Below are 121,896 nucleotides of genomic sequence, written 5' to 3' on the forward strand. Positions count from 1 at the left end.
GGAGAGAGGAGCCGCCCCTTTTATCTTGAAGGTTTCCTGTCCTCGTGGGGCGGATCCCCTCTCTCGTGGTGCCGTCATGTCTCATGAAAAAACACATTACCAGGTATGTAATACCCGTGTTTTTGGTCCGTGGGCAGAAAGCTTCCCAGATCCTAATCCCGTTGAGAACCTATGGTTGATCCTCAAAAAGTGGGAGGACAAACAAAAACACAGAAATTTGTGATAAAATCCGAGCACAGATGAGACAAGTATGGGCGGTCATCACTCAGGATTTGGCCCAGAAGCTGATATCCAGCTGCCAGAGTGAAAGGCAGAAGAAAAATAAGGGTCAACTTTGTAAATATTGAGTCTGTGTACAAACATGATGTATTTGTCAATAAAAGTTTAACAAATTGTGAAATTTTTAGAATTATACTTCAGTAATCATGGAAACTAAAAGATCTAAGAACACTGAAACAGAAAACTTTGTGAAAATCAAAATTTGCGTCACTCTCAAAACTTTTGCTCACAACGGTACACAAAGTACCTATGTCTTTGTACAAGAACCATGGGCACTTTTTGTGCCACCATAAAGTTCCTGTACATGGCAATGTATCATGGTGATATTGTCTTCTCTAGAAACAATGCTAATACAGGAGAAAACCTCTGTAAAATTATATGCGCACAGAGTCTTTTTGCTGAGCTTTTGTAGCTGAACCGGAGCAGAAACTTAGAGTTTTTGAGTAGTTTTGAGATTTGGAGGAGGATTTTACATTCAGTTTTCACCTCGAAAACTTCTCAAAAAAATCTGTGTGCAGAAGCCTTAGGGAATGTGCAAACTGCAAATTTTTAAGGCAGACTCTGCCTGGAACCACATGAAAAAGGGCTCAATAAATGTAAAAAATAATGAACATTTACGCAATAATGTCAAAACCATTTGTGCACATTTTCCGTATTTTTTTTAACATTTTTTCATGTCTTCAGGCTTTGAAAGCTATCAAGCAGCTAAAAGAAGTGACCTGACCATTCTTCAGACGGCTTTCGCCACCATCTAAAAGACACCAGCTGCAAAGCTGGCACAAAACAAGAAGAAAAATGATTTAGGTATTTTTTATAAGATGCCATGTGCACATACTCGTATCCTAATCCGAAAAATGCTATAGGTTTTTTTTTTCCCCTCTCAGATGAATCTTGCAGAAAAACCTCTGGGTGAAGTCATATACATGCGGTCAATCAGTTAGACTAATGACTTTTATGGTTGTCATTTCACAACTCCATACAAGTAAGAGTTAATGAAAATAGTAATACCCCTGGACTGGAGCCATAAGTCTGAGTAGGTAATATCGATCTGGCAAATTTTGCCATTTTTAGTCCTACTTGAATAGGGCTATGCAAAAAAAAAAAGTAGTTAAAATAATTTGTATACCGGGAATATTCTATCCTGGCATTGGCCCACTTGTATTTTCCTAGACACTTGTGGTGACTGTAGAAAAACTTGCTGACAGTTGAACCGATAGTTTTAGGCTGGTGTCCCCCGTAGTGCTCAGCACTCGGCTGCTAAGAAGTTTTGCAGAAACCTCATGGCCAATAATAATAAGCAAGTAATTTGCAATTAGTTTCTCACAATACTGCAGAAAGTGACTTCTTAGAAGCTGTACTTTGGAGACGTGATATATGGGCCCCAAGTGTTACACTGGCCCCAGTCCTAGACACATAAAAATAGGTGACTACATTTGCTTAAAATACTAATCCCTTGCCTTTGATTAGGGAGAAGGTATACAGCTTTTCCATCCCACATGGACTCATCCTCAAAGTCTATTTATACATTATAGGCAAGTCACTTTTTTACTGCAAATTCTTTGTAATTCTTACAAAAACGGAAGGGTTGTAACATGGAAGAGGGGTGAGTACCTCTGGCGCAAATACAGAACTGATGAGGAATCCAACATTCACCTATTTTGTCTATTGACATAAGCCACTTGGGTAAGAGTCAGTCATTGCCCGTAACCAAAATGTTGAACGATCTTGATAAATATAGAAGGATCTTCAATCAATATCTGACATTCTAAAGAAAAAATGAAGTAGTTGCTCATAGCAATCAATTAAGTTTTGTCCTGTTTAAAACACCCTTCTGAAAGTGGTGTTATCAGTCTATATTTCTTTTGAACCAGGAGTGCACACCATTTGCGATAAAGCACGTTATGAGTTGCTGCATGCGTACAAGATCAGAACGGCACGAGTGTGGCGCCAGAACTATCATCACTATTCACTACATGAATGCAGCACCAGAACCACCGTTAGTACATGAATGTAGTGTCATAAATACAGTCATTACAAAAATGCAGTGCTAGAAACACGGTCCGTACATGAACACCGCATCAGAACCACCATCAGTACATAAATGCAGTGCCAGAACCACCATCAGTACATGTATACAGCACCAAGCTTAGTACAGTGATCAATTGCATTGTCAGGTTATTGTATTGCATGAACCTAAAAATGTGCCCTTAAAAATGATGAGATGCTGGGAGTTGCTGTTACCAGTCATCATCAGACTGCAGATCATACAGGAACGACAGTACTGATGAAATGTAATCGGTATCACAAAAATAATTTACATCCAGGTACCTTATAGATGACATCTTCTCTGTTTGAAGTCGCTCCCATCCCTTTGTCTCCATGTAGTACAGATGCAATAATGAGATTTCATGCCCAAAGCTCATCTCTGCAGATTTCTCTCTTCTGCAGCACATCCCGACTTGGTGCCATTAAAAATAAAAGTATCATTATACTACCCCATAAATATAAATAAACGATAAGGTTTTCAATATTGGTGTTAAGACTGTCCCAACTATGGTCGCCGTGACGAGGCGGGTTGACTTTCACATATTATTTTCATGCACTATGCTGTTTATTTATTTACTGCAGGGTATTTAATCATTATTTTTCTGTCTGTTTTTTTTCTGTTTAGTGGCTAGTGTGAACATGCGCTTACATGCTGCATGCACACCAGTTTATGTCCCAGTTCATACTTTTTAGTTTTTTTTTCTTGCCTCTTTTTCGAGCCCGTACTGTTAACTATGGGCTTCTTATAAGAGACTCTGTCTTTTTGTAGATGCAATGGAGGACTTAAGAAGAAAACAATATTTCTTATTTAACATGTTAAGTAGTAATAACAAAAGTTTGTTTTGCTTTAAATTATTTCCAATGCCAGTTGCTAGGGTGGGAAAATCTTGTAAATTTTCTTACCCGGGGCGGTGACAAGTTCAAATACAGTTTAAATTGCAAAGAGGGGTAATTGCCAGTACATCAAGGTGTGTATAATATCCGTACATACCGTCCGGGTGGTATCAATGCCTGTACAGGCCCATCCTATTGTGCGCGCAGCTGTCAATTGTTGGTATTGTGTTCCATCCCGGAGCAGATAAACGTGATACCATTACGGATCTGCCTCTGTCATTAAACTGAACTCATCCCATAAATATGTTGGCCAGGTTGAGTAGAGTTATAGGAGACTTACTAAAAAAAAAATTAAATTAACATCTTAATTTATCAGTTTTTAAAGGTTTATTAAATTTTGATACAGAATAGCTAGGTGTCCAACCTCTGGAACCCAACCGGTGCTCTGAAAGGCTCCATCTGAATGTGTATGCGTTCAACCGCTCCTTTCCTTTGAAGCTTGAAGGTGTAATTCCCACCACAGATATTTATGGCAGATACATATGATAGCATAGCAAAATGTGACAGACATGTGTGAATATGAAGGACATAAATAGATAACATGAGTTAGAATACTAACTCAATATGAACTAAAAATTGTTCACATTTACCAAGATGGACATATAATCAGAACCAATTGTTACAATACAATACCTCCATTACCTGTTTTTGTACCGCTATGACTCAGTTTCTGTCATTATGAGTGTGACTTACACACTACATTCATTTTTATGGGCAATTATGCTTACTCCTTTACTATCTTCATGAGGTTTTGTGTGCATATGTTCACAGGCCATTGTTTGCCTATGTCTGATCTCCATGTGGACCTAGTCAGCCCTTGTTTGTGAGGGTTCATTAGACTCATGTGTCTTGCGACCATTTTTATCTGTCTTCCATATTTAAATAAAGTTTTGCATTTTTTCTTATTTGTGTCAATTGTTTTTTGTTGGAGTTTCCCCCCCCCCCCCCCTTCAGATACATATGATGTCTGATGGGGTTTCCAGACCATAATAGGGTTGCACTGAATGCCGTTTTGACTGGCTGATTTCCATAGAAGTGAATGGAAAGGACCACAGATCTTTCAGATATTTACAAGATATTCTGTGGCTATCCTATAAATGTCTAAGGTGGACATACCCCTTTAGTGAAAACTTTATATATCAAACTCCTAGTTGAGTTTCCTGGAACCTATTGGTCAAGAAGAGGGCGAGGTTTCTAGAAACCCCATCCAAAAAGGGGCTGTTCTGGGAGGAGTTGGGACGTTCCCAGGGGAGCTGGTTTTGACAGAACGTAAACAACCCTAAATATGTTGGTAACTAGGCAATTGTTTGTTTATGCAGAGTATTAAAATATTTATGTCCAATATGCAAAAATTTAGCAAAATTACGGTTTTAAAAGAAGGGGCATGACGAACCATGACTCGGCTGCCTTACAATATTTTAGCCTAGAAGTTGCTTGAAATAAGCTGACTATTTTTGTTTTTGGCCAACGGAAAGCCCCAAAAATGCACCAAATTTATCAGGAAGCCTGCGCCTCTTCATAAATGTATCTTATGAAATTTTTTGGCAGACAACTTTCCCCCCATAATGTTAGGCTGATCGATGTTACACATCTTCCTTCTCTGTCCTTTCTGCTACCCCCTCCAGGTATTACTTTCAGCCTTTTTGGTTCCAGTAATTAGTTCTTTGTCACCGCGGTGCAATATGTGCTGGAATGCAACAAAGAACCACAAATCATCATCCATCTGATGGAAATATTTCGTTAGAAGCTACGTTCCCCTGGTAACCTCAGTAATATTTATATTTGCTTATTTAAGATGAACCTCATTGTTGATTGATGATCAAAACTAGCACAAATCCGGTGTACTTTGCACCTTTTTTTTTCCTAACACACAAGTCACATGTTCTTGATCATGTACAGTGGCTGTGAGCAAAAACCAGGGGGTCCTTCATGTAACGACTGAATATTTTCCGCACTCCCATGGGTCCTGCATGTAACGACTGGATATTCTCCACACTCTAATATTCAAGACTGAATTTTTATAAATTGTTTTGCCAAAAGTAAAAGTTTTCCCCTACCCATAAAAGTGAGGAAAATGTATTGGTCAACCAAGACACGACCTCTGGGATCATCATCGATCCTAAGAACGATCTCTGAATGGAGTGGAAGTCAAACATGCCCAACTCCACTCCATTCATCGACTACGGGACTGCCAGAAATACCATTGTAGTCCGCATTTCTTCCGTAGTTCTATAGACAATCAATGGAGAGGTGGTACACATGATCTGCTCCAGTCAGATGGACCTGTTTTCAGGATGGCCAGATTTTCCAGTCATTGATCCTCCAGAGATGAGATCTGCTCCGATCACTGTGGGAACGGGGCTTGGTAGGTATTTTTTACAATTTACCAATCTAATGGAGTGGAGGGACTCCATACTGGAGATGGAAGGGGGCAATGTGGGGCATCATACTGTGTGTGGGGAGTACTGTAGGGGCATCAGATGTGGACATTATACTTTTGTGGGTGGCATTGTGGAAGTGTCATACTGTGTGGGGGCATCATTGTTGTGTCGAGGCATCATAACGTGCCGGGGGCACTATGGGGGCTTCATTATGTGTGTGGGAGCGTGTTTGGGGCATAATACTATGTGGAAGGACATTTATGGGCCATAAAAGGAGTTTTAAACAATATGGGGCTTCATTAGGGGAATTATTTCTGTGTGCATGCACAAAATTAAGTTGGTGGGGTTTGGGGTATGTTTAAAGGGAATCTGTCGGGTCCACCATGCCCTCCAACCCAGCAGCATCCACCTACATATGACTTTATTCCCTGCATATCCAGCCCTGTATAATGTTATTCAATTAAATTAATGTTTTAAAAAATCATTTATATTGTCGGCTTATCCTATGCTAATAAGGGCTTTGACTAGTCAATGGGGCGTTAGTTCCCCAGACTAGTCAGCCCTGTTTTCTTGTTATCACACCCCTGTAGGCGTGATAATATTATTTGCACGAGCCGTTGTCATCACAGCTCATTCAAATCTCGTGTGTGCGCCGCTCATATCCTCAGTCACTGCACTTCTGTAGCCGGGTGTACTCTTCCCAGCTTCAGAGGCACACTGTGAATGACCAGAAGTTCAGAAGAGCCACCCCATCGACTAGTCAAAGCCCTACATAGCACAGGAAAAGCAGACATTATAAAGGCTTTATTAAACATTAAGCTAAATAACATTATACAGGGCTGGTTAGGCGGGGAATTTAGTCATATATACAGTGGGGAAAATAAGTATCTGATACGCTGCCGATTTTGCAAGTTTTCCCACCTACAAAGAATGGAGAGGTCTGTAATTTTTATCGTAGGTACCCTTCACCTGTGAGAGACAGAATCTAAAAAAAAAATATCCAGAAAAACAAATTGTATGATTTTGACATAATTAATTTGCATTTTATTGTATTTGAGGCAAGTATTTGCTACAAGCCTTGTACAGGTCTACAATTTTGTCCCTGGTGTCCTTAAACAGCTTTTTGGTCTTGGCCATGTTGGAGTGTGATTGATTGAGTGTGTGGACAGCTGTCTTTTATACAGCTAACAAGTTCAAACAGGTGCAATAAATACAGGTAATGAGTGCAGAGTAGGAGGGCTTCTTATAGAAAAACTAACAGGTCTGTGAGAGCCAGAATTCTTGCTGGTTGGTCGGTGATCAAATACTTATCTCATGCAATAATATGCAATTCATTTATTTAGAAATCACACAATGTGATTTTCTGATTTGTGTTTATAGATTCTGTCTCTTACAGGTACGTACGATAAAAATTACAGACTTCTCCATTCTTTGTAGGTGGGAAAACGTCCAAAATCATCAGTGTATTAAATACTGTGAATGCTGCTGTGTTGGCGGGCATGGGAGGTCCAACAAGTTCCCTTTAAGCTGCAATATTTTCCTTTTAATGTTGGAAGGTATGACTTGTGCCCTTTTTATTAGATAAGGGAGGGAAATTAATTTTCCCAAGGGTCCATATCAAAAACCCTGACTGTTCTGGGGGGGGCACCCAAAAAGACTAACTTACTTTTGCTTATTAATTTATGTTGTGATCACTTAATATTGAGCAAATTATGTATATTGAGCAGCAACAGCTGCTAAGACGTGTTACGATAGGGCTCATTATGACATGTATTCTTATCTGTAGCGTCAAATCAACACAATATAATTTACTGATTTTTATCAAGTTATAAAGAGCAGCAAAACATACTGCACCTGTTATTCAGCCTTAAGAATATTTAATAAGTACAGTTGTACCTTGATAAACAGCTCCTGCCACACACTATAAAGATCCCACAGCCCCACACACAGTGTAATGTCCCCACAGCCCCACACACAGTATAATGTCCCCACAGCCCTACACACAGTATGATGCCCCACAGCTCTTCACACTAGTATCATAACCCCTCAGCTCCTAACACGGTATGATGTCCTACAGCCCCCCACACACAGTAAGATGAACACACAGCCCCACACAAACTGTATGATGTCCTCCGCACTTATGTCCCACAATCCTCCCACACAGTATGATGCCCCCACAGCTCTTCATACTAGTATCATAACCCCTCAGCTTCTCACACAGTATTAAGTCCCCACACACAGTATGATGTCCTACAGCCCCATATACACAGCATGATGATCCCACAGCACCCCACACAGTATGATGAACACACATCCCCAAACAAACTGATGTCCTCCGCACATAGTATTGTATCCCACAGTCACCCACACACAGTATGATGAACACACATCCCCAAACAAACTGTATGATGTCCTCCGCACATAATATTGTGTCCCACAGTCCCCCACACACAGTATGATGAGCACACAGCCCCACACAAACTGTATGATGTCCTCCACACATAATATTATGTCCCACAGTCCCCCCACACACATTATGATGAACACACAGCCCCCCACACACAGTATGATGAACACACAGCCCCACACAAACTGTATGATGTCCTCCACACATAATATTGTGTACCACAGTCCCCACAAACACAGTACGATGAACACAGAGCCCCACACAAACTGTATGATGTCCTCCGCACATAATATTGTGTCCCACAGTCCCCCACACAGTATGATGATCCCACAGCACCCCATACACAGTACGATGAACAAACAGCCCTACACAAACTGTGTGATGTCCTCCGCATATAATATTGTGTCTCACAGTCCCCCACACATTGTACGATGAACACACAGCCACACAAAAACTGTATGATGTCCTCCACACATAATATTGTGTCCCACAGTCCCACACACACAGTATGATGAGCACACAGCCCCACACAAACTGTATGATGTCCCACAATCCTCCCACACACAGTATGATGATGCCACAGCACCCCATACACAGTTCAATGAACACACAGCCCCACACATACTGTATGATGTCCTCCGCACATAATATTGTGTCCCACAGTCCCCCCACACACAGTATGATGAGCACACAGCCCCACACAAACTGTATGATGTCCTCCACACATAATATTGTGTCCCACAGTCCCCCCACACACATTATGATGAACACACAGCCCCCCACACACAGTATGATGAACACACAGCCCCACACAAACTGTATGATGTCCTCCGCACATAATATTGTGTCCCACAGTCCCCCCACACACAGTGTGATGAGCACACAGCCCCACACAAACTGTATGATGTCCTCCACACATAATATTGTGTCCCACAGTCCCCCCACACACATTATGATGAACACACAGCCCCACACAAACTGTATGATGTCCTCTGCACATAATATTGTGTCCCACAGTCCCCCCACACACGGTATAATGAACACACAGCCCCCCACACACAGTATGATGAACACACAGCCCTACACAAACTGTATGATGTCCTCCGCACATAATATTGTGTCCCACAGTCCCCCACACACAGTATGATGAACACACAGTCCCCCACACAGTATTATGCGATATGATAGTCCAGTAATTTCAGTGACCTTGTTTGTCTTGTCACTGCTGGTATCAACCTGACTTCATGTCTTTTTTTTATTTGTTTTTTGTTTGTATACCGGTTTTTATATATTGCATAAATGGTATTACGCCTTTAGGGAGGGAGGCACTCAATCTGCATGGCCTCTATAACTCAGCATTTCATCTCAATGTCAGGCAGGTGCCAACCAACCTTATACAAGGGGTTAGAAAGGGTAAAATGACAACGTGTCAGAACATGTTTATGTAAGATATCTTTGATGTGCTGTCATTACATGTCCATGGCGGCTGTGACAGCTGGAACGTCTCCTCCGATAAAACCTTTGCATATCTCCGCCATCAGATGTAAACATCCTAAAGCCTTCGTCCGTCATCCTGGCATTACCTCTCCTGTACAAGTAGCGCTTTGTTCTTTCTAGTTTCTGTCAAGCTAAAATGATGAAACTCGGTAATCAGTTGCTATATTTAAGCCCATGTTTACCTATCTCATACTCAGAAGCTTTAGCACGTAAAGGACATTTCCTTATTATGTTCTTATTTAGAAAAGTTAATCTATAAACAATATTGTTGACATCTTGGTATCTGCGGGGGTCATCACTTATTTTTTTCCAAACCTCTGAACATCAGCGATAGATCGGAGTGTGATAATAATGTCCTCTGATTCTCTTGGATGAGAAGATGGACAAAAAAAGTCTTCATCTTTTCCATTCTGTCAACCTGTGGAAATTGTGCCGCACTCAGATATCATCCGAGTGCAGTCTAATGACTTCCACAAACTCATTGACTTGCACAACCGAGTGCGATTTAAATATTTTATCATACTCTGCATGCTGAGATATTTTCCTTGGAACGATGTGGTCCGAGGAAAAATCGTGCACTGCCCCATAGATTTATTTTGGTGCGGGTATGATCAGATGTTTTCTCGGATACAGCAGTCTACACCTGCCCTAAAGGCCCCGTTACACGCATCAATGTCCCAGCGATCCCACCAACGATCCGACGTGGATGGGATCGCTGGGACATAGTTAGCTGATCGCTGGTGACCTGTCACTTATGCTCACCAGCGATCAGGACCAGCGAGTAAGCTGGTATCCAAGGTAAACAGTGGGTTTCTAAGAGCCGCGCGGCTCTTAGATACCCGCTGTTTACCTTGGAAACCAGTGTGCACGCTGGTATCCAAGGTAAACAGCGGGATTCCAAGGTAAACAGCGGGTATCTAAGAAGCGCGGCTCTTAGAAACCAGCGTCGCTGATCGTTGGCTCCCGCTGCCACATGCAGCGATGCGTGCTGGCCAGCGGGAGACCAACGATCAAAAATTGGCCCAGGACATTCGAGCACGATCAGCGATACCCGGCGGGGAGGCCGGTCGCTGATGCCCGTCACACACAGCAATGTCGCTGGTGAGATCGCTGTGGCGTCACAAAATCAGTGATCTCGCTAGCGATCTCGCTTTGTGTGACGGGGCCTTTAGGGTATTATAAATGCACACAGATAAGGCTTGTATAGGGCACCAGTCCCACTGATACGTGTAGTGCAGTGTCTGGCCTGCAGACTATTAGTGACGCCCATACTGTTATATGAGGAGGGCTGCCCTGCACTATATAAGTGCACCCCACAAAGACAGACATCCCAATTCCCCAAGCTAACACTAAAGGACCTGGCTGAACCTTGCAAAATATGAAAACTGTGCAACAAAAAAAACTAGTAAAAAGATGTATAAAATACATGACATATTGCTCGATACTTGCACCAAAATACGCCTTATATGTGTTTTATCCAGGTGCATTTGTAAGGGCTCATACTCCTCTGCGAGAAAAACAGACGAGTGCAATCCGATAAAAAATCGGACTGCACTCTGACCAAAAACATAGTAACATAGGTAGCAAGGCCGAAAAAAGACATTTGTCCATTCAGTTCAGCCTATATTCCATCAGTATAAATCCCCAGATCTACGTCGTTCTAAAGAACCTAATCACTGTAAGATACAATATTGTTACGCTCCAGGAAGACATCCAGGCCTCTCTTGAACACCTAGACTGAGTTCGCCATCACCACCTCCTCAGGCAGGGAATTCCAGATTCTCACTGCCCTAACAGTAAAGAATCCTCTTCTATGTTGTTGGAAAAACCTTCTCCTCCAGACGCAGAGAATGCCCCCTTGTGACCATCACCTTTCTTGGTATAAACAGATCCTCGGAGAGATATTTGTATTGTCCCCTTATACCTGGTTATTAGATCGCCCCTCAGTCGTCTTTTTTCTAGACTAAATAATCCTAATTTTGCTAATCTCTCTGGGTATTGTAGTTCTCCCATCCCCTTTATTAATTTTGTTGCCCTCCTTTGTACTCGCTCTAGTTCCATTATATCCTTCCTGAGCATCGGTGCCCAAAACTGTACACAGTACACCATGTGCGGTCTAACCAGGGATTTGTACAGAGGCAGTATAATGCTCTCATCATGTGTATCCAGACCTCTTTTTATGCAATGTTATTCCATGTTTCCCTGCTTATCGGCAATTTTTTTGGCCGCTCAGATCGCACTGAGAAAACAATTGCAGCATTCTGCGAGCGGCTGCGTATATTGTGAATGGTGGGTCCTGTATTATCTACTGTATATAGAGGTGTTATCAGTTATTGTACAGGAGGAGGAGGTGAGCTGTGACATCACCTACTGTGAATGGTGGGTCCTGTATTATCTACTGTGTACAGAAGTTGTCTCGAACTTCAGCAGTGGGAATTACGCTGATCCCACCGCTGCCATCAATTTGTCAGGGAGAACATCAGGGGGAAACATGCGGATTCCAGCGCTGTTACCAGTTTGTTCAGGGACCAGGGCCGAACTGGCCACCTGGCAATTCTGGCAAATGCCAGAAGGGCCTGTCTGGTCATGAGCTTGTCTGCAATGTTGTTAGCAGAATCGGTGTTCTCAAGACACCCATACTGTTAAGAGTAGTGATGGAGCACAAAGACGCTGACTCCGTCATTTACCCCAGCAGGCCACGGGTATCATTAGTAATAATATTGGTCTGGTACTAAATCTTCCTTTCTTCCATCCAGGATGATAATAATAATATATCCACATCTCGTTCTTGGGTACGGGGACAACGTGGGCCTGTGTGATTTCAAATGACAGGGCTGAATTTCAGCCCCAGTCCGTACCTGTCAGGGACGCAAATCTACTGTCTCCAAATCATCAGGGAAATTATGCAATTGACTAACGAGTGTTGGATGAGGCCGTGGCTGCTTCCAATACTAGGCCGGTTATTGGGGGAACTCAGTGAGCGTATGATATTTGCAAATCCGATTCCAACACATGTACTATACACTACTAACAAAAAGTTAGTGATATTTGGCTTTCGGGTGAATTTAGAGAAAACCTAAAAATTTCATGCGACAGTGATATTTTATCATGAAAATAGGGCATTTAGGCAGAAGCAGCGAAGGTGATTACCTCATCTGTAACAAGTTATTTAAACAAAAGCCAACACCAGTGCTGGTATAACCCAGCATAAATGTCACTGTCTCCAATAACTTGTCCTGTTACCTTGAGAATCAATTACAGCTGACAATGACGTCTCATGCTGTTCACAAGTGGAGTTTTTGTCTGCTGGGGCATGGCATCCCACTCTTCTTGAAGGTGGCCCTCAGATCGATGAGGTCCTGGGGTACAGAGTTACGAGCCTCTACACAGTGACTCAGCTGATCCCATAGGTTTTCAATGGGATTTGAGTCTGGAGAAAGAGCAGGCCACTCCATGTGAGGTCTACCAGTCTCCGGTAGCCGTATCCTAATGATGCGACCTCTATGAGCTGAAGAATTGTCGTCCACGAAGATGAAATTAGGCCTGTGTTGTTCATGCTGAGGCAAAATAGTAGGGGCTTGTCACTGGACCAGTCACAAAGTGTAGGGCAGTTCTGCATTGACTAGACACACCTACCCGTACTGTAGCATCACCACCACCAAAGGCTCGTTTGGTGACAACAGTGGCTGGTGCAACAGCACTGAGGCTCCGAGGTTCCTCATCCAGCAAGATGATGACGCCTGGTGGTGGAGTCAGGTTCTCTTGCAGGTCGTCTAGCATGCAGATCACGCAGTTCTAAACAGTTTGGAATGGTCTGATGTGACACTTTGGTGCCTTTCACCTCCCTTAAATGTGCCTGGAGTTGTGTGGCATTCATCATCCGCTTCCGAAGGGCATTGTTTACAATGAAGCGGTCATCAGTGTGGGATGTGGCCAAAGGACGTCCACTTCTCTCCTTTTCTGTGACTCATCCGGTATCTGTTACACCCTGCTGATGAAATTCTGCGACACTCTAAGCTCATTGGCCTCTTCCGTCTGAGGATATCCTGTTTGAAGCCTCACAATAGTGAGGTCCTGGTAATCAGTTGTTAGGTTTCGTTTTGATCTTGTGATATCAAAATGTGAAAATGATGATGATGATGATGAGGACTGTTTAACACTAAGTCTAATTGAACCCCGAAAACTAATGCCGATTCATAGACCAAACACTTGTTGGGAATTTGTTGTTCAAAAAGTAATGAAACATTGAACAGTTTGACATGTACATCCGAAAGTTTTGAGACGTCACATTCACTTCACCTGAAAAGGTTAGAGTGCATTTTAGGTTTATCTTGAAATTTTGCCCAAACACCAAATATAAAAGCTCTGGCAAAAATTAAGAGACCACCAGTCCACCACATTAAGACTCTGTCATGGGCAGCCCATTCTCCAGACCTGAACCCCATTGAAAATCTCTGGAATGTAATCAAGAGGATGATGGATAGTCACAAGCCACCAAACAAAGAAGAACTGCTTACATTCTTGCACCAGAAGCAGTGTGAAAGACTGGCGGAAAGCAGCCAAGAGGCATGAAAGCTGTGACTAAAAATCATGGTGGTTCCACAAAATATTGATTTCTGAACTCTTCCGGAGTTAAAATATTAGTATTGTTGTTTCTAAATGATTATGATCTTGTTTTCTTTGCATTATTTGAGGTATGAAAGCACTGTTGTTTTTTAATTTTGACCATTTCGCCTTTTCAGAAAACAAAAAAAAATTATTGCTTGGAAATTCGGAGACATGTTGTCAGAAGTTTATAGGATAAAAGAGCAATTTACATTTTACTCAAAAATCTATTATATAAAACTCAAATGTATGTGTGTATGTAGGTATGTCCAGGATTGGCATCCGCACCGTCGCAGCTACAGCCACAAAATTTGGCACAGTCACACGTCTGGACCCCGAGAGCGTCCTAGGCTATGTTGTGAGGCGAAATTTTAACCCCGCGCGTTCCAATTCAAACAATTTTGCCCCTCTACATAATGGGGAAAAAGTGTGTGTGTATCAAGCCCCACCCCTCATTATGATGTCATAATGGTTGCCATGGCGACGCTGATGTCATCATAGGTTGCAAGCCCTGCCTTTCATTATGATGTCACAATGGTTGACTATGGGATGGAGGATGTGTGATGGGTATATGGGCACTGGACTATGGGATGGAGGATATGTATGATGGGTATATGGGCACGGGACTATGGGATGGAGGATGTGTGATGGGTATATGGGCACGGGACTATGGGATGGAGGATATGTATGACGGGTATATAGGCACGGGACTATGGGATGGCGGATATGTATGATGGGTATATGGGCACGGGACTATGGGATGGAGGATATGTATGATGGGTATATGGGCATGGGACTATGAGATGAAGGATGTGTGATGGGTATATGGGCACTCGACTATGGGATGGCGAATATGTATGATGGGTATATGGGCATGGGACTATGGGATGGAGGATGTGTGATGGGTATATGGGCACTCGACTATGGGATGGAGGATATGTATGATGGGTATATGGGCACGGGCCTGTGGGATCGTGGATATGTATGATGGGTGTATGGGCATGGGACTATGGGATGGAGGATATGTATGATGGGTATATGGGCATGGGACTATGAGATGAAGGATGTGTGCTGGGTATATGGGCACTCGACTATGGGATGGTGAATATGTATGATGGGTATATGGGCATGGGACTATGGGATGGAGACTATGCATGATGGGTATATGGGCATGGGACTATGGGATGGAGGATGTGTGATGGGTATATGGGCACTCGACTATGGGATGGAGGATATGTATGATGGGTATATGGGCATGGGCCTGTGGGATCGTGGATATGTATGATGGGTGTATGGGCATGGGACTATGGGATGGAGGATATGTATGATGGGTATATGGGCATGGGACTATGAGATGAAGGATGTGTGATGGGTATATGGGCACTCGACTATGGGATGGCGAATATGTAAGATGGGTATATGAGCATGGGACTATGGGATGGAGGATGTGTGATGGGTATATGGGCACTCGACTAAGGGATGGAGAATAGGTATGTTGGGTATATGGGAACGGGACTATGGGATGGAGGATAATTTGTTATAACTATCCACAGTTAGTTACTATGCCCGGGCAGCGCCAGGCTCTTCAGCTAGTATACCTATAAAGAGAAAATTCAGACAAACTGAACATTTGAAAGTGGTCTCTTAATTTTTGCCAGAGCTGTATATACAGGGTGATCCAAACGTAGGTGGACAATATGTGTAATAGGGTTATGAAGGGAGAGATTTATCAAACATGGTGTAAAGTGAAACTGACTCAGTTGCCCTTAGCAACCAATCAGATTCCACTTTTCCTTCTTCACAGACTCTTTGGAAAATGAAAGGTGGAATCTGATTGGTTGCTTAAGGGCAACTGAGTCAGTTTCATAGATCCAGTTTTCACAGATAAATCTCCCCCAAATCTGTTTTCTTTTCAGATAATTCAGATAACCCATAATGGCAAATAATTTAAATACAGATCAAAGAAAATGGATTTTCCTTTCAAATGATTTTTATTGAAATTTTATCTTTAAAAGGGAAAGAGAAGGGGGAACAGAAGGGACAAGGGAAAATAAAAAGCTAGAGAGCTCCGCTCTACTTCCAGACACTGGTCATTAAAATACACTTACAGATACTCATAATTCAAACTACAGACATATTAATTAAAGAATATGAATAAAGGCAGAACTTTAAATTCCACACTTCCCACTTCAAGTAATACTTATTTAACCCCTTCACCCCCAAGGGTGGTTTGCACGTTCATGACCGGGCCAATTTTTACAATTCTGACCACTGTACCTTTATGAGGTCATAACTTTGGAACGCTTCCATGGATCCCGGTGATTCTGACATTGTTTTCTCGTGACATATTGTACTTCATGTTAGTGGTAAAATTTCATTCAAATAACTTGCGTTTATTTGTGAGAAAAACGGAAATTTGGCGAAAATTTTGAAAATTTCGCAATTTTCCAACTTTGAATTTTTTTGCCCTTAAATCACAGAGATACGGCACACAAAAAACTTGATAACTAACATTTCCCACATGTTTACTTTACATCAGCACAATTTTGGAACCAAAATTTTTTTTTGTTAGGAAGTTATAAGGGTTAAAAGTTGACCAGCGATTTCTCATTTTTACAACACCATTTTATTTTTAGGACCACATCACATTTGAAGCCACTTTGAGGGGTCTATATGATAGAAAATACCCAAAAGTGACACCATTCTAAAAACTGCACCCCTTAAGGTGCTCAAAACCACATTCAAGAAGTTTATTAACCCTTTAGGTGCGTCACAGGAATTTTTTTGAATATTTAAAAAAAAATGAACATCTAACTTTTTTTCATAAAAAAAATACTTCAGGTTCAATTTTTTTTATTTTACCAAGGGTAACAGGAGAAATTGAACTGCAAAAGTTATTGTGCAATTTGTCCTGAGTACGCAGTTACCTGATATGTGGGGGGGAACGACGCATGGCAGAGCTCAGAATGGAAGGAGCGCCGTTTGACTTTTTCAATGCAAAATTGGCTGGAATTCAGATTGGACGCCATGTCACGTTTGGAGAGTCCCTGATGTACCCAAACAGTGGAAACCCCAACAAGTGACCCCATTTTGGAAACTAGACCCCCCAAGGAACTTATCTAGATATGTGGTGAGAACTTTGAACCCACAAGGGCTTTACAGAAGTTTATAACGTACAGCGGTACAATTAAAAAATCATATTTTTTCCACAAAAATGATCTTTTCACCCCAATTTTTATTTTCCCAAGGGTAACAGGACCCTAAAAGTTATTGTGCAATTTGTCCTGAGTACGCTGATACCCCACATGTGGGGTAAACCACTATTTGGGCGCATGGCAGAGCTCGGAAGGGAAGCAGCGCCATTTGACGTTTTTGGCTGGAATTGAGATCGGACACCATGTTGCGTTTGGAAAACTCCTGATGTACCAAAACAGTGGAAACTCCCCACAAATGACACCATTTTGGAAACTAGACCCCCTAAGGAACTTATCTAGATGTGTGGTGAGAACTTTGAACCCCCATGGGCTTCACAGAAGTTTATAACATAAAGCCATACAATTAAAAAATCATATTTTTTCCACAAAAATGATCTTTTCAACCTCAATTCTTATTTTTCCAAGGGTAACAGGACCCTAAAAGTTATTGTGCAATTTGTCCTGAGTACGCTGATATCCCACATGTGGGGGTAAACCACTATTTGGGCGCATGGCAGAGCTCGGAAGGGAAGCAGCGCCATTTGACTTTTTGGCTGGAATTGAGATCGGACACCATGTCGCGTTTGGAAAACTCCTGATGTACCAAAACAGTGGAACCCCCCCACAAATGACACCATTTTGGAAACTAGACCCCCTAAGGAACTTATCTAGATGTGTGGTGAGCACTTTGACCCCCCAGTGCTTCACAGAAGTTTACAACGCCCGGGCGTGAAAATAAAAAATTCGTATTTTTTCCACAATCATGATCTTTTAGTCACCATTTTTTTATTTTCCCAAGGGTACCAGGAGAAATTGGACCCCAAAAGTTGTTGTCCAATTTGTCCTGAGTATGCTGATACCCCATATGTGGGAGAAAACTACTGTATGGGCACATGTCGGGGCTCGGAAGGGAAGTAGTGACGTTTTGGAATGCAGACTTTGATGGAATGGTCTGCGGGTGTCATGTTGCCTTTGGAGAGCCCCTAATGTACCTAAACAGTGGAAACCCCCCACAAATGACACCATTTTGTAAACTAGACCCCCCAAGGAACTTATCTAGATGTGTGGTGAGCACTTTGAACCCCCAAGGGCTTCACAGAAGTTTATAATGCCAGGGCATGAAAATAAAAAAATCGTATTTTTTCCACAAACATGATCAATTAGTCCCCAATTTTTTTATTTTCCCAAGGGTAACAGGAGAAATTGAACCCCAAAAGTTGTTGTCCAATTTGTCCTGAGTACGCTGACACCCCATATGTGGGATAAAACTACTGTATGGACACACGTCAGGGCTCGGAAGGGAAGTAGTGACGTTTTGGAATGCAGACTTTGATGGAATGGTCTGCGGGTGTCATGTTGCCTTTGGAGAGCCCCTAATGTACCTAAACAGTGGAAACCCCCACAAGTGACCCCATTTTGGAAACGAGACCCCCTAAGGAACTTATCTAGATGTGTGGTGAGCGCTTTGAACCCCCAAGGGCTTCACAGAAGTTTATAATGCCCGGGCATGAAAATAAAAAAATCGTATTTTTTTCCACAAACATGATCAATTAGTCCCCAATTTTTTCATTTTCCCAAGGGTAACAGGAGAAATTGGACCCCCAAAAGTTGTTGTCCAATTTGTCCTGAGTACGCTGACACCCCATATGTGGGAGAAAACTACTGTATGGACACACGTCGGGGCTCGGAAGGGAAGCAGTGACGTTTTGGAATGCAGACTTTGATGGAATGGTCTGCGGGTGTCATGTGCGTTTGGAGAGCCCCTAATGTACCTAAACTATTGAAACTCCCCACAAGTGACCCCATTTTGGACACTAGACCCCCCACGGAACTAATCTAGATGTGTGGTGAGAACTTTGAACCCCCAAGTGCTTCACAGAAGTTTATAACACTCGGACGTGAAAATAAAAAAATCATTTTTTTCCACAAAAATGATATTTTTGCCCCCAATTTTTTATTTTACTAAGGGTAACAGGAGAAATTGGACCCCAAAAATTGTTTTGCAATTTGTCCTGAGTAGGCTGATACCCTACATGTGGGGGTAAAACACTGTTTGGGCGAATAGCAGAGCTTGGAAGGGAAGGAGCACCATTTGACTTTTTCAACTCAGAATTGGCTGGAATTGAGATCAGACGCCATGTTGCATTTGGAGAGCCCCTGATGTGCCCAAACAGTGGAAACCCCCAATTCTAACTCCAACCCGAACCCCAACACGCCCCTAACCCTAACCCTAGCCCTAACCCTACCCCAACACACCCCTAGCCCTAACCCTAATGGAAATAAATACTTTTTTTTATTTTATTATTTTTCCCTAACTAAGGGGGTGATAACGGGGGGTTTGATTTACTATTTATGGCGGTTTTTATGTTTGGCGGCAGTCGCACGCTAAAAGACGCTTTTTATTGTAAAAATAGTTTTTGCATCACCACATATTGAGAGCTATAATTTTTCCGTATTTTGACCCACCGAGTCATGTGAGGTCTTATTTTTTGCGGGACGAGTTGACGTTTTTATTGGTACCATTTTCGGGCACGTGGAATTTTTTGATCGCTTTTTATTCCGATTTTTGGGACGCAGAATGAACAAAAACCAGCGTTTCATGAATTTCTTTTGGGGGGGGTGCGTTTACACCGTTCCGCGTGTGGTAAAATTGATAAAGTTTTATTCACGTCAGTACGGTTACAGCGATACCTCATTTAGGTCGTTTTTTTATGTTTTTGTCGGTTTTATGCAATGAAAACTATTTTATATAAAAAATAATTATTTTTGCATCGCTTTATTCAGCGAGCTATAACTTTTTTATTTTTTCGCTGATGATGCTGTTTGGCAGCTCGTTTTTTGCGGGACAAGATGACGTTTTCAGCGGTACCATGGATATTTATATGCGTCTTTTTGATCGCGCGTTATTACACTTTTTGTTTGGCGGTATGATAATAAATCATTATTTTTTGCTTCGTTTTTTATTTTTATTTTTGAAGGGGTTCGCTAAAGGGGTTAACTAATGGGACAGTTTTATAGGGCGGGTCGTTACGGACGCGGCGATACCTAATATGTGTACTTTTATTGTTTTTTTTTTATTATTTCCAAAAAATGGATTTATTGGGGGAATTTTTTTTTTTTTTTTTCTAATATATTTGGCGATTTTTTTTTAGAAGGCTTCCTCATGCCTGCGCTTTGCAGGCACTGAGGAAGATAACTCAAATTAACCTGATTTTGAAGCAATACCACAAAAAACACGTGAAGAAAAAAAAAAAAATATTTTTTATATATAACAATAAATAATAAAATGGTTATAATTCCATTAATATACCTTTTTCAACGTGTATAAGTGTGTGCCACTGGAAGAATGGTAGACCATTCGAGAAAAGATTTGTAAACCGAATCAAAAGAAAGACCCGAATTTTTGGTCAAAAAATGTAAAAATTAAATAAAATATATAAATAATAAAAAAGTCATAAAACAGATATAAGATTAAAATACCTTTATTGAGTAATAGTAATACAAATATATATAAAAAAGATGTGTGCTCAAAAGAATTTTATATACACCTATATAGGTTAATAAAGCACAGCGTTCCCCATTAATAAACAACTATATTTTATCCCTCTATACATTGGCTCCTTAAAGGAGTGACATAGAATATACGGAGCCCATATAGGCTCAAACAAGTGTCTGTGCATAGAACCATGTGGTGATGCAAAATAATCAACAAAGAAAGGAACCAATGTGATGGTATAAAGTGCAAAAAATGCAAAATCCAAAAATAAAAAGGTGAGTGTGGGGGAAAGGAGGGAAGAATAGAGGGTATATACCTTAGAGGAACGCTGCTGGATGAGCTACACAGGCCCGACGTACGTTTCGGAATGAATCCTTCGTCAGGGGGTGGAGTGTATAATCACAGATCTCCCTAAATACTCCTGTGCAAATAACATGTGGGAGGATTAAACCTATCACGGCGCGCGTGCCGCCATATTGGCCGGAAATGGACCCGCCCTCCCGTCACGTGACCGGTAACCTAGTAACAGGATGCCAGACACAGACGTAGGAATAGGGAAGCCGGAACTCAGGCTGCACGTGCGCACAGGCCATCCACTCACATGGTATAAGCACGCCTCCAAATGTGGAAGGGTGACTGGATTAAGCGGCGCATGCGTAGCCAGCAAAACAAGAGGTACCCGACCATGTCCGAGAAGCCCAAAAGGGGATTCCGATACATGTGTCGAGAAACACCGAGTCCCTGGCCGCGCACGCGCACATCCAGTTCCCAAACACATAGGCTAAAAAATATATGAAAACAAAGAAAAAATGAACATAGACTCCGGAAAAGAAAATTTATTTATTTTTTTTTTTTTTTTACAAAAGAGTATATATATATGTATACTTTCAAAAAAGCATAGCAATAAATATATAAAAACCACATAATAGAAATATATCCATATGCAGCTGGACTACTTCAATCGAAAAATACCATGTAAAAATCCATATACAAATAATAATAGAATGACAGCATGTATAAAAAAAAAAAAAAAAATTAACATGTTATCACATATTATATAATGGTGTATAGTACATACATTAGAGGTGTCAGGAATGGGTTATCATTCAAGAGTACAAAAACAAGAAAAAGGAAGAAGAAAAATACTAAAGGATATAGAAAAATATGTAATATTTATAATAAAAAAAAAAAAAAATATATATAATAATAAAAAATAATAAATGATATAATGAATACATAATGAATGAATAATTAATTAAATAAATAAATAAATCTTCCATGGATTTGCACTGAACATGATGGACAGTCACAGGTATGTATTTCTTCATACATCAAATAATTCCGGATCGTCTTTCATCACTCAAACCATAAGAAGGGAAGAAACATAGTTCCTTAACAAAAGAAATATAAAATATTAATAAGACATAAAGGAAAGGAGGGATAGAAAAGGGGGAGATGGGTAAGGCAAGGGGGTTCACAATATTAAAAAATAACAAAAATAAAAAATATAAAAATATAAAATTAAGAATAATAAAATATTACAGTTTACAGAAAAGGTGCAAAGCTAAGATTTTCGTTAAGACCTAGAGGTGAGACTGTTTTGAGGCTCCAAATCCACTTAGCTTCCAACCGTGCTAAAGGGGCACTTATTCTACCACCTCTAATGTTTGGTTTTACCATATCAATGCCAATTATCCTCAATTCGTTGGCGTTGCAGTTGTGGAAAAGTTTAAAATGTTTCGGTATAGTTTTCAATATATTTATATCCTCAATTTCCTTTGCTGCTAAAATTCCCAAAACATGTTCCCGAACCCTTACCTTTAGTTGACGGGTTGTTAATCCAACATAGATTAGGGAACAGGGACAGGTGGCATAGTAGACAACTGCTTTGGTTGTACAAGTTATTGTATGAGTGATTTTATACATACTTAAGCCATCCGAACTAGAAAATGTCTGGGCTCGATCAATATTTGAACAAGCCACACATTTACCACAAGGTTTACAACCCCACGCTAGTTTGGAATCCAAAAAGGACATTGACTGGGTAGACCCATTATTTCAGGGTGTGGGAACTTTATGGAGAATGTCAATAAATTCATAGACTCAAAGTTACAACCATTAGTAGAAACATTACCCTCGTTTACTAAAGATACAAATGAGTTTTTAAAAAAAGTTGATGGATTATATATTGGTGTGGACACACTACTTGTGACGTGCGACGTCGAATCACTCTATACGAATATACCTCACTCTGATGGCATTAATGCAACTAAATTTTATTTGCAATCCTCAACCATGTCTCCATCTATGAGTCAATTTGTAGAGCAACTTTTATCCTTTGCACTGTCTCACAATTTTTTTCTTTTTAAAGGGTCCTTCTACCTGCAGCTCCAGGGCACAGCGATGGGTGCATCTTATGCACCGGCTTATGCAAATCTTTTCCTGGGGCTGTGGGAGAGGGACCTTTTCCTGTCGGATCGTTTGTCATCAATGCACCGCGTTCTCTTTTGGACGCGGTACATTGATGACATATTTTTGATCTGGCAGGGATCCGTTGAAACACTTAAAGAGTTTATTTTAAATTTAAATGATAATACTATGAACATACATCTCACATATCAATCTGATAAAGATGTGATTGACTTTCTGGATGTAAAAGTAAAAAGAGATATGGAGAATTGCATACAGACTGACTTATTTCGGAAAAGTACCTCAGTAAATTCTTTCCTTCATGCTACTTCAGCGCATCCCCCAGCTTTGGTGAAATCTATTCCCATTGGACAGTTCCTGCGATTACGTAGGATCTGCTCAAATGAGGAAGACTTTTTAAAACAAGCGGATGATCTTAAACTTAGATTTTTTGATCGTGGCTACAGCCACAGATCTGTGAAAAGGGCATTCAATAGAGCAAAAAATGTATCAAGACATCAGGCTCTATACTCCTCGAGACCATCAACATCTGATAGGAAAATAAGATATATTACCCAATATCACGGTCAGACGAATATGATGATAAAAATGTTGGAAAAAGCTTGGCCCATATTACATACTGATCCAATTTTATCTCACTATATTGGATCCAAACCAAGCATAACCTATAGGAGACCAGTAAATTTGGGGGATAAATTAGTTAAAAGCCACTATGTTCCAGAACCAATCCAGTCAATGTCCTTTTTGGATTCCAAACCAGCGTGGGGTTGTAAACCTTGTGGTAAATGTGTGGCTTGTTCAAATATTGATCGAGCCCAGACATTTTCTAGTTCGGATGGCTTAAGTATGTATAAAATCACTCATACAATAACTTGTACAACCAAAGCAGTTGTCTACTATGCCACCTGTCCCTGTTCCCTAATCTATGTTGGATTAACAACCCGTCAACTAAAGGTAAGGGTTCGGGAACATGTTTTGGGAATTTTAGCAGCAAAGGAAATTGAGGATATAAATATATTGAAAACTATACCGAAACATTTTAAACTTTTCCACAACTGCAACGCCAACGAATTGAGGATAATTGGCATTGATATGGTAAAACCAAACATTAGAGGTGGTAGAATAAGTGCCCCTTTAGCACGGTTGGAAGCTAAGTGGATTTGGAGCCTCAAAACAGTCTCACCTTTAGGTCTTAACGAAAATCTTAGCTTTGCGCCTTTTCTGTAAACTGTAATATTTTATTATTCTTATTTTATATTTTTATATTTTTTATTTTTGTTATTTTTTAATATTGTGAACCCCCTTGCCTTACCCATCTCCCCCTTTTCTATCCCTCCTTTCCTTTATGTCTTATTAATATTTTATATTTCTTTTGTTAAGGAACTATGTTTCTTCCCTTCTTATGGTTTGAGTGATGAAAGACGATCCGGAATTATTTGATGTATGAAGAAATACATACCTGTGACTGTCCATCATGTTCAGTGCAAATCCATGGAAGAAGATTTATTTATTTATTTATTTAATTAATTATTCATTCATTATGTATTCATTATATCAATTATTATTTTTTATTATTATATATATTTTTTTTATTTTTTTTATTATAAATATTACATATTTTTCTATATCCTTTAGTATTTTTCTTCTTCTTCCTTTTTCTTGTTTTTGTACTCTTGAATGATAACCCATTCCTGACACCTCTAATGTATGTACTATACACCATTATATAATATGTGATAACATGTTAATTTTTTTTTTTTTTTTTTTTATACATGCTGTCATTCTATTATTATTTGTATATGGATTTTTACATGGTATTTTTCGATTGAAGTAGTCCAGCTGCATATGGATATATTTCTATTATGTGGTTTTTATATATTTATTGCTATGCTTTTTTGAAAGTATACATATATATATACTCTTTTGTAAAAAAAAAAAAAAAAAAAAATTATTTTCCGGAGTCTATGTTCATTTTTTCTACTTTGTTTTCATATATTTTTTAGCCTATGTGTTTGGGAACTGGATGTGCGCGTGCGCGGCCAGGGACTCGGTGTTTCTCGACACATGTATCGGAATCCCCTTTTGGGCTTCTCGGACATGGTCGGGTACCTCTTGTTTTGCTGGCTACGCATGCGCCGCTTAATCCAGTCACCCTTCCACATTTGGAGGCGTGCTTATACCATGTGAGTGGATGGCCTGTGCGCACGTGCAGCCTGAGTTCCGGCTTCCCTATTCCTACGTCTGTGTCTGGCATCCTGTTACTAGGTTACCGGTCACGTGACGGGAGGGCGGGTCCATTTCCGGCCAATATGGCGGCACGCGCGCCGTGATAGGTTTAATCCTCCCACATGTTATTTGCACAGGAGTATTTAGGGAGATCTGTGATTATACACTCCACCCCCTGACGAAGGATTCATTCCGAAACGTACGTCGGGCCTGTGTAGCTCATCCAGCAGCGTTCCTCTAAGGTATATACCCTCTATTCTTCCCTCTTTTCCCCCACACTCACCTTTTTATTTTTGGATTTTGCATTTTTTGCACTTTATACCATCACATTGGTTCCTTTCTTTGTTGATTATTTTGCATCACCACATGGTTCTATGCACAGACACTTGTTTGAGCCTATATGGGCTCCGTATATTCTATGTCACTCCTTTAAGGAGCCAATGTATAGAGGGATAAAATATAGTTGTTTATTAATGGGGAACGCTGTGCTTTATTAACCTATATAGGTGTATATAAAATTCTTTTGAGCACACATCTTTTTTATATATATTTGTATTACTATTACTCAATAAAGGTATTTTAATCTTATATCTGTTTTATGACTTTTTTATTATTTATATATTTTATTTAATTTTTACATTTTTTGACCAAAAATTCGGGTCTTTCTTTTGATTCGGTTTACAGGCACTGAGGAAGCCAGCTTCCTCAGGCCCCCGAAGGCCCCCGTCGCCATCTTGGATTCGGGGGCCTGGAGGAAAGGAGCCCCCCGCAGCAGCGCTGCACATTGCGCTGCCGTGGGGGGCTCAGGGAAGCACGGAGGGAGCCCCCTCCCTGCCGATGCTTCCCTTTAACCCCCGGTACACCGCGATCGTGTTTGATCGCGGTGTGCAAGGGGTTAACGTGTCGGGGGCGGTCCGTGACCGCCCCTGACACATTGTGCCGGGTGTCAGCTGTGATAATCAGCTGACACCCGGCCGCTATCAGCGGCGCTCAACGTGGGCGCCGCTGATCGCGGTAGACGTACTATCCCGTCCACGGTCATACGGGCCCGGGTGCCGTGGACGGGATAGTACGTCAGATGTCAGGAAGGGGTTAAGGTACCTGAGTTGAAAGCAATTTTCTCTTCTAACCAAACTGTGTGTACGCAAGAGGTCTATGATATCAGTAAATTTAGGCACGTCAGGTTTTTTCCACCAAGCAGCGATGCAATTTTTAACTGTCGAGGATATGTAAGATCACAAATTTTATCGCTGGGCTGACATTCTCAAAGTAGAAGGACAAAAGCGCCATTCATAGGGTAACCTCAATAGGAGTCTGGGATAAAGAGTTTACATGAAGGTTGACTTGTGACCATACACTTCGCAGCTTCGGGCAGCACCAGAAAATATGATATAAGTTTCCGGGTTGAACACAGCCTCTCCAGCATAAAGGCGAAATATCTGTACTAATATGTGACAGACGCGTAGGCATAACCTTCAAAAAAGTCTCATGTAAACTCATCGATACAGTGGATTTATATGAGAGTTTGATCGCGTATTCCCATTGATCCAACTGTATGGATGACTTCAAGTTTACCTCCCATCTGTCCATGTAATTGTTCTTTAAAAACTCAGTATCCCCATTAAAATAGAGGTAAATGCTTTTAAGAGACCATTTGTTTTTGAGATTAGGGCTACCCAATAGTGCAGAGACGATTTTTAAATTGGAAACTCTGTTGCGAAGTAGTTTTTGGATATGATCTTTTAACATCTTATAGGGCATAAACTCTGCCGAAGGAAGATGGTATTTGTCCTTGAGCTCAGAGAAAGAGAGAAAATGACACCCATCCCATATATCCCCGACCTTTGTAACATGGGAATAATACCATATACTGTACTTGATAGTGGAAAGTTATATATGTGCGAGACAAATTTGAGGGGAAGAGATTTCAGAATGGCAATTTTATCTTCCAAGTTTTTTTAAATTTAACAAATTTCCTCCAAGCATCAAAAACTGCATCAAAAATTGGATGACTATGAGTTTTGGACGTCCATTGTAGCATAAACTTTAAAAATAAGTTCTGTAGAGGGCTGTAATTATTATGGGCCAATTCCAAATCCATCCATGGATAATCCCCCTCCCTAAACCATTGGTGACTATGCTTGATTAAGGTCGCTTGGTAATAAGCCCATATGTTTGGCAAAGCCACTCCGCCATTGTTTTTGCATCTATATAGAATGTTATTTGCAATTCTTGGTTTTTTATTTTGCCAAATAAATGAGTTTATCAAGTTTTGTAGCTTGATAATCAATTTAATATGAACTTTTAAGGGAATTGTCCTAAAAATATATAAGATCTTAGGAAAGATAAAGGATTTAACCGCCAGTACCCTTCCAAACAATGTAAGTTCTAAAATACCGAAGTGGTTAAAGTCTTTAGAGATATAGTTTTAACAGAATGTCACTATTGGATGGGATAATTGTTTGGAGATCATGAGTAATATTGATGCCTAGGTATGTCAAGCCCCTCTCGTCTAGCTGAAATTTAGTCCGGCCTATAACGTTCTCAATATCCGTTCATCTTAAATTGAAAGGTAGAATTCTGGACTTAGAGTTGTTGATTTTAAAAAAAGATATGTTAGAAAACTGTTCTAATATTATTTTCAGGGCCTCCACAGCTTCAACCGGATTCGTGACTGATATAAAGAGATCATCCACAAATAGATTAATTTTATGTGCACGGACTTTAGTTTCCATCCCTGATATGGAGTCAGATGCCCTGATGGCTTCAGCAAGAGGTTCTATAGCGATTGCGAAAAGCAAGGGGGATAAGGGGCACCCCTGCCTGGTGCCATTTGTAATAGCAAAGGGTTTAGAAAGGTGATTATTCATATATACCCTAGCATTGGGCTCTACATAAAAGGAAAAGACACTAGAAATAAATATCATTGATTCCAAACCGAGATAAGACATTTTGGTGACATTTACTCCATCAAAAGCCTTTACGGCGTCTAAGGATAAGAACAAAGAGGGGATATTAGAAGACCTAATCATGTTTACAATGTTTATTATTTGCCTTGTGCCGTCGGACGCTTGCCTGCCTACGATAAAGCCAGAAAATGGATTTTAAAAGAGTATAGGAAATATCAAAATGCTGAAACAGTTAGAGCAAATTGGGTTGAAACATTTGGCACTCAAGCCCCAAAGACAAACCATTTACCACATTCATGACAAATTCGATACCACGGGCTCAATCCTTAATGCTCCAAAAACTGGTCGACCCCAAAACAGCCTGTACAGAAAATAATAACTTATTGCTGAAACATTTGTTCAGAGTCCAAAAAAGTCCACCAGAAGAGTCTCTTTAGAATTGGGAATTTCACGAGCTTCCATCATGGGAATCCTGAAATCTATTGGGTGGAAAGCTTATCGTCCATGTCTAATTCATGGTTTATTGGAGGATCATCCAGACAGGCGGCTGCAATTTAGTGAGATTATGCTTAGCTAAATAGAAGAAAATCCAGAAATTTTAGATAACATTAGAAGCTTCTATCACATTATCTGGCCATATCAACAGACATAATTGTATTTACTGGTATAATGAGAACATGCATTTAACATTAGAGCAACAACTAAATGAGCCTGGGGTCAATGTTTGGGGTGGGATTTTGGTATTTCAAGTTTTGGCGTTTTTGGACCATTTTTTTTTATGGAACAGTCACAGGAGATAAGTATCTTGAAATTCTAATGAGTCAAGTTGTTCCCCAGTTACAGCAACAGCCTAATTCAAATTACCTTTATTTCCAACAAAATGGGGCCCTTCCACATTATTCAAGGGTAGTCCGCGAGTATCTTGATGAAACATTTCCTAATAAATGGATTGGCCGAAGAGGCCCACTTGATTGGCCGGCACGTTCAGCAGACTTGACTCCAATGGATTTTTTCTTTTGGGGAGTACTCAAGGACAAAGTTTATACTTGTTATGCTTGTGTTAGTAAATATAATTGTGTATATAAATCAAAATAAATGTTATTATTTTCTGTCCACCTACTTTTGGACCACCCTGTATATACCAATACGAACACTGCCAACTCCACAATAACAAAAGGAACTACTAGCGACCACAAACAATCGTTTATACAGGCATTGGACACCCGTTACAGGTAGTGTATGGCTTCAGGGGGTGATTTACAGAGCAAGAGGAACAGAGCTATTACATTTTATGTATATTTAAACTGGAAAAGTAGGCAGTGTTTCTAAAAAAATATGCAAAAATGTTGCAAAATGGGAACAAAACAATACGGTGTTTACAATCTCATGGAATAGAAGGGAGAACAAAAGAAAAACTACTAAACCTGTGTCAGAGAAATGGCTCCGAGCTTAGCGGAGGGAGATACTCCTCAGGAAAGCGGACAGAACTACAGCAATCTGCACCTTCCAGTACTGACCAAATACAAAAACCCAATTTCTGCTTTTTATGAAAACTTTTTCTGAAAGGTCCAGAAGTATGACTTTCATTTAGTTTTTTTTTTTTTTTTAATTAACCATTTTAGCATAAAAAGTTGCATATTTTTTTAATACATTTTAAGAAAAAAAAAAGCAAATTTCAACAATAGCTATTTTTTTCAGATTACAGATTCCCTTACAGTGGTTAAATCATTTGGGATCTATCACTATTATTGTTGTTATATAGTATATGAGTGAATAATGAGCGTAGTAAGGCGAGCACTACCTGCAGTCATTTCTGCTTTGACATATGCATAATATAACTTTTTGACTTGACGTTCTGCAGTAACCTCTGCTCACATTTATACTTTCTTCTGCTCTGCAATGTAGACAAACCTGTTCTTGACATGAACAGGTCAGAGCGTGAACTCAAAACATGACACACCTTGTGAACCCACAACAAGGACCCCATTATGGGGGCATTATACTCTGACATGCCCGTGACCTTTTCGTTTAGCGACAAGTTTTATTAGACAATGGAAAAGGAGCCCGGCGTGGAGCCGGTATAGGTGGAGCTCCTCTATGCCCAGCCCAAAAAGCAGTCAGACATTCTATTGTTTGGGCTATGATTATTATTTTCCTTCATAAAAAAAAAAATCAAAATTATGAAACTTACTGGTATTATGATCTTCACTTTGGATAAGGTTGTGATTTATTTAAAAAAAAAGTAAGGACACCCAATGTAAACCATATCAACAGGGGCAGATGTGCAGTTCCTGGCTGTGGCCACTATACAGTTAATGGAATTGTGGTGTTCCGCTCCGCAACTGTTCACATCCGGTCGGCACCTGGAACAGCTGATCGTCATGGGTGTCGGAAGTCGCACCCCCACTGATCTATTATCAATCACATCTTTAGAAAACCTCTTTAACCCCTTTTCTACATTGGACGTAATATTCCAGGGGACCTAAGTCCCAAGGACGGAATATTACGTCACAGGCGATCAGCGGCGCTCACCGGGGGAGCGCAGCTGATCGCGGCCGAGTGTCAGCTGATTATCGCAGCTGACACCCTGCACTATGTGTCAGGGGCGGTCACGGACAGCCCCCGACACGTTAACCCCTGGCACACTGCGATCAAACACGATCGCAGTGTACCGGGTGTTTAGGGAAGCATCGGCAGGGAGGGGGCTCCCTCCTTGCTTCCCTGAGACCCCCGCAGCAGCGCAATGTGCAGCACTGCTGCGGGGACCTCCTTCCCTGCAGGTCCCCGGATCCAATATGGCGGCAGGGACCTCCGGGGGCCCTGCAGGGAGCCGGCTTCCTCACTGCCTGCTGAGTGCAGGCAGGAGGAAACCTGCAGCAGCGCCTGTCAGATCGCCGATCTGACAGCTCTGTTATAAGTGTCAGATCGGCGATCTGTAAAAAGACAGTGATGTCCCCCCCCCCCCGGGACAATATAATAAGGTAAAAAAAAAAACTTGAAAAAATAATTTAAAAAAATCACAAAATAAAAAAAAAAAATTCCCTAATAAATTCTTTTTTTCTATATAAAAAACAAAACAATAAAAGTGGACATATTTAGTATCGCCGCGTCCGTAACTACCCGCCCTATAAAACTGTTTCACTAGTTAACCCCTTTAGTGAACCGCTTAATATTTTTTGCTTTGTTTTTTTTTATTATCATACTGCCAAACAAAAAGTGCAATAACGCGCGATCAAAAAGACGGATATGAATAAACATGGTACCGCTGAAAACACCATCTTGTCCTGCATTAAACGAGCTGGGGTACAGCATCATCAGCGAAAAAATAAAAAAGTTATAGCTCGCAGAATAAAGCGATGCAAAAATAATTATTTTTTATATAACAATGTTTTTATTGCATAAAAGCGACAAAATGTAAAAAATGACATAAATGAGGTATTGCTGTAATCATACTGACCCGAAGAATAAAACCCTTTTATCAATTTTACCGCACGCGGAACGGTGTAAACGCACCACCCAAAAGAAATTCATGAAACGCTGGTTTTTGTTCATTCTGCATCCCAAAAATCGGAATAAAAAGCGATCAAAAGATGTCACATGCCCGAAAATGGTACCAATAAAAACGTCAACTCGTGCAGCAAAAAATAAGACCTCACATGACTCGGTGGGTCAAAATATGGAAAAATTATAGCTCTCATTATGTGGTGATGCAAAAACTATTTTTACAATAAAAAGTGTCTTTTAGCGTGCGACAGCCGCCAAACATAAAAGCCGCCATAAATAGTAAATCAAACCCCCCGTTATCACCCCCTTAGTAAGGGAAAAATACTAAAATAAAAAAAATGTATTTATTTAAATTTTCCCATTAGGGTTAGGGCTAGGGTTAGGTCTAGGGCTGAGATTAGGTTTAGGGGTGTGTTGGGATTAGGGTTGGAGTTAGAATTGGGGGTTTCCACTGTTTGGGCACATCAGGTGCTCTCCAAACGAAACATGGCGTTTGATCTCAATTCCAGCCAAAAAAGTCAAATGGCGCTGCTTCCCTTCTGAGCTCTGCCATCAGTGGTATCAGTGTACTCAGGACAAATTGCACAATAACTTTTGGGGGACTGTTTCCCTTGGGAAAATAAAAATTGGGGGTGAAAAGATAATTTTTGTGGAAAAAATATGATTTTTTAATTGTAAAGCTGTACGTTATAAACTTCTGTGAAGCCCCTGGGGGTTCAAAGTTCTCACCACACATCTAAATAAGTTCCTTGGAGGGTTTCCAAAATGGGGTCATTTGTGGGGGGTTTCCACTGTTTAGGCACATCAGGGGCTCTCCAAACGTGACATGGCGCCCGATCTCAATTCCAGCCAATTTTGCTTTGAAAAAGTCAAACAGCGCTCCTTTCCCTTCCGAGCTCTGCCATGCGCCGAAACAGTGGTTCCCTCCCACATATCAGGTATCAGCGTACTCAGGACAAATTGCACAATAACTTTTGCAGTCCAATTTCTCCTGTTACCCTTGGTAAAATAAAAAAAAAATTAGACCTGAAGTATTTTTTTTTGTGAAAAAAAGTTAAATGTTAATTTTTTTTAAATATTCAAAAAATTCCTGTGAAGCACCTGAAGGGTTAATAAACTTCTTGAATGTGGTTTTGAGCACCTTGAGGGGTGCAGTTTTTAGAATGGTGTCACTTTTGGGTATTTTCTATCATATAGACCCCTCAAAGTGGCTTCAAATGTGATGTGGTCCGTAAAAATAAAATGGTGTTGTAAAAATGAGAAATCGCTGGTCAACTTTTAACCCTTATAACTTCCTAACAAAAAAAAATTTTGGTTCCAAAATTGTTCTGATGTAAAGTAAACATGTGGGAAATGTTAGTTATCAAGTTTTTTGTGTGCCGTATCTCTGTGATTTAAGGGCATAAAAATTAAAAGTTGGAAAATTGCGAAATTTTCGCCAAATTTCCGTTTTTCTCATAAATAAACGCAAGTCATTTGAATGAAATTTTACCACTATCATGAAGTACAATATGTCACGAGAAAACAATGTCAGAATCACCGGGATCCATGGAAGCGTTCCAGAGTTATGACCTCATAAAGGTACAGTGGTCAGAATTGTAAAAATTGGCCCGGTCATGAACGTGCAAACCACCCTTGGGGGTGAAGGGGTTAATGAAACACTGCTGTATTTTTTTTGTATTTTTAGCCTAAAAAAACACATTTAAGCAAACATATTTTGGTGGAAATAGTTCTTTATAGCACATTTCATTTATAGCGCATTTCATGAGACTGACCAGTCGTTAAGGCCTTCTGGCAGGAAGTCTTATCCCTGGTCAGAAAGTTCTGCAGAGCTTCTCTGGTTGTTTCTTCCCCCATGGTTTTATTCTGAGACAACAAGCCCTCATTCATACCCAACAAGCACAAAAATTGACATCTATCTACTAATAGCAACTTCTCCTTCAGTTCCATTGAGAATCCAGATTTGGATCAAGAAAGTTGAACTTAAAAGTTGAAATGGATGGAGTTGGAGATTGGATGAAGAATGTAACCGGAGTGCTCCGCAAATATAGATTTATCCAGGACACATCAGGTACACATCAGATATCAGAAAAATCCACTGCTGTAGAGGGATCATCCTTATTCTCATTTGCACATGGAAACACGAGAAGCAATGGAATGAAACTGAAAGGGAGAAGATACAGATCAGATATTAGAAAATACTTTTTGTCAGTGAGGGTGATCAATGAGTGGAACAGGTTGCCACGAGAGGTGGTGAGTTCTCCTTCAATGGAAGTCTTAAAACAGAGGCTAGACAGATATCTGTCTGAGATGGATTAGTGAATCCTGTATGGAGCAGGGGGTTGGACACGATGACCCTGAGGTCTCTTCCAGCTCTCACATTCTATGATCTTCATAAAACCAGAACGTTGTTGAGGCACACTAAAAGTAGAAAAGTCCTTGACACGTTTCAAACCTGATCAGACCTAATCTACATCTTTAAGACCTAGATTAGATCCTAAATGGATTTTTCATGTGTTTTTACTCGTACTTAATTTTTCCTACTGACCTATGAAGATTTTTTTCAACTGTAAAATATTCCAGTTTTTTTTCCCAGCCTTCCACATATAGATGGAACTTATTTTTTCCAACCATGGATACATTGGTGGTTTTACAATAATTGTCAAGTTACAGGGTCCAGATGAGCTTCTATCTTCTATGAGAGTCTCAAATTATCATCTGGTACAACAAAGAGTTCAAACTCGATTCCATGATGGTGAGCTGTCACAATCATTACCATTTTCACCACCATACTTTACACTGCTTTGCTGCTTGAATGAGATTCTTCTGCTGAAGGCCCCAATGATTGCAGTCTTAGTCCTCCTATAAAGCCCATCTTCCTACGAGAATGTCATTTTGACTACTGTATATATGGGCTTCTTAGTAGAATGTCATTTTGAATATATACTGCTATACAGTAGTGTAGCATTACATAATAAAAGCGATCAATTGATCACAGGGCGCTTAAAAAATAAAGTGAAAAAATAAAAATAAGTTGAAAAAATAAATCATATCTATTTTAAAATTTTAAAAATATAGAAATAAAAAAGCACATTTGGTATCGGCCCCTCTGTAATAGTCCAATCTATCAAAAATATAATATGAATTCACCCATATAATAAAAGCCATAAAGAGAAGAAAATAAAAATGCCAAAAATCCATTTTTTTCAGTCACACCTCCCTTAAAAAATGCAATAGAAAGTGATCAAAGTGATACACAGCGGGTGAAATAAGTAGTGAACACATCAACAATTTCCTTAGTAATGAATGCAATCAGTATGTTTTGCAACAATAAGGTTGCAAAGGTCTTGAGACAGCTCACTGGTTTTATCGATCTTGAATTGTTTCTTGTGTGGCACCTTGGTAATGAGACACCTTTTTAGAGGCCATCAGATGAACCAGCTGATATCATTTTTCACTAAGTGACAGGATTGATTTCTAATTACTGATAGTTTTCAGCTGGTGTCATGACTTTCCATGGCACCTCTCTTTCTTCATATGTTCAATACTTTTTTTCCCTGTGTCATTTCTCATTACAACCCATAACCTAATTTATGGACATCTATTGTTTGATTTCTTTTGCCTGTGTGGATTGGATGGGTTGTTACCGACATCTGGTGAGAATTTCATGTCAATAGCGCCTTTAGAAATACAGTGATTTGCAAAAATATTCGCTCCTCTGGCATTTTTCGTGTTTTGCTACCTCACAACCTGGAATTTCACAGTTTTTTTTAAAGGTTTGCATCAGTTCATGTAAAGAAAATGTCTACAACTGTGAACATTTGGTTTTCTGTTTTAAAGGGAACCTTTCATCAGGCAATGAACTAGCGTTGAAATCATGTTTTTGTGTTAAATTTCTTTTTGTATTTTTGTCAATTTTTTTCCTATCACATTTTCTATCAAGAATAATAAATATAATTTTTTTTAGTTTTCACCCTTGTCTATTGGAAATTTTTTTTAAACTCTAACTTCCTGTTATTTTCTGAAATTCAGATGTACATTAGCCGCAGTGAACAGACTCCTGACTGTGATGATAAGGAAACCGCTGAAAACTTTTCCTGAAAGGACAGAAGGTATGAGTCTAAAAAAAAGTCCCACTGTGAAAATTGCAGAATTACTATATATATATTTTTTGTTTATTTATTTATTTTTTTACAAAAATTTGGAAAATGAATAAAAAACATTTTCAACATTTTTTTTTACAAATTTTAAACAATATTACAGTTCCTGATGCTATCTTCACCTTAGCGACCAGCATAACATACACATTTCGTAAGTTCCGGAGAGCACATAAACTTTTGTTTGTGGCCCAAGTTTACATTTTTGTTGCACAGTGATGACGCTGAGTGACAGCAGATACCGTAAAGTCATTTCCAGGTCGCTTTGAGCGAAACTCAAATATTTTTGCCGTATCTATCATCAGATTTTTGTACATTTGATCTCTAGATCGCAGCACACGACCTTTACATCTGCTGTACGTTTATTTTCATTTAGATAATTATCGTTTCCTGTAGTTTTTTTTATTTCCGTGAAATCAACTTCTTGTTCAATACTTCCTCGTAGAATGTGTTGATCCAGAAATAGGCTCTGGGAAAGCTTTACTTTTAAAAAAAAAAAAAAATTCTGGACGACGTATCAAAAAAATCACGGACAGACAATATTTTGTATCGACACATTAGAAAACCCCAATAAATCGTTACGATGTGGTCTATGTCCACAGACCATAGTTTAGATATAAAGACATCAGCTGGATTCACCGTGAACTGTAAAATGAAGATTGCTATCAAAATAATCTGTATAATTTGCTTCAGCTTCAAAAAAAAAATCACGGCCGCCTTAAAGTTTAAATTAATATGCAAATGGCTATGGTATATGTGAAGCAGGAGGAGGAAGCTCAGGGAAGGGAATAGAGCTGGAGTGACAGAGGCTTCAGATTTACCATAGCCATTTGTATATAAATGTAAACACTGATTTCTCTGGAATGGAGGAACGGACTGGCCACGTGGAGATATTATTTTTTAAAGAGCTACATGTGCATATAAACAATTAGGCATCAATTTTTATTCTTTTTTTAAACAGCTAAAAGTTGCTCTCTTGGTATTCAAAATGCCAATTTTAGAGCATTTTTCATGGCTTTTTTGACAGAACAATGACCTAAAATACTTCTTAAGGCTATGTAAGGTCTCTGTGGCCAAGAAGGAGAGGGATGAAGGCTGCGTCAGATGATACAGCCTCCACAATGCTTCCCCAACTGAGATGGCTTTGGATGAGTTGGGCACAGAGTGAAGGCAAAGCAGCCAACAAGCACTCAGCTCCTCTGAGAACTTCTTCAGGAATGTTGGAAGCCATTCCAGGTGACCATCTGATGAAGATGCTGGAGAGAAGACCAAGGGGGTGTAAAAATGTCATCAGAATAAAAGGGGGGTACTTGAAGGAATCTAATGTGTAAGGCTATGTGCACACGTAGATTTTGGTCCTGTGGATTTTTCCGCACGGATTTGTAAAAATCCACAGGTAAAGTATCAGGTCAAAAGACCTGCGGTTTAGCCCTGCGGTTTCACACCTCTTCAATGGAGAAGGGGTGAAACCGCAGCGGAATCCGCACAAAGTATTGACATGCTGCGGATTGTAACCCGCGGAAAAATCCGCAGCATGTGCACAGCGTTTTTGGTTTTACCATTGCAAATAATGGTACTGTACAATGCAGCAGAAACTGCTGCGGACCCGCAGGGCCAGAAACGCTGCGGATCCGCAGCAGAATCCGCACCGTGTGCGCATAGCCTAACACAGATTCTGGTTTGTTTCTCGTGTTTCACTACTCCTTGCTTTCATTTTGTGCACCTTCGTGATATAGTCGACGTGTTTATCATTTTGAGATTGTTGGAATTTTATAGACTTTAGTTGGAGGTTATTTTCTTGCTTTTCAGTTCAGCCCATACAGAAATGTAGTTAAGCCCAGAAGCGTAAGATTAAAAGGGCCCCGAAAGTGCAAAAGTAAAAATGATTTGGCTCCAAAATGTGCTGGGATTAATGTTAATGTCTTGAAATGTCCGTCAACCGTGAGAAATGTGAAGGAGATTAAAGTTAAGCGAAGCCTTAGGCTTTGCAGTACTAGATATGGTAGTTGAACACAATGGTGTCGGCTCACGGATCTCTCGACATACAGGCACCTGCCTAAATAACAAGTAAGGTCATTAGCTCAGGATTCGCGGCTCCCACAATGCGCCGTGTTTCTTGTCCGCCCACACAGTTCTGGAGGCGCCATGACTTCTGACAGTACCTTAGCACTGCTGTTGTATAACAACACTCTAACTCCAACATACACGGGCACTGCCCCTCTGTGTGCCACCGCCCGCCTTTCCCTCAGCAAAAAATAAAGTTATACTCGTCTAATCTGATCCCTCCAAGCACTGAGTTCTCTTTTGCCCGGCCGGCTTATGTGGGGCAATGTCATGACGTCGTTTCGCAGCCTGCGCTGGGACACTGCCGGCTTGTACAAAATAAGGGGTGTTAGGGCATGAAGCCAGTAACTCCATGCTTTACTACAGGGTTGAACTGTGCCGGGGTTATCAATTCAAAATGGCACACCCTAGCAGTACGGGGTATTAGGTGAGAAATCCAGGGACCTTGCCCCGGATTTTGGCACCACCTTAAAACATCAATGTAGATTTCATAGCTGGAGATTTGATGAGAAATTCTACTTCCATTTTACTATTTGTATACATAATAATAATAATAATTTTATTTCTATAGCGCCGACATATTCCGCAGCACTTTACATTTCAGAGGGGATTTGTGCAGACAATAGACATTACAGCATAACAATAATCACATAGATCATAACAGATACCAAGAGGAATGAGGGCCCTGCTCGCAAGCTTACAGTCTGTGAGGGAAAAAAGGGGAGACACGAAAGGTGGCTGGTAACAATAGCCCTGATTGTTTGTTTGTACCAGCCATAATGTTAAGTGTGTAACAGTACAGACACAGAGGGCTAATGGATGCATAAAGCATGTGGGAACATGATGCGGGGAACCTGGTTATGGTAAAACTTTTGGCTGTGCCACACAGGGATAGATTAGGTTAATGTGTTGAGGCGGTAGGCCAGTCTGAAAAAATGCGTTTTCAGGGCACGTTTAAACTTGTGGGGATTGGGGACTAATTGTATTGACCTGGGAAGTGCATTCCAAAGAATTGGTGCAGCACGTGTAAAGTCTTGGAAACGGGAGTGGGAGGTTCTGATTATTGAGGATGCTAACCTCAGGTCATCAGCAGGACGGAGTGCGCGGGTAGGGTGGTATACTGAAACAAGGGAGGAGATGTAGGGTGGTGCTGAGCCATGGAGGGCTTTGTGGGTGAGGGTAATAAGTTTATACTGAATTCTGGAGTGGATGGGTAGCCAGTGTAATGACTGACACAAGTTAGAGGCATCGGTGTAACGATTGGTGAGGAATATGATCCTGGCTGCAGCATTCAAGACAGATTGGAGATATAAATCTATAGATCATATGTCATACGGTATACATTATAAATCAGAGTATGTGAGGTTCAGATTGTCTAGCCCGCCTGCATGACAACTATTTCATGGCATGGAAGATGAGACCCAGAAGCAGGGGCGGATTAAGACTAGCAAGGGCCCTGGGCAGGTTAGAAGGTGTGGGCCCCCCAGGTGCCCGATGTATCAGGTGACATCTCACATCCTCCTCTTAAATAGATCATGTTATAGGTCATGTGAGTAACATACCGGTGCTCTGGTGCACATCAGTAGATGGAAAACGACTGGAACAGCACCACGCAAATATTTCCCTTATGTACGGCACTACACATAACATAGTGCTATACATAATAAAGTGGGTAGGAGATTAATTTTCCCTAGGCGCTACATGAGAGACCGTGACTATGGTGGAACCGATAGGCTGAAATTAATTATGATTAATATTAACATATTAATTATATTTATTTTATATTGTATGACTTATTATTGAGCAGAATGAAGTATGCTGACATCCCCCTATATACAGGATGATCCACCACATAGCCCCCTACATACAATATGAGCCCCCTCAATCAACAACCACAGCGATCAACCTATGGGGTCATTATACATGTAAACAATAACAGGAAAAAAAAGCTTTAAAATTTCTCTCTTTATTTAATTAGTTTAAAAACGCAATACATAAAGACATAAATGCACACACATTACACAGAAAAACAGCGATATCAAAAAAGAGCAGAAATGATGGAAGATCGGAACTAATTTTGCCCTTCACAATTCCCTTCCTGACAGCCGAGGTGGGCACCCTTAGCTGAAACGGTATGGGACCCCCGCTCCTCATCCACTGCTATGTAGCCAGACCACTGCTCTACTGACCAGGCATCCTCTATAGGTGATCACATAATATATAATGAACATACAGAAATATATGCAGTATAGATACTAGTGGGCTGAGGGGTGTATGTATAGATAGATATAGATATATATGTATATAATATATATATATGTATATCATCAATATTTGTCAACAATCTGACCAGAAAAAAAAACTAAGTCCAAGAAGAAACAGCCATGATGTCCTTGTCAAACAAAGAATAACCCTTTAGATCATAAATGACCAGTCAAGTGGCAGTGCAATTAAAACCATAAAACACCCATATACCTAGGGTAACGCATTGAAGTTCTGGTGCCGATTTTGGGAAAAGGACCATGGTCAAGATTAGGAAACCAACTGACGCCAATGCTAACAGGGGTCCACAAGCGTCCAAAAAGAAGGAAAAATTTTTCACGGAACAAAGTGGCCCTAAGCCAGGGTCATCGCAATTTAAGGATGCAGTTGATGACCTAGGGCCAGAGGATATGCAAGAGGATCCTTCTGATTTTTAGGACTCAGATAAACCGATTTCAAGAGGCTTCATCAAAAGTATTTTATCCTCAGCCTTGGCTCCTTTGGCGAAAGACTTATCTATAATTAAAAAAGAGATTCAGCAGATAGGGGGCAGAGTGGAGGAGCTGGAAGAAGCACATATAAAATTATCTGCCTTCTCTGGGGATCTGAAATCTGGTCTTCTGCAACAAGAGGATCATATCAACTCCCTTTATACTGCGATGGAAGACATAGAAAATAGAAACAGAAGGAACAATCTCAGAATTCGGGGAGTCCCAGAAGCCATGGACCAAGAAGACGTACCAGTAATTCTCCATGATCTTTTTCTACCGATGCTGGACCCGGAGGAGGGAAAGGGGCTGGTCCTTGAGAGAGCACATAGGGCATTAAAACCCAAGCCCAAACAATCGGAATTCCCAAGAGATATAATTTGTAGAATTTTGGACTTCCGCATGAAAGAAAAGATTTTCAAAAAGGCAAGGTCGCTTGACACCCTGGAGTATAAAGGCTCTAAAATCCGGGTTTTTCAGGACCTGGCACCATCAACCTTGTCCAAAAGATATCTGCTGAAGCCTTTTACAGATGCTCTCAAACAGAGACAATTTCTTTTTCGTTGGCTCTTCCCATTTGGCCTCTTCATCACCGCAGACGGCAAAAGATTTACTGTTAAGTCATCCCCTGACATTGTCAAGGTGTGCACAGAGTTGGACATACAACTGGACCAGATACCGGATCTTCGCCTTGCCCGCATCGAGTTTAGCCTCCCGGACCCGGCACTACAAGAACCTTGGAAAAAAGTAGGAAACTCCAAAGAACAAAGAAACAGAAGAAGACAAGCAGGGAGACAAAACCCCTCCACTGATTGAATCAATGACTCTTGTTCCTGGACTCTCCTGGCACGCAACCTTTTAGATGATCCATTAGGATTATGCCGCCTTCACATGGAACAATAGTATAATTTAGTTATGTTTCACTACATTATACCCCCCGATGATGTTTACAACTTCTCCCTTGTCCGTCGGCAACTCATCTATTATCCCATCCCGAGCCCTGGTATCCATTGACCTGACATGGCAGACCAAATGCAAGAGACAACAATTTCATCATACAACGTAAGAGGACGGAACGCACCAGTTAAAAGAGCACAGGTACTGGCACACATTAAGAAATTAGGGACTGACATTGCACTCCTGCAAGAGACCCACTTCATCCAGGAAAAGACCCCGTGTTTTGAGAAACACTACTATAACACATGGTTTCACTCATTTTCCTCTTCTAGGAAGGGAAGAGGAGTAGCAATTGCTCTTGCAAAGAATACACCCTTTCAGTATCTTGATCAGCTCCACGATAAAGATGGTAGATACATTTTCATAAAGGGAATTTTAGCACATAAATTGGTCACGATAGGTTGTATATATGCCCTTAACGTAAAACAAGACACCTGGTTTTCTAGAATCATGAGAGAGACAAGTCAATTTACAGAGGGAACTTTGATTTTGGGGGAGATCTGAATGTCCTTCTTGAGCCGCAAATAGACTCCTCTACAGGGAAGTCTAACATCTCAAAAAACGCATTAACACGTATTCAAACAACCCTACATCTCCATCAATTAATTGACACTTGGAGATTCCTTAAGGCCCCGACACACTAAGTGACTTACCAGCGATCCCGACAACGATATCAAGGTGTCAGGATCGCTGGTGAATCGCTATGTGATCGCTGGTGAGCTGTCAAACAGACAGCTTCACCAGCGATTAGCACAGTGACAACGCGCGTGCGGCATCGCTGTGTTCAGCGCTGATTCATGTCAAAAATAGAATTAAAATAAAAAATATTGTTATTCTCACCTTCCGACGTCCCGCGCAGCATTCCCGCCTCTCTCCACGCTCCGGTCCCAGTAATCCTTTGCGAGAATTACCGCAATTACGTCCGTTCTCGCGGGATCGCGAAGTCTCGCGGTCATTCTTGCAAAGGATTACTGGGACCGGAGCGTGGAGAGAGGCGGGAATGCTGCGCGGGACGTCGGAAGGTGAGAATAGTAATATATATTTTTTTTTTTTTTTAAATTATTTTATCGCTGATCGCTGGTCTCCCGCCTGTCACACACAGCGATGCATGCTGGCCAGCGGGAGATCAGCGACGAAAGAAATGTCCAAAGATTTCCCAGAGCGATCATCGATACCGGCAGGGGGGCCGGTCGCTGATCGCTGTCACACACAGTGATCTCGCTGGTGAGATCGCTGTTGTGTCACAAAACTTGTGACTCAGCAGCGATCTCGCTAGCGAGATCGCTATGTGTGACAGGGCCTTTAACCCTATGGCACGCGACTTCTCACATTTCTCGCAGGCACAATCGTCCTACAGTAGAATAGACTATCTATTTGTTTCAATCCAAACATCTGCATATCTGAGGGATTCACAAATAATTTCGAGCGTACATTCCGATCACTCTATTTTACTGAACAAACATGATAGGCCATAGACCAAATAATAGCCCTTGGAGGCTGAATGAAACTCTGATTGCGGATGAGTCTTCCAGAGATAAAATAAAAAAGAAAATCCAGGAGTTCTTTGAGCTCAATCTGAGTGAAAATATCAAATTCTCAACTATCTGGGAGACTCACAAGGCCGTAGTCAGAGGTGAAATTATCTCTATGGCCTCGCATAGGAACAAAAACAGAAAAGAAAAAATTGAAACATTACATAAGGAAATTCAAACACTAGAAAAAGACCGTAAGGCGACTCTGGACCCTGGCACTTTAAACCTGCTCACTCAGAGGAGACAATCTTTTAAAGATTTACTAAACAAAGAATCGTTAAAAATCTACACCAGATGGAAACACAGAATATTTGCTCATGGGGAAAAAATGACAAAATTCATGACAACTATGATCAAAAAACGTAAAGCTAAATCTCTTATTTATACGGTTAAACGCCCTGATGGTGTCAAAATCACAAATCCAGATGGAATAGCTTCCGCCTTTAAAGAATACTATTCAGCCCTGTACAATTTAAGACCGGGAGAGAGTATAGAACAATTAGAAAAAAGACGAATTAGTATACAAGAATTCCTACAAAATTTAAAACTCCCAACTTTATCTGAATCTCAGCGACAGGAGCTGTCTGCCCCTTTTACGCTCAGGGAGCTCCAGTCCACCCTGTCGACCTGTCCTATGGGCAAGAGCCCAGGTCCAGATGGCCTCCCGACATCCTATTATAGGACTTTCTGGGAGACGTTCGGTCCGCATTTGTTAAAGTTGTGTAATGATATCTTGAAGGGTGAAACTTTTGAGAGACAAACCTTGGAAGCACACATTACATTAATACACAAAGAGGGCAGAGACCCCGAGTTGTGTAGTAATTATAGACCGATTTCACTTCTTAATAATTACCTAAAATTATTCGCAAAGATGATGGCCACGAGGGTTAGCCTGGTCCTGGACACACTCATCTCTCCGGATCAGGTTGGCTTTGTGAAAGGAAGAGAGGGGAGGGATAACTCCTTGAGAGTACTATACCTGATGCAACATGCTCATAACCATCATAAGCCCCTAGTCTTGATGGGTACTGATGCAGAGAAAGCGTTTGACAGGGTGGACTGGACTTTTATGCACGAGACCTTGAGAAGTTTCAGTTTCCCCCCGATGGTTATTGAGGCCATCTTTCAAATGTACAAATCTCCATCCGCAAAAGTAAGAGTAAATGGAGATTTTTCGCCCCCCTTTGAGATCAAAAATGGCACACGTCAGGGATGCCCCCTCTCACCAGCGTTGTTTGTCTTAACTATTGAGACTTTAATACAGAGTATTAGACAACACCCGACAGTAGAGGCGGGGTTTGCAGATGATCTTCTCTTGCTTCTATCAGACCCGGTGAGAGAAATCCCAGCGGTACTAGAGAAGTTTGAGGTTTTTGGAGAGCTATCGAATTTCAAGATCAACTTAGAGAAATCTGAGGCAATGGGAATAAACATAAGACCTAAAATAGTCCAAAATATGAAAGCAGCCTTCCCAATTAGATGGAATTTTAAATATATTAAATATCTAGGTATTAAACTAAGCCCACATTGGAATTCCCTTTTTTCACTCAATTTTGTGCCCCTACTTAATAATACTCTAGAAGCCATTAAGTCGTGGAGAGCCCCCTATATCTCATGGATGGGAAGAAAAAATCTCATCAAAGGATTTCTATTACCCAAGTATAGTTATATCTCCAGAATGTTACCAATTATAATTCCAGACACGTTCTTCCAGAAGGTCAGATCTCTTCTAGGAAGATATATATGGGGGGTCTAAAACCCAGAATAAGCCATAACTCACTTTCTTTGCCTAAACACAAAGGCGGTATGGGAATGCCAGATCCACAAAAATATCTTTCAGCGGCGACTTTGTCTCTTCTGGTTGACTGGGTGAGGGACAGGGAACACAAACACTGGATAGAAATAGCGAAAGAGTCATTGTTGGTCCCAGTTGCCACTTTACTCCATTCATCTATGGTGTTTTTTAAAAAAAAGTCTCCTCCCAAAATGCAATAACAAAGAATTTGATTAAGTCCTGGTCCAAATTTTCATCCTCACTGATGCCACTCCCGTCCCCTCTGGTGAAGGTAAGAGACCTACCTGGCCTTTACCTAGATCGTCCGGATAATAGAGTTACAGAAACTTTGCACAAGATAGACGACGACCTAGATGATTTTATGGAGGATGGAGTGATCCTCCCTATGCAGGATCTGCAATTGAAATTCCCGCACTACCATATTAACTTTCTTCACTACAATAGGCTCAAAAACTCGTTCAGGTCATATTTACAATCCGGATTTCCACTCAGAGAGTTGACGGCATTTGAAAAGATGTTGACCCAGACAAACAAACTTAGAGGTGTGCTAGGCAAACTTTATCAGATGCTATTGAGCCACTCCACCTCAGTCAAAAGAGCATTCATATTAAAGTGGGAGGGAGATCTCGGGGTGGAGTTGCAGGAATGGGAGGTTGACAAGATATATAAAAATTTGCATGGTCCATCTGGCTGTGTAAAGATCCAAGAAAACTCCTACAAAGTCCTTACTAGGTGGTATGCCACTCCTTACGTAAAAAAGAAATGGAAACCTGAGGCGTCCTCGGATTTCTGGAGATGCCTTGGGGAGAAGGGTACCTATATACACATTTGGTGGCAGTGCGACAAAATTCAGCCATTTTGGCGCAAATTGCTTAAAATTTCGACAAAACTTTGTCAACTCCCGGACCCCCCATCCCTGAAACTGATCTTTTTGAATTGGTCTGGGGAAGCAGCACAATTTAAACACAAAAAACTTCTTATGTATTTACTGGCAGCAGCTAAAATGCTAATTCCTTTGTATTGGCTGACTCAGACCTGTCCTATTCCAGAATGGTTACATAAAGTTAACCAAATCTACCATATTGAAGAGGTAATAGCCAGCACGACCTTTGGGTTAAGTAGGTTCAGCCTGGTTTGGGCGCCGTGGATACTCTATAGAGAGTCAGATGAGTACTTACAACTTCTAAACTCCCAGTAGAACATCTCTTATTTATCTTAAAGTCACGCTTGTGGAGGGTAGAGGGAGTTGACCCTTTAAGCGGATAAGAGATACACATTGCTGACTGGACATTAACCCCCATTGTTCTCCCCACCCCAATCTACCCCCAAATTCTTTTTCTTTCTAGACTTTCACTCTATCCCTCATCTCTATCTTGTTTATTCAGTTAAAAATCTTTTTTATACTGCGTCAAAGGTTGGCATATTCATATGAAACGTATGGATCCGATCTCCGCCTTCTGCTTGGACGACTTCGAAGAAACGCTGCCACCCTGTGTGCCATGTGGCAAACTGTATTAGGTGGTAATAAAAATACACCGATATGGAGTCAGAAGGAAGGACTACGATAGCTTTGATTTTCTAGAAAATGTATTTTATTTGTTGCATGTAATCTTCTTACTTCTTGTTTAAAATAAAAAAAAAAGAAGTTTAAAACAATAACAAAACACCCATATACCTTAGTAATGTTTCTATGGACTATCCTATATATACAGTATATATAGACCCTATAAGGCCTGAACAGTAGTGTTCTTAGCTTAATGGCATCTTCTTCTGACGCGTTTCCCCCATGTTTTGGTTATTCAGGGGTTCATTGGGAAATTCATTCAATCAGGACAAGAAAAGGAGCCCATAAGCCGTACTGCAATGAGGATAACAGCTCACAGGACCAGGCAATATGCCCCCACACAGCCCTTACATACAGTATAATATGAGCCCACACCAAGCCCCCTACATACTATATGCGACCCCACAAAGCCCCTTATATATATTACGAGCCCCCTCATAGCCCCCTATATACAGTATGAGCCCCCACACAGCCTCCTACATACAATATGAGCTCCCTCATAGCCCCCTATATACAATATGAGCTCCCACATAGCCCCCTACATACAATATGAGCCCCCTCATAGCCCCTACATAGAGTGTGAGTCAACATAGCCCCCAACATACAGTATTGTGCCCCACATAGTCCCTGATTTTTCTGTTCAATTCAAACTTGTTAGAAATTAAATTAAAAAAGTGATTAAAGAGTCGCCTGCATGACAAAATGGTAGAGATAAACAGTAAGACTCGCTAACAGTGTCAAAGGCATGACATGATTTTCTGCACATAGCGAATCAAGTGTATTGTGCCAGATACTCCTCGTGTAGGGGTGTAGAGGTCCCACACCCCCACATGGATCCACCAGGGAATCTACCTATTCCCCTATGGGCCAGTCTGCCCATGAGTATGCTGATATAAAAATTAAAAAAGTTATATTCTAGTAGAAAAGTAGTAAAGTATAAAATATGTAAAAAAGTAAAAACAAAAACAGAAAAACAAAACAAATTAAGCATCATTGCAATGCTTTCACTCAAGACACATTTCTTTCACTGTGGTCGCATGAGTGAGCATGAGTGACCGATTAAGACCCCCCCACTTCATTTCAAGTGATCAGTGGAGATCAATCAGGGTTTAATGTGTGTAGCGGTTTATCCCTCTCATTGGCTCGTTTCACACATATACATTGGGTAAAAGTCATCCAAATCCTCTGATTTTGGCATATCCGGGCCAACAATCTGATGTTTGGGTGACTCGACTCTTCCCAGATAAGAGGAAATGCCTCATCCAATTACTTTTAGAAGAGATAAGCTGATGTCAGATATGTCTGGCTGTGGCTTTCTTCTATCTCCCCATTGAAAAAAACATGGATGCTTGGCCAAGGTGAATTACCTTTTGGCCAACAGCTATCACATTGATGGTCAGCTTTAAAGGGCTCAGGAAATTGAGATATGGGGAGTTGTTGCCATGTTCTCCCGTTGCAATGCTTCTAGAATACATTTTTTACTTTGTTGTAGGTTCTCATAGATTCCATGAGAATCTACAAAACCCCCATAGACCTTAAATGAAAAAATTGGAGGTATAGTTTGGGCCCATGGAATTCCGTATTACGGATCCCTACCACAGAGATCTGTAACACTGCACTCTGTATAAGACTGTATGGATGACACTTACAATCTGCATAGATGACGACCAGAACGAGTTATGGTTCCACAGTGGACCTGTCAGTTGCTAAAAAAATTGAGATGAATGCATTATAAAACTCCCTTAAGGCCACATGCACACATCCAGTATTTGGTGAGATTTTTTACCCCAGTATTTGTAAGCCAAAACCAGGGGTGGGTGAAAAATGCAGAAATGGTGCAAATGTTTCTATTATGCTTTTCCTCTGACCATTCCACTCCTGGCTTTGGCTTACAAATACTGGGGTAAAAAAACCTCATCAAATACTGAATGTGGGCACATGGCCATACCCTCTTGATCCTGCTACTTTTTTCCGTTTTGTGTTGCATCGCTCCATTGCAGAGATATTCACATTTCTTTCATTTGGAGCACAGTATGTGAAATCTCTGCTTGGTAGTCCAACTGTGCATTTCTTCAGAGTCTTCTTTTGGGGTGTGCACTTTCAGCTCAACAGAGGATCTAGCATTCTTAGATCTGGCACACTGTGATTAGCAGCTTCTGAGAAGGAGGGGTGAAAGCTCACACACCCGGAGAAGACTCTGAGGAAACGCCCAGTTGCACTACAAGCAGAGATCTCGCATACTACCCTCCAAAAGCAACAAATGTGAATATCTCTGCAGTGGAGCGACGAGAAATGAATAAAAGAATTAGAATCAGGAGAACTCATAGATATTTACAAAGTACTTACCTAAAATTTTTGAGCAAATGACAGGTCCTCTTTAAGACTTTAAGAAGTCCAGGAACATGCCATGTCTGGGTCTGAAAGGCAGAAGAAACAGATTAGATATTAAAAAAAAAAAGTTTTTGACAGTGAGTGTGATCAATGAGTGGAACAGGCTGCCACGAGAGATGGTGAGTTCTCCTTCAATGGAAGTCTTCAAACAGAGGCTGGACAAACTAAGCTATACCAAAACTTATAAGAAGCCTTACCCCGAAACATCAACTTTTCTTAGACATTTTCAATGAAGGCTTTTTTTTGTGTTTAGCTGGCCAGCTTGGAGTTCATCAATAGATTGTGACTGATGATTGATGTCATCCTGCACTGATTGTACAGTTTGATCACTGGTGTGCGGTGGATCTTGTTACATGTCAGCATTTAGGAAATGAGTCACTATATGTCACAGTCGATAAGTAAAACAGAAAGGATCGGGTATTACGCTGTGGAGCCTGCTTGGTGAGATCTGTCAAAAACTCCAATGCAGTGTCGTAACATGGAGGAGGCTTCCTGTGTGAGAAAACGGCACATTTATGTGTCATGTGTGCGTCATGCTTACAAGCAAGAATTGTCAATCAGTCTTGGCTCCAATGCTACCCTGTCCTCTGAAATCCAAAACTTTTCCAAATTTTGACCATTCATGGAGAGATCGTCCTTTGTCGGTTATGGTGACTAATAAATTTCAGCTCCAAATTTTGTGGTCCGATGCTCATAACAGTAACAATTGCCATTTCTCCTGACAATTGTCATGGTTGGATTACTCAATTCACATATGAGTACAGTTAAAGGGAATCTGTTACTACTTAGTCTGAGCAGTGCATGATGTAGGCGCAGAGATTGTGATTCCAGCGATGTATCACTTACTGGGCAGCTTGCTGTAGTTTCAATAAAACCAGTGTTTTATGAGCAAGAGATTATCACTAAAGGACTAGTGGTCTCATGCCATGTAGTCCTCCTGCTTTGTGTAACCCCGCCCCGACCTCTGATTGTCGTAGAAAACTGAAAATCTGAGGTGTGTGGATGAGGTTATACAGAGCTCGCTGTTGTGAGTTCATTTTCCCCTTCACCATTGAGGTCTGATGAACTCCCTCTTCTGGTGAAGGAAGGTAGTGAGGCTGATTACAAAGCACCTGAGCAGAATGATGATGACTGGGTGACTAGAATTGCTGACTGGATATAAGGCAGCCGACGCCCTTCTGCCTTGCGGGTGATTACTCTGAGGGATTCTTGGAGACCAGTCTGATTCCTGCTCCTCAAAAGCTAAGTTTTCTGCTCTACTTTTTGCATTTGTGTTTTGGTTTTGTTTTTCCTTGTTTTTCTGGATTTCTGCCTTTCCCTGCTGGGTGAGCTAAATTCCTTTTTGCTCTGTCTTCAGAAAATACCTGAGTACTGATATAGTCTTTTTGAAGCCTAGCGTCTTCAGGGCTTTTTTCCCTATCAGTCTGTTGGCTCTTGTTTTTGAGAGGGTTTTGGCGGATTGCAGACAGCAGCTTTTCTATTCTGTCCTATTTAGTTAGCTTGGGCCCCATCATTTGCTCAGCCTATCTTTCTATCTGTGTGTGTTTTTTCATCTTGCTTCACCGTCATTATATGTTGGGGGCTGCCTATTGCTTTGGGGTCTGCTCTGAGGCAGTTTAGATTTCCCTTTCTGTCTTTAGGCTATGTAGTTCTCCGGCTGTGATCGAGGGGTCTAGGGCACCGTAGGAACTCCCCATGGCTACTGCTAGTTGTTGTTGTTAGGTTCAGGGGTCTGCAATCCGATAGCTGCCAACTTCTCTGGTTTTTCTGGACTTAGCTAGTATTTCTGTTTTTGCCTCCTACGGTGACTTATTTCATAACAGCTCGCCTTTCAGAGAACTGATATATATACAGCAGAGAAAACAGGGATTTTACCAAAACTGCAGCAAGCAGCCCAGCAAGTGATACATCATTGGAATCAGGCTAATTGCCCCTACATCATGCTGCTTTCAGATTACATATTCAATGTCCGGTGACAGATTCCTTTTAAGGGAGTTTAAACAGTGCAACACCTATTTATTGGTTGAATTTGTATTGCCGCTCAGCTCCATTTATGTGAATAGAACAGGGCTGTAATACCACTCACAACCTACAGATAGGTGTGGCACTGTTTTTGGCAAAACAAACAAAAAAGCTGCCAAGTTCAATCTCCTGAACAACCTTATAGGGGAGATCACACTGTAGAGTTGCTTTGGCTTTCTCTGGGGCAGCTTGACATTGAGCAGCATGTTGAATGCAAGATAAGGGTCCGATGCAACTATTTGGATTCACCCGTCAGAGAACTGATGGCTTCTCTAGTAGATCCAGGATTTGGCACAATGTTAAACCTTGGTGCTCCAGCAGAAGACTGGAGGTGACTCTGGTGCGATCACTCACCACCATTGTTCTTATAGGGGGATCACAAAATAACCTATTGGATCTTATTGATGGAGACTGGACATCAAAATTATTTCTTACTTGCCTACAGTCTCAGATTTGCCATGACTGTCCAAATATGTCAGAAAAAGTCTTGGTAAATCCGGGGATGACTCAAACCAAAAAAAGTTTGAGTTTCCACAACTCCTTGTATGGCATTGGAGGCAACTCCGGTCAGGACTGGGACTAGTCCGATAATATTCTTCATCAATGTTGACAATGAAACTCAAAAGATGACATGTTAACCCTTGCAGGAGCAGGCCATTTTTTGTGGTGGTGGGGTTTATGGACCTACAGGTGCTTCTCACAAAATTAGAATATCATCAAAAAGTTAATTTATTTCAGTTCTTCAATACAAAAAGTGAAACTCATATTCTATAGAGTCATTACACACAGAGTGATCTATTTCACGTGTTTATTTCTGTTAATGTTGATGATTATGGCTTACAGCCAATGAAAACCCAAAAGTCATTATCTCAGGAAATCAGAATACTTTATAACACCAGCTTGAAAAATGATTTTAAAATCTGAAATGTTGGCCTACTGAAATGTATGTTCAGTAAATGCACTCAATACTTGGTCGGGGCTTCTTTTGCATCAATTACTGCATCAATGCGGCGTGGCATGGAGGCGATCAGCCTGTGGCACTGCTGAGGGGTTATGGAAGACCAGGTTGCTTTGATAGCAGCCTTCAGCTCATCTGCATTGTTGGGTCTGGTGTCTCTCATCTTCCTCTTGACAATACCCCATAGATTCTCTATGGGGTTAAGGTCAGGCGAGTTTGCTGCCAATCAAGCACAGTGATACTGTTATTTGTAAACTAGGTATTGGTACTTTTGGCAGTGTGGACAGGTGCCAAGTCCTGCTGGAGAATGGCATTTCCATCTCCAAAAAGCTTGTCGGCAGAGGGAAGCATGAAGTGCACTATAATTTCCTGGTAGGTGGCTGCACTGACTTTGGTCTTGATAAAACACAGTGGACCTATGTGGTACTTGCAGGTACGCAGGATGCAGTGACGAGTCGCGAGATGGTTTGGTGCTTTTTATAATAACGTTTATAGGCCTAGAGGTAACTATCCTTAGTCACAGCCTGACCAACAAAAAGGGGTAACAAGGGTTGCCCTCGCAGGTGCTCTATACAAGCCAACACAAACGGGGTAGAACATGACTACGTCCGGCAATAGCCAGTCACTATAGGGCCGCGGTATGGCCGACTACGGGTCGTTAATTATATAGTCAACTTAACCGTCCAGACATCTCTCGCCGTTCGGGATGGTGGTCTTTCGGCGTAGCAGTCGCTGGGCCCAGTTGCTGAAGCGTTGACAAAGTCTTCGAGCGCTCCGGCGCTCTAATGACACTGGAGCACCACAAGCCCCAGCGGAGTCCTTGGACGGATGGGCTGCAGCCCCCGGACTGGGGCAAGCGGCAGCGATGTGGGGTGGCGAGGGGCAGGCCACCTGCACAGCTAACAGCTGCGACGGGGAATCCGCGGCAAGCAGAGGCTCGGCCCCTGCCGCGGACCGGAGCGGGACAGTGGTGGCCGCTGACGGCACTGGACTTGCCGCAACCACGGGTGGGAGCAGAGCTGCTGTGGGCGGAGGGAGACAGGCCGCAGTCGTGGGCTGGAGTGAGGCGGCAACGGCCGCTGGTTACCGCGGGCAGGCTGCAGCCGCGGGCAGGAGGAAGGCGGCGGCCGCTGGTTGTCGCAGGGCAGCGGTTCTCGGACGGTCGTCTCGGTGCCATCCCACTGATGTCCAGGGGAAGTATCTCTCCTGTCTCTGGCCTCCTTCCTGGCTCGGGTGAGTCGCTCTGTCTCTCAGTCGGTCCCACGATCTCCTGCTCCTTCTGTTTCGTTCTGCTGACTCACTGTGACTCGCGTTCCCCGCCCCTTTTATATTGGCTCCTCCCCCAGTCCACCTGTCAGTCTCCACGGTCCGTCCCTGAACTCTGTCCCCCGGAAGCAGTTTCCCCCGGACCCCAGGTGACGGTCCCCTTGGTTCCGACCCGGACACTCGATGGGGACCCTCTCTCCCACACTCACCCACCCTGTATGCTCGCCAGTCCTCGGGCGAGTGCTTTAGTAGACTCGAGTTAGTCTTTGGAGACGACAGTTCTTGTCGCCATACGAACTGGTCCTGTTCGTAACGTTTAGGGGGTTTGCCAGCTGATGACCGCTCGGAGCGTCTAAGTTCAACTGGGGGGGAGCTTTCTGGGGTGGTTGATGGTGGTGGGTTGGTCGATTCTGGCAGGCTAACTGGGTCTGCTGCAATGTCATTATTTGGAGGGCCCGCGGATGTGGCTGGGAAGACTCCTTCGTCATCCAGGTCCCAGACCGATCCCCAGCCTGGAAGTCAATTGGTGGGTGCAGTGCTCTCCCAGGGTGTCCTAGATCCTGGAGCTTTGTATGGACGATTCGGTGGAGGGTCTGCAGCCGGTGCCGGTGGTTTCGGACCCACGAGGATACTCCGGTCCAGGGTAGAGGTTCCTCCGGGTTTAACTCCACTTCCATGATTCCATTGTCTTCCCGTCCAAACAGCAATGAGTAGGGGGTGTAACCAGTCACCCGGTGCACCCGGTTATTATATACCCACACCAGCTCAGGGACATATTCAAGCCAGCGCTCCTTTCGGTTGCTCTCCAGGGTACGCAGCATTTGGATTAGTGTCCGATTGAATCACTCGCAGGCCCCTTTTCCCTGCGGGTGGTACGGTGTAGTCCGAGACTTATTGATACCGTAGAGATGATGTAGTTCTTCCATGACTCTTCCTAGGAAGCACGCTCCTTGGTCCGAATGTATTCGCTGCGGGCAGCCGTACACTTGGATAAAGTTTTTACAAATCGCATAGGCGGCCGACTCCGCTGTCTGGTCTCGGGTGGGGGTGACCACGGCGAACTTGGTGAAATCGTCCACCATAACGAGACAATGTTCTTACCCCTGATAGGCCGGACCTATGGTCAGATAGTCCACCGTGAGGAGCTCCAGGGGAGCTGATGTTACAATTGTCTGCACCGGGGCTCGTTGCGCGGGAGGTTTAGCGAGCTCGCACGGGCGGCAGGTTCAGCAAACTTCTTCCACAGCAGCGTGCAAGCGTGGATGGTACACTATCTGCTGCAGCCATTGCAAAGTCTTTTGAGCGCCAAAGTGAGCCCTTCTCATGGGCTTCCCGAGCCAGTTGGCTGAGATGGGTTCCGGGCACGATTACCTACCATATTGTAGCCGACGTTGTTCGTGACACGGCTTTTCAATATAAAAGTCCCTTTTTGATGACTAGCTTTTCCCACTGGTGCAGCATCAGCAACATATCCTGGGTCAAAGTCTGTCTCTTTGAGCCAGTGGGCAACTTGTCTGTGGCCACCCATCGGCGCAGGAGTCCAATTTCTCTATCTTCCTGTTGCTGCTGAATCCATTTGTTGCGTGGCTGTTCCAGTATTTCTCCTGAGAGCTCCGGATGAGGCGCTTCTAGCGCGTTGACTGTAAGCGCGGCGGTGGTGAGGGCAAACGGCGTCTCCTCCCCCTCTAATTCATCGTCTCGATTCCTCCCTGGGGTGGTGTGTCGGATTCTGGAGAGTGCATCGGCGTGCATGTTTCCAGCTCCCCGTTTGTAGATGATCTTGTAGTTGAACTTGGCCATCCGAGCCACCCACCGCTGTTCTATGGCCCCCAGTTTGGCATTCTCCAAATGGGCTAACGGGTTGTTATCCGTCCGCACCACGACTTCGGAGCCCACCCCACCAGGTACTCTGTGAACCGCTCCGTCATTGCCCACACCACCGTGAGGAGCTCGAGCGTGAAGGAGCTGTAATTGTCCAGGTTGCGTTCGGAGTCGTACCATAGGCGATCACTTTCTCCCGGCCGTCCTGCACCTGTGACAACACAGCTCCTAGTCCCTGGAGGCTCCCGTCGGTATGCAGGATGAATGGTTGCGAGAAATCCGCATATGCCAATACCGGGGCGTCCGAGAGTGCAGCTTTGTGATCTTGAAACGCATCCTCTTGCGATTGCTGCCACTGGATCTTCTGTCCATTCGCCCTAGCTGGAGCCCCCTTCAGCAGGTCCTGCAGGGCTCAGGCTCAGCGTGCAAAATTCTTCACGAACCGATGATAGTAGCCGGCCAACCCCAGGAAGGCCCGCACGTCTTTCACCGTCTCGGGGGTAGGCCACCCCTGGATGGCAGCAACCTTTTCCAGGGATGGTCTAACACCCTCTGCCGAGACGGTATGCCCCAGATATTCGATCTGGGTGCGGAACAGGTGGCATTTCTGGGGCTTCACCTTTAACCCGTACTTCTGCAGCCGGCCGAGCCCCTGCCCCAACCGCCGCAGGTGGTCCTCAAACGTGGCGGAATAGATGATAATATCGTCCAGGTATATCAACGTGGCTTCAAAGTTGACGTCTCCTAGACACCGCTCCATCAACCGCTGGAAGGTTCCTGGGGCGTTGGCCAACCCGAACGGCATCCGATTAAACTCAAACAGTCCCATGGGAAGGATGAATGCTGTCTTGGCTCTGTCTTCCTCTGACATTGGCACCTGCCAGTACCCACTGGCCAGGTCTAGAGTTGAAAAGTACGTTGCGTTCCCCAAGGCGGACAGAGATTCTTCTATGCGGGGCAGCGGATACGAATCCTTGATGGTGCAGGCGTTCAACTTTCAATAGTCCACGCAAAAACTCAGAGTGCCATCTTTTTACGAACCAGGACAATGGGGGCCGCCCAAGGGCTCTGGCCTTCTCGTATGACCCCCTTCCAAAGCATTTGGGCTAAGAGGGTTTTCACTTCCTGGTATAGCTGCGGTGGTATTTGCCGATATCGCTCCCGGATGGGGGCCGCTCCTGCCGTGGGGATCCCATGCGTGATGGCTGTGGTACATCTGAAGTCATCCTCATGACTGGCGAAGACACTGTAATATTGTCCAAGAAGTGTCTCTACCTGGAGGAGTTGGGCTGGCGCTAGGCCGGAAAGTTCGGCCCGCATCCTCTCCAGGATGGCTCGACCTTTCTCCTGGGTTGAGGATACAGCAGTCTGTTGGGTTCGTACCGTTACTGCCCAAGGATCTTCGGGCTGCACCTTCAACTGGACCGCGGGGTTCGGCAGCATCTCCTCCAAAGGCCTCACAAGTTTGGCCATTTCGGCCCGGGGTTTCAGGGCGATATCTTGGTCTTCCAGGTTGACACAACGCACCAGGACTGTCCCCTCCCGCACCGTGGCCAGGGAGCGGGCTACCAGTATGCCAGGTTGCAGGCATTCCACCTGCACCTCCACGCCCTCAAGTGGCATAGGGGTGCGGATCGGCAGGGCTACCACCGTCTGCCCTGGAGGAAGCACGAGCGGGGGGGCCGCCAGCACGATGACCTTGTCCAGCGCTTCACCCTCCTGGCACTCCTGGAGCACTCGCGCCTCCCGCACCAACCGCTGGAAGACCTGCCCTTGGGCCGTGCGAGAACCCCAGTGGCTCAGAGTCTCTTGTGTGGGCTCATTGAGGAGGAGGTTGCCGAACTCTCATAGTATGTTCATACCCAGAGTAACCGGATGTTTGCTGTTTGTGTCTCCCTGGGTCAGGACCACTCCCCGGCGGCCAAGTGATTTGCCGCTTATCGAAATCTGCATCCAGGCTACTCCGACGATAGGAACTGGTAGCTGGTTGACGGCTACCAACTTTATCGCAATCCCCCACTGAGGTCTCACTGCTTCGGGAAAATGCTGCTGAAAATAAGTCACTGGCATGGTCGTTACTTGCGATCCCGTATCTACTAGGCATCGCATGGCACAGCCTTCAATCTCTCCCCATACCACTGGGCACCGCGTGACCAGGTCTTCGTGCCTTCCTCCACCCCGTGTGATGGGCTCCGGCTCCGGGCGGCGTCTCCATGGCTCAGGGTCCTCTGCTCTTCTTGGCCAGCGGGGTGGGTTTCCCCTGGAACGTGGGCACTCTCGGGCGGAGTGTCCCAATTCTCCACAATCGTAACAGGCGAATAGTCGTGGGGACCGACTTGGGTGAGGGCCGCGATGGTTCATGCCTCCTATACCCGCCCCGGCTCCTTGTGGCCGCTTTCTTAGCTTAGGCCAGTTCACCGTTAATACTCTGTATCTCTTGCTTCACCTCTTGCACCAAGTGGGGTTCGCTCAGGGCGCTTACGGATGCTTCGATACTCCGAGCCATCCCCACGGGGTCCGTCACCTCTTGATCCTATTCCCGAACCCGTGCCTCCTTCCCTATTTCTGAAAAGGTCAGATGTGGGTCCACTAGCACCCGCTCCCGCAAAGCCTGTCTTGTCAGGGTGTCTCGTAACCCGTTCACTAACAGGTCACGTAATGTTACGTCCACGGTCCCCACGCCGACTCCATCCTTCCTTTCAATGGCTAAAAACAGTTCCTGCAAAACATTCATATACTGGGTCATTGTTTCCCCCTCTTTCTGCATGCGTCCAAACATCTGGGTTCTCAGTCCCCCCACATCGGTCGGGTCCCCATAGGCCTCTTCTAAGATCTGTAACACCCTGACGAAGGTGTTTCACTGCCCCCGGGGCCTAAACATTACGGTATCCCGGGCTTCCCCGTCCAACGCCATCAGGGCCACCTCTGCCTCTAGGTCAGGGGTAAGAGGATGCATCCTAAATAACCCACGCATTCGCTCCGTCCAGTTCCACAGCATAGTATTGCTGCCGGAGAACCTGGGTAGATTGCTTAGCATAGCCCCCAAAGAAATGCTGGGCCGGGGGCCCTCGTTGTCCGTGCTCAGAGACTGCATCCTGCCGACTACGCCAAATGTGGTACTTGCAGGTACGCAGGATGCAGTGACGAGTCACGAGACGGTTTGGTGCTTTTTATAATAACGTTTATAGGCCTAGAGGTAACTATCCTCAGTCACAGCCTGACCCACAAAAAGGGGTAACAAGGGTTGCCCTCGCAGGGGCTCTAAATAAGCCAACACAAACGGGGTAGAACACGACTACGTCCTGCAACAGCCGGTCACTATAGAGCCGCGGTATGGCCGACTACGGGTCCTTAATTATATTGTCAACTTAGCCGTCCAGACGTCCCTCGCCGTTCGAGATGGTGGTCTTTCGGCTTAGCAGTCGCTGGGCCCAGTTGCTGAAACGTTGACAAAGTCTTCGAGCGCTCTGATGACACTGGAGCACCACAGGCCCCGGCGGAGTCCGTGGACGGATGGGCTGCAGCCCCCGGACAGGGGCAAGTGGCAGCGATGTGGGGTGGCGAGGGGCAGGCCACCTGCACAGCTAACAGCTGTGACGGGGAATCCGCGGCAAGCAGAGGCTCGGCCCCTGCCGCGGACCAGAGCGGGACAGTCGTGGCCGCCGACGGCCCTAGACTTGCCGCAACCATGGGTGGGGGCAGAGTGGCTGTGGGCGGCGGGAGACAGGCCGCAGCCACGGGCTGGAGTGAGGCGGCAGCGGCCGCTGAGGTCCATGGGCAGGCCGCAGCCGCGGGCAGGAGCGAGGTGGCAACGGCCGCTGGTCATCGCTGGGCAGCGGTTCTCGGACGGTCGTCTCGGCGCCGTCCCACTGATGTCCAGGGGAAGTATCTCTCCTGTCTCTGGCCTCCTTCCTGGTTCGGGTGAGTCGCTCTGGCTCTCAGTCGCTCCCACGATCTCTTGCTCCTTCTGTCTTGTTCTGCTGACTCACTGTGACTCTCGTTCCCCGCCCCTTTTATATTGGCTCCTCCCCCAGTCCACCTGTCAGTCTCCACGGTCCGTCCCTGAGCTCTGTCCCCCGGAAAGTTTCCCCCGGACCCCAGGTGACGGTCCCCTTGGTTCCGACCCGGACACTTGATGGGGACCCTCTCTCCCACACTTACACCAGCAGATGACATGGCTCCCCAAACCATTACTGATTGTGGAAACTTCACACTAGACGTCCAGCTGCTTGGATTGTGGCATCTCCACTTTTCCTCCAGACTGTGGGACCTTGATTTCCAATTGAAATGCAAAATTTACTTTAATCTGAAACCAACACCTTGGACCACTGACAACAGTCCAGTTTTTTTTCTTCTTGGCCCAGGTAAGACGCATCTGGCGTTGTCTATTGGTCATGAGTGGCCTGACACAAGAAATGCCACACTTGTAGCCCATGTCCTGGATACGTCTGTGTGTGGTGGCTCTTGAAGCAATGACTCCAGTAGCAGGCCACTTCTTGTGATTGTCCCCCCAAATTTTGAATGGCCTTTTCTTAACAATCATTTCAAGGCTGCGGTTATCCCGGTTGCTTGTGCACCTTTTTCTACCACACTTTTTCCTGCCACTCAACTTTCCATTAATATGCTTGGATACGGCACTCTGTGAACAGCTGGCTTCTTTAGCAATGACCTTTTGTGGCTTACCCTCCTTGTGGAGTGTGTCAGTGACTGCCTTCTGGACATCTGTCAAGTCAGCAGTCTTCCCCATGATTGTGGAGCTACTGAAACAGACTAAGGAACCTTTTTAAATGCTTAGGAAGACTTTGCAGGTGTTTTTTGTTAATTATTCTAATTTACGGAGATAATGACTTTTGGGTTTTCTTTGGCTGTAAGCCACAATCATCAACATTAACAGAAATAAACACGTGAAAAAGATCACTCTGTCTGTAATGACTCTATATAATATATGAGTTTCACTTTTTGTATTGAAGAACTGAAATAAATTAACTTTTTGATGATATTCTATTTTTGTGAGAGACATCTGTAGGTGAAGGTCCCAGAGATGGAACCTGCAACTTTCAGACATTTTTGACATAGCCTATGGATAGGAATACCCCTTTAAGGAAGGAAATCGTATGAGTGGGGCACCTAGAGCACCACCAATGATGTGGGCGATGATACTTTTTATGGGAGCCGTGTTGTGGTTTTCATGTTTGGTTAGATCTCAGTGTAAGCCACATGTTAACAGCGTGTATTTATATAAATGTCAGAACATTGAGCCTATAATCTCCATGACAGATGTGATTTATACACACGGCCTCGGGGCACAACATTCTCTTCCGTGAAAATCATAGGAAAGTCCCCAGGGCAGCAGGGCATGACAGGACTTGTGGTTCTAGAATTGCTTTAGAATTGCTTGGAAGGCCTAGATTATCCCATACTACGCAATTCCTATAGTCCCCGAAAACATAGAATAAAACTGCAGATGGAGCAGAGCTGGATTTGACATTTATTTTCGGAACCTGTGTTTTGCTGTATATGTAAGTAGGTTTCCTGCAGTCTTATTTTTAGAAAAGAAAAAAACGTGTTCTGGAGCTCATATGGGTCCAAAACGTTCCGGTGCTCCCCAGGAGGAGACAAGTATTATAGATACCATGTGGTAGGTGGGGAACTCTGACTCTGCACTGGGGTCACGAACCTAGAAATTATGTCTCTGGTGCTAGTTGTCAACTTTCAGGCATGATTTTCTGAAATGAGGCACCCATATTGCAACGCCAAATATTTTGTTTGCTAACCCCATCCAGTCCTTTCTGTGTACCAGCATAAAAATAGTGCCTTGGTGATGCCCCTTAGTGTTGCCACACACAACACCCCCCCTTCATTGCCCCCATGTAATACGACAAATCCACGATGCGGCTCCACACAAAACATTGACTCAAAGAAGCCCAGACTAATGCAGTACGATGCTCCGACAGAGCCCCCCACATAGTTTATTATGCCTTCACAGTGACTCCCACACATTGCGCTTCCCCCACACTGGCCCCTCATACAGTATGATACCCCGGAATTCCTCCCGAACAGTATAAGGCCCCCACACTGCTCTCCGTATACTATAAAGTGCACCCATAGTGCTCCCTCCAACAGTATCATGCCCCAATAGTGAATACATACTATGATGCCTCCACAGTACATTACCCCACAAATTATGATGTTCTAAAACTGACATTAAACACACTATGATAACAATTCTATTTATGCAGTATGATGCCACCACAGTGCCCATCACACAGTATGATGCTCCACAGTGTCATACACACAGTAATTACCCCCACAGTACCTTACACACAGTATAATGCTCCACAGTACCCTGGGCTCAGTATGATGCTCCACAGTGCCATACACACAATATGATGCCCCCACAGTGCCCTACACTCAGTATGATGCCCCTACAGTACCCTACACTCAGTATGATGCCTCCACAGTGCTCTATACACAGTATGATGCTCCACAGTGTCATACACACAGTAATTGCCCCCACAGTACCTTACACACAGTATAATGCTCCACAGTACCCTACACTCAGTATGATACTCCACAGTACTTTACACACAGCATGATGCCTCCTCAGTGCCATACACACAGTATGATGCCCCTACAGTACCCTACAATCAGTATGATGCCTCCACAGTGCTCTATACACAGTATGATGCTCCACAGTGTCATACACACAGTAATTGCCCCCACAGTACCTTACACACAGTATAATGCTCCACAGTACCCTACACTCAGTATGATGCTCCACAGTGCCATACACACAATATGATGCCCCCACAGTGCCCTACACTCAGTATGATGCTCCACAGTACCTTACACACAGCATGATGCCTCCACAGTGCCATACACACAGTATGATGCCCCTACAGTACCCTACACTCAGTATGATGCCTCCACAGTGCTCTATACACAGTATGATGCTCCACAGTGTCATACACACAGTAATTGCCCCCACAGTACCTTACACACAGTATAATGCTCCACAGTACCCTACACTCAGTATGATGCTCCACAGTGCCATACACATAATATGATGCCCCCACAGTGCCCTACACTCAGTATGATGCTCCACAGTACCTTACACACAGCATGATGCCTCCACAGTGCCATACACATAGTATGATGCCCCTATAGTGCCCTACACACAGCATGATGCCTCCACAGTGCCATACACAGTATGATGCCCCCACAGTGCCCTACACACAGTATAATGCTCCACAGTGCCTTACACACAGCATGATGCCTCCACAGTGCCATACACACAGTATGATGCCCCTACAGTACCCTACACTCAGTATGATGCCCCCACAGTGCCCTACACACCGTATAATGCTCCACAGTACCCTACACACAATATGATGCCCCCACAGTGCCATACACACAGTATGATGCCCCCACAGTGGTGCCCTTCACACAGTATGGTAGATCACGGAGAAAAGTTGGAATTTTGATTCAATTTTGATATTTTGTACATCTGATGAAAGTCATTGTGATCCAAACGTCATGCATGGTTGGTGCAAATATACTGTACTTACTAATAAATCGTATGGACACGACCTTCATCACGAGTGCCAAGTTCTTCACTTTCAACAAAATGGGAGTGCCTTGTTCTCTTCTACATATTTCACACACTATGATTTCCCCACAGTGCCTGTCACACAGTATTATGCCTCCACAGTGCTCATTACAGAGTATGATGCAGCAACAATGTCACCCAGAATGTTGCTCCAAAGAAGCCCCCACACAAACATAGTATGATGCCCACCTCTCCAAAGTGTGATTGTGAGATGAGAGACATGACTGGGATCATGGCCCATTTTTCAAACCAGGGACGACTTCTGATGTACATCCCGGTGCCAGACACAGGAAACCTGACAAAAAGCTTCTATCTGTGAGGTTCTGCAGAAGTTGGGATATTTGTCAACTCTTCTGGGATACTGGGAAGTCTCCAGGAGGGTTGGAATAAATGGTCAACAGACTCCAAAGATGCAAATCCAGTACTACACATTGGGATATTATGATAATTTGCTCTTTTACATCGGTATACAGTATGTAAGATTTGACATTGATTTGCTTGTTTATGAGATGGATTAGATGTACTTTATGAAATTATAGAGAGAATCCAACCTTACTATATACACTTTATTACAGACAGTACGGTCAGGGCAGACATACATTTCATCGACATGTTGAATTTTATCTTAGGCTTTATTTATATTCATATATAGTATAATATATATATATAAATTCTATTCTTGTTTATCACCATATATACTGCTCAAAAAAATAAAGGGAACACAAACAGCCAGTTGCAAATGGAATAGTGTTCCCTTTATTTTTTTGAACAGTATATATAAGTATAGCTGCCTGATTAGTAGGTAATAGGAGAAAGACAATATACAGAGTGATGGATTCATTACATGCCCTCTATATATGTCCCCTTTGGGCAGAGCAGAGTAGGATTGGACATGTGTGTGCATTACAACTGATTTTAACAGACACGGTGTAATATTTTGTTTCTCCAGTGGGGGTGCTGTGAAATAATTGAACTCTGTCAATTTCCCGCAGACTTAACAGACGATCTGTGAACTTCCACATGTTGCGGCGCACGTCATTGATGTTGCTTGACTCCATTTTACTAGATTCTAGATTCCCAAAAATTTTGTAGTCCGAAATTTTGGGGAAATCCGGAATGAATTTGATGAATTACCGATCGCTTTGCTCATCTCTAACCATTGGGCAAAATTGGTGAATTTGGTTGAGGGTATTTTGCAATGCTTTGGGGAAATAGTCACATAGCAATCACTTTCATTTTATTTAGATGATCACCTTTAGGCTGGGGCTACATGGTGGTTTTGGCCATGACACCAAAGTTTATGCCGCAACGCAATACAAGCGAATGGGGTCACGTTATGACCACGAGGGTACTGCGACAAGAGAGTAGACTCCTTCATGTGTCTATATGTTCTCGTGTTCACAGGAATAGTTATCTGCTATACAGGAGACTGCCTTTCGTTGGCACTTTCTTGGTGATTGATTTTTGGCAATTACTATATTACAATACACACTGGGGCATATGTCTGAATATTGGTGAATGGGCTAAAAGACACCATACCTGTTGGATAGGTGTTGGATGAACGATTGTTCGTCCGACACCTACAGAATGTCTCACGACGCCACTATACTTGGCCAAGTGTTCTTGGGTTCTCGTTGAGAGAGATGCTGACAGACTTCTTTGGCTTCTCTTGGGGGCCAAAAAAGGATTGAAATCCTTCTCACCCTAAAAATTTTGTTAAGGGAGAGTCGAACGGTCTCCACACACATTGTATGGTCAGCCGATCCTGCCAAATTCAGTGGGACGCGGTACCTGTTATTCAATGTGTATGGAGGCCTTAAGCCATAGGGTGTGTTCACACTAAGATATCTGAGGAGTTTCTGGTCAGAAACCGGCTGCACTCCACGTCTTTTTCAGGTGGATTCCGCAGCGAAAATCGCCAAAAAAAACCTGTCAAAATATGTTCAAAGGAATGAACACGTGAATATCAATGTAAAACGTCTTTTAACCACTTCATGCTTCTAAAAGCAGTTAATAGAAGTGACCAGTCAATTCTTCTGGTATTTTCTGTTCAAAATACGCTCTGTACTCTATAGTACAAGGTTAAGGGAAGGCTTAAGAACGCCTGGAAGACACTAAAAGAAGTTTTTGGAAGCATTTTGCCATTGTTTTTGCTTAACAAAAACAAACGCTAGCTTTTTTTTTCAATATTCAATGGAGTGAAGAAAATGACCAGAAAACGATAGTAAAGAAGTTGTCACAAAAATCATGGGAAAAATGGCCTAAAAAATGTCCTAAAAACGCTTAGAAAACTACCCAAAAATAATACAACAGTCGCTTAAGGAAAAAAACTCCAGAGTTTCCTAAAGAGCCTTCTGTTTGAAAAACTCATCAGATTTGCCTGAGTTTATATGACAGCTTTCATTTCGTGCCTACATCCATAAGCTGACAAAAATTCTTTTCAAAAACATGCAGTTTCAGCTTCAAAAAACTCAGAAAAAAGATTCTGTAAAAGCTATATGAAAAGGATTTGTTTCTATGAGGTCTTTTTTTTTTTCATCCTCAAAGACCACTTCAAAAACACTTGTAAAGCTGTTTCATTCTTTTGGAAATCCACCTTGCTCTTCATATGAACAGTTTTTCGAGCAGCTTTTTTTCTTCCTGAAAAAGTTTTGAAAAGTCTGATGGAATCCGCTCATAACTAGGCACTGTCCTATCTAAGGGCTGCCAAAAAAAAAAAGCTTTATGGGGAAAAAAAACTCTTCCAAGAAATCATTTCAGGAAAAGAAACCACTTGCAAAAAGTCCCCAAAAAGAAACATTTCTTGAAGCGGTTTGCCCATGAAAAACTTGCTCTTATGTTCGTCTGAAACAACTCTAGACAGCGTTTACCTGTGTTTCATTGAATTTCTTCAGCTTTTTTTGTAAAACATTTACATAAATAAGTTGGCAAAATTTTCAAAACTGTTTAAGGGTGTGTTCACATTGATTCTTTTCGCTGAGTTTTTGGAATGGAAACAGAGTGTAAACGCCAATTTTTAAAACATTTTTTAAAGAGTTTTCATTTTCTGAGGCAGATTTGAAGAGTTTCCAAATATTTTCTGCTCCAAAAACTCCTAAAAAAACTCAGTGTGAACATACCATAAGGCTAAGCTCACACGTAGCGGAACTCTCGCGGAAATTACAGCGAGAGTTACGGAATTCCATTCCGCGGGAAAATCGCATTTTAAATTCACGCGATTTTCACGCGGAAAAACTAGCATTTTGCAAGCGTAATTAGCTTACAAAATGCTAGCGTTTTTCAAGCGATCTGTAGCATCGCTTGGAGAACTGATTGACAGGTTGGTCACACTCGTCAAACATAGTGTTTGACGAGTGTGACCAACTTTTTACTACTGAGGCTGCCTATGCAGCCTCAGTAGTAAAAGATAAAATGTAAAAAATAATAAAAAAAACTAAAAAATGGTGTTATTCTTACCTTCCGGCGTCCCGCGCAGCCTTCTCGCCTCTCTCCACGCTCCCGGTCCCAGTAATCCTTTGCGAAAATGCCCGCGATGACGTCCGTCCTCGCGGGATCGCAACATCTCACGGTAATTCGCGATGACGTCGCACGAATGACCGCGAGACTTCGCGATCCCAAGTGAACGGACGTCATCGCGGGCATTTTCGCAAAGGATTACTGGGAACGAGAGCGTGGAGAGAGGCGGGAAGGCTGCGCGGGATGTCGGAAGGTAAGAATAACAATATTTTTTATTTTAAATTCTATTTTTTACAGGGATATGGTACTCACAGCCCGGAGGACAGTCTCCTCTCTTCTGGACCGTGGGTACCATCCGTAATTGTTCTGCTTACTTTTCGCATGGTGTGCACAGCCACATGCGGGAAGTAAGCGGAACAATGCATTCCTATGGGTGCGGGATCGCCGCGATTCCGCAAAATTAATGAGCATGCTGCGTTTTTTACCGCAAAGCGATTCCGCCGCGGTAAAAACCGCAGCATTAGCACAGCATTGCGGAATCCCATAGGAATGCATGGGATGCTTATTTTTCGCGGCAAAATCGTGCGGTTAAAACCGCCGCGGAAACGCGAAAAAAACGCCACATGTGAACTCAGCCTTAAAGTGGAATTCTTTGTTGGCCAACAAAAACAGTTTTTCTTTACAAAATCAGCACCAATCGGGTATAACCCCCCTATGACATCAGAATTTTATATACATGATGTTCAACTCAAATGACATTTTTTGTAGTTCAGTTACTCTAGTAATCCAGTGCAATTGCATTCATTTATGACCTTTATTGTGAATATAGTCCTACTGAGCCCCATTACACACAAGCTAGGGTAAAAGCTTGACTACTGGATCTTCGAATGGACCACAACAATGCAAAAAAAGATGCTTCCATACAGTGTCAGACTGAAGAACATTGGGCCCACCAGAGGATTTGATTCTGGGGGCCCACCTTTCTTCTCCACTCAAGAGTCCCATGGCTGCTGCAAGGTTTGCACTCTGAACTCTCCTAAAGAAGAAGCTAGGGTCCACCGGAGGATTCTCCGGTTGTCTGGTGGGCCAGTCCAACCCTGCTTCCATAGTTTTCAAAGCACTGTCAGTCAGCTGACTATTCTAACACTCCTACGTGGGTCAACTCAAACGAAAGTCACCGTGTTGCTAATGTTATACATATTGTGGTGCCTAAGGCCACATGCACACATCCAGTATTTGGTGAGTTTTTTTACCCCAGTATTTGTAAGCCAAAACCAGGAATGGGTGAAAAATGCAGAAGTGGTGCAAATGTTTCTATTATGCTTTTCCTCTGACCGTTCCACTCCTGGTTTTGGCTTACAAATACTGGGGTAAAAAAACTCACCAAATACTGGATGTGTTCATGTGGCCTAAGGCTATGTTCACACTGAGTCTTTTTGATGTGTTCTGGACAAGGAAACTGAATAGAAACCCTACAAAATCCTCCTCAAATGCTTAAAAACTTGAGGTTCTGCTCCGTTTCCATTCCAAAAATTCAGCAAAAAGACAAGGTGTGCATATAGCCTAAGGATGAATTCCGACATCTGTATATCACAGACCAAGTACAGATCGCAACTGCCAAATTGACTGGGACCGTCTCCTGACAAGAACTTAACAGCCTCGTAAATGACCAAGAGACCTGCAAATGGTCCAGAAGTCATAGTCTATTCTAGGACTGTCACATCCGGACATCTGAATTTGGCCTAAGAGTGCAGACCTCCATGTCCTTTTTTTGTGGTCATGATGACCCCATTATGGTAACTGACACAATAGATAATATAAAGACTGTCAATTTTTGTACATGAAAAGAAAGTAAAAATCTAGGAACCTTTGACCTATCGACCTAAGAATACTTTCTGGTGGCAATATATGAACACTATCTTGGATATTTCAAAATCATTTCTCAGTGTAGAGCAACGTCACGATAAATTTCTATACATTGCACTCCTATTATTATTAGATTTTTATATTATCTTTCAGTGCATTTTACATATCTACATAATAGTGTAGTCGTATGGACTTAAGTCATTGTTGGTTTGGAGAACAAGCTCCATCCTTGGGAGAACCTTGATGTTGAGCTGATGTTACTTCTCAACGAGCGGTAAATGTTGTTATTCCTGTTGAAGTGTTGCGTTGGGCTTTCTTGTAAATAATTCCTCTGGTAGTAGTTCACTTGGTAATTCGATTGCGATGGAGGGGATCTGAAGGCGGAGTATCCATGGAAGGAATTCATTCTGTGAAGCGGAGACTGAGTTGGAGTTGGGTTTGGAGTTGTAGGAGATGAGGTAAGTTGTGAACGTTGGGAGATGCTGGTAGTTGAGGAGTTGCTCAGAAGGTCGGAGGTGGTGTTTGCGCTTTCCTGGGTGCTGCTGTCTGTCATGGTGCTCATAACGCTTTCCTCTTTCCTCAGTACTGGCTGCATCGGTGCAGGAGACTTTAATCCCATCACTGGCTTGGATGAAGCATAGAGATGTCTGAACTCCTCATCAAATAACTCTACCACCTCTCCAGTAAACTTAGTCAAAAAGTTTCTATGAATTTGCCCAGAAAGCCACGTGAAGCTGAAAACACAAGAGTGAACATTGTTAGTTGAGTAAATGAGTAAATGTCTAGATATTTTATTATTTTTTTAAACATTTAGGATTAATGGGCATATAGAACATGCATGTGACTGGGGGCGCATGATGGTTACGTCATGTGCTCCTGCCGCTTGCACGCTGACGTTAGATGCCAGAGTGGCAGGGGAGCGGATGGGAGGTGAGTATTTTTTTTTAAAAATCAGTGCGTACACGGTGGCCATACTACTACATGGATGTCTATGGGCTGTGCATTATATTATATGTATGACTATGGACTGTGTATTATACTAATATGGAGGACTATGGGCTGTGCATTATATTATATGTATGACTATGGACTGTGTATTATACTAATATGGAGGACTATGGGCTGTGCATTTGACTATATGGAGGATGGTGGGTGCATTATATATAGATTAAATTGTATGGAGGACTAGGGGTGCATTATACTATAAATGAAGGACTATAGAGTACACTAAACTATATGGAGGAATATTTGATACATTATACTATATGGAGGAATCTGATGGGTGCATTATATATAGACGACTTTGGGCTGTGCATTATGGAGGACTACAGAGGGTGCATTATATTGTATGGAGGACTAGGGGTGCATCATACTATAAATTAGGGACTATGGGGTTCATTAAACTATATGGAGGACTATGGGATGCATTATACTATATGGAGTACATTATACTATATGGAGGACTATGGGGTGCATTATACTATATATAGGACTATGGGGAGTGCATTATACTATATAGAGGACTATGGGGAGTGCATTATACTATATGGAGGACTATGGTGAGTGCATTATACTATATGGAGAACTATGGGGGTGCATTATACTATATGGAGGACTATGGGGAGTGCATTATACTATATGGAGGACTATGGTGAGTGCATTATACTATATGTAGGACTATGGGGAGTGCATTATACTCCTGCCATGGGCCCCTGTTGAGTATAGTGGTTTATTTTATCCATACATTAAAGAACAGTGGCAGAATGTGGGAAATATGCCAGGATGGAGCCTAGGATTAGGGAAAAATAACAGGTTGGGGAACATATACATATGCAGATGAGGCACAGGATATAGGGACATATATCAGGATGGAGGATATATATATATATATATATATATATATATATACATACATACCAGGAGGGGGCTAGGATGAGGTTCATAAATATCAGGATAGAGGACATATACTGTATATAATCAGGATGGAGGACACCGGTCCAAATCTTGCACCAGGGCGGGCCCACCAGACTCTAGTTACACCACTGTTTCCAACAGTTCTGGAATATCTGTGAGAGCTCCCCCATACTTTCAGAAGATGTGGCAAATATCCCAAGCACTAAAGAAAACGTATATAAAACAGCTCTTCCAGGACGTTTCTTATGTGTGGTGCAGGGAAGTTCATCAGAAAGACATTCCAGCGCCACAGTCAGGGAATGAATAACAGGCTGTAGAAATGAAGCTGTGCAGCAGATATTTTTTTTTCCCAAAGAATTCAGACAAGTTAAGCACAAAAAAATCATGAAGGCAGGCAATATACACATTCTCCGATCCACTTGCGCCCTAGTGTTTTCTTGGCATGACTTCCACCTTTGCACCTCCTACAGATATTCCCCTGACTTCTCATATATAATGACAAATTCCAGTTGTTTGAAATCTGTTTGATCACATAACTTCACATTAAGCAATAAAAAGAAGAGGGGAAAAAAAAAAAAAGAACCGTAACCCCTGCTGTTCTACGAGTGCCCCCCACTCAGTCATTGCGGATCTTCTCACTACTCGATTGACACAAGAATGCAAAAGTCAAAGCACAACATAGTCCTGTCAATGTCTGGTAATTCTGAGCGTGTAGGAACAGGGACGGCGAGATGGGGATTATCTTATCGACACTTCAACTGCCTCTTACTTTACATTACTTACCCTTGGGGGGAAAATAAAACCATAAGTATTATTATAGTATAATTATTATTATTATGGTAGAAGATCAGCTTCCAGAAGATGACAAGAAGAGGTCTACACAGAGGAAAGGGGTCTGATGGCCAAAGGTGTCCCACTCTTAGGGACAGTAATAGTGCACCCACCCAATATGGACACACTTTAGGATGTGTTCCCTCATGTCTCTATTGAGATTCACAATTTAACCTTTGACAATGTAAGGAGATTGACATGTTGCTCACGTTTCCCTCTTGACGAAACAAGTTTATTGTTGTAAAATGCTATGTGATGCAATGTGAACCATGATGTATATAGTGTGACTTGTAAAGTACATTAAAAGTGTAAGCAATACTAACAGTGTGTTTAGTTTGACAATAGGGATAGTAAGAGTTAATGTTTGGGACTAGCCCAGAGTGGGAAGGGTACCGAGTAGCAGGGAAAGTGACAATTTCCTGCCAGAGAGTCCATTGTGAGCAGGGCCACATTCTGGGGTGTCCCTAAAGTGAGAGCAGACCTAAGGAAAAAGATAGCGAGAGCCGGAGCAGAAGTGACTAAGAGAACAGAGTGAACTTCCCCTGATGGGTCTTGGGAGATGACTCCTTGCCAGAAGGCCCCAAATTTATAACTTTTGAAGGTAATGGGTCTAAACAGGATTGAATACAAGAGACGAGTACTTTTTGGAACAATGTTGTTTTCAAGTATATGTGTATCAGGGGTGCCGATCGTGTGCCGAAGTTTGATGCAGGATCGGCAAAGCAAAGGTCAAATAATTTTTTTTAAATTACAATGATAAAAAAAAATAAAATTTTAAAAATTATAATGAGTGCATGTAAGGCATTCCTATCATATTATGAAATCCCTCCACTTCTTACAAATTGTTTCCCCCACATGGCGGAGATGAAGCACACAAATTAGGGAATGGAACATATTGCTGGCGCACGTTTGTATTCACACCATACACCTGTATCCATAAATTTAAGATTGATGGCTCATCATCGCCAGCTGCAGCAGAGCCTACGCCCACTCCTGGCACACATCGCCCCAGTCTCTGCCAGATGCACATAGCTATCATGGACTAGAGCCAACAGAATATCTTCTCCGTGACAAGAGGGATGTAAATCAAAAACATTTAAGAAAAATAAAGATTGAGGCAACGAATGAAAGAAACTAATTAGCTGTTCTGCAGAAAAATGAAGATGAATTGGTATTTAGTTTGAGAGGTGAGAAAAGATACATGCAGCAATAAAATGGAAATGCCGGGTCCACATTGCATGGGGCGACACGTGCAATATTAGTGGCGACATGGGGGAAAGTGCTGGCTCTCCTTACAAAGACCAGCAGAGCATGGAGTTTTGTTGGCAAAGCTCCATGGGAGAAAATTATGGAAATTAGCCTAGAATTAAAGAAACTATCTTGGAACTTCTAACTAAGCAAAGATGCTATCCTATAACTTAATGTCTGGCCCCTTAAAGAGTTGTGGAGGATCACTAAGGATAAATGCTGAGCTAAAAACTCCTCTACAGGCCGATGTTTCAGGGTGTTTGCTCCTCATCAGCGTAGAGGCTGGCCAAGGCACATTCCTAGTGGAGGTAGCTGATGTCTATTGTCTGGCCCCTTAAAGAGTTGTGGAGGATCACTAAGGATAAATGCTGAGCTAGAAACTCATCTACAGGCCGCTGTTTCAGGGTGTTTGCTCCTCATCAGTGTAGAGATTGGCCAACGCACGTTCCTAGTGGAGGTAGCTGATGTCTATATATCAGAATTATAGGCTATGGACAATTAAAATATGAATGATTTATTAGGATTTTCCAATGGGTCCTTAAAGAATGTCATTTTTTCTGAAAAACTGTCCATAAAAAATACAAAATCAAATTGACAACTCTGCCCAGATACAAGGAGGGATTTAAAGAATATTCAGCCAACATAACATGTTAGGGCAAGTTAGGACAGGATATGGGTTGAACTAGATGGACTTAAAGTCTCCCTTCAACCTTAATAACTATGTTACTATGTATAATACGGTCATATACAGCACACGTAATATGGTACCCAAACAGTATACACTATCAAAGCTGCCCTTTAAAAAGCCCACATAATACCGCCACACAGTTCACAAATAATACCACACTGTTTTTAGAAAGCCATATTTTTATGTTTTTCAAATATGTAAATGAGCTGAAAAGATCTCTGCCAGACTAATCTTCGGGAAAAAAACACCTTATTATGAAACAGTAATGAGTAATGACTCTCAAAATTAATTCTGTAAAAACGATCCATCATACAACGACACTATGGATAAAAAAAAAACGTGTTCTACTGCTCGGAACACAGTATTGAAAACGCATAAAAGTTGTAGAAATACATAGCTGCGTTTTTATTTTAGAAAAATATCATTGCACCTGTCCATAGATTGTGTCTGGTTTTGCAGTGCAACCCCATTAGAGGTGCAATACCGCATTCAACCTGTGGACAGGTGTGGCGCTATTTTTACAAAAAAAAAAAGGAACCTTTTTATTTCTTTTTTAAATATTCTAAGAAAACATTTGGAGGCACAAAAGAAGCTGCGCCCTTAGGGGGACAAGCGCTGATTCCTAGATACAGCGTTTTGTAGCATCATCTGTGAAAAAAAAGAAAAGATCATCTTTCCTTTTTTGAAGCAACTTGTGCAGTTTAGAATTTTTAGCATCGTCCTCCTATATATAAATGACCCTAAGCAAGGAATTAACATAGGTGTTAGCAAAGTATTAGGAAAATTCCAATCCCTATTTTAAACATTCAGGTTAAATTTCATGATTCAGCTTTGCCTTCAACCAAAATGATATATACCGTAATATAATACAAGTAACTTTCATTTACATGTAAAAAAAAAAAGTAGCCAATCAGAATCCAGCACTCAGTTTTTTAACATATTAGAATATGAAAGACGTGATGCGATTGGTTGTTATGAAGCCCATTGTCCCTCGAGGAGCCGAGCTTCTGACACGGGGACACCGATTTTATACAGAATAACACCAATAATAATAATAATTGTAATGCCATTCACTAAAAAAGCATAAATGTTTTTTTGTTCCAAGATGTCACAGCTGAAACTAAATATTCATACTGTTTACATTTTGTTTTACACTTAGTTTTATATCTTAAAAGGGTTGTCCAGGTCTATTTTATTTATTTATTTGACTATGGGCCTAAAAATTAACAGGCAGATAGTTGCTAGTAGAGACAATTACCTGCCTGTTCCAGCCATAGGCGGCTTCTGCAGGCAATTCAGCTGCTCCATGTCAACAGAATAGCTCTTTCTCTTCCAGGCTGCGCTGTTGACAGGCGTAACTGTTGACATGATGCTGATTGACAGCTGGCTCCCCGCAGTTGGGAAGCAGGGAGCCGGCTGTCAATCAGCATGATGCCGGCAGTGACATCCCATCAACAGAGCAGAGCGGAAGAGAAGCCGCTGCTCTGTTGACTTGACATCAGCGTAAGCTGCTGAATCGCCAGCAGGGGCAGCCTGTGACCGCTGAGCCAGCAGAGATAAACAGCGAGTACAACAGGCAGTAAGTTAGCAAATACTTGCCTGTTTGTTCTTAGGAACATTGTAAAAAACAAAAATGAAATAGTCCTGGATAACCCATTTAATAGTAAGCCCGACAGGATCAGGCTGATTTTAACCTTAAGGACCTGAATATTTATTTTGCTTATTTATATTGTCCATAATTTTTTTTTTTGCATAGTCCGCTTTTAATTTGTATTCTTTTTTTTTGGTTTTAAATCCAGCAAAAAAACAAATACACATACACTGCTCATCAAAGGATCCAGGGCTGCCCGGTCATACAAAGTATAGAGTCTGATTCTACCTTGGAGATTTCACGTGATACAATTAAAAATTGTGTCCATATTCCACCCTCTATAGGTACCTTCCGTACTTCTGCTCTGTGGGGAGAGGAAAGAACGCAACTGCTGGGGCTCCTCTTGGAAAGTTTATCTACCGGCAGAAGAAAAGAATCGAGTGTTTGAATTCAAACTGCCCAATCCTTAGTTCCCGGAACATCAACTGTCAGGGGAGAGTCAAGAGGTCACAGAGACACTGGATGGTCAACTGGCCTACAAAATCGGTGGGTTTGGAAGACTTTGCATGACGGAACCCTCGTCTCTTCCTTTAACCCGTTCCAGACATAGGACGTAATAATAATAATACCTCCTATGTCGATTGCAGGTGTGTGATGCGGGTTGAAGAGCCGGCGTCTGCCCCTTACGGCAAGAACTGGAACTAGCTGTGATGGCTGCTGTCAAACCCCTTAAATGTGGCTGTTAACCATGGACAGCGGCATTGAAGTGGCGCAATCTCGATGGAGAGTTGCTTTGGGTATCCATCTCCGCACCTCCCGGTACAGATGGTGGCCTGCTGAAGACCACAATCACTGCCATCTTAGCACCCCTGTGGAACTCAGCCATTATATACTTCAATACTGTAGCAATACAGTATACAGTGTAAGCGATCAAACAATTGCAGGTTCAAGTGCCCTAAGGGAACTAAGTATAAAAAAAATGCTTTTAAAAATATAAAAAAGTAAAACCATATGTAAATGTTTGAAACCACCCTTTTCCCATTTTAAAAAATAAAGAAACCAAAAAAAAGGAAAAAAGGAAAAACACGTTTGGTATCGTGACATCTGTAAAAGTCCAGACTATCAAAATATGAAAATTAACTAATTGAAATAAAAATGTGGCACCTCCTTCAAAAAATGTGATAAAAAGTGATCAAAATGTAATATATACTCCAAAATGATAACAAAAAACATGTAAAAATAACCTCGCACAACCGGAAAAAAATAAAAAGTGACAGAGCTCAAAAAATGGAGACACGAAAAAAAAAGGATTTTATTAGTTACTAAAATATAAAAAAAACCTACAAATTTGTCATCACCGTAATATATCATCACCGTGTTGAACACCAAAATCATTTTTCCGTCGCTTTTCTGCATTCCAGCTGTCAGAACTTTCCTATTTTTAGGTTTGCATTGCATTAGGGCTTTTACAGGTCTAGTTGGCCTTTATTTCTTTTTTTTTTTGTAAAACCATTAATTGAAAAATGTTTTCTTTTCCTTTTTTTTTTTTTAATTTTTACCCCAGTCAATCATCTCAAAGGGGTTCTCCTGCAAAAAAAACCTGTCCTAAAGGTAAGTGATCAATATCTGACCGCTGCCACTTTCTCCGGTCACCATAATGGGGGGGGGGGGAGACCTGTTGACCTGTTCTGCAAAAGTTTAACAAGAGGGACCCCAGTTTTTAGCAAGTGGTTGGGGAACTTTTTGAATTCCATACTGAGATTATTTTTTTGCACATAATAAATGCTCTGCATCTATCCAAGGACAACTGCATTCTGCCCTAACACCTGTGGTTATGGCCAGGCTCGGACTGGCCCACAGGAGAACAGGAGAATCCTCCGGTGGGCCCCTGCGATGTAGTGCTGTTGATATTACACTTGATTCACAATTTGAAGAAAAAGATATAATTTAATTATTCATTAAACAAGCTAGCCAAGTTAATATTACATAGCAGCAAAAGTAAATTTGTGTACTAGGGTCAGGTTATTTTTGCACAGTGGGCCACAAGAATCAATGTTATTGGTGGGCCTTTGCCAAGCCAGTCCGACACTGGTTATGGCCCTGATGCCAACATATAGGACCTAGTCAGAGTTAATGGACCTCCTCCGCCTGCGATCCCCATGATCCCTTCCCTTGAAGTATCTCACGATCTATAATATTCAATTTTCCATCACCCACGTCGGCTCTTTTTTTTTTGTTTGTTTTGGCGAGGTAATTAATGTGTCACGCCGGAGAAAAATGCACACAAGTGATTGGAACTCCCTCATTGTGATGGCTCCTTGGCGTGTCAATCTTCATAGATGTCGAGCACATGCACCGACACCGCCTGCAGAGCCAAAGCTCATTAGTTATTTTCCACATGTCAGCGGTAGGGCAGCCCAGGGCGATAGGTCCTGTCATGTGCGCACAGCTCCGCTGCGGCCTCCCACGCCGCTCAGGCTCCAATCCTCTCTGCGACTCAGCTCTGACGAGTGGGATAATGAACTTATAGGGGAGAGAATGATCCACACTGTCCAAAAGAAAATCTGTCTTTGTAGTCCATATAAGTGATAAGTAGTTTGTTTGTTTTTTTTTCTATTATTTTTTTTGGGGGGAGGGAGGTGATGCAGAAAAGAACACCAATACTCCAATTTTGGAAGTTTGTCTTTATGGCAATCATGGTACAATATAAATGGCACAGAAATGTATATATTTATTCTGCAGGTCAGCACAAAAGAAATGTGCCATTAAGAAAAGACGTATAATACTAGATCTATAGTAAAAAACAAGTAGAAGTCTTGCACTTCTCACCCTGGCGTCATACTATAGTCATATTATGTTCTATACAGATTCATTTTCAGCAGTCTCATTATCATCAGACCGAATTATAATAACAGACGACACCACTACATAAAGTAATCCACCATTCACAATAGGTGATATCACAGCTCACCTCCTCCTCCTTTACAATGACTGATAACAGTTCTATATGCAGTAGATCACACATGATCGATCATTCACAATAGGTGCTATCACAGCTCACCTCCTCCTCTACAATGACTGATAACACCTCTATATACAGTAAATAACACAGGATCCACCAATCACAGTAGGTGATGCCACAGCTCATCTCCTCCTCCTCCTGTGCAATGACTGATAAAACCTCTGTATACAGTAGATAACACAGGATCCACCAATCACAATAGGTGATGTCATAGCTCACCTCCTCCTCCTCCTTTACAATGACTGATAACACCTCTATATACAGTAGATAACACAGGATCTACCATTTCCAACAGATGATGTCACAGCTCACCTCCTCCCCATCCCTTCACAATAACCTTTTCCCTGATTAGAGCATACTCACATTGGGAGCCTCAAAAATAGCATGTGCAGTTCATAGGTTGGGCTTTTGCAGACACGGCAATATCCATTATGTGCCCATTTTTCTTAATAATTTTCTTTAAATAATAAAGCATTTTTTATAGTAGAATTTGTTTTCATCCCACAATGTAATATCTATAGATAATAGACAGATCATACATAAGATAGATAATAGACAGATAGATAGAGAGATAGATAATAGACAGATAGATAATAGATAAATGGATATAGATAATAGGTAGAAGATAGATAGATAATAGACAGATAGATAAATAGATGGATGGCTATAGATAGATAATTGATGATAGATAGATAATAGATATATGGATAGATGATAGATAATAGATAGATAATAGATAATATCTATCTACAGTATCTATCTATTATCTATCTACAGTATCTATTACCTATCATCTATCTATATCCATCTATCTATCTATTATCTATATCTCTTTCTATTATCTATATATCTATCATCTATCTATCTATCTATCTATTATCTATCTATTATGTAAAAAAGAAAAAAGGAGGCAGCGCTAAAATACATGATGAAACATGGATTTTTGTGATAACTCACCGAGACGCTCATTGGGGGACACAAATACTGTGGGTGTATGCTTCTGCCGCTAGGAGGTTGACACTAAGTGAAAATAAGAGGTTAGCTCCTCCTCCTCCGTATACACCCTCGCCCCTATTGCGGGCGGAAATCAGTTTGGTGCCAAAGCAGTAGGAGGACAACAAAATCAGCCTTAATACAGGTACAACATGTCCAAAGAAAACATCACTCTTATATCAAATAAGTAAATTAATTTAAACAAAACAAGAGCCAAATGGCTAATAGGGTGCTGTGTCCCCCAATGAGCGTCTCGGAGAAAAGGATTTTACGGTGAGTTATCACAAAAATCCATGTTTCTCCTTCGCCTCATTGGGGACACAGATACTGTGGGACGTCTTAAAGCAGTCCTTGGGTGGGAGATTAACTCACCGATCCAAGCTACATGCACCTCTTGTTTAAAGGTGCGCCACCGCTGCTTGGAGAATCCTTCTACCCAGGTTCGCATCCGCCGAGGCCTGAGTATGGATATTATAATGTTTGGCAAAAGTGTGCAGACTGAGCCAGGTTGCTGCCTTGCAAACCTGTTCCGTCGAAGCCTGGTGCCGAAGCGCCCAAGAGGCACCCACTGCCCGAGTAGAGTGCGCTCTGATCCCTGCTGGAATCGGCGTGCCTCTAATGAGGTAGGACTCCTGAATAGTCAAATGAATCCATCTGGCTATGGTCGATTTTGAGGCAGCGAGTCCCTTCCTGCGCCCTTCGGGGAGCACGAACAGCGTGTCCGTCTGACGAAAGGGTGCCGTCCGCGACACGTACCTCCGGAGGGCTCTTAATGTGAAAAGAGGACACGACTTTTGGCAGAAAAGGAGGGGCTGGTCTGAGGACCACCCTATCCTCACGGAAAGTGAGAAACGGAACTCGGCAGGATAGGGTCGCCAGCTCTGAAACACGCCTGATGGAAGTGATGGCCACTAGGAACACCACTTTCCAGGAAAGGTACCTCAAAGAGATATCCTGAAGCGGTTCAAATGGAGCTTCCTGCCGAACACTTAGGACCATGTTAAGATCCCAGGCGTCCATAGGCACCTTATAGGGAGGTACCAAGTGGGAGACTCCCTGAATGAAAGTCTTCACCTGCAAATTAGTAGCAATTCTGTGCTGGAACAGGACGGATAAGGCCGATTTTTGTCTCCTGAGGGAACTTGGGGCAAGGCCCGAGTCTAAGCCCGACTGGAGAAAAGCCAAGATGTTGGGGATCGAGAATCTCAGTGGAAAAACACCGCGGCCTCGAACACCTTCCAGGTGTGGTGGTAAATTCGTGCTGAAGCAGGCTTCCGGGCGCTAATCATTGTAGCGACCACCTCGCTCCCGAACCCTGCCTGGGTTAGAATCCAAGATCCAACGGCCATGCCGGCAAAACACAGGGTCCCTGAGTTCGGGTGGCAAATCGGCCCTTGAGACAGTAGATCTGGGCGCTCTGGCAGGCGCCAAGGAATGTTGGTGAGCAGCTGCATTAGATCTGCGTACCACACTCGATGGGGCCAGTCTGGGGTCAGCAGAATCGCCGGCACCCCTTCCGTCTTGATCCTTTTGATGACTCTCGGAAGTAGTGGCAGTGGGAGAAATAGATATGGGAGGCGAAACTGGTTCCATGGCAGAACCAACGCGTCCACCGCGAATGCCTGCGGGTCCCTGGCCCAAGCGACATACGGCATTGGCATTAACTCTGGAAGCCATCAGGTCCATATCCGGAGCTCGCCACAGTTGACAAATCTGCTGAAATACTTCGGGATGGAGAGACCACTCTCCGGATGCAAGACCCTGCCGGCTGAGAAAGTCTGCCGCCCAATTTTCCATGCCCGGGATGTGGACAGCCGAAATCACCAAGTGGTTTGCTTCGGCCCCCTGAAAAACGTGCCCCACCTCACGCATGGTTGCTCTGCTGCAGGTGCCCCCCTGGTGATTTATGTAAGGCACTGCCGTGGCGTTGTCCAATTGAATCCGGACGGGGCGGCCTGCTAGAAAGTGATGAAACTTCTGCAGAGCCAGCCGATTTGTTCGTATCTCCAATAAGTTGATCGAGAGGCGTGCCTCCTGTGGTGAACACCGTCCCTGGGTTGTTTGGTGGCGAAACATCGCTCCCCAGCCGAGGAGACTGGCGTCGGTTGTCATTTCCAGCCAATGATCTGGGGGGAAAGGTTTCCCCTGGGCCAGAGAGGAACTGGTTATCCACCATCCGAGCGACTGCCTGACTTGAGAGGACAGTCGGCACCGCCGATCGAGCGTGAAAGGATTCTTGTCCCAGACTGACAAGAGGGCGCGCTGCAGGGGGCGAAGATGGAACTGGGCGAAAGGTATCGCTTCCATTGCTGCCACCATTTTCCCTAGAATCCTCATCCCGGATCGGATGGTATGAGGGACTGGTTGGCGAAGTATCCGGACTCCCTGCCAGAGAGCTAGTGCCTTCTCCTGAGGGAGAATTACTAACCCTCGGCAAGTGTCGAAGATCATTCCTCGAAAGGAGATCCTCTGAGCTGGCACAAGGGATGACTTCTTCGCACTGACCAACCATCCTAAGCGGGCAAGAGTATCTAGCGTGATGTTGACATTTCTCTCGCATGCCCGTATTGACGGGCCCTTGACCAAGAGGTCGTCCAGATAAGGCAAGACGACTATGCCTCGAGAATGCAGTATGGCCATGACAACTGCCATAACCTTTGTGAACACTCTGGGAGCCGTGGCTAGCCCGAAGGGTAGCGCTACGAACTCAAAATGTTGATCGCTGATGGCGAAGTGTAACAACCTCTGATGAGGAGGAAAAGTGGGAATATGCAGATATGCGTCCTGGATGTCTATTCAGGCCAAGTATTCTCCCTGCTCCATGGCCGATATGACTGAACGGAGAAACTCCATCCGGAAATGTCTGATCCTGATGAATTTGTTCAGAAGCTTCAGGTCCAAAACTGGCCTGACAGACCCGTCCTTTTTGGGAACCGCAAAAAGGTTGGAATAGAACCCCTGAGCTTTCATGTTCCGGCACTGGAACAATGACTCCATTGTGCTGGAGCAATTTGATGGTTCCCAATAGAGCCCTTGCCTGGGTATCCACCCTGGGAAGCCGTGAAAGAAAAAACCGTCTTGGAGGGTATCTGACAAATTCTATTCTGTAACCTGAGGCCACCATTTCCTTTACCCATGCGTCGTGAGCGACATTGACCCAGACGTGGTGAAACCAGAGTAGGCGGCCGCCCCCCTTGCTGGTGTCGTCTGGTAAAGGCCTCGAGTCATTTGGCCGACGATCTTTGGGATCTGGATCCCCTCGATCTAGGCTGCTGAGTAAGCATTCTCCCCAATGGGTTGGCTCTATATGAGACCTGACGCTCCCTATCCTGTTTGGGGCGGCCTGAGGCGGCGGAATTGGCCGCTGTAGTCCACCTGGGGTTGCGAAAAGGCCCGAAAACGTGCCTGAAACGGGTGACAAAAGAGTGTTTTTACCTTTTGTTGAGGGAGAAACCCGCTCTTTCCTCCTGTGGAGTCGGAGATAAGTTGATCCAACTTCTCCCCAAATAGGCAGCCGCACTGATAAGGCAGGGAAGTCAAGGACTTCTTAGAAGTAGAATCTGCTCGCCATGTCCTTAACCATAGGGCTCTTCTGATAGAAATTGCATTAGCAGCAGCAAGTGCTGAGCAATTGGCCGCATCCAAAGACGCATTGATTACATAGTCTCCGGCCATCGCCATCTGACCTGCGACCTCTGAAATCTCTGCAGGTAGATCCTGCTCCTGCGCGACCTTGTTTAATGTTTCTGAACATTATATCATAGCCTTGGCTACCCAAGGGGCTGCGAATGAGGGAGCGAGCGCTGACCCTGACGCCTCATATACTGAGCGAGCTAAGCTCTCTATAAGGCGATCCGTGGGATCCTTAATCGAGGAAACACTAAGGATGGATAGCAGGGTCTTAGTGGCTAGGCGCGAAACCGGAGGATCCACCATCGGGGATTCCACCCATTTTTTACGGAGGTCCGGAGCAAACGGATACCTTGTTTCAAATGCCTTTTGACCCGAGAAGCGTCTGTCTGGATGTTCTCTGTGCCGCTGCACTATGTCCTCAAACTCCGGGTGAGAGGAAAAAATTCTGTGCGGGCGCTTTACTCGCTTAAATGCCACTTTATGCCCCGTAGCCGCTGCGGGATCATCCTCAATCCCCAGGGTCTGATTGATGGCCTCTATGAGGCAGTCCACTGTTCCACGTGACCCTGGAGTGTCCAGGTCAAGGGGCTCGTCCGAGTCACCATCTGAGGTCTGCTCGCTATCAACCACTGGTGACGGGGAGCGAGAAGCAGAGCTCACGGATGCCGAGGCACCGGGAGACACCGTATGGATTCGTTTCCCCCCGGGTCTGCCTGGAGTGAGAGTGGCCCCTGCAGGCCAGAGGCTCCTGTGAGGTAGAGAACCTCTCTAAGACAGGCGAGCCACTGTCCCTGCCCCTATTTGGGGCCCAAAGGGACTCAAAACCTCTTGTAAGTGACGCCATAGGTTGCGACAGTGATAACGCACATTCCGGGACTCCAGAATCAATGCTGGGACCGGACCCGCCGTTGCCAGACGCCCGTCTCTGCTGCTGCCCGGGAGAGGCCAAGGGCTCCAGCCCTGTGCCGCTGCAGGAGCCCTCCCTGGCCATCCACCTCCATCCATGTCAGGTAGAGGGGAGGGGGGCCATATGAAACAAGGACGGTGCAGGCACCCTAGCTCCATCTAGCCCCTTCAAGGGGTGAGGAGAGGGACCGTATGCCGCCTTGCCCCACCGCAGTCTTAGTATTGGTGGGGCAGTGGGGGCCGCATGGACTACGCTTGTGCCTCTGTGCAGCCTGGAGATTCAATACCCTCGGGTGGACAGGGCTAAGTCCAGCATCATGTCCCACGGTGCAGGAGAGGATACGTGGAGGGACACTCGCACGTGCTCGCCCGTTGTTGTTGGTTTGGGGAGATCGGACCCTTTCAATAGGGTCTGTTGCCCGTATCTCACCTCCGTGGTCTGACAATATCCCATGTTGCGGGAGAGGATACGTGAAGGGATACTCGCACGTGCTCTCCCGTTGCTGGTTTGGGGAGATCGGACCCTTTCAATAGGATCCGTCCCCCCTATCTCATCTTCATGTGAAAAAAGGGAACATCCGGAAAAAATCCCCGTTGCAGGAGAGGATACGTGGAGGGACACACGCACGTGCTCGCCCGTTGTTGGTTTGGGGAGATCGGACGCTTTCAATATGGTCCGTCGCCCCTGTCTTATCTTCATGGGGAAAAAGAAAAAAAGAAAAAAAAAATGGTCAGTCTTGCCTCCAACAGACACTAAGCAAAAACTGATTTCCGCCCGCAATAGGGGCGAGGGTGTATATGGCAGAGGAGGAGCTAATCTCTTTTTTTCACTTAGTGTCAGCCTCCTAGCGGCAGAAGTATACACCCACAGTATCTGTGTCCCCCAATGAGGCGAAGGAGAAAAAAAGTGGACTTTCTTAGCCCATATTGTGTGGCAGTGTTTTGGCTGTGACCAGCCTTTCTCAAACGTTTTCCACACCATATGGGCTAATAAAGTCCATTTTTCCATCATGTATTGGAGTGCTGCCTCCTTTTTTCTTGTTTCTTAATTATACAAATGGATATCTGTTTGGAGGGCCCTGCACCCTGAATTCATCTATACGGTGCTGTTCCATTTTTTTCTTCTATCTGTTCTCTATCTATCAAAATATATTTATATATATGAACCATGTAGGCAGAGAGTGGGGCTCTCACCACTGAAGTTTTAAAATGTTTCTTTATTACGGTTCTATAAGAAAGAGTGTGGAGACAACGTGGCTGAAAGCGGTTTTGCGTGAGATATAGGCTTCCTCTGAGCTGTCTATACAGTATATACACTCACTGGCCACTTTATTAGGTACACCATGCTAGTAAGGGGTTGGACCCCCTTTTGCCTTCAGAACTGCCTCAATTCTTCGTGGCAGAGATTCAACAAGGTGCTGGAAGCATTCCTCAGAGATTTTGGACCATATTGACATGATGGCATCACACAGTTGGCGCAGATTTGTCGGCTGCACATCCCTGATGCAAATCTCCCGTTCCACCACATCCCAAAGATGCTCTATTGGATTGAGATCTGGTGACTGAGGAGGCCATTTGAGTACAGTAAACTCATTGTCATGTTCAAGAAACCAATCTGAGATGATTCGAGCTTTATGACATGGCGCATTATCCTGCTGAAAGTAGCCATCAGATGTTGGGTACATTGTGGTCATAAAGGGATGGACATGGTCAGCAACAATACTCAGGTAGGCTGTGGCGTTGCAACGATGCTCAATTGGTACCAAGGGGCCCAAAGAGTGCCCAGAAAAAAATCCCCACACCATGACACCACCACCACCAGCCTGAACCGTTGATACAAGGCAGGATGGATCCATGCTTTCATGTTGTTTACGCCAAATTCTGACCCTACCATCCGAATGTCGCAGCAGAAATCGAGACTCATCAGACCAGGCAACGTTTTTCCAATCTTCTACTGTCCAATTTCGATGAGCTTGTGCAAATTGTAGCCTCAGTTTCCTGTTCTTAGCTGAGAGGAGTGGTACCCAGTGTGGTCTTCTGCTGCTGTAGCCCATCTGCCTCAAAGTTCGACGCACTGTGCGTTCAGAGATGCTCTTCTGCCTACCTTGGTTGTAACGGGTGGCAATTTGAGTCACTGTTGCCTTTCTATCAGCTCGAACCAGTCTGCCCATTCTCCTCTGACCTCTGGCATCAACATGGCATTTCCGGCCACAGAACTGCCGCTCACTGGATTTTTTTTCTTTTTCGGACCATTCTCTGTAAACCCTAGAGATGGTTGTGCGTGAAAATCCCAGTAGATCAGCAGTTTCTGAAATTCTCAGACCAGCCCTTCTGGCACCAACAATCATGCCACGTTCAAAGGCACTCAAATCACCTTTCTTCCCCATACTGATGCTCGGTTTGAACTGCAGGAGATTGTCTTGACCATGTCTACATGCCTAAATGCACTGAGTTGCCGCCATGTGATTGGCTGATTAGAAATTAAGTCTTAACACACAGTTGGACAGGTGTACCTAATAAAGTGGCCAGTGAGTGTATATGTGTACTCGTATATATAAACCTTTTGTACCGTTTTTTACTCCCACTTGGTGACTTGAACAACTGCTATACTAATGTATTGAAAGGTCTAATAGGTGTAGTAAGGTAGCAGGCATAGGGGCCAGTGCTAGTCCCAGGGGGGAAACTGAGTTATAGAAGGGACTCCTGTTGTTGTCTAACTGCTTAGATGCCGCGGTGGCTATTGACTGTGGCATCTAAGGAGTTGAACTTCTGAGACTGAAACTAGCTTTCATACCAGCAGTTAATAAAACACGGGGTCACATTCTTGCCCATTCACTATCCAGGGTGGCCAACTGTCTAGAGTGAGACACACATACACACACTCACATGCACAGTAGCTTTATACAAGCATGCTCATCTAAGCACACTCACTACATACGGGCATACATGTACGTATACGTTTGTACACACGTATTTACATTTACAAACAGCCCACAAATTACATAATTTAAAGATAAAACGTGTTAATAAAAATAACAATGAAAAAGTTTAGAAAAAAAGTTAACATACGGTATTTTACTACTGCCCCACAGGACCAGGACCCAACATCAGGCCCCACTATCAGTACTCACCATCAGGCCCCACTATCAGTACCCACCATCAGCTCCCACCATCAGGCCTCACCATCAGGCCCCACCATCAGTACCCATCATCAGGCCCCACTATCAGTACCCACCATCAGGCCCCACCATCAGGCCCCGCTATCAGTACCCACCACCAGGCCCCACTATCAGTACCCACTATCAGTACCCACCATCAGGCCCCACCATCAGAACCCACCATCAGCCCCCACCATCAGGCTTCACCATCAGGCCTCACCATCAGTACCCACCATCAGGCCCCACTATCAGGCCTCACCATCAGGCCTCACCATCAGGCCCCACCATCAGTACCCATCATCAGGCACCACCATCAGGACATACCACCACTAATACATCATACTGTAAGTCTAGATGAAACTAAGTTCAAAGTTATAACTTGTACATGCCCAGACTGATTTTAGGACAGAGGCTGTAGTGAACCAGCATTAATTATCTTCTGTCCTTTCCAATACAAGTCCATACCACTATGATTTCGTAGCACCCTCCCACCCCCCGGGGCTTTCCCTCTGGAGGACTTGGCAGGTTACTCACACAGGTGGTTTCATTAGTGTCAAGAACTGGTTATCAGCTCTCTTAAACATAACTACAGCCTGAGGTCCGTCCTAGGAATGAGAAATGCAACACACAAGCTTCCCATGTATTTGGCAGGTGCTGTAAAATTATATTGCCAGTTTATATAACGTCAACGTTGAGGCAGCTCTGAGCCAGAACGATGTGATGGGAGATGGGTTTTTTTACAACCCGAGGACTATGTTAGGCCGTATAACATCAATATGGAACCAGACTTAAGAGAATCTGAATGAATACTAACTACAGAGACCTCTAGAGTTCCAGAATGTGGAAGTTTGGAAGTTACTGCCCAAATGGTGATGGCCTAACTGCAGAGCCTGTGTGAATGATATCGTGGTCGATAAAGCTCAAAGCACATCTGCTCCATTCCTTCTTAATGGGACCACCGGAGAGAGCTAAGTAGTGCACTCAGCTGGTTTTCCGCATTCCCGTAAAAATAAACGGAGCGGCAGTGTGCATGATTGACCAAAACTCCAGCAATCGGAAAGTTATCCCCTATCCCAAGGATAGGGAATAACTTCAAAACTCAATATCTCCTTAATCTTTACTTCTATAGTGTTTTTGAAAAGTGGGTCTGCTCCAAAAACTGACTTAAAAGTCAAAAACATGAATCAGATTTTTGATATTCATTACAATGTCATTCTCCTTTGCTGCTCGTTCATTCAATCTTTTTCTGCTTTCTTTTACTTTTCCCGTTAAAAAAAAAATTTGTCTGTGGAAAGAAAGAAGTGCATGTCGCTTCTTTGAGGCAAATTTTGACCCATCAAGTCAAAAGCTTGCAAAGAAAACTTCAGGAAAAAAAATACTTAAAAAAAAACTTTTCAATAAATGCTTTAGGGAAATAAAAACGTCTCAAAATCTCGCCCCCCCGGAAGGAGCATTGCCTGTCATGATTTCATCTTGAACTAATCGTTTTTGAACGCCTCAATATGTGAAGATAACCTAAGAAAAGTAAGTGACCTCTGGAAACCAAGGGCTAGAAAACTTAAGGTGTGGACACCAGGGTCTAATTTACTCTTTTTGACATTACTTTGCAATACAAACCCCATTTGAATAGTTGAGTTCTTTGTGGCAAATTTTTTTTAACCCCTTCACCACCAAGGGTGGTTTGCACGTTAACTACCGGGCCAATTTTTACAATTCTGACTACTGTCCCTTTATGAGGTCATAACTCTGGAACGCTTCCATGGATCCCGGTGATTCTGACTTTGTTTTCTCGTGACATATTGTACTTCATGTTAGTGGTAAAATTGCATTCAAATAACTTGCGTTTATTTGTGAAAAAAATGGAAATTTGGCAAAAATTTTGAAAATTTCGCAATTTTCCAACTTTGAATTTTTATACCCTTAAATCACAGCGATACGGCACACAAAAAAACTTAATACATAACATTTCCCACATGTTTACTTTACATGAGCACAATTTTGGAACCAAAATTTTTTTTTGTTAGGAAGTTATAAGGGTTAAAAATTGACCAGCGATTTCTCATTTTTGCAACACCATTTTATTTTTAGGGACCACTTCACATTTGAAGCCACTTTGAGGGGTCTATATGATAGAAAATACCCAAAAGTGACACCATTCTAAAAAAGGCACCCCTTAAGGTGCTTAAAACCACATTCAAGTTTATTAACCCTTTAGGTGCGTCACAGGAATTTTTTGAATATTAAAAAAAAAATGAACATTTGACTTTTTTTCACAAAAAAAATACTTCAGGTTCAATTTTCTTTAATTTACCAAGGGTAACAGGAGAAATTGGACTGCAAAAGTTATTGCGCAATTTGTCCTGAGTACGCTGATACCTGATATGTGGGGGGGGAACCACTGTTTCGGCGCATGGCAGAGCTCAGTAGGGAAGGAGCGCCGTTTGACTTTTTCAATGCAAAATTGGCTGGAATTCAGATCGGACGCCATGCCGCGTTTGGAGAGCCCCTGATGTACCTAAACAGTGGAAACCCCCCAAGTGACCCCATTTTGGAAACTAGACCCCCCAAGGAACTTATCTAGATATGTGGTGAGAACTTTGAACCCACAAGGGCTTCACAGAAGTTTATAACGTACAGCGGTACAATTAAAAAATCATATTTTTTCCACAAAAATGATCTTTTCACCCCCAATTTTTATTTTTCCAAGGGTAACAGGACACTAAAAGTTATTGTGCAATTTGTCCTGAGTACGCTGATACCCCATATGTGGGTGTAAATGACTATTTGGGCGCATAGCAGAGCTCGGAAGGGAAGCAGCGCCATTTGACGTTTTTGGCTAGAATTGAGATCGGACACCATGTCGCGATTGGAAAACCCCTGATGTACCAAAACACTAGAAACCCCCCACAAATGACACCATTTTGGAAACTAGACCCCCCAAGGAACTTATCTAGATGTGTGGTGAGCACTTTGAACCCCCCAGTGCTTCACTGAAGTTTATAACATACAGCGGTACAATTAAAAAATCATATTTTTTCCACAAAAATGATCTTTTCACCCTCAATTCTTATTTTTCCAAAAGTAACAGGACCCTAAAAGATATTGTGCAATTTATCCTGAGTACGCTGATACCCCACATGTGGGTGTAAACCACTATTTGGGCGCATGGCAGAGCTCGGAAGGGAAGCAGCGCCATTTGACGTTTTTGGCTAGAATTGAGATCGGACACCATGTCGCGTTAGGAAAGCCCCTGATGTACCAAAACAGTAGAAACCCCCCACAAATGACACCATTTTGGAAACTAGACCCCCCAAGGAACTTATCTAGATGTGTGGTGAGCACTTTGAACCCCCCAGTGCTTCACTGAAGTTTATAACGTCCGGGCGTGAAAATAAAAAAATCTTATTTTTTCCACAAACATCATCTTTTAGTCCCCATTTTTTTATTTTCCCAAGGGTAACAGGAGAAATTGGACCCCAAAAGTTGTTGTCCAATTTGTCCTGAGTACGCTGACACCCCATATGTGGGAGAAAACTACTGTATGGACACACGTCAGGGCTCGGAAGGGAAGTAGTGACGTTTTGGAATGCAGACTTTGATGGAATGGTCTGTGGGTGTCATGTTGCCTTTGGAGAGCCCCTAATGTACCTAAACAGTGAAAACCCCCCACAAATGATCCCATTTTGGAAACTAGACCCCCTGAGGAACTTATCTAGATGTGTGGTGAGCACTTTGAACCCCCAAGGCCTTCACAGAAGTTTATAATGCCCAGGCATGAAAATAAAAAAATCGTATTTTTTCCACAAACATGATCAATTAGTCCCCAATTTTTTTATTTTCCCAAGGGTAACAGGAGAAATTGGACACCAAAAGTTGTTGTCCAATTTGTCCTGAGTACGCTGATACCTCATATGTGGGAGAAAACTACTGTATGGGCACACGTCGGGGCTCGGAAGGGAAGTAGTGACGTTTTGGAATGCAGACTTTGATGGATTGGTCTGCGGGTGTCATGTGCGTTCGGGGAGCCCCTGATGTACCTAAACTATTGAAACTCCCCACAAGTGACCCCATTTTGGAAACTAGACCCCCCACGGAGCTTATCTAGATGTGTGGAGAGCACTTTGAACCCCCAAGTGCTTCACAGAAGTTTATAACGCCTGGGCGTGAAAATAAAAAAAACATTTTTTTCCGCAAAATTATATTTTTGCCCCCAATTTTTTTATTTTCCTAAGGGTAACAGGAGAAATTGGACCCCAAAAGTTGTTTTGTAATTTGTCCTGAGTAGGCTGATACCCTACATGTGGGGGTAAAACACTGTTTGGGCGCATGGCAGAGCTTGGAAGGGAAGGAGCACCATTTGACTTTTTCAACGCAGAATTGGCTGGAATTGAGATCAGACGCCATGTTGCCTTTGGAGAGCACCTGATGTGCCCAAACAGTGGAAACCCCCCAATTATAACTCCAACCCTAACCTCAACACACCCCTAACCCTAATCTGAGCCCTAGCCCTAACCCTAGCCCTAACCCTAGCCCTAACCCTAACCCTAGCCCTAGCCCTAACCCTAACCCTAACCCTACCCTAACCCTAACCCTAGCGGGAAAATGGAAATAAATACATTTTCTTTTAGTTTTATTATTTTTCCCTAACTAAGGGGGTGATAACGGGGGGTTTGATTTACTATTTATAGCGGTTTTTATGTTTGGCGGCTGTCACACGCTAAAAGACGCTTTTTATTGTAAAAGTAGTTTTTGCATCACCACATATTGAGAGCTATAATTTTTCCGTATTTTGACCCACCAAGTCATGTGAGGTCTTATTTTTTGCAGGACGAGTTGACGTTTTTATTGGTACCATTTTCGGGCACGTGACATTTTTTGATCGCTTTTTATTCCGATTTTTGGGACGCAGAATGAACAAAAACCAGCATTTCATGAATTTCTTTTGGGGGGGTGCGTTTACACTGTTCCGCGTGCGGTAAAATTGATAAAGCGGTTTTATTCTTCGGGTCAGTACGCTTACAGCTATACCTCATTTAGGTCGTTTTTTTATGTTTTGTCGGTTTTTTGCAATGAAAACAATTTTATATAAAAAATAATTATTTTTGTATCGCTTTATTCTGCGAGCTATAACTTTTTTATTTTTTTGCGGATGACGCTGTATGGCGGCTCGTTTTTTGCGGGACAAGATGACGTTTTCAGCGGTACCATGGATATTTATATGTGTCTTTTTGATCGCGCGTTATTGCACTTTTTGTTCGGTGGTATGATAATAAATCATTTTTTGCTTCGTTTTTTATTTTTATTTTTTAAGGGGTTCGCTAAAGGGGTTAACTAATGGGACAGTTTTATAGGGCAGGTCATTACGGACGCGGCGATACCAAATATGTGTACTTTTATTGTTTTTGTTTTTTTTTATTTTGAAAAAATGGATTTATTGGGGAATATTTTTTTTTTTACTAATTTATTTAGCGATTTTTTTAAAATTATTTTTAACACTTTTTTTTTTTTTTTTTTACTTTATTACCATGTCCCAGGTGGGACATCACTGTCCTGTGACAGATCGCTGATCTGTCACATCACAGATCACTGTGACAGATCAGCGATCTGTCACAGGCACTGCTGCAGACTTCCTCATGCCTGCGCTTTGCAGGCACTGAGGAAGCCAGCTTCCTCAGGCCCCCGAAGGCCCCCGTCGCCATCTTGGATTCGGGGGCCTGGAGGAAAGGAGCCCCCCGCAGCAGCGCTGCACATTGCGCTGCTGTGGGGGGCTCAGGGAAGCACGGAGGGAGCCCCCTCCCTGCCGATGCTTCCCTTTAACCCCCGGTACACCGCGATCGCGTTTGATCGCGGTGTGCAAGGGGTTAACGTGTCGGGGCGGTCCGTGACCGCCCCTGACACATTGTGCCGGGTGTCAGCTATGATAATTAGCTGACACCCGGCTGCGATCAGCGGCGCTCACCACGTGGGCGCCGCTGATCATGGTGACGTAATATTCCGTCCATGGTAATTAGGTCCATGGTCACATGGACGGAATATTACGTCAATTGTAGGTAAGGGGTTAATAAAAAATATAATTCCAAATTTTTATGAGATTGCAGAATACATGTTAGAAACTGATACTCATGACCAACTTTTTGACAGTTAGAGAGATCAATGAGTGGAACAGGCTGCCACGAGAGGTGGTGAGTTCTCCTTCAATGGAAGTCTCTAAGCAAAGGCTGGACAGACATCTGTCTGGGATGATTTAGCGAATCCTGCTTTGAGCAGGGGGTTGGACACGATGACCCTGGAGGTCCCTTCCGACTCTACGATTGTATGATTCTAAGTTAGGGGCCCATGTGAATCGCAGATGGAAATAAATCTAACTTTCCCGAACAGTGTTTTGAACGATAGTGAACATTTGTCGGTTGGTCATCAGTCAAAACGAGCAATCATATTTTTTTTCCTAAATAGCCAACAATCGTTCGTTATGGTGGAAATCGTCCATTTTAGATTACTTTTATCCAATGTTTATGGGCACCAGTAGAGATGTTCGGATGGGTCAATCACTTTATTCTGTACAGAATTAAAACTCCTGCAACCTAAATGACCATCTGGCCAATTTTTATATTGTAAACCACATAAAGGAAAAAACAGTGCAAACAAGTCCAGCGTATAGATGGGTAAAAGATAAATCTTTATTAAATACCAGGTGTAGTAAAATTATGGACTAAAAAGTGACACTTACAGAAATAGGCAGTGAAATGGTGAACAACACACCTCAGGGGACGCCCCCTGAGGAAGGAATTATATCCAAAATGCGTGAAGGCAAAAATCCCTGGCTCAACCCCATTAGATTTAGAACCACCAAAATCGCTGAACTCAAACAAAACACATACCAGGGAGAGAGGGTACTGCTCAGCATACACAGCCAGCCCTGACGCGCGTTTCGGATATAATTCCTTCTTCAGGTGGCGTCCCCTGAGGTGTGTTGTTCACCATTATACTGACTATTTCTGTGTCACTTTTTAGTCCATAATTTTACTACATCTGGTATTTAATAAAGATTTATCTTTTACCCATATATACGCTGGACTTGTTTGCACAGTTTTTTCCTTTATGTGGTTTATTATCTATGTATGCAGTGTGTCCTACACTGTCCTATGATGAGCTGGAGCTTCTTTTTTTCTCACTGGCACTCTGAGCTTTAATTATGTATTTATCCAGCTCTCATTGCTGCCATTTATTCTTATTGTTCAATTTTTATATTGACACGGTTCCCCATTAACAAGAATAGATAAAAAAAGTTAGACACACAAGAAGCTAAAATAAAAAACAGCTTTATATTTACTGCCCTTTATCATGATCAGATATATTTTACTTTAAATATTCATTTTTGAGTGTTGTACAAATTGGGTCTCCCTACCTGATTCGAATATAAGAGCAAATAGAGTTAATGATTAGACAAGCCCCAGATGAAGCTGATTGGGCGAAACTTGAATGAAAGGCACGTTTTTATGTGTAGTATTTTGTTGGGTGTTTTTACCTGTTTTCTATGAGTATAATAAAAGTGTGTTATGACGCTAAGTTACTGCAGTATTTCACTATTTCTCTGGCATTTGCTATATTATGAGATCTAAGAAGCAATACTCTGGATGATTTGGGAAAGATGGATACAGAACGGCTCATCAGTATTCTCCACTTTCATAAACCTGCGTACAGGTAATTCTCCTCCAGCTTTTCCAAGTAAACAACATAATTAACTAGGAACTTCTATAGTTTTTTTTTTTAAAAGAGACCGCGCCATACCAATGCTACACCTATCCCGCTATTATATCCATTAACGTGCCTCCCCGGGGCACACGTGCTAGTGGTTATATGATATTACAGCTTCCATTTCTGACGGCTCCAGTACTTCTCATGTAAATTGCTTAGCTTCAGGTTATGTGTCTTGACCAAATAACGAATGTGCAGATTATTTATTTTTAAAAAAATTATTTATAAAAAGCAGGACATTCAGTAAAAATTCTAAATAAAAAGTACATTACGGGCTGTGTAATCACTCTCATAAAAGCAAGTCTGCTTTCTTCCTAAAAGAGCACCTCACTTGTAGACAGGTTGTTTGTGGTATTGCAGGTCAGCACTAATTTTATGGAGCAGAGATGCAATACCAAACACAAACTACGGATGGGTGAGGCACTGTTTTTGAAAAAAAAAAAAGTAGCCTTGATTTTCTGATCCTGGACAACACTTTAATAATATTGCTATTTCATATATATGATAATTAATTGATTAGTTTTTCAAAGATAACCATGATTAGGTAACTTTAAGTATCGTGTGTGCACACTAATTTAATTAAACTGTACGAATACTAAAAACTGTGCTCGTGTGAAGATACGAAGACTTTTTTTTATTAAACTTGGGACAATCACAGAATAATTGGGTGTCACATCTTGCTGTACGCAATGTGTGCACATAGCCGAAGGCACGTTTGCCTCCACAGACTGGGATCAGGAGGTAACAGTGCGCTCCAGCGATCCCAGACAGCATCAGTGCTGTGCTTACAAGCTCTATAGATCAAAGCTTGTAAGCACTGCACATGCTTAATCACCACTGCTAAATAGCAACAGTGGCCGATAACCTAGGGAATATTTTTTTAATATAGAATTTAGATTGATAAGAGCAAAAAATAAAAATATATGAAACCACTGACAAAAATAAAACATTAAAAAATAAATATATTTCAACTTTGCATACAAGCTCTATAGATAAGAACTTGTAAGCACTGCACATTCTCACTGCTAAATAGAAATAGTGGCCGATACCCTAGGGAACATTTTTTAATATAGAATTTATATGAAACCACTAACATATATATATATATATACACAGGGGTTAGACAATATAATGGAAACACCTAACGTTTTGGCATCATAATCTTCGAACATGTTATAAACCGTGACATATGGTAATGTTTTGTAGTTGATTACTTGTGTTATGTGATATGTTTCTGTAAATTAAATGTTTGTTTTGCAGAATTGTAAGAACATTGATGAGAACCTGATACCAATGGCAGACCTCTCAGATTTTCAAAGAGGCCAAATTGTTGGTGCTCGTATGGCAGGCGCTAGTGTAACAGAAAGTGCCTGAATGCTTGGCGTGTGAAGAGGTACTGTCTCCAAAGTAATGACTGCGTTTGAAAGAGAAGGAAAAACGTCTGCAGCAAAGCACAGGTCCGGCCGAAAGTCGAAGTTGACTGAGAGAGACCGTCGGACTCTAAAGCGAATTGTGAGAGAGGATTGCAAGACCACGGCTCCGAAAATCACTGCTGAGCTCAATGAACACCTACAGAACCCAGTTTCCATGAAAACTGTTCGGCGGGAGCTGCACAAATCTGGATTCCACGGAAGAGCTGCAATTAGAAAATCGCTGCTCTCAATGACAAATGTTTCCAAGCGTTTAGAGTGGTGTAGAAACCTCCAGAATAGGTCCCTCGAGCAGTGGAAACATGTGATATTCTCAGACGAACCATCGTTTACCCTATTTCCGACCTCCGGCCAAGTGTACGTTTGGAGACAGCCGAAAGAAGCATTCCATCCAGACTGCCTTCTCCCCACCGTAAAACATGGTGGAGGTTCTGTGATGATCTGGGGTGCTATTTCATGGAGATCCACCGGGCCAATGATATCCCTTCATGGAAGAATTAACAGTCGAGATTATTTAGGCATTTTGGGCGACCAAGTGCATCCTATGGTTCAAGCACTGTTCCCGGAGGGGAACGCCATCTTTCAGGATGATAATGCACCAATTCATACAACTAGAATCATTAAAGCATGGCACGAGGAACATTGTAATGAAGTTGAGCATCTCATCTGGCCCCCACAGTCCCCAGACCTCAACATTATTGAGCATTTATGGTCGATTTTAGAGATTCAAGTTAGACGTCTATTTCCGCCGCCATCGTCGCCCAAAGAACTGGAGGGTGTTTTACCTGAAGAAAGGGCTACAATTCCTTTGGAAAAAATTTACACCTTGTATGAATCCATACCTCGGAGAATTGAGGCTGTAATCGCCGCAAAAGGTGGACCTACACCATATTAAACTAACTTTTGTTGATGTTTCCAGGTGTTTCCATTATTTTGTCCAACCCCTGTATATACTGTATATATATATATATATATATATATATATATATATATATATATATATATATATATATATATGGCTTTTCTCAAATGGGCAAATTATCACCTATTTACCTCCATTTTAATGAGTATTTTTAGAACTACATTTTCAGGATCGAGTGGGTCTAACCCCCCACTGATCAGCAATTTTTCACCATTCCTGTCATGTCCTGTCTAACGTACAGTAACGTCTAATGTTAACTGTTAACAGTTTACAACAATCACCAAAGTTTTAAGTGTTATCAATGAGAGATTGAGGTTTAGTTTCAAGACATATAAAGGGTAAATTTCTTAATATGGACCCCAAATGTACACATAACCAAGCATGACAACCAACAATTCCCCATAGTTTGACAACAAGTGGACACTTTAGGCCCAATTTATCATTTTTTGTCATGTAGTATTCATTGAATTTTTTTTGCACCAAATTCGTGGTTCATGAAATTTTGAGCAAAATAAATAATGCTTTTTATTTTTGCCTTTAACCGTTTGAACAAAAATGTAATAAAATTTGCATAAAAATTAAAGATGTACGGTACATAAAATTTACTCTGGGGAGACTGGAGAACATTTGCATAAAAATATAACAACTTTTTAGAAAAAAAATTGACGAATCAGGGGTGGGGGTGGGGGGTTGGTGGTGGAACTCCAAAAGTCTCTCCCACAATGATGAACATTAAAAAAAACCCAAAACACAAAAATAGGCGAACACATAAAATAGATTTAAAATACCCACAAAGTAAAAGAATACAGTGAAAATTAAAAACAGGCGAAAAACACCAAAAGCCAGCTGAAAAAAAGATGCAAATGTGATAATCAATCAGGACCTAAAGGGGGGCGTGGCCTGCACGCTGATGGCGACGGCTGCTTGAAAGGAGAGCTCTGTGCTTCAGCAGGATAAACCAGCTCTTATCAGCTCACAGATAACAGGATTACCAGCTACAGGAGGTGTGAGTAACCCCAGCCCTTAGTGATGCCTAAGTTGAGACCTAAAAAAACTGGCACTCCAGCCAAGCTGACAGACTTCTACCCCCGGGATAGGGAAGTCTCCTCACCTAGCAAGATGGTGCTGGCTTCCCACTCAGCGTCTTCCCACTCCTCACAAGGAGATACAGGCTGCGTGAGAGGCAATACAGGCATTCCTCTGACAGAGGAAACAATGCAATCTCTGCTGAAGACGCTGAGGGCTTCCCTACAGGGTGATCTCAGAGAAATAGTCAGAGAGCTGAAGGAGGAAATCAGGTCTCTGGGTGATCGCACAGGGCATGTAGAAACTAAAATGGCTGAATTTGCAACATCACATAACAATCTGATAGATGCTAACACAGCTTTGGAAAAGGAGGTGGAGGCATTAAAACTTAAAATCAGTGATATAGAGGACAGATCCCGAAGAAATAACCTAAAAATCAGAGGTATTCCCTCATCTGTAGCAGATAAAGAGCTCCATGAATACTTCCACAAGTTTCTGCAGCTTATACTCCCTGGATGGGACGCCAGAGACCTGCTAGTGGACAGAATTCATAGAGTCCCTAAATCCAAAGGCATAGATCCAGCTCTGCCTAAAGATGTCCTGGCTAGACTTCATTTCTATAAAACAAAAGAAGCTGTGCTGTACACACTGAGGGAAAGTCCAGCCCTGCCAGACACTTTCATGGGACTAAAAATCTTCCCAGATCTTTCTGCTACAACTCTTAATAAAAGAAGAGAATTCGCCCACCTTTCTAAACTCCTTAGAGATCAAGACATTAAGTACAAGTGGGGTTTTCCGGTGAGGATGATAATTTTCAAAGATGGAGGCACTTACATATGTCATACTCCTTCTCAGCTGGGCAAATTGCTGGATGACTGGGGAATAGCCCACCCACCAAACCCTGGCGGGCGGGAGAATCAAAGAAGATCTCCAGACAGGATTAACCCTGAATGGTCAGCAACTTAGCTGGGACTCCTTCCTGCTTATGGCACCTGCTGTCCTTGCTCCTGTGACACGGGATGTCACGTAGCCCCCCTGATGTTCTCGCCTATGGCGAGCGGTTATACTCCGGTCACCCTACTCGGGGCAAACCGGTGTTGATGGAACTTTTTTGTTTTTGTTCTTCTTCTCAAAAATGTTCTTTAATTTTTTTCAGAAATTTCTTTCAATTCCTTGTTGGTCTAACCCTTCTCATCCCTGATGGCGTTCCTAGGAATTCAACCCCCCCTGCGGCTCCAATATGAAAATTAAGATATTGTCTATTAATGTGAACGGACTCAACTCCCCAGCAAAAAGGTCAATGATGTGGAGAGAGGTGATGGCATCTAACTGTGATATAGCGTGCATTCAGGAGACCCACCTTCTTTCCACAGATAATAAACGGCTACTTCATCCCAGGTTTCAACACGCCTTTTTTGCTAATGACTTAAAAAAAAGAGGAGGAGTGGCCATTTTAATAAAGAACTCAGTGGCCTTTAAATTGATAAATGTCAGTTATGGAGCGGATGGAAGATATATTATTTTGTCTTGTTATATTAACAGTGTCCCTTATACCTTGGCAACGGTCTACTCCCCAAATTCATCGCAATTGACCTTTGCTAGGAAATTTTTCCAAGCATTCAAGGATACTGCCACAGGGGCGGAAATCATCTGTGGAGATTTTAATATACCTGTTATACGCTCCATGGATTGCTCCAACATCAACATCTCACATGCTAAGGAACTTAAGCATCTCATCAATGAATTCCATTTTCATGACATCTGGAGATATTTACATGCATCAGAAAGAGACTATACATTCTTCTCTTCCAGGCATCGCTCATACAGTAGAATTGATTTCTTTTTGGTCGACAGCAAATCTATAAGTAATTGTGTTGCAGCTGATATTGGTTTAATCACTTGGACAGATCATGCGCCGATCTCTTTGTCTGTTCAGGGTGGCTTTAATGTTCTAAATTCCCCCAGGTGGAGATTGAATACTAGCTTGCTTGGTAGGCAGAAGGTACATGATGAAGTAGAGTCAGTGTTAACAGAATATTTCAAACTTAATAACAATGGGGAAATTTCTGACGAGACCCTGTGGGCTGCTCATAAAGCAGTAGTCAGGGGGCAGTTCATAAAACTGGCCTCCATCCAAAAACGGCAAAAAGACGCAGATATTAAATATATATTAACCCGTATTCATCACCTTGAATCCCTGAATAAAGCCAAAGCAACCCCTAACTTGACTAAAGAAATTGTAACCCATAGATTTCAACTAAGATCCCTACTCCTGCAAAATTACGAACATAATCTAAAAAAAAATAGATCGACATTTTATGCTATGGGGGATAGAGCGGGGTCCTTATTGGCAAGAAGGACGAAAAAACGTGAGATTCAATCTAAAATAGAATTCCTGAGGGACCCAAATGGAACAATCACTAGACATCCCATTGAAATAGCAGAAGCATTTGCGAAATATTATGAGGCCCTGTATAATCTAAAAAATGATTCCAACACGTCACAGCCGACTCAAGTGGATATACAGGGCTTTCTAGACACCCTGGATCTTCCCCGGGTCTCAGATGAGCAATTAGAGGAACTTAATCTTCCCTTTACTACACATGAAATCCTAGGTGCCATCAAAATGACTAAGTCTAACTCTGCCCCGGGCCCCGATGGGCTGCCATACGAATATTACAAACAATTTACATCCACTCTGTCCCCCTTTATGTTAAAAACCTTCAATTTTTGGCAAAATAAAGGGTCAATTTCCCCAGACAACTTGGAAGCGATTATTATCACGCTACCCAAGCCAGGGAAACCTGCAGACACCCCGGGTAATTTTAGGCCCATTTCACTCCTAAATTGTGATGTTAAAATTTATGCCAAACTAGTGGCGGATAGACTTCATAAAGTGATCCCGGCCTTAGTGGCCCCAGACCAAGTTGGTTTTGTGACAGGCAGGCAATCTAAGGATGGCACCAGACGGATGCTTGACTTGATTGGACTGGTGGAGATATCGGGTGAACCCAGTGCATTCCTGTCTCTTGATGCTGAAAAAGCCTTTGACAGGGTGCACTGGGGATACCTGGAGAGAGTCCTAACAAAATTCGGGTTCTTGGGAAGAATTAAGTCATCCATTCTAGCTCTCTACTCTTACCCAAATGCGTCAGTGTTGGCATCGGGGTTTCTGTCATCTAAATTTCAAATAAGTAATGGCACTCGCCAGGGGTGTCCATTGTCTCCCGCTATTTTTGCTTTAGTGGTAGAACCTCTGGCGGAAGCTATACGAAAAAACATAGCCATTTCTGGTATAAGAGTTGGGGAATTTGAACATAAACTTGGTTTATATGCAGATGATGTGATAATTTCCTGTTCTAACCCTGTAGTTTCGATTCCAGCAGTGGTGAACACATTATCGAACTTTTCTAAAGTGTCGTATTATAAGCTTAATGCGGCAAAGTCTTTGATATTGCCGTTTAATGTACCGGTGGAAGCCAGGAGTGTGCTGGAGGGGACCTTTCAATTCAAATGGTGCGACAGGGGGATACCTTATTTAGGTATTAAGCTGACACCATCGCAGATGTTAATTAAAGAAAATTTGGAACCTCTGATCCAAAATTTAGAAAAGGAATTGGGAAGGTATGAAAAAATATCGTTGTCCTGGATGGCCAGGATACAGTCCTTTAAAATGGTTTTCTTACCCAAAATATTGTATGTACTCAGATGCTTACCCATCAAAATTTCTCACAAAACCCTGATGAAACTTCAATCGTTGACTAACAAATTTGTCTGGGGTAATAAAAGGGCCAGGGTCGCAGGTAAAGTGTTATATCCCCCATATGACTCAGGGGGACTGGGCACCCCAAACATATCGGCATATTATAAAGCCTTACTAATTGAATCACTAAAGGAATGGTGGCGTCCAGGTAATTCACATAGATGGGCTCAGATTGAAAATTTCCTGTCCCGCCAGGGCTCGGTCAGAAGAATGATGGAAGCAGAATATTTGAGCCGTTCACGGTTCTCCCCGTGTGTTCCCACCATGTCAGCCTCCCTGGAGGTCTGGCGAAATGACTTGATTCATAAGATTCAGATTCCTCTTTCAGAGATTTCCCTCAAGTCGTTGGAATCTCAAATCCCCTTTTTGAATCTAGCCAGGTGGGAGGGATCAGGCATTACAGTGCTGGCGGATCTATTCTCTGATTTGGGTGTTAACCCCTTTAATGAAATAGTACGGAAACACCCCTCTTTAAAGGGTTGTTTCTATCAACACATCCAAATTAGTCATTTTCTGGCCTCTAAATTTCCTCTAAAGTCGAATCCTCTGTTACCTACAACAAAGGCTTTGGTATTTAAAAAGATAATTAAATCCAAAGGTATCTCCTCAACATACAAATGGCTCAATAACCCCCCCGAAGAGCAAAAATCTCCTTATATGAATAAATGGGACGTGGAGTTGAATGTTTCTACCTCTCCTTCAAACTGGCACTCGGCTTCAGCAAATATCCAAAAATATTCCAAGTGCATAAATCATCTGGAGCAACTGAAAAAAGTACACCTGCGATGGTATCGGTCCCCAGCCAACTTAGCACAGTTCCTCCCAAATTATTCGCCACATTGTTGGAAGGGCTGCCTCCAAAGGGGTACTCTTGGTCACTGCTGGTGGGCTTGTCCCAAGGTTTTCTCGTTCTGGCTGGAGGTGTTTGGCCTGATGGGTGAGCTGACAGGCAATACTATTAATCCGAATCCGGGTCTGGCAGTGCTAAACGTGGGTATAGAGGAGTTCTCTTGGGAATCCAGGGGATTATTGGTTCACATTCTAGTTGCTGCCAGATATTGCATAAGTAGCTATTGGAAATCCCCAAAGACACCTACATTAGCTGAACTATATAACCGAATTAATCTCCATTGCCAATACGAGTTCTGTCTGGCTCACTCCATCCGCGCCAAAAACAAAATACTTCAGACTTGGGACACGTGGCTAAACTCTGTATATGCATCCCCTGTCAGGCATCTGTTTCCAGGGCAAACTGTCTGAGATTAATAAAATGGGTCAAATAGGGTCAAAGAGAGTGTTACGCAGGGAGTTCATCCGTACCACATGTCAATATTCAAGGTGTTTATATCTATGTTGTTGTTACTGCTCGGGCTACCCTGAACGCCATCTAATTCCCTAGCTCCCCCCCCCTCCCTGGTTGCCTCTTTGCAACCATCCATGGTTCACCCCCCCCACCTCTTCCTCCCTTCCCCTTTCTTATCTTCCTTTCTTACTCTCTGGTTCTGGTTGTTTGAAACCCTCGTTTTGAGGATTAAAGATTAAATGGTAGGTTGACTTTATACGTATTAGGTGTTGATTAACCTAAAAAAAAAAAAGTTGTAACTTGTATCAGACATGATTGTTGGTGGTGTGATGGGAAATGTGAATCATAATCAAAAGATATACTACCACGTGTTACAGCGTTGTTCTCTTTGTGTATTAATGCCATTGATACCTGAATTTTTTCCCTTTTCTAATGTAACTTCCTACAATAAAAATTGATTGGAATAAAAAAAAAATCAGGACCTAAATATCCAGATTTCAATCAGAAATTTTGTGAGAACATAATGGGACGGTTTCTGAAACCTAATCTTGACTTCATCTGCAGATTTCAAGCATGTAAAAGTATAAAATATTTGCTACTGTAGATTCACTTTTGGCACAAATTTTGGTCACCTTGGAGCCTAGTTGGCTGGATACAGGTGAGAAAAGTGTAACCACAAGGTTGTGAGTGGGCACAAGGCCCTACACGGAGCCTACGCCCAGCACCTGCAGCTCTCACACGCACAGCTCCGAGCCTCATTACTTATACATGTTCTCCAGGAACTCTGCTCAGGATAATAGGTATTTTATACGTTTGGTTCCAGATTACAAAAGACCTTTGATGTTTCTTTTCACACATTAAATTGTCTAGATTTCCATAGATGAAATTGAAGATAAGCCAGATGATGCCAAACCTAATGAATGGGACCTGAGCATCTACATACTAGATGTAAAAAATATCTCCTTTTGACCTTGAAGGTATCGAAGAAATTTGAACTACACTTAAGGGTTTGTTCACACTGATTTTTTTTTTAGTTTTTAGAGCTGAAAGGTGCCAAATTTTCAGCCAATGCTCATGGATTTTGAAATCCTTGTGCTTCTTGGAGAGGTTCTCCAAACGCTGAGGCTGTGTGCCCACGTTGCTTTTTTTTTTTTAAGCGTTTTTTTAAGCGTTTGTGCCGGAGCAGACGCTTCAGAAACACTTAAAAGAAGCTTCCCATTCAATTTAATGCATTTTGGCCTTTTTGTGCCAATGCATGCGTTTTTTTCCGCTCAGAAAACGCTTTGTGGCTAAAAACGCAGCATGCTCATTATTTTCCGCATAGGTCCGCGTTTTTAGCTGTTTCCGATATTCCCATAAAACGCGGGGACAAAAAACGCATCAAAAACGCGCCAAAATAAAACGCGCGTTTTCTGGGAAGGAGTCCGGTTTTCTGAGCGTTTTAAAACGCTAACGTGGGCACATAGCCTGGGGGTGTTTCTCCAATGGTGTGTTCACACTAAGTCTATTTGATGAGTGTTATGGAGAGGAAACTCCAAGATTTTGAGCAGTTTTGATTTTTTTAGTAGAATTTTGGAGATCTTCCGCTAAAAAGAAATCAGCAAAAAGACTCAATGTGAACACATTCTAAGGCCGAGGTCACACTTGCGAGTGTGATACGAGAAACTCCCGCATCAATACCCAGCGCTGCCGCCGGCACTCGGGACCGGAGTGTGCAGCTGCATAGAAATACATGCAGCCACACACTACGGTCCGAGTGTCGGCGGCAGCGCCGGGTATTGATGCGGGAGTTTCTCGCATCACACTGGCACGTGTGACCCTGGCCTAAAGGTGTTTTTTAAGGTACTCCAAAGCCTAGAGGTGTTCCCCCATGGTTGTTTTCACCCTGAGACTTTTTGATGAATGTTTTGGAACAGAAACTCCAAGATTTTCAGATAATTTTGTGTTTTTGAGAAGAATTTTGGAGAGTTTCCGCTAAAACAAAATCAGCAAAGAGACTAAGCGTGAAAACACCCTAAAGGGGTTTTCTCATTATTGAACTTCATGAGTGCACCACTCCCACACCTCCTGGGTTCCTGCTTGCCAGGAAGTGGTGTGCTTATGATTTTTGACAGCTAGGACCAGCGGTATGGCTGAGTCATAGGCCTGGGCTGTGCACGCCCCGATGCTGACAGCTGGACTCAGCAATCTGGACAACATCAGAGCAGTGCTTATAAGTGAAATGTGAAAAAGCTGGAATTCATGTGCTCCTTGCCTAGGAAACCAGACACCTTTGATATACAGTATATGGGAGGTGGCCAGTAACCTTAGTGATGAGCTGTAAACTATAGAATTAAAAATCCCCTGTTCTTGATATCTTTTTTTTACAAGCATTTTGCAGTTATCCCCATTTACGACGATGAAAAAAACTCTTTAAAGGTAAATTATTAGACTTGCTGTCGGAGTCATGGAAAAAAATCCAGGTCAGGTGACTCCATGTCTCATTAGGTGGTTGCAGAGGATGCCCACCTCTGCTTACTTTTCCCACCACTGTACCCATCACTGTATTTTTATCTAATCCTCATGCTCCTATTTTGTAACACAGGAGAGTTGAAGATTTCGGCTTTTGCTTATTTTCACAAATTGTTCAAGATGTGGTATTGGCAAACAGTCTTAAAAAATCAAAGATACTTTTTTTTGGGAATAGAGATTGATTGAAGTCTGAATTGACATGAGCTACATGTGCAGCCATCTGCCCCGTTGTCTGCTCCAGGCATGCTGTCTGTCACTTCATAGAGCTTGTCATATGAAGGATGAAATGAAAGAAATATTTCACAACCACCGCGATCAGACAACACTCACCAGTCAGTTCTTGGAAGCTACAGCACAACCCAACTCCAAACGCCGGGGGCATAGCCATACCAACAATTTAGATACGCAGTGACCTGAGGATGCCCACCATTCACCGATCAGAAAGTCATGCCATATCTTAATCTTAGCCATATACAACCATTTGAAGAGGTTGGAAAACTACTTTAAAGCTACTATACTGAAAATGAAAAAGATTAAAATTGGTGCTAATCAGTTCACAGGACCAGGCCCACTGGCCATGTCAATACTCTGTGGCTCTGGACATGAACCCTGAGAACTGCCTTGTACTTCTCAGCATCCAAAACTCTTCTTTGGATTCACCCGGATTGGTGCATCACAGCTAATAAAAAAAAAAAGAACCTCATACGCCGTGATGTAGGCGGTGTTTCTCATGGCTCTCGTCCGGCAACCACAGATTACTGGCATAGTCGCTGGATAGGGTGCTACAAATCAACTTGCACATATTCTGCAAAGAATATAGAAATCAAAGTTTTCGTACCTGTATGATCCAGAGAGGACAAACCTCCAATCAGATATAATAAACTTTTCATGAATTTGCCCAAAAAACTTCTTGCCCGATTTTGCACAATAAACTTCTCCGCTTACGCTCCTGACAGATATGTTCTGCAAGTATCAGAAGATGAGATTAGTCTGGAGGTCAAATATGGAGGCAGATGTAGATGTGTATTAGATGTAGTGCAAACAGAAATGTGTGTAGAGCTGGCCATAGATGGCCATTAGATAGCCATCGACCAAAAGATCGTTTGGCCGAGAGCCATCTCAGCCGACTCCCCCGAATACAGAAGCCCTTGTACTATGTTCTCTATGATAAATACACTGACTGACACATTGACCAGTGGTTTCTCTCAACAATGCAATCGGCAGTCCAAAATCGGGACAGTTGGTTGGTAACCTTATAAACCTGCCGATATTGGTGGGTTAGGCCGACATAATTCTAATATGTATGGCCAATTTAAGGCCTAATTCAGATGTCACTTTTTTGCCTGCGAGTTCTGTGTTTTTCATGGATAAAACTCGTTATAGACTATGGGGCCATTTACAAGCCCAAGACTTTCTCGGACCGAGCACAGAGACTTGTCCAATTTTGATCGGAGTCTCTGATCAATGTCACCAATGCAAGTCTATGGGTCCATGCAAAAAATTGGACCGTACTCTGGTGCAATCTGTGTGCTGTTTTTTTTCACAGCGGAGAAAAACTGATGAAACTCTGACCAGACTCTGATAGTAAAAACTGACCAAACTCTGATGAAACTTTGATTTAAAAAAAACAGTTAAAACTAGGACTGATCTTCCTGTACGAGAAAATCACTGACATCTCCATGAGCCCTGACCTGCAGATTTGGGACATTTCCCTCTGTTGGTAAATGTACATTTTCTTCCTGAGTGGTTGCAGAGGCGGCTCCTCTTGGAGTAATGTCAGAATTATACTGGTGTCAGTAAATATAGAAGATGGCCTTTTGGGCCTACACAGGACACATGGTCCCGTGTTATACTGCTGCCTCTACACCCCTACTCTCTATGTAATTTTATCATGAAGGGAAGCAGAGGGAATACTTCCTTTTTGGACCTACTCCCAAAACTTATATCTCTCATTTTAGGCCCCACTCTGAACTAATGGAATAGGGGGCACATTTGTATAAGCCCGCCCCCCTCTGAGGCCTGTTTCACCTGCCGAGCTTCCATTGTAGTTACACCACTAAAAGGTGGAGCTTCAGTAAATGTCCTATATAGCATTGTACACATAAAAGGATGCCCTGGATGAGGACGTTGTAACGATGGCGGATGACGCTCCGTACCTTCAGGTGCATGTCTTTCACCTGCAGTTTCTCGCACATGTCCGTGAAGGACTGTAATTTGCTGGCGTCGAGGAGTAAGTAGACAAACACGTTCCTTTTGTTCGCAGCTTCTAATATATCACAGAAGATCTCGGCGTCAGTGAATTCATCCATCATTATAGCGATGACCTGGACACAATAGGACAGTGGGATTAGTGACTTGTATGGTAACATATGAGAGGAAAGGCTGCAGACAGAGGAGCTGAGGTGTGTGTAATGATGTTCTGCAGCAGCTGAGGTGTATAATGAGGTTCTGCAATAGCTGAGGTGTGTATGGTATGGTGAGGTTCTTTAGCAGCGGAGGTGTGTATCATGATATTCTGCAGCCGCGGAGGTGTGTGTCATGATGTTCTGCAGCAGCGGAGGGGGTGTTTTATGAGGTTCTATAGCAGCTGAGATGTGAATTATGATGTTCTGCAGCAGCTGAGGGGTTTATTAGGTATAGCGTAGCTAGCTATGAGCTCACAGTTGTACTGGTACCTTCAGTTGACCTTTTGCCACAAAAGAAGACGTCAGTATTATAAATGGTAGGAGGGGTATGATACTGATTTTGCACTGGGGCTCAGGAGCTTCAAGTTACCCTTCTGGTCTTTGGCCGGCCTTACCGGTAGTGCCACATTCCCTGTGCTGTCCTTTGAAGCAAAGAACGGACGCAGGACATATGACTGGTCTGACGAGGGCTTAAGACACTGATCCGGATAATTAGCAGATTGACAATGGCCAAGGCCGCGTGATAGGTAGTTGTATTTGGTATGGAACCTGATTAGCTTGATTGGCTAAAGCCACTGATAGACCCTTGGTCAGATGTCCGACTTCTCTTTCCCGATGCCCCATTCACATGAATATTCGGTCTCACTGAGATTATTGCATGTGTCTAAGTTGCCAGCCACCTCAATACCAGGGTTTGTAAATGAAATATGCCGGATCATTTTCTGCTCTATGATTATCAGGAAAGCGTTATGAGGCTTCCATTCACACTAGATGGTTGGGTCAGTCCTGCCAAAATCAACAAGTACAGAAGACATTAATCTTAAAAGGCCCATTAGTGGCTCTCATGCTCTAATGGACCCGAAAGGTCCAACAGACATCAACCCCATTTGGAGCTGATCAATCACTCCGGTGCTTTTCAGGGTATGTTCACACAATGTTTCATTTTTTTTGGCTTTCAAAAATCTGGAGGTTTTTATTACCTGTGCAATAATATGAAGGCTTGTACAATTTAACTGTCATTATGTTTTATCCCATATGTAAGCCGGAATGTAGATTTTGCTTTGCATCTAATACTAGTAATATATATATATTCTATACAATACTTATTATCATATGCAAGTATGTATATTGTATATTCTGTTTGGTTAATAAACAAATTAAAAAAAAAAAAAAAATTGAGGTTTTGAACTGAGAACAGCTTTAGGAAATGCTGGCATTTTTTTTATTCTACAGTTTGTTTGTCTTTCTCGTTTTATTAACGTTTCCTGACACATTTTCTTAATGTTTTCTGTAAATACTTTTTTAGTAATTTTAGAGCTTTTTATAAAAAATTTTTAAGTTTTTTTTTCAATTTCAAACATTAGCGTTTTTTTAAATAAAAAATGCTGACAAAAAAACTTTTTAGAACCTTCTCATTAACTTCAATTGTATCACACAAAACCATCATTTGAAATTTTATTTGCGCAGTTGTGCTCACTTTCCATCAGGTCACACGCCATCCACCCCCATTTCCAGCAGTCTGAATATGCCCCTAGATTAGGCATCATGGCAATAATAAAACAAAAGGTAGAAGGAGTATTGCTTTACAGGAGTCTTTTTGGCTGCCTAGAAGAATTGCCAACTCTTCCAGAAGTCTGGAGGTGTCTTTTTTCCGGAGCCTCTTGGACATTTCAGGAGACTCGCTTTACAATAAAACGTTTTGTCGGGTGCATGGAAAAGGGGAACAAAATAAGCAATAGTCAAAATGGGCCCAAGTTACATTATGGTACTGGATGTTGGCATTCAGCTCAATTTTTGATTGTGCCTTTCAGTGTCCTCTCCATCTTTTGGCAAGCCCCCATGTATACTACATGAAAGTTGTCCAAAGTCACCAGTTTTTATGGGACAAACTGAGCATCTAAAGCAGTGTTTCCCAAACTCCAGTCCTCGCGGACCCCAACGGGTCATGTTTTCAGGATTTCCTTAGTATTTCACAGGTGATAGAAGTATCATCAAGGCATCAGGAGTTCTCTCACATGTGTAACACTATGGAAATCCTGAAAACATGACCTGTTGGGGTCTGCGAGGACTGGAGTTTGGGAACCACTGATCTAAAGTGTATGAGGGTCTCCTAACTCTCCCCCGTTGGAATTTCAACATCAGATCCTTTTGTTTCCAAGGGAGATTATCCCCTCCCAAAAGTGTCTGGTAGCCGCTTACTCATCTGTCCACGTTGAAACACATAGAAGCTTGGCCAAGTCGACCACTCATGTGAATGGTGCATGGGGGAGTAGAGACATATAACGGTTGGCTGATCGAACAGCTTGTATATGGCCAGCTTAAAATGCAGAAAAGGAAAGTCTCACACCTGTTCTCATCATCCAGGAGCAATGGGGTCAGGAATGGATAAACCAGGTCGTAACGAACACATGATAATACTGATGGCCTGGAACACATTTCTATCGGCACCACCACGGAATTTTGTCTTCTTTCACTTTGCACGAACGTCATACATTCATTCCGACTACAATATTGTTACACATCCGTACATTCATCTGCCATACAGTACACACTTGGGGTTGAGTTTTTGCTTTGCCACTCGCTTCCTGCAGTCATGTGGAGGTCAGATTCCCCTTTTAATGTCTAATCCCTCATAGCTTATAGTTATCTCATACAGTCCTAAAATAACATTGATGGTCAATTTCCCATAGCTTTCCTAGTTTTAGGATCAAAGTTTGGGATCGGAGGTGTAAGAGGGCAAGAATATCACGGTTACTGGAGTCCCCTTTAGTGGAGACATAGGTCTGACAGCCCATTTGGACATTTTAATGGCGGCTCCAACCATCTATGAACTGTTGGGAGGAATAAGTGAGAAGTACAGAATTATCTTAAAAGTGTATGGTCTTTGGTCACGTCTCGTTCATATGATAGATCCTCATAAACCCTATAGAGCATATGGACATCTCAGAGGGATTCACTTAAAAGCCCCATTTATAAAGGAAAGTAGAGAATTGCAAACGTAAACACGTCCATAGGTATTGCCACTCACATGGAATAAAGGGTGAGGTTGGCGATTTCCACAGCTAAAATCACACGCAAATCACATGATATGATCAGTGACAAGTACATTGGACTACCCGAAGACTTGGAGATACCCAAAATTCCTAACTAAAGACCACAAATTTGAGAAGACAAGACATCCATCATCTCGACCAGTCAAGAAGACCATCCTACTGTAAGACCATTTTTACAGAAATTTTGGTGGCTGTTTGTTCTCATGTCCTGAAAATATCGTCATATCTTCCTGGATTGACGCATGTTGAAGTTTCGCGAAAAGCAGAAGAGCACACGTCCGTGGATAATTAGGGGTTCTGTTCTGTACAGGAAAGGACATATTATCACATCATGGGTTACAAAGTGAAAGGGCTGTAAGTCGCCATAAGGCAGAAACTGTTGTTGAATCATTTCCTGTCTTAAAGCTACCGTGTAGCGGAAAATGCAGGGACACACAAAGCTCACAGTAAAGAATCCTGCTATGATCACAAAAATGTCCTACCAACCGGTAGCATTAAGAATAAAAACACTGATTGGTCACTGCTTAATCTTCAGGTAGATCGCACTGAATGATCTGTAATAGTGCGCATAGGCTGCCAGTGTTCTCGGCAGCGCGAGTCTTGTTTACACAGGACGATGTGCTGCCAAGAACGATGATCTATATGGTGCAGCAAAAAAAAAGACCATTTCACTCAATAAACATACAAACATGCTTTAAGGGCTATCTATCTCTTCCCACCCCACCATATTGATGAATGCTTTCCATTGCGAGGGGGGAAGAAAGCCACTGCCAGACTTCTCTGACATCAGTTTATTTCCCTGGAGAAGAACATATTGGGTGTTAGAATTCAGAGACTGGGGGAGAGTCAGGAGGGTCAGCCAGTCCTGACCAAATTGTTGGGTTTGGATGACGGGATCAAAACTTTTATTATAGAATGAGCTCTATATGGTGGGGAAATATGCATTTGGGCATATGGATGCTATAAAAGGGTTACTACGCCTTGCAACTCCCCATAATAAGCCATTAGAGTAGGTTTTACTGGGTAAGACTCGACCGTTACAGCTGAATACTCCCTTTAATAAATGGGGTGTCCGCAATTTGGGCAATACTGTATATATTTGAAGAACGGTCCCATGACAATTAATTAATCACATAGAATCCTGCTGCGATCACCTGTGATCTGGAAAGTGCACTGACAGTAAGTGTTCAGTTTCCCTGCAGCGCCTCCACAGGAGAAATTAAGTATTACATCAGGTCCTTTCATATCAATGGTTTGTATTTAAATACAGAACAGGATGTGTCCTCCAGAGTGAGAAACTATCTTTGTAACAGTTTTCCAAAAATTGAGGGTCCGTAACTCAAGGCACCCCCATCCTCTATAAGTCAGACTTCCCCAAATAGGGTACATGAAAGTGGACTTTTTAAATCCCTTTAATGCAGTTTTTATGCAACAAGTCATTTCATGTCTATGAAAAAAAAAGCAAACAAATGAATAAAAGCAAATATGTTAATCCTCAATGACGTACAGCAAACATTGTCAATGTGCAGCGCTGCCTCCCTGAGGAGTGACGGGATTATCTGTGCCAGGTGGGGGAAAAGTTGTGTAATGAATACATGTCAGTTGACCACCCACCAAACTCCCGTACAGGAATCCTACGTGTCCTTAAAGAGAACCTGTCCCCAGGTCAAAAGTGTCCATTATTTGTCGTAATTTATTCCCACTGCTCCCCTGTACATTCAGTTGTATTTTATTTTTTTAAATTCCGACATGCGGTTCCAGAGATATGGGCCTATTTATTTCATGCTAATTTTTATGGTCTTTCCCAGGGGGCGGTGCTCCCAGGGTAATTATGCAGAGCAGCCTAATGACACACCCCAGAGGAGCCTCTGAGACACCTCCCCTCCCCAATGACCATGACAATTAGCACTAAATAAAAAGGCCCATATCTCTGGAACCGTATGGCGGATTAAAAAAAACCCAAAATGTAATACTCTGGAGAGCAGCGGAAGTAAAATAAAAGCAAATACTGGCCCCCTTTAACCTAGTGACAGGTCCCCTTTAACCCATGCTCTGCTTATTATCTGAGCTCCCACAATGCACTGCTGTCTGAATTTAGCTTTAGCTGTGAACAGAGAAGGAAACAACTACATAATGAATATAGCAACAAATTTATGAAATGATTCTGCATTTTATGTTCATTTTATCTTGTGTGCAAATTGTGTTTGAGAATGGAGTTTTCCATTAAATTGAACTAGTTGTCACAGAGTGCAAGTAATGCGACTATAAAGAGTTAAATTCAGCTCTGCTGTGGGAAAAGTTTTATATCCATCACCTTCAACTTAACAAGTGACAGAGAGGGGGGGGTCACAGGACCGGTTCGGGGGTCTTGGGTCACACAAGGTTGGCTTTGATCTGTCTCTACATGATCCTATCACTCAATGGAATCCATCAACATCATTATTATTACCCTGAGTCGTTGGGCGGCGTTCCCTGGGGGCAGGAGGTGGTTACTGAGGAGCTGACCTTCGGTCTGAGCGATGATTTATCCGGATCACGTAGCCATCCTGTAGAAACCTGTTCTCCCGCTTTACCCCACTCTTATGGCATTGACCTATACATTTTAGTGACCTTAGTTACTGGCGTGTCCCTGCCGGGCGGATGGAGGAGTTATTGTGGCTGACACTCCAACAAGAAAGTCTTGTGTTATGAAGCTTTATCATATCATCAACCTTTTAGGAGTCTGTTTCTAGGAAAGCTGACAACCAATAAAGTCATTGTTGTAGCTCCCTCAGGGGTTGTCACCCACCCGTTCCCTGTGGAATTTGTAGTAACATGGTTGTTTGCCGACTTCTCCAGCATTAATGTTAATAATATGTGTGGATATAACAAGGCTGACTCTGTCCTCCCTCCTAAGTGATCATTCACACATCCATTTTTCACAGATAGAACCCGTACCTGTTATCATCTATGGGACTGTTCACATGTCTGATACTGATCGGAGCGTCAGATGAAAAATCGGTAACGCAAGTCCGTAAAAATAAAAATCTGACGGCACGCCGATGAAATCTCTTCATTGTTCACATGTGGCTAGATAGTAAAAAGTCAAACAACTTTTTTTTTTCTCATCCAAGAAAAATACTGATCAAACTTAGACTAAACATTGGCGTAACCATTTATGAACAATTTTTCACGTGCGTGAGAAAAAAAAAACCCCTCTATATCTGAATGAGGCCTTAGGCCAAGTTTGTAATTTAGCACAAATGATATTATATTATAAAAGGTTACGTGCAGTCTTACATAGGACTGCAGGTCAAACTATCAGTAAGTATTAAATAATGCAACGCCAATGGATTCAATGAAAACGAAAATTAGGCCTTAGAGGTAGAAGAGCGGAGTTTGTCAAATTATCATTATATATATATATATATATATATTACTCTGCTAATATATATATATCCAAGGAAAGCAATATGCGATAATGGCCTCAATCAGACGTCCGTTTTTCCCGTACCAGTTCTACCCGTATTTGTATCCCATAGAACACTAACCCATTCTAGTCTATGGAGCCATCATATATTGGAGCATCCGCAAAATAAAACAAATCGGAGCTATGTTCATTTTTTGAACCAAGTCAATAATCAAGCGCCCATTGAAATCAATAAGTCCATGAAAAAAACTGGACATCATGCAGACCCCATCTATGTGTCACCTGAGCGCTGTCCTTTTTTTCACTGTTTAAGGTTAAGTTCCCACGATGAGTATTTGGTGCGTTTTTAATTATGCATATTTTCTGCACCAATTTTTTTATTGCATTTTGTTGTGACTTTTTTGCGATTTTTTTTTTTCTTTGTTTAGGATATTTCTTAATATTTAGCTTTGATAAAACTTTATTGATAGTCACTGGTGGATTATGTGCACCTTTGACTGTGTTTCTGCTGCTGAAAGTGTATTTTTTTTTTTCTGTGGATTTTATTATTTTCATTCAAACCTAAGGGGAAAATAAATCGTATACTAAACGCAAGAAGAATTGACACGCTGCGGATTTCAATACTGCATCGCAGGTCAATTTCGGCAGTGTGAAAAAAACAAATATACGTAGCATAAAAAAACTCAAATTACAGAAAACTGACGTGACATCTAGAACTAGTCTGAACAGGTGCATACCAAAAAAAAGCTTACATATCAAAATTAGAAAATGGTTGCACGCAATTGCATTAAAGCCTACCAATGTGAAATACAAGAAGTGTGATTAATACACTTCTTGTATTTCACATTGATAGGCCTTAATGCAATTGTGTGCAACCATTTTCTAATTTTGATAAAAAAAACTCATCATGGAAACAACCTTAGCTTTGATTTTTGTTTTACTTTTTTTTTTGCATATGGGAATAATGGATGCCGTATTAAAGGGTAAAACATTAGGACCAAACATGAATGAAAAATGGAGAGTACTTTTCCTTTTCGGCCGAACAAATAGTAGTCTGAATCTAAGGGATCTACACAGAAGAGTGAAAGGAATAATTCAGCTCTGAAATTTCAAGCAAAATAAAAAAAAATAAATTACTTTTTACAGAAATTAATTAACAGAACGCTATATAATGCAGCAATGAACTTGTGAGGTGCAGCAGAGCTTAGCTTGTCACATTGTAATATTACATGACAATTTATAGTTTTATATAATAACAGCTGTGCAGCTTTTGTTCAGTTATCGCACATTAATGGCACAGACCCAAAGAGTTAAATGACTACTTCAGGCCCAATATTAATGCTGTACTAAATACCTACCTGATTGGTTCGGTGTATACTCCTCCTGATTGTCTCCCTGATATTATTAGTCTTATCGGTTTGGAAGTACACGGTGGCACTGGACTTGTCCTTGAGGTAAGGTTTCTCCTCCGAACTCCAGTTGTGGAGCGGAGTGGTGGTCTCGCTGTTCTCCGAATTTGTAGGGTAATAACTCTCGGACTGGTGGGAATGGTTCCCATTTTGAACAGACCCATTATCGCTGTTTTCCGTGTGGCTTTCATAGGCATAGTACGGTTCCTTCACATTGTCCATAATGTATTGGATCTCTTGCTTCGATAAGAAGTCCACCTCTCCTTCTTCTGCAAGGATCTTTTGGTAGTCATCAGATCCACCATCCAAGAGGGCATCCGTTGCCAACCTGGCGCTCTCATTGTGGCAGAACTCTGGCTTGGTCAGCCTTGCCCACCTGTTCTTGGCTTCTTCAAGTCTTTTTTTGATTTTCCCCACTGTCTTACACCTATTCATATTTCCTGGAGTTGATAACTTCTGAGGATTCTTCCAAGGTTTCTACTAACTTTCTTGAAGGATTCTCTTAGGAATAAATGTTCAGCAGATCCTCACCATCACGCATCCAGCAGAACATTCATCCGAGTGGTCCCATTAACTGTGAAAAATCCTCTTACAGAGACAACGGAGCTGGGATCAGCGGGGAAGTGACAGCCCTGTAACCTGCCTCATCTAGGTGGAGACACACCTTATACCTGTGGGCTACACCAGAGCTCCAGCTACTCCCCTTTTAGCTCTGTCACTCTCACTGTCATGTAGATAACACTAAGCTCAGTCATGTAACAAGTCAATGGAGCAGATGATTGCACAGGTATGAGTCGCTCCAGCTGGAGGCTTTTAACAAAGGTGTCAAAAATATTCAGCAATTTTTTTTTCGAAAGCATAAAAAAGTACAAGAGTTCGAATAGAGAACCTGTCAAGGTGACAGTGTTACAAAGTGGTAATTATATATTTAATGAGACAAATTGTCTCATTTTATGGTCATTGTAAAAGTATACGCCATTCAATAGAAATGAAAACAATCGTAAGGATTAAACAATGACATTTTTTATTGTCAATTTTTTTTTGGGGGGGAAGGAAAGCCTGAGAATTTAAAATATTGGTTTAAAGAACAGTTTTATGATTATTTATTTTGTAGATGAGATGGAGATACCGTATATACTCGTGTATAAGCTGACCCGTGTATAAGCCGACGCCCCTAATTTTGCCACAAAAAACTGAGAAAACTTATTGACTCGCGTATATGCCTAGGGTGGAAAATGCAGCAGCTACTGGTAAATTTCAAAAATAAAAATAGATACCAATAAAAGTAAAATTAATTGAGACATCAGTAGGTTAAATGTTTTTGAATATCCATATTGAATCAGGAGCCCCATATAATGCTCCATAGAGTTCATGATGGCCCCATAAGATGCTCCATACAAAATACACCCCATATAATGCTGCACAAAGGTTAATAATGGCCCCATAAGATGCTCCATAGAATATGCCCCATATGCTGCTCCATAAAGGTTATGGCCCCATAAGCCGCTCCATAGATTATGCCCCCATAAGATGCTCCATAGATTATGCTCCCATATGCTGCCCCCATAAGACGCTCCATAGATTATGCCCCCATAAAATGCCCCATATGCTGCTCCATAGATTATGCCCCCATATGCTGCCCCATAAAATGCTCCATAGATTATGCCCATATGCTGCCCCATAAGATGCTCCATAGATTATGCCCCCATAAAATGTCCCATATGCTGCCCCATAAAATGCTCCACAGATTATGCGCCGATAAAATGCCCCTTATGATGCTCCATAGATTATGCCCCATAAGATGCTCCATAGATTATGCCCCCATATGCCACTGCTGCTGCTGCAAATAAAAAAAATGGCATATTCAACAATCCGTCGCTGGGGTACAGGTGTGTCACCGCTGGCTCAGGGCCCTGGCACCTGCGATATTCACCTGTCCCCGCTCCAACGCTGCGCCCGCTGTCTCTTCCGGGTCTGCTGTCAGTGACTGTTCAGGTAGAGGGCGCAGCACGCACTAACTACATCACCGCGCCCTCTGACCTGCACATCACAGCCAGAGGACACAGAGGACAGAGTAGCGCACAGCGATGGACCGGGGACAGGTGAATATTGCATATACTTACCCCCTTCTGGCGCGGTCCCTGCAGCTCCGCTTCTCCCGGTCTCAGGCGCCTTCCTTCAGTGGTCACATGGTACCGCTCATTAAAGTCATGAACATATGCATATATATATATATATATATATATATATATGGGTATATATATGGGGACAGAGATGGCGCCAGGAGGAGGTAAGTATGATCTGACACCCCTGCTCCCCCTCCCCTGCCGACCCCCGGTATATGACTTGCGTATAAGCCAAGAGGGGGACTTTCAAACAAAAAAATGGGCTGAAAATCTCGGCTTATACACGAGTATATACAGTACATACAAATATTTATTTTACTCATATAGCACCATTAATTTCACCGCGCTTTACAGACATTATCATCACTCTCCCCAATGGGGCTCATAATCTCATTTCTCTATTAGTGATGAGCGAGTGTGCTTGTTACTCGAGTTTTCCTAGCATGCTTGGGTGTTCTCCGAGTGTCTTGTGTGTGCTCGTAGATTATGTTTGTGTCCCCGCAGCTGCATGATTTGCGGCTGTTAGACAACCTGAACTCATGCAGTGATTGCCTGTTTGTTAGGGAATCCCCACATGCTGTCTAGCAGCCGCAGGGACTCAAACAATTTACGAGCACGCACAAGACACTTGGAGAACACCCGAGCATGCTCGGAAAACTTGAGCACACTAGCTCATCACTATTTTCTCTCAGTATGTCTTTGGAATGTGGGATGAAACTGGAGAACCCGGAGAAACCTATGCAAACACGGGGAGAACATACAAACTCCTTGCAGATGTTGTCCTTGGTTGGAATTGAACCCAGAACCCCAGCGTTGAAAAGCTGCAGTGCTAACCACTGAGCCACCATGCTGCCCACAATAGAAATCACAATGAACAATGGCTATGTTTGCCTAGGGTTTTATCTGAATCCTGCTTTTTAAGGATGGTGCTTTATTAATAAATAATAATGTCGGCCAAACCAGTCAATATACTCTAATATGAATGGGGGGAGGATAGTACCTAACTGATCGTCGGAAGAGCAGATAATCGAGCATGTCCTATTTTGAGATGTCTGTAGTCATTACTCGTCGGCTTACTCATAGAACACACGATTGGCCAAAAGAGCTCTCAAATATGAGAGACGTCAAATATGGCTGTTGACTAAAGAATCATTCGTCTGACAGCCATCTAATGTGTATGGATGGCTTTAGAGCCTTATTTGAACTTTTGGAAGGTCTTTGAGGTGTCTGTGGGTTTTGGAAGTGTTTGAGGTTCTTAGATATTGTCAAGGTTCTTGGATCTATATCAAGTTCTTCATGTTGTTTGAGTTTGATGCAATTGTCAGGAGTTCATTGAAATGCTGAAGGTTCTCAGTTTGAGGAGATTAATAGAAAAACTAGAGGATCTAGGAGGTGTAGACAGTTATTTGTATTGGGGGTCCTTTCAACTTTCCGAGGTTCATTGGCATGAGAAGTTGGTTGGAAGCATTGGAGGTTCTCCAGGTTGTCAATGGTTTAGTGAGCTGCAAAGTTCTTAGATGTATCAGAAATCGTTTAAAGTGCCAGAGGTTTTTTGAGATTTTAAGGTTTCTGAAGGCCCTGAAGATTCTTAGCAGTGTTGGTTAAGTGAGGTTCTTTGAGGTGTCAGAATGTTCTTGAAGGTGTTGGAAGTTTAGAGATACTTAAAGGTTTAGAACATATTTGGTGTAGAAATTTCCAAAAGATTTTTAGTAGGATTCAAGGCTTTTGCGTCATCATAAATCTTTTATAGAGTCAGGCTTTTACGGCCAGGATTGCCATACATGTTTATTTTGTTCATTTTGTCCCATTCTGAGGAGGTTCAGAGATGTAAAATTCGATAAGCATAAAATTAAATCTGCGATAAGTTTGCAAGGTGTGTCCCTACAGCCTCCACTCCTTGTGAACACCTTTGTGTGTAGATTTCAGTGTATACATGTAGGGATGTGATTGATTTGTATATATAAATCCATCCTCAGGATTTCATAACTCTTGTCTTACAGAAGGGATAAGGGATTCTAGGAAAATTAAAAGCAGAACATTGTGTTGAGTTGTTGATTGCACCCACGGAACACATTGCTATGCAAATGGTGTTCTTCATAGTCATCAGTTTTCTATGAATTGATATTCTTGGTATTCTGATGTTGGAGGCGCTGAGACTAGAGCTCACCAGATTTTATCAGTTTACTTTTTTTAATTGTAAATTACTTTTTTCATGCTTTTATACAGACGGAAGAAATCAGTCAGTCCATTTTGTGTCAGAACCAAAGGCCCACCTGAGGATTCTGCGGTGCTCTGGTGGGCCAGTCCAAATGCTCATTCCGTCTGTAAAAGTTTAGGCTAGGATGATAATAATAAATTTTATTTTTATAGAGCCGACATAATCCGCAGCACTTTACATTTTAGAGGGGACTTGTACAGACAATAGACATTACAGCATAACAATAAACACATAGAACAACAGATACCAAAAGGAATGAGGTCCCTGCTCGCAAGCTTACAATCCATGACGAAATAGGGAAGACATGAAAGGTGGATGGTAACATTTGCTTTCGTTGTTCAGACCAGCCATAATGTAGGAAATTGGGTGTTCATGTGATGCTGCATGAACTGGTTATCAGCCAGAATATGTAAAATTACAGACACAGAGGGTTATTAAATGCATAAAACGTATGAGAACTGTCATGACTCTGGCCAGGATGGTTCCGGAAGCCTCCATCCTGGTCAGGTCAGGGCTAATTCAGTCCTCCTCTCTTTGGTTTTGGGGCGGCTATTTAATGTTGGCATTACCTGGATTTAGTGTCGGTGATACTTCCGTATACTCGGTTAGTGGTTGCTGGTGACTTGTCCTTAAACGTGTGCCTCTGTGCTTGTGTGCCTTGCTGTGTACGATTCAGTTTGTCCCCTGACTTCTGCCTCTGTATCCTGCTTTTGTACTGTTCTGTCTCTCCTGGTTATCTGACCCCCTTGCTTGTCCCAGTTTACTCTTCGTCTTGTCCTTAGCCATAATGTAGGAAATCGGGTGTTCATGTGATGCTGCATGAACTGGTTATCAGCCAGAATATGTTAAATTACAGACACAGAGGGTTATTAAATGCATAAAACGTATGAGAACTGTCATGACTCTGGCCAGGATGGTTCCGGAAGCCTCCATCCTGGTCAGGTCAGGGCTAATTCAGTCCTCCTCTCTTTGGTTTTGGGGCGGCTATTTAATGTTGGCATTACCTGGATTTAGTGTCGGTGATACTTCCGTATACTCGGTTAGTGGTTGCTGGTGACTTGTCCTTAAACGTGTGCCTCTGTGCTTGTGTGCCTTGCTGTGTATGATTCAGTTTGTCCCGACTTCTGCCTCTGTATCCTGCTTTTGTACTGTTCTGTCTCTCCTGGTTATCTGACCCCCTTGCTTGTCCCCGTTTACTCTTCGTCTTGTCCTTAGGTTCTGCGTGTTCATCAGGTTTCTGACTCTCGGCTTTCCTTGACCACGTTTACTGTCTTTTCCTTGGGTTCTGCATGTTCAGTGTCCTTCCCAGCACTCACATGCGGTGGCTCCACCCCCTGGTCACGGATCTCTTAGTGTCAGGTCCTGTGCTTATTACACTAGTTTCAGGCCCTTGTGCTCTGCATGCCTTCTGCCTGCACTCATTCACGCGCCCCTTGATAGCCCACCCTAGGCAGTGCTAGTGACTCCGTAGGTGTCATTACAAGAACATGATATGAGGAACCTGGTTATAGTAAAAATTTTGAATGGGCAACACATTGCTTTGAGGCGGTAGGCCAGTCTGAAGAAATGCATTTTTAGGGCACGCTTAAAACTGTGGGTATTAGGGATTAATCGAATTAACCTGGCTAGTGCATTCCAAAAAATTGGCGCAGCAGCATGTGAAAAGTGTTGGAGACAGGAGTGGAAGGTTCTGATTATTGAGGATGTTAACCTCAGGTCATTAGCAGAACAGAGGGCATGGGTAGGTTGGTAAACTGAGAGGAGGGAGGCGATGTAGGGTGGTGTTGAGCCGTGGAACGTTTTGTGGGTGAGGGTAAGAAGGTTATATTGAACTCGGGAGTGGATGGGTAACCAGTGTAATGACTGGCACAAGGTAGAGGCATCGGTGTAACTGTTGGTGAGGAATATGATCTTGGCTGCAGCATTCAAGACAGATTTGAGAGGAGAGAGCTTAATAAGAGGGAGACCAATTAGTAAAGAATTGCAATAGTCCAGATGAGAATGGATAAGAGAAACAGTAAGAGTTTTTGCAGATTCGAATGTAAGAAAGGGTAGATTTCTATAAATATTTTTGAGATGCAGATGACAAGAGTGAGCCAGTGATCGGATGTGGGGGGTGAATGAAAGCTCGGAATCAAGTATGACCCCAAGACAGCGAGCATGTTGCCGGGGAGAAATGGTGGAACCACACACGGAAATTGCAATGTCAAGCATAGGTATAGGATAGGATTTCTGGACCTAGCGAGTTTGGATTCAATCTAAGTATTGTTACCTTAGTATACAGGTGCTTTCTTTTGTATATTAATCATAATAGCCATGAAAGGAACAGAAGACTGATTTAGGTTGGCATCACATCTACAAGTTTCACGGTCCGTGTACGGACCTCGATATCTGGACTGCCATGGGTCTCTAATCCTGAACTACTAGCTTTATAGGCATATATGAGGCTGTTATAGCTTGGATCAGGAGACCCATGGCTGGTTCAGAAATAAAGGTCCGTACAAGG

At 42.7% G+C, this 121,896-nt stretch overlaps 1 protein-coding gene across 1 annotated transcript; it reads right to left on the reverse strand.

The window, feature by feature from the left end:
* Positions 1 to 67,010: 67,010 nt before the first annotated feature.
* FAM83A (family with sequence similarity 83 member A) lies at positions 67,011 to 117,135 on the reverse strand. The gene is made up of 4 exons (XM_073590295.1): positions 114,996 to 117,135; positions 106,927 to 107,094; positions 105,609 to 105,733; positions 67,011 to 68,810 (listed from the first exon to the last, which is right to left on the reverse strand). The coding sequence occupies exons 1-4, from the start codon at positions 115,479 to 115,481 to the stop codon at positions 68,270 to 68,272; spliced, it is 1,320 nt and encodes a 439-aa protein (XP_073446396.1). The 5' UTR covers positions 115,482 to 117,135; the 3' UTR covers positions 67,011 to 68,269.
* Positions 117,136 to 121,896: the final 4,761 nt, after the last annotated feature.

Source organism: Dendrobates tinctorius, unplaced genomic scaffold (genome assembly GCF_039654945.1).
Source record: "Dendrobates tinctorius isolate UK_male_01 unplaced genomic scaffold, ASM3965494v1 ptg000116l, whole genome shotgun sequence".
NCBI lineage: Eukaryota > Metazoa > Chordata > Amphibia > Anura > Dendrobatidae > Dendrobates > Dendrobates tinctorius.

Excerpts from the sequence above, each read along its gene's own strand:
- FAM83A (XM_073590295.1), bottom strand. The coding sequence starts at position 115,481 with ATGAATAGGTGTAAGACAGTGGGGAAAATCAAAAAAAGACTTGAAGAA. Across the intron at positions 107,095-114,995 it reads GTATACACCGAACCAATCAG|GTCATCGCTATAATGATGGA; the intron begins GTAGGTATTTAG and ends TATTGTGTCCAG. Across the intron at positions 68,811-105,608 it reads GTCCTCTCTGGATCATACAG|CTTCACGTGGCTTTCTGGGC; the intron begins GTACGAAAACTT and ends TTGTGTTTTCAG.